General features: G+C 50.2%; 1 protein-coding gene, 1 long non-coding RNA gene and 4 other non-coding genes across 13 annotated transcripts; 2 read left to right on the top strand and 4 right to left on the bottom strand.

The window, feature by feature from the left end:
* The first annotated feature begins 12252 nt into the window (after window positions 1-12252).
* On the top strand, window positions 12253-12346 carry TRNAI-UAU (transfer RNA isoleucine (anticodon UAU)). The gene is made up of 2 exons: window positions 12253-12290; window positions 12311-12346. It is a non-coding gene; the product is annotated as a tRNA-Ile (tRNA).
* Window positions 12347-30145: 17799 nt separating this feature from the next.
* On the bottom strand, window positions 30146-30218 carry TRNAF-GAA (transfer RNA phenylalanine (anticodon GAA)). The gene has a single exon. It is a non-coding gene; the product is annotated as a tRNA-Phe (tRNA).
* Window positions 30219-57381: 27163 nt separating this feature from the next.
* On the bottom strand, window positions 57382-92717 carry LOC128823057 (zinc finger protein 436-like). 8 transcript variants are annotated; one of them, XR_008441639.1, is made up of 4 exons: window positions 92633-92717; window positions 66598-66721; window positions 64889-66231; window positions 57382-60403 (listed from the first exon to the last, which is right to left on the bottom strand). XR_008441639.1 is itself a non-coding variant. In XM_054005114.1 (3 exons), exons 2-3 carry the CDS (start codon window positions 66647-66649, stop codon window positions 65054-65056), a joined length of 1230 nt encoding a protein of 409 aa, XP_053861089.1. In that variant the 5' UTR covers window positions 66650-66721; window positions 92633-92717; the 3' UTR covers window positions 57382-65053. The 8 variants fall into 8 exon arrangements, 6 of the variants coding, with proteins under 6 accessions (XP_053861089.1, XP_053861093.1, XP_053861092.1 ...); XR_008441640.1 differs by having other exon boundaries at window positions 57382-59381; XM_054005114.1 differs by having other exon boundaries at window positions 57382-66231.
* Window positions 92718-92878: 161 nt separating this feature from the next.
* On the top strand, window positions 92879-119223 carry LOC128823131 (uncharacterized). Its single transcript, XR_008441683.1, has 2 exons — window positions 92879-92965; window positions 117824-119223. It is a non-coding gene; the product is annotated as an uncharacterized LOC128823131 (long non-coding RNA).
* On the bottom strand, window positions 103359-103432 carry TRNAT-AGU (transfer RNA threonine (anticodon AGU)). The gene has a single exon. It is a non-coding gene; the product is annotated as a tRNA-Thr (tRNA).
* Window positions 107450-107531, bottom strand: TRNAS-AGA (transfer RNA serine (anticodon AGA)). Its single transcript has one exon. It is a non-coding gene; the product is annotated as a tRNA-Ser (tRNA).
* Window positions 119224-143254: the final 24031 nt, after the last annotated feature.

Genomic DNA, 143254 nt, shown 5'->3' with positions numbered 1-143254 from the left:
TGGTTCTGCTGTCAACATCCACTGAATTCAAACCATCCCATGAATCATTTTGCTCGCTGCCACTGTAGGGGTTGTGAGGTTTTCCAAACAGAGAAATCATTCCCTGGTTGGGATGGGGAACGGTAAAGTGCTGGCTATGACTAGGTCTGCAGATGTGAACACCCTCAGCTGTCTTGTGTCTTCCAACATTTCCCCTTGATGCCCAGTGGGCACTAGCACTCTGCATGCCCCTTGCCAGAGGGGCCAGAGGGGGGCACTCAAATTCCCAGCTGGGGCCCTGGCTATTGTCTGTGTTCTACTGGAGATGTCTATTAGATACCCTGGGTCTGGCTTCTCTATGGAGACTGACAGCTCTTTGGGGCAGGGAGAGTGTGCTACAGTGTTTGTACAGCCCCGGGCACAATGGCACTGCAGGCTTGGTTGATGTCTAGGCACCACTGTAATAACTGTGATTAAAAAGAGCATCAAAGTCTAGTCCAGATCCTCTTGCAGAGATCCAGATCACAGGTCCTTCTCTCCCCCTACAATTGAGTCAATCATTTGCGTAAAGCTTCTATACTCGGTACTTTTACATCTACTAATTGTAAGGGAATCACTTATTATAGAATCAGTTTTATGAGTCATTAATAAAGACTTCTTGGAAAATATTTAAAAGCCCAGATTTGGAGCTAGTCTCCTTTCAGACATAGTGAGGCAACAAAAATGATACAAGTTTTAAAAAAACCTGATCTATGAGCAACGGTTAAAAAAACTAGGCACATAGAGGCCTTGTCTACACTACAAAATGGTTAGGTTGACGTACAGCAGCGCAGTAATTACTGCGGTTTTTCACGTCCGCACTAGCTCCTTCTGTCTGCGTGGTGTGTCCTTCTACTGATGTAACTGACAGTGTGGGGCACTGACAACCCTGCCGCTGGGACTGAAAGCCCAGAGCCCTGCTGCTGTGTCCCAGGGAGGCGCTGGGGCGTGGGGAAGAACCTTGTGAGTTAGTTACCCTGTGAGTTGAACAGAAATGTTGATTTTGATTCAAATTGAAATTTTTCTTTTTATTTGGGTTTCAAAAGCTGAAACATTTTGTTTTCTTTAATTTTTCCATGTGTACGTATTCCCACCTTCTCTCTCTATTTTTTCTTTTTCCCTGTTTTTATTTTCAATGGAAAAAGGTAAAAAATGGAGAGAAAGTTGGAAAACTCCATTTTCTCTCTTTTACAAACTTCTTTCCCAACCTTTCTTCCTGTCCCCTCTGCTTCTCTGCATCCCAGTCAGGCTGCTTCTTCCTCCTCTTCACTGCCCGGTGGTGCACGGCGCGTACCAGCCACAGAGCATCTTCTGACAGCTCAGAGGAGCAATTGCAGGGAACGTCCTGCTCAACCCCAGGTTGGAAAATGCACAGTGAGTTCTGTGGCGGTGGCGCTTACACAGTGTCCTTGGCATAGAGCTCTGTGGGAATGGAACAAAAGACCAGCCTCTGACCCCTCCTGCAAAATGGCCTCTCTCTGCTCCAGAGCATGGGACGCTGTAGCTTTAATGGTAGTAAAACAATCGTACCCTGGGAAAACAAGCTTAACGCCCTCTCTGGAAAAGGCTGAAACTTTTTTGCTGAAATTAAAAAAACAATTCAGCCTGACTGGCTGTTAATGACCCTTGCAGAAAGTCATATTTCTTGCCCACCATGCACGTGAAAGAACCATTTCCGTTTCCAGTGCCAGGAGAAAGGAGACCCAGAAGAAGCCTTTGTGCCTCCTGCACTTCAACCGATGCATGGGAGAGGTCAAATAATCAGATCAAATATTACAGTCCATGCTGGGGTGTGCATACCCCGCACTAGGCGAGAAAGGGTTAATTCCACACTAAGGGTATGTCTACACTACGAAATTAGGTCGAATTTATAGAAGCCGGTTTTATAGAAATCGGTTGTATACGGCCGATTGTGTGTGTCCCCACATAAAATGCTCTAAGTGCATGAAGTCGGTGGACCGCGTCCACAGTACCGAGGCTAGCATCAACTTCCGGAGTGTTGCACTATGGGTAGCTATCCCACAGTTCCCGCAGTCTCTGCCACCCAGTGGAATTCTAGGTTGAGATCCCAATGCCTCAATGATGCAAAACAGTGTCGCAGGGGGTTCTTGGTACGTGTCGTCAGGCACCTCCCGCTCAGTCAGAGCAACGGCAGACAATCAATTCATGCCTTTTTACCTGGGTTACCTGTGCAGACAACATACCACGCCAAGCATGGAGCCCGCTCAGCTCACCGTCACCATATGTCCTCTGGGTGCCGGCAGACGTGGAACTGCATTGCTACACAGCAGCAGCTAATTGCCCTTTGGCAGTAGACGGTGCAATATGACTGGTAGCCTTCATCGGCGATCTGGGTGCTGGCATACCTGGGGATGGCAGATGTGGGCTGCATTGCACACAACAGCAGCCCCTTGCCTTTTGGTAGAAGATGGTATATTACGACTGGTATCCGTCGTCATCGTACTGCAGTGGCTGTCAATCATGGGCACCTGGGAAGACATGCTCAGTCCTAGCGAACTGTCTTGATGATGATGGCTATCAGTCGTAGTATGCTATTTTCTGCCAAGCGCCCAGTATTTTCTGTCAAGCACCCAGAAGATGCCGAGGGCTATCAGTCATGCTGCACCGTCGTCTGCCAGCTTAAGATGTAAAAAATAGATTTGTTCTGTATTCATTTACTTGCCCCTCCCTCCGTGAAATCAACGGCCTGCTAAACCCAGGGTTTTGAGTTCAATCTTTGGGGGGGCCATTCTGTGTGACAGTTGTTTGTGTTTCTCCCTGATGCACAGCCACCTTTCTTGATTTTAATTCCCTGTACCTGTACGCCATGTCGTCACTCACCCCTCTCGCCCTCCCTCCCTCCCTCCATCCATCAGATACTAGTTTGCGCCTTTTTTCAGACCAGACGCCATAGCACTGGGATCATGGAGCCCGCTCAGATCACCGCGGTAATTATGAGCACTATGAACACCACGCGCATTGTCCTGGAGTATATGCAGAGCCAGGACATGCCAAAGCAAAACCTTGACCAGCTGAGGAGGCGATTGCAGCACGGCGACGAGAGTGATGACGAAATTGACATGGACATAGACCTCTCACAAAGTACAGGCCCCAGCAATGTGCAAATCATGGTGTTACTGGGGCAGGTTCATGCCATGGAACGCCGATTCTGGGCCCGGGAAACAAGCAAAGACTGGTGGGACTTCATCGTGCTGCAGGTGTGGGACGATTCCCAGTGGCTACGAAACTTTCGCATAGATAAGGGCACTTTCATGGAACTTTGTGACTTGCTTTCCCCTGCCCTGAAGCGCCAGAATACCAGGATGAGAGCAGCCCTCACAGTTGAGAAGCGAGTGGCAATAGCCCTGTGGAAGCTTGCAACGCCAGACAGCTACCGGTCAGTCGGGAATCAATTTGGAGTGGGCAAATCTACTGTGGGGGCTGCTGTGATCCAAGTTGCCAGGGCAATGAAAGACCTGGTGATATCAAGGGTAGTGACTCTGGGAAACGTGCAGGCCATAGTGGATGGCTTTGCTGCAATGGGATTCCCAAACTGTGGTGGGGCGATAGACTGAACCCATAGCCCTGTCTTGGCACCGGAGCACCAAGCCACCGAGTACATAAACCGCAAGGGGTACTTTTCAATGCTGCTGCAAGCCCTGGTGGATCACAAGGGACGTTTCACCAACATCAACGTGGGATGGCCGGGAAAGGTACATGATGCTTGCGTCATCAGGCACTCTAGTCTGTTTCAAAAGCTGGAGGAAGGGACTTTCTTCCCGGACCAGAAAATAACCATTGGGGATGTTGAAATGCCTATAGTTATCTTTGGGGACCCAGCCTACCCCTTAATGCCATGGCTCAGGAAGCTGTACACAGGCAGCCTGGACAGTAGTCAGGACCTGTTCAACTACAGGCTGAGCAAGTGCCGAATGGTGGTGGAATGTGCATTTGGATGTTTAAAAGCGCGCTGGCGCAGCTTACTGACTTGCTCAGACCTCAGCGAAAAGAATATCCCCATTGTTATTGCTGCTTGCTGTGCACTCCACAATATCTGTGAGAGTAAGGGGGAGACATTTATGGTGGGGTGGGACGTTGAGGCAAATCGCCTGGCCACTGATTACGTGCAGCCAGACACCAGGGCGGTTAGAAGAGCACAGCAGGGCGTGGTGCGCATCAGAGAAGCTTTGAAAATGAGTTTTGTGACTGGCCAGGCTGCGGTGTGAGACTTCTGTTTGTTTCTCCTTGAGAACCCTCTGCCCCCACCCCCGACCCGGTTCACTCTACTTCCCTATAAACCAAAAACCCCACCCTCCCCTCCCCCTTCGAGCACCACTTGCAGAGGCAATAAAGTCATTGTTACTTCACATTCATGCATTCTTTATTAATTCATCACACAACTAGGGGGATAATTGCCAAGGTAGCCCGGGAGGGGTGGGGGAGGAGGGAAGGAAAAGGACACACTGCAGTTTAAAACTTTAACTCTTATTGAAGGCCAGCCTTCTGATGCTCGGGCAATCATCTGGGGTGGAGTGACTGGGTGGCCGGAGGCCCCCCCTACCGTGTTCTTGGGCATCTGGGTGAGGAGGCTATGGAACTTGGGGAGGAGGGCTGTTGGTTACACAGGGGCTGTAGTGGCGGTCTCTGCTCCTGCTGCCTTTCCTGCAGCTCAACCATACGCTGGAGCATATCAGTTTGATGCTCCAGCAGACGGTGCATCGACTCTTGCCTTCTGTCTGCAAGCTGACGCCACCTATCATCTTCAGCCCACCACTTGCTCTGTTCATCCCGCACTTCAGCCCGCCACCTCTCCTCTCATTCATACTGTGCTTTTCTATAGTCTGACATAGTCTGCCTCCACGCATTCTGCTGTTCTCTTTCAGCGTGGGAGGACATCTGGAGCTCCGTGAACATGTCATCCCGAGTCCGCCATTTTCTCCTTCTAATCTTCACTAGCCTCTGTGAAGGAGAAACATTTGCAGCTGGTGGAGGAGAAGGGAGAGGTGGTTAAAAAAGACACATTTTAAACAATGGGTACACTCTTTCAGGTTAAATTTTGCTGTTCACATTACACAGCACATGTGCTTTCGTTACAAGGTCGCATTTTTCCTCTTATATTGAGGGCCTGCTGGTTTGGTGTGAGAGATCACTCACGCAGTGCCAGGCAACACATTTCGGCTTGCAGGCAGCCATGGTAAGCCACAGTCTTTTGGCTTTTTTCACCTTCTTAACACTTGGGAATGGTTTCAAACTGTAGCGCCCTCATTTCCCATACCAAGCACCCATTGGGTTGGCCATTTAAAATGGGTTTGCAATGTAAAAGGAGGGGCTGCGGTTCCCGCGTTAACATGCAGCACAAACCCAACTAACCCCCCTCTCCTCCCAACACCCAATTCTCTGGGATGATCACTTCACCCGTCGTCCCCCCCACCATGTGGCTAACAGCAGGGAACATTTCTGTTAGCCGAGCAGGAACGGGCACCTCTGAATGTGTCCTTAATAAAATCACCTCATTTCAACCAGGTGACCATGAATGATATCACTCTCCTGAGGATAACAAAGAGCGATAAGGAATGGATGTTGTCTGCATGCCAGCAAACACCGGGACCATACACTGCCATGCTTTGTTATGCAGTGATTCCAGACTACGTGCTACTGGCCTGGCATGGTAAAGTGTCCTACCATGGCGGACGGGATAAGGCAGCCCTCCCCAGAAACCTTTTGCAAAGGCTTTGGGAGTACATGAAGGAGAGCTTTCTGGAGATGTCCCTGGAGGATTTCTGCTCCATCCCCATACACGTTAACAGACTTTTCCAGTAGCTGTACTGGCCGCGATTGCCAGGGCAAATTAATCATTAATCATTAAACACGCTTGCTTTTAAACCATGTGTAATATTTACAAAGGTACACTCACCAGAGGTCCCCGGTGTGCCCTCAGGGTCTGGGAGCACGCCTTGGGTGAGTTCGGGGGTTACTGGCTCAAGGTCCTGGGTGCTAAACATATCCTGGCTGTTGGGGAAACCGGTTTCTCTGCTTCCTTGCTGCTGTGAGCTATCCATATTATCTTCAGCCTCCTCTTCCTTGTACCCCAAACCCTCTTCCCTGTGTGTTTCTCCAGTGAAGGAGTCATAGCACACGGTTGGGGTAGTGTTGGCTGCACCCCCTAGCATGGCATGCAGCTCTGCCCCAGACTTTTCGTTTGCCTCTCTGGCTTTGTGGTAGGCTTGCCTTAGCTCCTTAATTTTCACGCGGCACTGCTGTGCATCCCTGTTACGGCCTCTGTCCTTCATGGCCTTGGAGACCTTTTCTAATATTTTGCCATTTCTTTTACTGCTACGGAGTTCAGCTAGCACTGATTCATCTCCCCATATGGCGAGCAGGTCCCGTACCTCACGTTCGGTCCATGCTGGAGCTCTTTTGCGATCCTGGAACTCCATCACGGTTACCTGTGCTGATGAGCTCTGCGTGGTCACCTGTGCTCTCCACGCTGGGCAAACAGGAAATGAAATTCAAACATTCGTGGGACTTTTCCTGTCTACCTGGTCAGTGCATCTGTGTTGAGAGTGCTGTCCAGAGCGGTCACAATGAAGCACTGTGGGATAGCTCCCGGAGGCCAATAATGTCGAATTCCGTCCACACTACCCGAATTCCGACCTGTTAAGGCCGATTTTATTGCTAATCCCCTCGTCGGAGGTGAAGTAAAGAAACCGGTTTAAAGGGCCCCTTAAGTCAAAAGAAAGGGCTTCGTCATGTGAACGTGTCCAGGCTTAATTCGATTTAATGCTGCTAAAGTTGACCTAAATTCGTAGTGTAGACCAGGCCTAAGGCTGGAGGAAGTCCCGCCCCTCAGACCATGCAGGGCATGCTCCAACTGCTGTGTTAGTATAAAGGAGAACAGCTCAGCTCAGTCTGGGCTGGCCACTGAGGAAGAAGCACGCTTGGTTGAGGTTCCAGGCCAGGAGCTGCTACAGCCCCTACTGCGGGACCAGAGATCTCAGGGACCAGACCAGAGACTTGCTACCTACAGTCAATTGGTGGGAGTCAAAGTTCCATGGAGCTGCCAGTGCCAGGGACCTGGAGACCCTAACGATAGATGGACGACAGCTTCAGGAAATAAGGCAGTAAGTGGCCCAGGGAGGTGGAGTGAGTGGTATCTCCTACCCATGGAAGGTCAGCATGTTGCGGTAGGATCCCGGCTGGATGGATGGCGAATGCACTAACCTGAGAGGGCCTTGAGCTGGGACCCAGTGGAGTCAGGTGGGCCCAGTTCCCCTTACTCCAGCCGCTACCCCCCTTTAAAAACGGACCCCATCAGGCCTTGCAGCCCTGAACTAAAGGGTGGCCATATTGACTCAGGCCATTAGGCCACGCAATTAGGCCATGTTGACTCTGGACTTAATGCACCTAAATCTTGAGTTCAAGGACAGTCCAACCTTTCCAGTGATAACTCACATGACCCATCTTGCATAAAACACATCTTAGCTATGCCATATGCATATCATAACAATATCTCTATGAAGAATATGAGTGTAGGGTCACAGCACCTCTGGCAGGGCAGCGGCTAGCAGGGACCAGGGGAAGCTAGAGAGAGCTCCTGGCTGGTTGCTGGGACTTGCAGGCTTGAGACGCTGAGAAGAGGGCGAAGAATGTGCTGGGGCTGTGGGGAAGCAGCCCTGAGAATTGAAGCAGCACTGGTGGAGGAAGTTAAGGAGAGGAAGCAGAAGCTGTTATCTACAGGATCCCTGGGCTGGGGCCCAGAGTAGTGTGGGCCTTGTTCCCTGCCACTCACCACTGGGGAAATGGCTGGATTGGGAGACACTTCGCTGCACACCCCCCCATGTCACCCTGGAAGGGAGGAGCACAGTCATAAAGAGGATGCTGCAGTACTTGGACTGAGGCGGGTCTGCAAGTGGTGATGACGATGGACAAGGCACCACCAGGAGAGGGAACACCGGCTGAGCGAGCTAATCCCTGAGACAAACAGCAGGAGGTGCCACCTGGTGAATGAACCCCATTACAGGGCCTGAGTGCATGCCCTCCCCTTCCTGGGGGTCTGGCCAATCTCTGCCAAGCGAGGCTGAGCTGCTCTGGGAGCCCAGCCAGGGATCTGATACTATCCAGACATATGAGTGTCCTCAGGGCAACACAGTTGCAAAAGTGAGTAGGGGCAGGCTGCAGTGCACACCACGCTTGCTGACTCAGCCTTGTGCATCCTGAGGTGGCCAACTCACCATTGATGAGACCTCATCCCACCGTTTTCCTGGAGCTCCAGTCTACCCTGCTGCCATCCCTGTCTGTGTCACTGTTGTCTGCTTTAGCAGTTGACTGGAAGGTGCACATTGGCACCATGCCATGTAGCCATCTTGTCTCGAAGGGCGAAAGCAGGAAGAATGGTGCCTTCATAGCCCACCCTATATTCCATAACATCATTAAGGAAAATATTTCTCAATGAACTCTCAGTAAATGACAGAAACAGCCAGTGTCTGCATCATGCTAAGGGCATTAGTATTTTCTTTAAATTTGCCAGACCAACCTAACTAACATCTAACACATTTGAAGCTCTTCTTTTCACACCGTTGCTCATTCTCAGGTCTGCTTTGTCTCCAGACAGATCCATTCTCTTTCAGAACAGCCTTGCTTTTTCTTGTTCATTGACATGTCGGAGTAAACACTCCCCTTCACTCTATTCTCAGACAAACGCTAGTATTAACTGTTTGCTACTGACGGGTTCAGAAAGCATTTGTCAAGTGGAAGGTTTTGGGGGATTGTTCCCAAGATCCAGTACTTTATGTTGAAAGATCTCCCACCTTTGTTGGTGAAACTAAGACCAAGGTTTCCTTGCAATATACAGAAAGAAAGTAGCTTTTTCACCCCAGATGGGGCTTGAACTCACAATCTTTGATGTAGAAAGCCATTGCCTTATCCATTAGGCCACTGGAGCCCTAAACTCCAAGTGCAGAAGGGCTGGAAATTCCATCCCATAATTGCACATTCCACACATTTAACTTGGAAACCAAATACCCCTTTTATGTGCCTTACACAAATGTCTGCATCCCCTGGCAGCGAGGCTGACAGGTTGCTGACACAGCTGAGCACCACCTTTCTGCCAGCCGTCTTTAGAGAAGAACCCCACCCTAGAGTCCCCCTTCCCTCCATCAGCACCTCCACGTCTGTGGCTCTGAGTGGCAGTAGGATGATTGGGGGAAATCCGGGGCTGGAAGGGGGTAAGGTCAGCCTGTAAGGAGTAACCAGGTGGGGCAGACCCAGGGGGAGGCTGTGGGCTGCTGGTCGGTTGTTGGGATCAGAGCTCTAGATCAAAGCTGCACAGCGACCTGACACCCAGGGTTATAGGGCAGACATAGTGACCCCCCTACTGGCCTCGGTGAGCCCCAAACCCTTGTTACTAAGGGCATTGAGGAGTCTCTGTCCCTTAATATCTTCTGGGAGCTCCCCAGCAGGCTGCAGGCGTCAGCCGCCTCCTGCCCCACAGGTTAGACTCTTGGCGCTGTGCCAGCCGCCCCCTCACTTGAAGGCCCAGTGTAAGAAGAAGGAGGCCCGGTGCTGGCAGAAGAGGGTTTTGATGAATTGACCTGTGTGTTATGGGCCCAGCACGCTGCCGCTGTGTCACTCTGCTGGTTCTTCACCCACAGCATCCAGCCTCCAGCCTCCACACTAGCGCCTTGGCAGGCAGATGTGCAGACTGCTAGGCAGCATCCTTGGTAACAACAGACACGTGTCTCTGTGGTGCAATGAGTCAGTGCATTTGGCTGTTAACTGAAAGGTTGGTGGTGTGAGCCCACCCAGGGATGGTGGTAACCCTGTGTTACTTCTTTGCTCCTCAAGACTTCCTGGGAGTCTGAAAAGCCCCCTTTTCCACCTCAAAAACATCCTTCTTGGCCTCAGGGGGTTCAGCTGGTGGCCTGAAGAGGGCGCTGGGTGCGACTCAGAAACCCATCTCCCAGCAGCCATTCCAGGGGCTCGGGCCTAATCCTCAAGCCGAGAGTGAAACCTTCAGCCAGCCACGTTTTGCTCCTTTCCTGCATCTGCGCAAGCGGCAAGCGAGGAACGGACAAGACACGCCAGCTTGAAGACACCTCCCTCCCACTTCCCTGTAGGCTGCGCAAAGCTCTTGGCCAGCCTCATGCCTCGTCAGGGAAGTGTGGCCATGCTGCCCAAGCCTGAGTCACGTACGCAGCCTGACTCGCCCCGGCTGATGGAGCGCAGAGCCACGCGAGTCAACGGCAGGTCAAGTCAGGGCCGCGTAACCCGCCCTCCTGGGGCTCCGGGCTGGGGAAGCAGGGTTTGTGGAAGGGGCGGGGCCTCGGCAGAAGGGGCAGAGCAGGGGATTAGTCTCCCCCAGCTGGTGGTTCACGCCCCGCCCATGGTGGTGCAATGATAGAGGCTGCCCAGTCTGCACTTGCAGTGAGGTTCTCCCACTACGTGGCCACGCAGAGGCTGCAGGAGACAGGCAGGTGGCAGCAGGGGAAGTGGTGACACAGGAGCTCTCAGCAGCAGGGTGAAGGACAATGCCGTGGAGCAGCAGCGATGCAGAGTGAACAGGGCAAACCGAGAGCCAGTTGAGGGAGTGGCGGCAGCAGAAGCTGAGGTATCACTCGATGACTTCCCCTCCTTCCCCCACCTCTGGGGCTTTGCTGCCCAAGGGGAGTGGGGGTTGGGGGAAGGAGAGCGGAGGGGTTTGTTAAAGGAACATTGAATTAGCCTGTCACACTGCAAGGTGAGAAACTGAGTCGAAGGACACTGCCCAGCGCACTCTGGGGTGGGGGTTTTGCTTATGATCATAGATTTGAATGAGGTTGTGGTAGAAGCAGTAAATACATTTAGGTGGCCTGGCTAGCTCAGCTGGCAGCACCTCTGGCTCTTAACCTAAAGGCTGAAGTTACAATTCCCTGTCTGGCTGCTTGGGACTCCTCTTCAACAATACAACACACAATCTGCTTAATCCCCACCCAGTAATCTGGGGAAACTAACCCTGCCCACTGGGTGCCTCTAAGAGGTGATACTTTCCCCACTCACACACACTGAGTGTAGAAAAGGAACTTAATAAAAAGGAGGAAAATAACTATGTATTAACTTGAGAAAACACAATCAGGCTTCATAAACTGATAAAGGGGGTATAACTCAGTGGTTTGAGAATTAGCCTGCTAAACCCATGCTAGTGAGTTCAATCCTTGAGGGGGCTGTTTAGGGATCTGGGGCAAAATCAGTATTTGGTCTTGCTAGTGAAGGCAGGGGACTGGACTTGATGACCTTCCAGTTCTATGAGATAGGTATATCTCCATCTATTACTTTACTATGAGTAGAACATCCACCCCACAGTGCGCTGGGCAGTGGCCTTTTGCCTTGGGCTCTTAAATCCAGACACCAAAAGCTCTTTGGATGTGCCCCTCCCTTCACTGAACCTCACCCACAGCTACTGTCCTGGGTCAATGAAAACCCAGAGTTCACCTCTCACCTCCTGGGGGGAAAGCCCCTTTCTCCCTCCGCTGTCTGGCCACATTGCCGGTCACTTGCCGTTCCACCCTGTCACCGCTCTGCTGGCCACTCTCTCTCTCCTCCGGGATGTCTTGCAGTCCCACCAGGAGCGGCGTAGGCTCCCTAAAAGTAGCGGTCACCAGAGCCCGAACAGTAGCCCCATCCCTTCTGCTCGCGGCCACGGCCCTGCACCACCCCTTCTCCCCAAGGCCCCGCTCCTACACTGCCTCTTCCTCCCAAGAACCTGCCTCCCGCTCACTGCTCTCCTCCCCCTTCTCCCCCTCACTCACCCTTACGGTCATTACAAAGTGGTAAGGCAGAGCCCTCCCACTTAAAAAGTTGTGGGGTGTTGTTCCCCCTGTTCAAGCACCCCTGGGTCCCTGCACTTCACACAGCTCTCACTGATTTCAGCTGTTAGTGAGGGAGCCTCACTGCTAGAGCAGACTGGGCAGTTTCTTGCATGAGAGACACTGTCCCAAAGCAGGACTAATGCTTAGAGCTGGTTATCAGTGATTTCTGATCTGTTGGTCTGCAGCAAGACTCTACATTGAGTCTTAATCAGCTCTGTTATTCCACAGAGACGAACAAAAGGGTGAAATGGTGCCTGGAAGCCTTAAGAAGAATCCACCCCACCAAGTACCAACACGTGTTGCTACCCGCTCTCAACTCCACTGAGAATGTTTTGGGGTCACTCCTTGCCTTTATCAACCTAGGGACCTGGGAGAAAAGTTATTAACAGGTGCTCCAGTGGCGCAATTGGTTAGCGCACAGTACTTATAGGGCAGTGCTGAGAGGAGCTATGCTGAGGTTGTGAGTTCAAGCCTCACCTGGAGCACTGCTTTTCATTAACCAAATGACATCAGCCCCTCATTTGGCCCTGTGGAATGTAGAATTCTAGACTAGGGGACACTGAAGAGGGAAGCAGCTAAAAATGCCCCCTTCAATTATTACCTCCTCTGCAGAGAGCAGGTCAGAATCTACAGTACTTTCTCCCCCACCAGCCCCTGTGCCAGGATCCCTCAAGCAGAGCCTGGAGTCCTGCCCATCCTTTGATCCCTGAGCCTGGGGCGGAAAAGAAGCAATGTAGCCATTGTTAGAGGCTTTCCCTTGCCCCACTCACTTCCCTGGTTCTTGTCACGCAAGCAGCAGAAGACCAGAAGTCCAAAGCATGGACAATGTGATGTTTACTGGGGTTAGTTTCCAAGCAAGCAGAGTCCGAAGCCCTTCACACCAGTCGGGCTTATCTCTATACGCCGATAGAGTCTGTTCCCCAGGGTTCCCTTCCCAGCTCTGATGCTGAAGAGCCTTGCTTGTTTCCCTGTTCCCCATTCTCTGTTCCCGTCCCCCCCTTAGCAAGCATGATTCCAATTTCCCCTTCCACTTCCTGTTTGACCCCAGTCTATACAGTAATATTCTCAGCTATACCTTAACCAATCATTTTACTGAAATTTAACTAGCCAATTCTAACATATTGTAAGATAATTCTCTAACCAATTATATCCCACTCCCCTAATTAACTTACACCTAGCAAAATTATTCTACAGACAGAAACAATTAGAGAACCAGACAGACTGACAATAGAAAAGTGGGGGTCATAAAGATAAAATCTACAGAAATGAGGGTTTCACAACCACAGACATTGAGAAGGGATTTCTTGCCAGACCGGACGCTCTCTTAAGATCTGTTTCTTTATCTGGTGGTGATGGGCACTACCAGGACAGGATCGTCTTTATTCTCTTTATTCCCCTTAAAACCTATAGTCCAAACTACATTCAAAACTTCTTGCTTTAAACAACCCCTTCATTAACGAGGAGAAAATTCAGGCAGAAGCCCAGCTGCAGAGTGGGGGCTATCCAGTTTATTGCACTGAGTGTAGCATGTATGATTACCTGCCCTGTGGGCAGGTGGCGTATGTGTGCATTCGGTGCCAGGAGCTCCAGGCCCTCAGAGACCACGTAAGGACTCTGGAGGCCAGGGTGGCGGAACTGGAGGAGCTAAGGGAGGCAGAGAGGTATGTTGATGAGGCTTTCCGGGACACTGTAGAATTGTCCCACCTCCGGTCAGACAGCCTCTGCGCTGTTGAGGAGGATGAAAGGCCCAGGGAAGCAGAGCAGTCAACGGGAGCAGAGGGAAACCTTCCCATAGTTGGGACCCTCCTTCCAGATGGTGCTGGGGTTGCCTCTCGCACTGAGGTTACCTCTCCAGGGGCAGGAACTCCAGTTGCTAGGAAAAAGCAGGTATTAGTATTGGGAGATTCGATCATTAGAAACATAGATAGCTGGGTTTATGATGACCGGGAGAACCGTATCGTGACTTGCCTGCCTGCTGCGAAGGTTGCGGATCTCTCAAGGCATCTAGACAGACTTATGTGTAGTGCTGGGGAGGAGCTGGTGGTCGTGGTACATGTAGGTACCAATGACATAGGGAAGGGTAGGAGAGACGTCCTGGAGGCCAAATTTAGGCTGCTAGGGAAGAGACTGAAATCCAGAACCTCTATGGTGGCATTCTCAGAAATGTTCCCAGTTCCACGCGCAGGGCCAGGTAGGCAGGCAGAGCTTCAGAGTCTCAATGCGTGGATGAGACGATGGTGTAGAGAGGGGGGTTTACATTCATTAGGAACTGGGGAAACTTCTGGAATGGGGGGAGCCTATACAGGAAGGATGGGCTCCACCTAAACTAAAGTAGAACCAGACTGCTGGCACTAAACATTAAAAAGGATGTAGAGCCGACTGCTGCAGAGGAGCATGTGGCTCGGACAGAAACTTCTCTTAGGGGAGAGTCTAATGATAGAGAATCTCCAGGTTATAGTCAGGAGCAGAGGATGGAAGATCTCTGTTCCAGATGGCCACATGCTTCTGAACTTGAGAGTCCAGCTAGAGATGCCTTCCATCCTTTGGGTTGACTCATAGCTGCATTCCTGGCTGCCACAGCTGATGATCACAGGCTCTTCGGCACCCCAGGCCCTAATTGGAGCTCCCCATAGTGGCTTGGGCTCCCTAGGTGGCTTTTACCATGGCCTGGCTTTAGCTTCTGTCCTGGTTGGGAGCAGGGCCTCCAGGGGAAGAGGAGAGGTGGGGCCTTGGAGAGGGGCAGGGACTCATGGCTCCCCCACTTCCACTGAGGTTCCGGTGCTTTTGCTCCAGAGCAGAGGCTGCATCATTGTTTAAACCAACACCAGATGAGGAGGGAGACATTCCCCAGGGATCTCAGTCCTAACCTGCCTCCTGTCCTGCTGCCAATGCAGCTCAGGCCAAGCCTGCAGCCCCCAGCTGTTGCTGCTGCAGGGTGTGAAGCCCTTTCACTCGTATTGCCGAGTGTCCCTAGCTCTGCGGCCTTTCTCTCTCCTCGTGCTGAGGGACCTTCCACTCCATTCCCAACCCACGTTCTAATGATCCAGGGGGTCTCCTCCCAGAAGAGGATCATTCGGGACTGGATCCCTCTTTGCCTTTTCTCTGTGTCTAGCACAGTTCGAGGTGCCCATGGTGGGGTGTATGACCCCATGTAGAGCTGCCATTCAGCTTCCCTATGTTAAGTCATCAAAGAGAAAAGGGTGGAAATCTGGAGAATTCTGGATTAATTTCAACAAAGTTAAGCGGAAAGTGAAAAAATGTGAAGAATTTTGTATTGATAGTCAATAGCAGGTAAAGAGGTAAAATGAGAGTGAATTTCGTAGTGTTATTTGACAAATTGAGAGAAAACAGGAAACATCTGCAAAACTTTTCTAAATATATTTAAAAATTTGAGAAAAGTTCAAAGTGGGGATATTTTATGTTAATATATTATTATTGGTGAGACATGGAAAAAATCTCAGGGAATATTAAATTAGAAATAGATAACTAGAGAGAAAAGGGCAAATTTTTAGGTTATTCTCCTGAAGAAGAGATCTGTGTGTAGCTCAGAAACGTCTCTCTCTCACCAACTGAAGTAGGTCTAATAAAAAATATGACCTCACTGAACTTATCTTTCTAAATGCAAAGGACTGCAAACTGGAGAGAAAAACTAGGGCTACTTATAAACTCTACTGGGTGGTAAATTAACTATCACCTGTAGCCCATATAGCTAGCTTTAGCATTTCTTTTATGCAGCAGTAACGCAAGGAACCCACAGGCCTGTCTCCTGTAGGACACTGGCATCAGCAGTTAGTATAAGGCTCGAGGTCTATGAACTCTGGCACAGATAACTGGCCTAAGGGTCACCCCTAAGGTTTGGGGAACTGGAAATAGAGTGTCTAAGGGGGAATTTCATCCGTAAAGATACCAGCCGACCAGAGGAACATGAGATAACACCGGCCTTTGGCTAGAACATCCACAGATGTCTGACCACAGGAGTGCCATGGCAACAAACTGACACATGACCCCTTGATGAGATCATTATACTACACTAACCTATAGGAGACGGACACCCCAACAGTAGTAGGGAGAGGAAATACAAATAAGGACGAGGGGAGAAACCCCCACTGAACATGCATTGCACCTAGCGGCGTCAGCAGAACAGATTATTGGCTACACAACCCAAGAAAGGGATCTGCATGTTGCTGTAGACAGATCAATCGGCTCCCAACCTGCCCCGGGGCGCTTCCGTCCTCTCGATCCCAGGTAAGGGTGGGTCCCTGGGTCAACCTGAGACCTCCTCTGCAACTTGAAATCCCTAGAGAACCCCCCGGCCCCGCCCCTCCCCCCGCTCCGCCTCCTGACGCGAACTCTCGTGTCCTGGGGTCTCCGCCTGTCCCCCCCCCGCTGCAGCGCGGTGCCCCCCAGCGCTCCTTCCTCTGCCCGCTTCTCCCTCAGCCTCGTCTCTCCCCGCCCCGGGCCACTGGCCGGCCCCAGTGCCCCACTCCGGGGGGCTGTTGGATGGAGCCATATGGAAAGGCGGGGTTGGGAGCCCGGACTCCTGGGTTCTCCCGCCAGCTCTGGGAGGGGAGGGGGTAGAGTGGGGGAGGGGCAGGGTTGGGAGCCCGGACTCCTGGGTTCTCCCCCAAGCTGTGGGGGGGTAGAGTGGGGAGGGGTTGGGGGGGTCTCCTGCCCAAGGGGAGAGTCCAGAGGCTGGTGTCGGGCAGCGGCAGGGCCGCCCGGGCGGGGGAAGTGGGGCAATTTGCCCCAGGCCCCACAGGGGCCCCCATGACTATGTCGCAGGCTCCCTCGGTCTCCGACTTCCCTTGGCGCCTCAGCTGGTAAGGGGGCGGGGCTGCGAGCTGCAGCTGAACAGCGGGAACTCAGGCCCAGCTGGAGACACCACGCCGCTGCAGCGCTGTCTGGGGCTGATCCTGGATGCAGCAAGCTGAGGCTCTGGGAGAGGGGGGTAAGTGGCATGGTAAGGGGCTGGGGCCAGGCAGCCCCCTGACCCCATCCCCCACAGCCCTGACCCCCAGCTTCGAGCCCAGCCCCTCTGAGATGGACACCCCCTGATCCCATCTCCCCACAGCCCTGAGCCCAGCCCCTGTGAGCTGGGCACCCCCCAACCCAGAGCCCAGCTCCCCACCAGCCCTGGGCAACAGCAACATCACCCCCAGGCAGCGACAGCCCATTGGCAGCAACCATCACCATCACCCAGCAACAGCCCATTATGTAATTACAAATGTATACATACCATTACAGCATTTAATGTTTGTAAATAATGTATTTCCTGTATTTAGGAATTATTACAAATTAATTTTTGAATGTATTTCACTGGTTATTTTTTTTACATTTCCAAATACATGTTACTATAGTATTGCAACTTTTTTTTATAAAAGGGGCCCCCGAAATTGCTTTGCCCCAGGCCCCCTGAATCCTCTGGGCGGCCCTGGGCAGTGGACCTTGGCACTTGCAGACCCTGAGTGTCTGATCTGGAAACAGACGCGTGTCCCCGCACCCTGCGACTGCGCCTGGCAGGGGACCGTTTCCTTGTACCAGAGAATTATCCAATACACCCTGGGGTGTGAGCCCCACACTCCCCTGTCAGTGCCTGGGGCACGGAGCCCTGTGTACGAGTCACTCTGTGTGGGGATGTCAGTTTGTACGGACATCGCTGGTGCTTTTTCTGTAGCCTTTGGTAAAAGGGGGCAATTATCTAGATGCGTTGATGGACCCACTGGAAGATCTCTGCGTACCCCCAGGTGTACGTGTACCCCTGATTGAGAACCACTGATGTAGGGGAACCGAGGCCCTCCCTCCCTACCAGCTTCCGACCCCGTACCCTGGGAGGCTGGTTCAGCTTCGCTTACCTTGCATCAGACACAAGTCAGCTTCACTGGGTCACCATGTCCTACCATGGCCCCGTGGGCAGGAGTCAGAGAGAGAAAGTCTCCTCTCAGGTGTAAAAGCAGCAATGGCTCCATGGAGGGTTGGTGCTGATGGAGCAATTATTGACACTTTCCCTAGTCTCCTTTTCAGATTTTCCCCCATTTTCTCTTTAATTCTCCAATGTTAATTTAACAGTCTCAGATTTGGGATATTTACCCACCCGTTTGACCTGCAGCAAATTTTCTTCCTTTCTTTGGGAAATTGTCCTGAATCATTCCCCAAATGAGAAGGGGCTTAATGGGTGCAGCTTGCAGAGCCCTGAGACACAGCTGCCTCTGGGGTGGGCTGGGATGGCCATTCTCTGCCAGCAACAAGGCGAGGAAGAGGACAGGAGGAAAAGGTCCCCAGTGGAGACTGTCCAGCCCAAGGTTACACAGCCCTTGCTACTGCTACCCCCAACTGCCAGTCACCTGCCTGCCCCGGCTTCTGCCTCCTCCCCACTGCCAGGGAGTTTTCCTGCTCCACACTCCCCTCACGTACCCTCTTAAAGCACCTCCCCAAAGGGCTCCCTGCTGCCATGTGAATGGGGGGGGGGTTATTACTGTCTGTTTATTGAACTTCCATATACAATCCTGTCAAACTGTCCAACTCCTCTCACTTAATATAAAATCTCTTCAGATCTGGGTGGTTTTCTCTCATTATCAAATGTTTCTTTTTAGACCTATTTCTTCCCTTGATAGTTAATTTACCACCCAATAAAGTTTAAAAGTAGCTCTAGTTTTTCTCTCCAATGTGCACTGCTTTGCATTTAGAAAGATAAGGTGGGTGAGGTAATATATTTTATTGGACCCACTTCAGTTGGTGAGAGAGAGACATTTCTGAGCTACACACAGATCTCTCCTTCAGGAGAATGTCGCAAAAATTTGCCCTCCTTTCTCTCTTGTTATTTATTTCTAATTTAATATTCCCTTAGATTTTTTCCATGTCTCACTCATAATAAGACTGTAAGAACATAAGAACGGCCAGACTGGATCAGACCAAAGGTCCATCTAGCCCAGTATCCTGTCTTCCAACAGTGGCCAATGCCAGGTGCCCCAGAGGGAGTGAACCTAACAGGTAATGATCAAGTGATCTCTCTCTTGCCATCCATCTCCACCCTCTGACAAACAGAGGCTAGGGACACCATTCCTTACCCATTCTGGCTATTAGCCATTAATGGACTTAACCTCCATGAGTTTATCTAGTTCTCTTTTAAACCCTTTTATAGTCCTAGCCTTCAAAACCTCCTCAGGCAAGGAGTTATACAGGTTGACTGTGCGCTGTGTGAAGAAGTACTTCCTTTTATTTGTTTTAAACCTGCTGCCCATAAATTTCATTTGGTGGCCCCTAGTTCTTATATTATGGGAACAAGTAAATAACTTTTCCTTATTCACTTTCTCCACACCACTCATGCTTTTATATACCTCTATCATATCCCCTCTTAGTCTCCTCTTTTCCAAGCTGAAAAGTCCTAGCCTCTTTAATCTCTCCTCATATGGGACCTGTTCTAAACCCCTAATCAGTTGCCCTTCTCTGAACCTTTTCTAGTGCCAGTATATCTTTTTTGAGATGAGACCACATCTGTATGCAGTATTCAAGATGTGGGCATCCCATGGGTTTATATAAGGGCAATAAGATATTCTCCATCTTATTCTCTATCCCTTTTTTAATAATTCTTACCATCCTGTTTGCTTTTTTGACTCCCGCTGCACACTCTGTGGACGTCTTCATTGAACTATCCACGATGACTCCAAGATCTCTTTCCTGATTAGTTGTAGCTAAATTAGCCCCCATCATATTGTATGTATAGTTGGGGTTACGTTTTTCCAATGTGCATTACTTTACATTTCTCCACATTAAATTTCATTTGCCATTTTGTTGCCCAATCACTTAGTTTTGTGAGATCTTTTTGAAGTTCTTCACAGTCTGCTTTGGTCCTAACTATCTTGAGCAGTTTAGTATCATCTGCGAACTTCGTCACCTCACGGTTTACCCCTTTCTCCAGATCATTTATGAATAAGTTGAATAGGATTGGTCCTTGGACTGACCTAGGAAAATCACAGCAGCAAGATGGAGTCTGGAGTCACATGGGCAAGTCACATGTCCATGCATGACTCAGTTTGCAGGCCGGCATCATTGTTTACATGTATGTTTGAACGTTCCCAGGAAAGCTTAGATTGGCGTCTCCCAAAGTCCATTGTCAGTTAAGTGTTTCTTGATTGGGCACTTACTGAGAATAGTCCTTTCTCAAGAAGCTGACCAAATGCATCACTGAGGCTACTTGGAATCAAATACATTTGAGATACAAGTACATAGCCAATATTCATAACTTCAAATACAAAAATGGTACACACATACAGCTACTATAATTATAACCAGCAAATCATAACCTTGTCATAGACACCTCACACAATAACCTTTGTACAATCTTTGCTGCAACTGTATAACTATATATTGTGGTGACAACAATGATCTATACGGTCCCAGTTCATATTAATAACATCATAGCAGCCTACAGGGAAGCGTCTTCCAGCCAGCGTGTCTCATCTGTTTCTCCCTTGGGCGGAGGCAGGAAGGGAGCGAAACATGCCTGGCTGAAGGTTTTGCATTTGGCCTTGAGGATTAAGCCTGAGCCTCCAGCACCGCTGCTGGGAGATGCGTTTCTGAGTCACATCCAGCACACACTTTGTGCCACCAGCTGTACCTCCTGAGGCCAAGAGGGACAGTTTTGAGGCTCCCAGAAAGTCTTGAAGAGCAAGAAAGCAACACAAGCTTATCACCGTCCTGGGGGAGGGGGGGTGGTTTGAACCACCATCCTTTTGGTTAATAGCTAAACACACTGACCCATTGCACCACAGAGACACATATAGAGAGAAACCTGCTGTTACCAAGTCTGCTGCCTAGCAGCCTGCGCTTCTGCCTGTCAGCACGAGAGCTCACAAGGCACAAGTGTGGATGCTGGAGACTGGGTGCTGGGTGCAGGGCATGAAGAACCAGCAGAGTAGCGCAGTGGCAGTGTGCTTGGTCCATAACCCAGAAATCAATGGATTAAAGCAATCCTCTTCCAGGTACGTGCTTGTTTCTTTTTGCTCTGGGCCTTCAAGCGAGGAGACGACCAGCAGAGCACCAAGAGCCTAGGCCATGAGGCAAGAGGTGGCTGAGGCGGCGACCTGCCAGGGAGCTCCCCAGCACCTCTGGCTGCCTGGGCTGAAGGCAAGAGGCAGGCCTGGGCGTGGTGAGGGCCTCCTGTCCCGGCCTGAGGCAGCAGTGCTTCCTCGTCCCCTTGTCCCACCCACACCGGCAGGCGGCTGCTGCGGGAGAACACCAGGGAGGCTCTCGGGATGCCAGGCAGCTCTGTGTGGCTATCAGGGGAAAGAGCCGAGGCTCTCGACTCGACCTGCCATTGACTCGCGTGGCTCTGCGCTCCGTCAGCCGGGGTGGGCCAGCCTGCAGACGTGACTCAGGCTTGGGCAGCATGGCCGCCCTTCCCTGACGAGGTATAACCCTGGGTGTCAGGTTGCTGTGCAGCTTTGAGCTAGAGCTCTGATCCCAACAACCGACCAGCAGCCCACAGCCTCCCCCTGGGTCTGCCCCACCTGGTTACTCCTTACAGGCTGACCGTACCCCCTTCCAGCCCTGGATTCGCCCCCTAATCGTCCTACTGCCACTCAGAGCCACAGACGTGGAGGTGCTGACAGAGGGAGGGGGGACTCTAGGGTGGGGTTCTTCTCTAAAGACGGCTGGCAGAAAGGTGGTGCTCAGCTCTGTCAGCGACCTGCCCAGTTGCCTCGCTGCCAGGGGATGCAGACATTGCTGTAAGGCAATTAAAGGGGAGTATTTGGCTTCCAAGCAAATGTGAGGAATGTGCAATTATGAGAGGGAATTTGCATTCTGTCAAATATCAGGGCCCCAGTAGCCTAATGGATAAGGCATTGGCTTCCTAAGTCAGAGATTGTGGATTCAAGTCCCATCTGAGGTGAAAACCTCCTCTTTTCTTGTATAAAGTACTGGATCTTGGAAACAATCCCCCAGGAACAGCATCTTCCACTTGTGACAAATGTATTCTAAACCCATCAGGAGCAAACAGTTCATACTAGCCTTTGACTGGGAGCGCCCAGGAATTATTAAGGGACAGAGACTCCTCAATGCCCTTACTAACAAGTGTTGGGGGTTCACCGAGGCCAGTAAGGGGGTCACTGTGTCTGCCCTGTCTGCAGTTGCCTTTCTGCCAGGGGATGCAGACATTTCTGTAAGGTGCATAAAGAGGGTATTTGGCTTCCAAGCTAGTGAAGAATATGCAATTATGAGAGGGAATTTCTGTTTCAATTTTAATTGCACTTCAGTGGCTTAATGGATAATGCATTGGCTTTCTAAACTAGGAGTTGGGGGTTCAAGCCCCACCTGGGATGAAAAACTACTTTCATCCTGTATATTGCAAGGAAACCTTGGTCTTATTTTCACCAAGGAAGCTGGGAGATGTTTGAACACAAAGTCCTGGATCTTGGGAACAATCCCCCAAAACTGTCGCCTTTCACTCTGTGATCCATGAAGGATGGGGGCGGGGGATTAGCTCCCTTTCATGGACACCCAGCCAGCCAGTTAGCTGTAAAATTCCTCTTGGTCTGTTCTATATTTACTTTACCTATAAAGGGTTAACAAGCCCACAGGTAAAGGGAAAGGAAGTGGGCACCTGACCAAAAGAGCCAATGGGAAGGCAGAACTTTTTAAAATTGGGAAAGAAACTTTCCCTTTGTCTGTTGTTCTCTGTGCTGCAGGGACGGAGCAGCAATGCTGTGTAAGGCTTGAACCAGGTATGAAAATTCTTCTTCCATGCATAGAAAAAATTATTTGGATAGGGAATGTTTAGTTCGACACAATCAGGTTTATTTTTTATTTTGGCTTGTGGATCTCCTCTGGGCTAACCCCAGATACTTTTGTTTGCTTGTAACCTTTAAGTTGAACCCCCAAGAAAGCTATTTTGGGTACTTGATTTTTGGAATTGCCTGTGTAAAATATAGCAAAAGCCTAAGTTCCAGATGTAAGTTTTTTCTTTTTCTTTTTAATAAAATTTACCTTTTTTAAGAACAGGATTGGATTTTTGTGTCCTAAGAGGTTTGTGCACATGTTGTTTAATTAGCTGGTGGCAACAGCTAATTTCCTTTTTTTTTTTTTTTTTTTCCCTTTCTCAGCTCCTCCCTGGAGGGGTGTGTGTGAAAGGGCTTGAGGGTACCCCCCAGGAAGGAATTCCCAAGTGCACCTTCCTTGGCTCTCAAAGGGATTCTGCACTTGGGTGGTGGCAGCATCAACCCATCCGAGGTCAGAGAGAAGTTGTAACCTTGGGAGTTTAATACCAGCCTGGAGTGGCCAGTATTAATCTTTAGAATCCTTGCAGGCCCCCAACTTCTGCACTCGAAGTGACAGAGGTGGGAATCAGCCTTGACTCCAAGTTGTTCAGTAAGACCCTGTCACGGGGCAGGACTCACCCCTGTGGCACCTCCTGCTGGTGTCCTGGGAATTAGCTCTTCACCAGCTCCAGAGCGCCCTCTGCAGGCCGATGTCCCACTTGCCGCTGGCCCCCGTGTCCCTCGCGGACCCCGGTGCCCTTTACCCAGGGGTTCTGCCCACTGCAGCAGCCCCCAAATCTGGGTTTCCCCACTCAGGGGAACCCCCAAACCCCTATCCCCACCTCACCTCAGTGGCTACTATCAGTCACCATCTAGCCCCCGTTCACTGTGGCAGACGGCAGTCTGTAAAGGCCACTCATCACAAGCAAGGGGGGTTTGGACCTGCTGCCTTGGCCTACCCCTGTGCTGCCCTCCGCAACCCCAGTACCCTTCTGGGCCTTTAACAAGGCCGGCAATGTGGGGGGTTTCCAGGCTGGAAGCTCGCCAGCTCCTCTGGCCTTCCCCCAGTCCTGCTCCACTCAAGGGAGCCTATGAGCTCCTAACCAGCCAGGCAGAGAGAGACTGAATAGCCCCTGGCTCACTGCCCTCTTATCAGGGCCAGCTGGACTCTGATTGGGGCGTGGCCCCAGCTGTGGCTGTCTTCCCAATCAGCCCAGCCTTTTTCCCCGGCCCCAGCCCTGACCTAGGGCTGCTTTTACCCTTTCTTAACCGGAGCGGGGTCACTGCCCCACTACAGACCCTAATTCAGCAAGGGAGTGAAACATAGAGTCATCCCCCTGCATTCAGCAAAGCACTTACAGGTGCCTGAGTCCTGTTGCAGCCAACAGGGTTTAAGAACTTGCTTAAAGTTAAGCCTGTATTGAAGTACCTTGCTGAACGGCGGGTTAAGTACTTACCTTGCTCTGAATTCAAGTTGCTGTGGATGGGCTATTCGTGCCACCTCTGTGCCACCCACCGGCCCTGTGCTAGGAGAGGAGGGCACCCGAAAGTGGGACTTAGACACACAATGACAGCGGCTCATTAACACACCTCCCAAATATATCAGGCTCTAGAGATGTAAAACACATGGGGACTTTGTAACAATGTGTACCTGGAACTGGCCCCAAGTCCTGTGGCTGTGATGTGATCTCTGATGTGTCCTCTCTTCCCTTCTGTTCTTGTGACCAACACTTGGGGCTGGAGGAAGCTTCTCTGTCTCCTTGGTCCTGGAGTGGAATCTTATTGAGTTAGTCTGACATCACCATGGAGATTCTGGTGATGTCACAAATGGAATGGACCATCTGGCCGGCAGGAGCAGAGAGAACGTGATGCTCTGGGCGGAATGAGGGGTGTGGTTTGAATATCGTTGATCATTAGAAAAGGTGGAGAGGAATCCTACCCTGGTAGGGAAAGGGAAGTGGAATTACATCAACCCCTCTGCAAGGCATTACCAGGCTGAAGGTGCCTCCCTAGCCAGTGACTGTGCTGCAGAGTGGACACATTGCTGCTGAGGGACAGGCACTGGCCTTCTCAGAGAACCCCTCTCCTGAGGCTGGCAATAGTCACACTGCACACTGAGCAGAGGGAAACACATTCAGTGGCACTGAGAGATGCTGCCGCTCCCTCCTTGGGCATGGTTCGCAGCAACAAGGCTTTAGAACGCACACAGTTGGTGACAAAGTGTTTGAAGAAGAAAAAAGACCAAGATGCGTGGGACAGGTTTCAGCTTAGAGTTGGGAACCAAAAATTATGTTACTGACAGAAACATATTTATCTCCTACTTGGTGGACATGAAACACATTTAACACCATAAAGTAAATTATTTCTCATTCAGGTCTCAGCCTCAGGACTTCACCCACATTCCTTAGGCCAGCGGTTTTCAAACTTTTTTTCTGGAGACCCAGCTGAAGAAAATTGTTGATGCCCATGACCCAACGGAGCTGGGGATGAGGGGTTTGCGGTGTGGGAGGGGCTCAGGGCTGAGGCAGAGGGTTGGAGTGCGGGGGTGAGGGCTGCAGGGTGGGGCCAGGAATGAGGAGTTCAGGATGTAGGCAGGTGCTCTGGGCTGGGGCAGGGGATTGGGGTGCAGGAAGGTGTCAGGCGTCTGGCCTGGGGGTGCAGGCTCTGCGCTGGGGCTAGAGATGAGTGGTTTGGGGTGCAGGAAGGGGCTCCAGGTGTGGGAGGGCTCAGGGCTGGGGCAGCGGATTGGGGCGTGGGATTGGGGCATGGGGCTCCATAGAATAAAGTCTCACATCTCACTGGGAACTCTACTTCTTGTGCCCAGAGAGTCTCGGCTCCTCAGTAGATGACCCGAGAAACACAGTGTCCGCCTTTTCCAAAGAAGTGCTGGGATAAGGCGTCTGACTTCGGATCAGGAGATTAAGGGTTCTAGTCCCTTCATGGTTGTACTTGTGCAGTTTTACATTTGTGCTGAAACTCCTGATCCCCTCAGGGCTGTAACTTCTTCTTGGCTGCTCAGGCCAATGCTCTGGCTTCAGCTAGAGCCCCGGGAAGGAGTTGGGGGTTGGGCATCACAAAGGCTGGGGTATGAGCTCCAGGTACTTCCAGTCTAGCCTTTGCCATTCCTAACTTGCCAAAGAAAATGGGCGGCTGCCCAGACTAGTGCGTGGAGCAGTTTCCCTCTTCCAAGTGTGCGCCTGTCCCTGTGCTTGAGGGGGCTTGCTAAATAGTGCCTTGGGAGCCTGCTTGTTTCTCCACTTCTCGCCAGCTGGGGAAAAGCCTCTTGGGGTAAAATCTCCTGCCCCACTGCAAAAGTGAGCATCATGAGTGAGAAGGGTAAGAGGCCCCACTAGGGGGGCTGGCCCTGCTTTCCTACTGTCTTCTGACTATTAAGCCTGGCCCTGGCACTCCTTCCTTTAAATGCCACATGGGCAAGAGGAAAAGCGTGGTGGGTGCAGGTACAGGGACCAAAGTTGTGGACATCAGGTGAAGCAGTGAGAAACACAATCATCAGGTCAACCCGCAAGAATCTCTAGCCAGACTGTTAAGTTCTAGGACCCCAACCTATAGCGGCCATCCTGTTGAACCAGTTGGACCAAAGACCTATCTCCAGTGGGCATCAGTCACCCAGCAGGAGGGGAAAAAATCATCCTGGTTCACCCAGAGACAGGATAGCCAAGCACATTGAGCTCCAAGGTTTTGCAGCAAACCAACATATTTCTAGGAGGTCCCACTAAGATTTGAACTCAGATTGCAAGATTTAGCATCTTGGGTGTCATGAGACTTGCTGCTCTTTCTTTTTCTGGACCACTGTGACTCTCAGCTGGTTGACTTGCACTCTGCACTTACTGCTTCCCACCAGTGGCTTCCTCTCGCAGGACACTCTCTTCCTTCAGCGACTGTAGTCCTGCTCTACCGGATCTGTGGGTCCTGCCCTGAGTCCCTGCATCCCCCTGCTTTGTCTTCATTCCCTGCAGGCATCAAAAATGTCAGGGGAGGCCGCCCCTCTCTTCACTTGGTGGTCCTGTTCATATCGTCCAGCTGCAGTCTCATCTCCCAGAACTCGGCCAGCTGTCACTTGACCGGTCGTACAGTCACATGCTGACTGGCTCCCCTGCCTGGATGCTCTTGTCGAAATCCCACAGGCAACGCTGCAGGACTTGGCACTGTTGGTTTCTTTAATGTTGTGGTGTTTGCCCGACCACTGGAAAAAAGCCGCTAACTCCTCCCTCACCGACTCCCACCAATCTGCCTGGTTGCCATAGAACCCTCTGATGCTTTCCCGTTCTGCCAACAGCACCAGGCCTCGCCACCCTCCCCTTTATCTTGCAAGCTCTGGAGGTTCATCTTCCAATATCCTCTGCCGTGGGTCAGGGAATTGCCCACCCTGAGTACACGGTGAGAGCTGCGTGATCCGATCAGTCCATTGGCACCACCCTGCACTGGGCTGTCGACGTGCTCTCCTTTACGTAAATCCGGCCAATGTGACTCCTGGCCTGTCCCCACAGAAAGATGTACCCCATCTGAGGCTGGTGTGAGCTTGGGTCAGAGGAATAGGAGGCTACCGCCCAACCTCCACTGGTTCCACTACGGAGAAACATGTCCTGTAAGCCGACCTCGCTACAGACCTGCGCCAGGTAGTGCTCATTGTAAAAATGTTTCCTCTGACGGTCGGGAAAACGGGACCAGTGTTCCTCTGGCCAGCTGACACAATTAAAATCCCCCCCAACAGCAAACATCATGAGGTCCAAAGGAAGGGAGACAGGTCCTTCCATTGAACTTTCCTTTCACACCTTATATAGCAGTAACCAGTGCCACGTGCTACCAGATTTGCCTGTTACTTTGGTATATGCTCATTTATTCGGGTTACTCTTTGGCGGGGGGGGGGTTCTGTAATTCTATCAATGTACTGCTTGTGTCACTTGTGTTTTTATATGGAGCTCTACTTCTCCCGTCTGCAAGTCCCCTCCCAATGGAGCTCTCCTGCAGGACCTAGGTTCTCTAGGGCTGGGTTTCTCTAACCCCAGAACTGGATGAACACACCCACACCCACACATACATTAACAGAGCAAGTCTAAGTGGATCAGGTCGATCAGCACTGTCAAGCTGACTCCTTATATGTCTTTGGACTCACTGGGCTGTATGAAGCGGCACTTTCAAGCTGCCCCCCCTTATATGCCCCTGGGCTCCATGGACTGGGTCAAGCAGCACTTTCAAGCTGTTACCCAGATTCAGCACGTCCCTATCCCCACTCTCACATCACAATTGTACTGGCAGTAACCTACTGGATGAGCAAACCCCACAGTATTTTGGGCTCTGCAGGGATCTTTAGCTTAGGTACAAGAAGCGTTGCTGCAGAGTGACCGGGGGAAGCTAAAAACACAAAAGAGTAAAGTTCAGCGAGAGAGAGAAGCAACCAGATTTTAACCATAAAAGTTATTTATTGAATAATAGTGATAACCAACATAACATACATTATTAATGGTTAATACCTAAGGTAGAAAGGAAAACAGAGGGGGCGGGGATCTCACCGCTCCCTGAAGCTTGAACTGGTCGGGGTTCCCAGGTGATGGTGGTAGCTCAGGATCCTGAGGGCGGGAGACAGACAGAGCCCCCAGCACGATCAGTCGGGAGAAGATGGAGTCCCAGTGGAACTGATGCAGAGTTTGGATCTAAGCATCAGAAAACTGACTGGAGGGTGAGTAGGGATTTTTGTAGAGAAAATACAATGGTCCAAGGGAGAACACTAGATTTGTTTATGGGTAAACTGATGACTCAGTGGGGTTTCTTTAGGCTAGATAATAGGAGCTGATCACTCCTAGCTATGGGTGGTGTTTTCTTCCAGGGAGCTCACAATCCAACTTGGCTGCTTCAGTAGTTTGGATATCAATCAAGGATTCCTTACTAGAATTGGTCTGATAACTGCTGAGCTGGGTGTGGGCAGGCGTAGGTTCATTAGCATCTGGAGCAGAGATTCCCATGATGCACTGCTTCCCTGCTTTTCTGGTCCCAGAGTTCAGTGCAGTTTTCTGTTCTCCAATCTGTATGCAAATTGAGATGCCTCCCTGTCCCATCTCTCATGCAGATGAGGCTAGGGAAGTTGTCTCTGCTCTCCATTTTGTATGCTAATGGAGATGTCTTAATCTTGTCATTCTTGTCAGGATGGGTCGAGGTGTGTCTCCCAGTGCCCTTCATTGCTCTCTGCAAGTCTTTTCTCATAGGTTTTGGTTTAAGCAGAGTCTGGGGGGGGGATGGTATCTTTCATGAGTCAGACAGGCTGGATACTGCGCCCTGGTTCCCCAAGAACACAGAGCTGACTGGTATCACATGGAGCACAAAGTCCACTAGTAATTAGCTCCCTAGTCAGAGCTCCACCACCTCTGTACTCGCACTGCGAATGTGAAGAACAAGACTCCAACCCCATCGTTCTTCCCTGGCCTGGAGGACCAGAAAGACGGGTCCTTCCTCCAATCTCCCTCTGCCCATCGAGCTACCCTAAAGCCATTAATGGGCATTTCCCGACCACCCACCATGTCCAAGTCCAGCTGCTCCAAGGCACTGAACATCAAGTGCCTCTTCCTGGGCCCCCGAATCCCTGCCACACTGCACATGGACGCTTTTACAGATGCCCCTTCCCCAGTACTGCCCTCACTCAGCTGTGCAGAGGAGCTTTCATCCCCAGTTCCTCCCCCTCTGACACCATCTCCGAGGGCTGCCCTGCCTCACTCTCTTCCTGCCATATTGGCTTGACCAATGTTAGGTCCAAGGAAAATGGAGTATAGAACAGGTTGTTTGGCCAGCTTAGCCAAAGTTAGGCTAACTGTAGTTGCTGGGCCATTCCTGTCTCTCTGTGAAACATGAGGACATGCTTGCTTGGGCTTCAAAGAATGGGATAAAGGGGGGACCGCATTCTTGTACCAAATGTACTAGGAACGGTTTGTTTGGACATATGGAGACTTGCAGTCTCCACTCCCTGTTTCTGTTCTTCATCTGTACTCAACTCCCTCCTTTCTCCTAGTTTCTGGTGCATGACAACAAAGCTCATAAGAAGTTGCTGAGGCATCACGAATTGTTTGTAGTGTCAAAGAAGATAGATATGCATGAATATTAGAAGCTTTCTAACTAATAAAGGGGGGTTGGGTTGCTTTAACTATGACGCGACGGAACTGTCTATATAATCTCACTAGTTATTGTAATCGTGGCTGGTTCTCTCTGGAGACGGGCCGCTCTCTATTGTTGTGTGCACTCTTCAATAAAGAGCTTGTATTGGACCTTGCTGGTGTTGCCTGTCTCTCACTCTGCGGTCAGACAACGAACCTTGCCGTCTGGGTTAAAAAGTCCCCGACACCAATAAGTCCTGTGGAAGAGACAGCTCCTGTCATTGTTAAAGGTCAGGTGGGCCAACTAGGGGCAGAAGCCCACGCTCTGTTGTCCTACTGGGGAGCTCAAGTTCAGGGATTTGTGTTAGGTAAAGGTGCTGCTGCGCTCCCAGAAAACAAGCCACCCCCGCACAAAGAGGGATGAAAAGGCTGCTGAAGTCCGGGATTGAACCAGAGACCTTTAGATCTTCAGTCTAACGCTCTCCCAACTGAGCTACTTCAGCAGCTGCATTGCATCCTTTGGCCTGCTGCTGCTTCTCTGTCCAGGATATTTTTGTCAGCTGTTAGGTATAAAGAAGTAAGAAATGTTGGTATTGTTTAATATATTCAATTAGTTGTTTTAATAATGTATTTCTAAAGTAATGATAAGTGAATCACTAGCTTTAATAGAATTTAATATGGAGTATATGAACTGTGACCTTTGGACTCCATCCTTGTAAGCAAACTTATTTACAACTTAGACATTGGAGTCCTCTGGCTCAAACTGGACAGAACCAGTTTTTCCTGCCAAAAAGACCTTATAAGAGCCTGCTCAGTGCCTGCGTGGGACTGTCCATTCCAGCGGCAGCACGTGCACGGTCGGGTCTTTCTAACACTCCAGAGCTAGAGAGAAGAACATCATCTATCCTGCAGTGAGGTTGAGGAAGGAGAGGCCTGTCATCACTATCCCCATCACAGCGAACTGAATCCATTTTACCTGTGGAGGGTCCCTCTTCCCAGAGGGTCTCCCTGCCTGCGACAAAGTCCAGCAGTCGTCGGGACTCCCATTGGTCCTCCTCAAAGGCTCTAAATCAGCCGGAGAGTAGAAGGTCCCGGGCTTCGCACCTGCATGCTGTGTCCACTGCACCTCAATCATAGGAAAGGTTTCTGTACTGGGGTTTCTTTTATTATTTTCTAAATGCCAAGGGAGGTTTTGTGGGTCTGAGCTTCAAGCTCCTAAAATCTAGCCTTTGCTAGGGGTTTGTAGAGAGGTATTGCCCGGGTTAGAGACTGGCTAAAACACAGGCCTCACTGTGAGCAGGATTCAAATTTGTGCAGGAAAACTCTATTGAGCTTCAAGTCCAACACCTTAACCACTCAGCCAGTAAACTAGCACACCCCCTATGTTAAATAAACTGGTAAATAATCACAATGCCCAGGTGTGAAGTCATCTGAAATCCAGAATTCACACAGCAAACCTGGCTCCCAAAGCACAGGGGGATTTGGGTTTGTTCTCTTTGCTTAGCCATGTGCAGTCGCACAGAGAGCGCTTTGAAAAGTCTCCCCTCCCACAGAGCGGGAATGGGAAAGAATGCTTAAGTTGACGCTTGATTTGAATCAGGGGTGTCTGGACCACAGAGCCAGGGACTGACCTTTGCTGGAGAAACCAGTGACACACAGAACCAGGCAAAGAAAAATGTTTCCTCAACTCAATAATTGCTCCCCTGGAATAGCAGCAGCATCAAGGAGTTGGAAAAGTCTCACAACAGGGGCTAGCACATGGTGGTTCACTAGCAGACATCTTAGGTACCACATGGGAGGTCTAGGTTTGTTTTCGGCACAATGGAGGGCTGAGTTTTATTGCCTCCAAATTTCAGTAGAAAAATTCAGACCCAAACTGTGTGTGGTGGGGAGGTTGGTGGGGGTTTCTTTGGTTTTGATTTGTTTGGTTTTGATTTGCTTTGGGGTTTTTTTTTTTTTTTTTTTTTCAATTTAAATGTCCTTGATCATTTTTCTGGGAAAAATGTGTGTAGGAAAAGTTAAACATCTCCCTGGGAGAGAGGGGATCTCTGAGTACCAGGGGCAGGCGGGGTGGGGGGATTTTCACAGAGAGGAGTTTAGGAGATAAATGAGAGGCTTTTGCTGCAACACAGGGAGAGGTTTTGCAGTTTCATTTTTATCACGTGATGACCCCCCCACACACACACACATACGTTGCTTCTTTGCTGCTGTTGCCCCAGCTCAGAGCCCACTGTCACCTCCTGTATGTGACCTACAGCCTTCCACTGAACAAGCCCCTGTAAACCAGACCTAACCTACCTAGTCTGCCCCTTCTCCCAGCTCGGCCCCACAGAGCCCAGGACAACCCCTGACTCCCTGGATCTCTTGGCAGCCACAGTTGGCTGAGGATGCACACTGCTGACACAAGGAGCTAAGTCTGCACGCACACAAGTGATGTAATAACTGTGTGAGCTTGGGCAACATAATCCTGTAGTGTAGACATTGCCTGAGTATTTCACTCTGTGTCCGGAGATGTGAGTGTAAAACAGCCACCTGCAAATACAGGGATTGAATTCCCCACATTTAACCTCTTTGCTTTCCAGAAACAGGTAAAATTCAGTTCATTCTGGTTAGCTGAGGGAAAATTCGGGTGACTCTAAGGTTTATGAGTGAATAAATTTTGTTTAGCGTTTAATTAATGTCATAAAAAAACAAATACCGATTCCAACATAACAGCACAAGGTGAAATAGGAACAGAGACAAACCTTGTCAGTAAAGTCTCTTTTCCCAAAAGTTCCCCAAAATGCTGTTAATTCCCACCCCACCTCCATAGGACGTCTGTGCAGGTTAAGTGCCCTGCGTCCATCTTCCCATTAGAATTGCCCTGGTTGGACATTCCCAGACCTGGACATTGGTGAAATACAGAATCTGAACAGCAAACCCGGCTCCCTGCACCAAGAATGATGTGGGGGTTTCTACCTGTCACTTACTCCTTTGTCATACCACAGAGAAAGGTTTTTTCAAATCCAAACCATCCCCCCACCATCCCCAGTCAGCCAATGAACTAGGGAGAAGGTTACAAACAGCAGAGACCTTAGAAACAGTTAAGTAACAACAAGCCCACCACACAAAAAAGTGGCCGAGTAGTTAAAACAATAGCCTGCTAATCTTTGTCATCCTTGTGGGCAGGAGCTGCGGATCCCCTCTAAAACTGTGGGGGCCACAGGCACCCAAACTATGGCCTCAGCCCCCATGCTTTCCCCTGAGCCCCCCACCTCACCTCACCTCACCAAGCTCTTGGCTGGTGTACGCTGGGCACTTAACTGGCAGAGCGACGTCTCTCAGGGTGTGGAAAAATCCATCCCCCCAAATCAGTATAGTTAAGCTGACCTAAGCCCTAGTTACATAGTGCTCAATAAAAGGAAGAATTGTTCTGTCAATGCAGCTATTACAGGGATGGGAAAACCCCTCCAGTCACTGTCTACTCCAAAGTGCTATAGCAGTGCCACAGCAGCATTTTAAGTGTAAACAGCCTAAGGCCTGGTCTACACTACGGGTTTAGGTCGACTTTAGCAGCATTAAATCGAATTAAGCCTGGACACATCCACACAACGAAGCCCTTTCTTTCGACTTAAAGGATCCTTTAAACCAGTTTCTTTACACCACCTCCGACGAGGAGATTAGCGATAAAATCGGCCTTTGCGGGTCGGAATTGGGGTAGTGTGGATGGAATTCGACGTTATTGGCCTCCGGGAGCTATCCCACAGTGCTTCATTGTGACCGCTCTGGACAGCACTCTCAACTCAGATGCACTGACCAGGTAGACAGGAAAAGACCCGCGAACGTTTGAATTTCATTTCCTGTTTGCTCAGCGTGGAGAGCACAGGTGACCACGCAGAGCTCATCAGCACAGGTAACCGTGATGGAGTCCCAGGATCGCAAAAGAGCTCCAGCATGGACAGAACGGGAGGTACGGGATCTGCTCGCCATATGGGGAGATGAATCAGTGCTAGCTGAACTCCGTAGCAGTAAAAGAAATGGCAAAGTATTAGAAAAGGTCTCCAAGGCCATGAAGGACCGAGGCCATAACAGGGACACACAGCAGTGCCGCGTGAAAATTAAGGAGCTACGGTAAGCTTACCACAAAGCCAGAGAAGCAAACGGAAGGTCCGGGGCAGAGCCGAAAACTTGCCGCTTCTACGCGGAGCTGCATGCCATTCTAGGGGGTGCAGCCACCACTACCCCAACCGTGTGCTATGACTCCGTCAATGGAGAAACACACAGGGAAGACGGTTCGGGGAACGAGGAAGATGACGATGGAGGTACTGTAGGTAGCTCACAGCAGCAAGAAAGCAGAGAAACCGGTTTCCCCAACAGCCAGGATATGTTTGTGACCCTGGACCTGGAACCAGTAACCCCCGAACTCACCCAAGACCCTCAGGGCACACAGGAGACCTCTGGTGAGTGTACCTTTGTAAATATTTGTAAACATTACACATGGTTTAAAAGCAAGCGTGTTTAATGATTAATTTGCCCTGGCAATCGCGGCCAGTACATCTACTGGAAAAGTCTGTTAACGTGTATGGGGATGGAGCGGAAATCCTCCAGGGACATCTCCAGAAAGCTCTCCTTTATGTACTCCCAAAGCTTTTGCAAAAGGTTTCTGGGGAGGGCTGCCTTATCCCGTCCGCCATGGTAGGACACTTTACCACGCCAGGCCAGTAGCACGTAGTCTGGAATCATTGCATAACAAAGCATGGCAGCGTATGGTCCCGGTGTTTGCTGGCATGCAGACAATATCCATTCCTTATCTCTCTTTGTTATCCTCAGGAGAGTGATATCATTCACGGTCACCTGGTTGAAATGGGTGATTTTATTAAGGGGACATTCAGAGGCGCCCGTTCCTGCTCTTCTGAACAGAAATGTTCCCCGCTGTTAACCACGTGGTGGGGGGAGGGGTGAAGTGATCATCCCAGAGAATCATGTGTGTGTGTGTGGGGGGGGGTGGTTTACTTGGGTTTGTGCCGCATGTTAACCGGGAAACCGCAGCCCCTCCTTTTGCATTGAAAACCCATTTTAAATGGCCAACCCAATTCATCCTTGATATGGGAAATGCGCTGCTGTTTGAAACCTTTCCCGCATGTTAAGAAGGTTAAAAAAGCCAAAACACTGTGGCCTACCATGGCTGCCTGCAAGCCGAAATATGTTGCCTGGGGCACTGTGTGAGTGATCTCTAATACCAAACTGGCAGGCAGAGGAAAAATGCGACCTTGTAATGAAAGAGTGTAACCATTGTTCTCTAAAATGTGTCTTTTTTAACCACCTCTCCCTTCTCCTCCACCAGCTGCAAATGTTTCTCCTTCGCAGAGGCTAGTGAATATTATAAAGAGAAAATGGAGGATGCGGGATGATATGTTCACGGAGCTGCAGATGTCCTCCCACACTGATAGAGCACAGCAGAATGCATGGAGGCAGTCAATGTCGGACATGAGAAAAGCACAATATGAACGAGAGGAGAGGTGGTGGGCTGAATGGCGGGATGAAAAGAGCAAGTCGCAGGCTGAAGACGATAGGTGGCGTCAGCTTGCAGACAGATGACAAGAGTCAATGCTCCGTCTGCTGGAGCATCAAACTGATATGCTCGAGCGTATGGTTGAGCTGCAGGAAAGGCAGCAGGAGCAGAGACTGCCGCTACAGCTCCTGTTTAACCAACAGCCCTCCTCCCCAAGTTCCATAGCCTCCTCAACCAGATGCCCAAGAACACGGTGGCGGGGCCTCTGGCCACCCAGTCACTCCACCCCAGATGATCGCCCAAGCATCAGAAGGCTGGCCTTCAATAAGACTTAAAGTTTTAAAATGCAGTGTGTCCTTTTCCATCCCTCCTCCCCCACCCATCCCAGGCTACCTTGGCAGTTATCCCCCTACTTCTGTGAGGAACTAATAAAGAATGCATGAATGTGAAAAAACAATGACTTTATTGCCTCTGCAAGCGGTGCTCGAATTGGGGAGGGGAGGGTGCGGTGGGGTGGTTGGTTTACAGGGAAGTAGAGTGAACCGGGTCGGGGGGGGGGGGGTTTGGAGGGTTCATCAAGGAGAAACAAACAGAAGTTTCACACAGTAGCCTGGCCAGTCACAAAACTCATTTTCAAAGCTTCTCTGATGCGCACCGTGCCCTGCTGTGCTCCTCTAACCGCCCTGGTGTCTGGCTGCGCGTAATCAGTGGCCAGGCGAGTTGCCTCAACCTCCCACCCCGCCATAAATGTCTCCCCCTTACTCTCACAGATATTGTGGAGCGCACAGCAAGCAGCAATAACAATGGGGATATTCTTTTCGCTGAGGTCTGAGCGAGTCAGTAAGCTGCGCCAGCGCGCTTTTAAACGTCCAAATGCACATTCCACCACCATTCGGCACTTGCTCAGCCTGTAGTTGAACAGGTCCTGACTACTGTCCAGGCTGCCTGTGTACGGCTTCATGAGCCATGGCATTAAGGGGTAGGCTGGGTCCCCAAGGATAACTATAGGCATTTCAACATCCCCAACGGTTACTTTCTGGTCCGGGAAGAAAGTCCCTTCCTCCAGCTTTTGAAACAGACCAGAGTTCCTGAAGACGCGAGCATCATGTACCTTTCCCGGCCATCCCACGTTGATGTTGGTGAAACGTCCCTTGTGATCCACCAGGGCTTGCAGCAGCATTGAAAAGTACCCCTTGCGGTTTATGTAGTCGGTGGCTTGGTGCTCCGGTGACAAGATAGGGATATGGGTTCTATGGCCCCGCCACAGTTTGGGAATCCCATTTCAGCAAAACCATCCACTATTGCCTGCACGTTGCCCAGAGTCACTACCCTTGATATCACCAGGTCTTTCATTGCCCTGGCAAATTGGATCACAGCAGCCCCCACCGTAGATTTGCCCACTCCAAATTGATTCCCGACTGACCAGTAGCTGTCTGGCATTGCAAGCTTCCACAGGGCTATCGCCACTCGCTTCTCAACTGTGAGGGCTGCTCTCATCTTGGTATCCTGGCGTTTCAGGGCAGGGGAAAGCAAGTCACAAAGTTCCATGAAAGTGGCCTTACGCATGCGAAAGTTTTGCAGCCACTAGGAATCGTGCACCTGCAGCACGATGCGGTCCCACCAGTCTGTGCCTGTTTCCCGGGCCCAGAATCGGCGTTCCACGCCATGAACCTGCCCCAGTGACACCATGATTTCCACATTGCTGGGGCCTGTGCCTTGTGAAAGGTCTATGTCCATGTCAATTTCCTCATCACTCTCTTTGCCGCGCTGCAATCGCCTCCTCGGCTAGTCCGGGTTTCGCCTTGGCATGTCCTGGCTCTGCATATACTCCAGGACAATGCGCGTGGTGTTCATAGTGCTCATAATTGCCGCGGTGATCTGAGCGGGCTCCATGATCCCAGTGCTAGCTATGGCGCCTGGTCAGAAAAAAGGCGCGAAACTAGGATCTGACGGACTAGGGGAAGGAGGGAGGGCGGGCCGAGTGACGACATGGCGTACAGGTACAGGGAATTAAAATCAAGAACGGTGGCTGTACATCAGGGAGAAACACAAACAACTGTCAAACAGAATGGTCCCCCCAAAGATTAAACTGAAAACCCTGGGCTTAGCAGGCCGTTGATTTCACGGAGGAAGGGGAAGCAAATGAATATAGAACAAATCTATTTTTTACATCTTAAGCTGGCAGCTGACGGTGCAGCATGAGTGATAGCCTCTGCAGGACGATGACAATGGATACCAGTCGTAATATACCATCGTCTACCAAAAGGCAAGGGGCTGCTGCTGTGTAGCAATGCAGCCCCACGTCTGCCAGCCCCTCGTCCGCCAGCACCCAGATCGCCCTCGGCCTCTTCTGGGTGCTTAGCAGACAATACTGGGCAATTGGCAGAAAATAGTATACTACGACTGATAGCCATCATCATCGAGACAGTAGCATGTCTGCCCAGGTGCCCATGATTGACAGCCACTGCAGTATGATGACGACGGATACCAGTCATAATATACCATCACCTACCAAAGGGCAAGGGGCTGGTGCAATGCAGCCCTACGGCTGCCAGCCCCATGGCTATTACTCATGCTACACCGTCTACCGCCAAAAGGCAGTTAGCAGCTGCTGCTGTGTAGCAATGCAGTCCCACGTCTGCAGGCACCCAGAGGACATATGGTGACGGTGAGCTCAGCTAAGCTGAGCGGGCTCAATGCTTGCCATGGTATGTTGTCTGCACAGGTAACCCAGGTAAAAAGGCGCGAATCTATTGTCTGCCGTTGCTGTGACGGGGGGGAGGGGCCTGACGACAGGTACCCAGAACCTCCCGCGACACTGTTTTGCATCATCCAGGCATTGGGATCTCAACCCAGATTCCAAGGGGCGGCGGAGACTGCGGGAACTGTGGGATAGCTGTGGGATAGCTACCCATAGTGCAATGCTCCGGAAGTCAACGCTAGCCTCGTACTGTGGACGCGGTCCGCCGACTAGAGCACTTAGAGCATTTTATGTGGGGACACACACAATCGGCTGTATACAACCGATTTCTATAAAACCGGCTTCTATAAATTCGAACTAATTTCGTAGTGTAGACATACCCTAAGAGTGAAACTAGATCTGGCTCTAGTTCACACTGTGGATGCTCAGGCACTAAGGCTACAGTAATAATAACAGTCAAGTGCCTCCGTAGTTAATAGGATTTGAGCCTCCGCAGAACAAGCCCAATGGATTACTAGTCTATCGCCTTAACCACTCAGCCACAAATACTTAATGTAGGTTGGTTCCTTTTCTACACTATGATTCAGTTCTCACAGATGTGTCACTTCAAATTGTTTGCTCAGACCAGCTTCCCCAGCACACTCACGGTGGTGCATCAGTGTAAGTGTCCTTGCCTGAAAAGCAAAAATTCCTGCCCATTTCCCTTCCGGCTGGAGCAGGATGAGAGTGTGTTTGTGTTAACGACATTGCTGTAGATTGTTCTTCATTCCCCACTCTGACAATTCAGACAGTTCCTTTCCTAGTCAAATCTCCAGCCCATCATCCCAATAGCAGGGGGCAGGATTTCTCTGGGGCACTGAAATATTTCAGGGTGCTGGTGCGAGAATTCAGCCTTGCATTCCACCCTTGATGTTTCATGGACTAAGAACAGCAGCAGAAAGAAAGAGCCGAGCCAATATCCCCTGTCAGGGATGCAGGTGCCACGTCCCCTCTGTCTGACTATCGCCATTGCAGGAGAGAAGGTTCACTGGAATCGAACGCCCTGGCTCAGACCAGAGACACAGGGAGGTTTTGCTGTTCATGGATCTGTGCAAAAGAAGTTGTGTCTCTGTGTGAAATTGAGGCGGGAAATGAAACATCCACATGGTGGCCCAATGCCCTAAGGAATGTGGGTGAAGGACTTGGGCTGAGAAATGATTTAACAAGGATTTGTATCAATTTACTGCCATGATTAAAAACTATGGCTAAAAGGCAGCCATGTTGTTAGTACTTGTACCTGTGTAGGGACACCCCAGTGGGTGTCAAGTCCATTGCCTTCACCAGGGGTAGTCGATAATTTTCTCAAGATCAAAATTTCTTGGCCAAGGTCTAGTCAAGGTCTAGACTACAGAGAAAATAATACACTGATGATAAGAAGAAGTATATAAAAAGATTTTGCAATCACTATGGGCATAACTATGATGTGTTGTGTTTCACTCTTTATATCTGGCGCCACCACTCTTCCCTTTGGCCTTGTAGTTGACCAAGGGTAAAACTAAACATCTCCTCAGAAAGCAGGGAGTGTTTGTGTTCATTCCTGTGAGGTACACAAGGGTTTGATGTTGCTGCTTTCAATCATCTGGCTCTGCCAGGGTAAGGAACAATTTAGGTTGTCACTGAACTGAAGGAGGGAGATCATTTTTTGACAAGGAGAGGGACACCTCCTCTTAAAGGTGCTTGTCTGGTTGGCAGCCCTGGTTCCCAGGTCTCTCCTGAGGAAAGAAAGTTTCTATGCAAAATACCAAAACTTTTAAGGGAGAGGAGGGAAAGGCGATGGGCACAGGATGGGGCCAGCATGAACCACAACATGGTTCTTTTATGTGGGATGACTCTGAACATTGACTGATCTCCACTCCCTTGTATTTGAAGAGATGTTTATTTTTGCACTTGGGAAACTACAAGGCTGAAGCAATTATATCAGAGGTCTCAATCTCCCAACCCACGGGACATCTGTGGCCCGCGAGCTTCCCCAATGTGGCCCGTGTGGCTGCATTAGTTTTGGGGTCAGGTCTCTCCCTTGGCCCCATCTGCCTCCCCCAGGCACTCCTTCCAGGGGCCCCAGCAGCGCAGCGGAGCTGAGCTGCGTCTGCCTGCTCACTTCAGTGACTGCTGGCCCCTTCCTGCAGCCCTGGGGCAGGGCAGGGTGGGGTGGGGCTATGCCTCTGCGTGCTGCCCCTGCCCCGAGCACCCCTGTGGCCAGTGAGATCCTGCAGGGGCGGTGTCTGGGCACAGCAGTGTGCAGAGGCTCCCTGGCTCACCCCGCCTTGGAGCCCCAGGTAAGCGCCACAACCCCAAGCACCTCCCAGAGCCTGCACCCCTCCCCCTCCCCACATACCCCCTCCTGCCCCCAAACTCCCTCCCAGAGCCTGCACCCCCTCCTCACATACCCCCTCCTGCCCCCAAACTCCCTCCCAGAGCCTGCACCCTTCCCCCTCCTCCTCCTACCCCGTGGCTCAGCCCAGAGCCTGCACCAAGCACCCAAACTCCATCCCAGAGCCTGCACCCCAGACCCCCTCCCCCAATCAAACTCCCTCCCAGAGCCTTAGGCAGGTGGGGGGCGGAGTTTTGGGCAGTATTTCCTATGCAAATGTATAAAAACCGAGCAGAGCTGTCCAGCAGCTGAAATCAGTTCCAGTCCTCAGCATCTCTAAGAGGAACATTCTGTATTTGAGGCATGTGGGACACCTCTGGGTTGATGACAGGTGAAAAAATGCTGGGTTTAAATGAAAGATGAGACCATAGGAGAGGAAGGTGACCGGCAGCACCACACAAGGTCATAACACTCAGACACGGGGCTTCACTGTCACTACCTCTGTGTTTTCCATCATTTATATCCTAAGAAACATACCCTCCCCCTCCCCCCCACACTATCACACACAACCTATTCCCCTTGAGCCCAATCCAACCCTCCCCCTCCCCCTCCCCCTCTCCCACACACACTGCACTGGATACAGCCTCTCGGTGACTCACCCAGATGGGGGCTTGTCTCTGATTCTCCCCAGCATGGGAGCAGAGAGCTGAAAGGGCCACAGGAGACCAATGGAGCTCGGCAGGAATAGAAAAGACTTCCCTTCCCTTCTCTTCTCTTCTCAAGAGTCTTGTTAATCTCACCCATGAGACCTTCCAGCACTGGGTGGGCTCAAAGCACCAACTTTCCCCTCAGAAGCGGAAGGAGAGACCCAGCTCTATCACATGGAGGGAGGCTCCATACCTCTGGTGCTGCCATCCTGTAGCCTTTAATATGGATTTGTTTTAGCTAATGCAACCCCCCACCTCCCTAATCCATCCATGAAACAAGGAGACAAGTCTCTAAGTGTGGACTCCGGTGGTGCAATGGGTTAGCGCCCAGTACTTATAGACCAGTACTGTGTAGAGTGGGCACCTAGAGCAGAGGCAGCTGGTGCTGACAGCTCCAAGGGAAGGCTTAAAAGCCACAGAGCAATCAAGGGAGGGGCAAAGGAGGGGAGGACCATGCCTATGTGTGGCCAGCAGACAGGCAACAAGACACCCGTCCAGGCCCCACTTAGCCCCCCACCGGCCCCGCTCAGTCCGCTGCCATACATTATCAAAGAAACTGAGGAACCACCTGATCAGCATCCTATACAGCAAACAGAAAAACATCAAGAAAGAGCTCTCCAACCTGGAGACTTTCATAAATAACCAACCCTCCACACAAATGGACTTTATTAAAATAAGACAGGAGATCTACATTACACACTTCACCTCTCTACAAAGGAAAAAGGACCGTAAGCTGTCTAAAATCCTACCTGCCACATGGGGCCACAACCGGGGTACCCCTAACTCACCCAGCAATATCGTCAATTTATCCAGCTACACACTCAACCCAGCAGAAGAGTCTGTCCTATCTCGGGGACTCTCCTTTTGCCCCACACCCCCACGAACATGATACAGTTCTGTGGTGATCTGGAAGCCTACTTTCGCTGCCTCCGACTCAAAGAATACTTTCAAGATAACACTGAACAGCGCACTGATACACAGATACCCTCCCACCAACAACACAGGAAGAAGAACTCCACATGGACTCCTCCTCAGGGTCGAAATGACAGTCTGGACCTATACATAGAATGCTTCCACTGACGTGCACAGGCAGAAATTGTGGAAAAACAACATTGCTTGCCTCATAACCTAAGTCGTGCAGAACGCAATGCCATCCACAGCCTCAGAAACCACCCTGACATTATCATCAAAGAGGCTGATAAAGGAGGTGCTGTTGTCATCATGAACAGGTCTGACTACCAGAAGGAGGCTGCCAGACAACTCTCCAATACTAAATTCTACAGGCCACTTTCCTCAGATCCCACTGAGGAATACACTAAGAAACTGCACCATCTTCTCAGGACACTCCCTACACTAACACAGGAACAAATCAACATACCCTTAGAGCCCCGACCGGGGTTATTCTATCTACTACCTAAGATCCACAAATCTGGAAATCCTGGATGCCCCATCATCTCGGGCATTGGCACTCTCACTGAAGGACTGTCTGGATATGAGGACTCCCTACTCAGACCCTACGCCACCAGCACTCCCAGCTATCTCCGTGACACCACAGATTTCCTGAGAAAACTACAATGCATTGGTGACCTCCCAGAGGTCATCCTAGCCACCATCCTAGCCACCATGGATGTAGAGACTCTCTACACAAACATCCCACATACAGATGGAATACAAGCTGTCAGGAACAGTATCCCTGATGATGACACAGCACAACTTATTGCTGAGCTCTGTGACTTTATCCTCACGCACAATTATTTCAAATTTGGTGACAATATATACCTCCAGACCAGTGGCACCGCCATGGGCACCCGCATGGCCCCACAATATGCCAACATTTTTATGGCTGACCTGGAACAACGCTTCCTCAGCTGTCGTCCACTCATGCCCCTTCTCTACCTATGCTATATTGATGACATCTTCATCATCTGGACCCATGGGAAGGAGACCCTGGAAGAATTCCACCATGATTTCAACAGCTTCCACCCCACCATCAACCTCAGCCTGGACCAATCTACTCGGGAGGTTCACTTCCTAGACACCACCATACAAATAAGCGATGACCACATTAACACCACCCTATACCGAAAACCTACCGACCGCTACGCCTACCTTCATGCCTCCAGCTTCCACCCCGGTCACACCACATGATCCATCGTCTACAGCCAAGCACTGAGGTACAATCACATCTGCTCCAACCCCTCAGACAGAGACCAACACCTACAAGATCTTCACCAAGCATTCTCAAAACTACGATACCCACACAAGGAAATAAAGAAACAAATCAACAGAGCCAGACGTGTACCCAGAAGCCTCCTGCTACAAGACAGACCCAGAAGAGAAACCAACAGAACTCCACTGGCCATCACCTACAATCCTCAGCTTAAACCTCTCCAATGCATCATCAGTGATCTACAACCCATCCTGGACAATGATCCCTCCCCTTGGGAGGCAGGCCAGTCCTCGCCCACAGACAACCCGCCAACCTTAAGCATATTCTCACCAGCAACCACGCACCGCACCATAACAACTCTAACTCAGGAACCAACCCATGCAACAAACCTTGATGCCAACTCTGCCCACATATCTACACCAGCAACACCATCACAGGACCTAACCAGATCAGCTACAACATCACCGGCTCATTCACCTGCACGTCCACCAATGTTATATATGCCATCATATGCCAGCAATGCCCCTCTGCTATGTACATTGGCCAAACTGGACAGTCACTACGCAAGAGGATAAATGGACACAAGTCAGATATCAGGAATGGCAATATACAAAAACCTGTAGGAGAACACTTCAACCTCCCTGGCCACACAATAGCAGATGTAAAGGTAGCCATCTTACAGCAAAAAAACTTCAGGACCAGACTCCAAAGAGAAACTGCTGAGCTCCAGTTCATTTGCAAATTTGACACCATCAGATCAGGATTAAACAAAGACTGTGAATGGCTATCCAACTACAGAAGCAGTTTCTCCTCCCTTGGTGTTCACACCTCAACTGCTAGTAGAGCACCTCACCCTCCCTGATTGAACCTCGTTATCTCCACACTGATTTATACCTGCCTCTGGAGATTTCCATTACTTGCATCTGAAGAAGTGAGGTTCTTACCCACGAAAGCTTATGCTCCCAATACTTCTGTTAGTCTCAAAGGTGCCACAGGACCCTCTGTTGCTTTTTAGTAGGAAAGCAGGGTCAGCCCCCCAGTGGGGCCTTTGACCGTTCTCACTCAAAGGGCTCACTTTGGCAGTGGGGCAGGAGATTTTACCTCAAGAGGCTTTTCCCCAGCTGGCGAGAAGCAGAGAAACACCCAGGCTCCCAAGGCACAATTTAGCAAGTACCCTCAAGCACAGGGACAGGCGCACACTTGGAAGAGGAAAACTATTCCACACGCTACCCCGGGCAGCCACCCATTTTCTCTGGCAAGTCAGGAATGGCAAAAGCTAGACTGGAAGCATCTGGGGCTCATGCCCCAGCCTTTTGATGCCCAACCCCCAACTCCTTCCTGGGGCTCTAGCTAAAGTCAGAGCATTGGCCTGAGCGGCCAAGAAGAGGTTCCAGCCCTGAAGGGAGCAGGACTGTCAGCATAACAGGAAAACTGCACAAGCACAACGGGACTCGAACCCACAATTCCCTGAGCCAAAGTCAGACACCTAATCCATTAGGCCACGGGAGAAAAGCACTTCCAAGCCATTCTTTAGAAAAAATCAGATTTTTGAGGAAAAAACCTATCTAAAGATCATTTTAATTAAGATACATTATATCTCTTCATGGAATAGGGATTATAAATTCTAATTCTATAGTATGAGACAATATATTCATGTAATGTTTAAGAAAAGTTTTGTAAATGAGTTCTAATAGTTCATGGAGTAGGGACCCAATCTTATGGGGATCCAGGGGCTTCTTTATAGCTTATTTAGGTTAATCTTTCTATCTATCCAATGGGACTCAGTGCTCAGACTAGAAAATACCATCAGAGATGCTTAGTTTTGCAGTTCTCAAACTGTGGATTTGTGTCTCCAGAGATAACATGCTTGTTAACAGCAAAAATGTTTTTAAATAAATAAATAATATATAGAGGTCAGAAATAACAGACCTCAACTCTATTGTCCCTCTGCTAATTTGTGTACGCAGAGTCAATCCCTTACGTTTCTTTTAAAGTGAAAAGTTTTAAAAAGTTCAATGAATAGAAGATTGTTGGGGGTGGAATAGATCTGGAGATAAATGTGAGAAGCGAGGGACATGTGCTTTTTTGTTAAAATATTATGTTTGCTGTTGAAAAAAACAATCCAGAATACTTAACATTGTTGTTTTAGTTAAATAAAACAATTGAAATGTCTGTCTGGTGATGTTCTCCTCCTAATACAGCCTGGCAAGAAAATCTTCCAAATATTAATGATTGACCGATTGAATTGGAGATAGTTCACCTCCGAATGACTTCATAAATATCTGCTTCAATTATCTTTGGTAAATGAAATAACCAAACAATCCTTCATTTTCTGATATAGCTGTAAAACTCATCTGAAAAGTTTTCAAAATAAATGACTGTTTAAAAATATATCGTGTGTATCTTCTAAAAATGAACCCTACGCCACCTCTGAGTTGTGAGGAACGTGTATTACGGTTATAACAAGAATTCACTTTTCTGTAGAAACCCGGATTGAATCGAGACTTCCTGGCTAGTGATTGAAATCAGGGTTTAACTCTGATGCCCCCGGCCCGCTGGGCTCTTGCCCCAGCGCCTTCATTCCCGGGGGCCCCACAGAAAGTGAACCCGGCCCCGAGCCCGGCCCCGCTGCGCAGCCTGGTGTTGGGGTCCACTAGGTATAGCTACCAGGTAACTCGGGAGAGCGGAAGGCCAAAAGTGCCGATGAAGCTCTTTTGCTCTGGGCCTACCTGAACCACAGTGACTCCATCTTGGGAACTCTCACCTACTTCTGTGCTAACTGCTTACATGCTCTGAAGCAGGCTGAAGCAGAAATGTAATGTCAGCTTTTTAACAGATGGCTGCAGTTTCACTCACACTAGCAGAAATAATAGAGATAAGAAGCGAGGGAAAGGAGGGGTAGTTAGTTTGCAGGCGTCTAATCCAAGGTCACAAAGACTGAGAAAGTTTTCTCACAAGCTTATGTAGAGTTTATTGTAACAGTTGTCTGGAAGGGAGGGGGAAGGGGGAACAGCCAGACAAAGAGATGTATGTAAACAGTTTGAAGTATAAAAGGTAAAAGTTGTTTGTATTTGTTGCACTTGATTTGAGACATGCTGGTCTCCTAGTGCCATTTCAGAGCTCTGAAATAAACTTGGCTTGCTTTCTCCCCTCGGTGTCTTTATTGGTGCCAAGCACACCGGACGACGAACCCCTGTTTGCCATCTCGGGCCCAGTTCTGGGCAGGCAACTCTGGGGCATGTCACGGCGCTGCTCTGGGCTGCAGTTTCCCCGGGGTCGGACGGGCCGATTTCCCCCCTCCCGGGGGCGACGGCGCTTCATTGGCAGGGCAGGAAATGCCGCGGAGCCCGACCCCGGGCTGAGAACGGACCGGCCAGAGCCGCCCGGGCCCCGCTGCTGCCGGGGGAGGCGCCCAGCGCCGGGGGGCGGTAGCTGGGGCTGGAATCTCGCTCGGGGGCAGGGCGGAGACAGACCCGGCCCCGCCCCCTGTGCAGTGTCTGACACATGCGCTGCCCAGCGCCCAGAGGCTCCAGGGGATGGGGCCGGGCCCAGGGGACAGGGGCGGGGGAGCCCCCAGCCCCGCTCGGCTCCGGTCCCCCTGCCTTGTGCCAGGCAGCCACGTGACTGCCCGGATCCCCCCTCCTGGCCCTGCCCCTCCCCGCACGCCCCGCTCCCTCTGCCCCGCCCCCTGTAAGCCGCCTCCCCAGTGTTCCAGCCCAGGTCCCCCCGCCTTGTGCCAGGCTGCCACGTTACTGCCCGGCTCCCTCCTTCCCGCCCTGGTCCCTCTGCCCCACCCCCTGTAACCTCCCTCTTGCCTCCCAGTGCCCCAGCCATGAAACGCTTATACCCAGGGCTAGGCCGGAAGCGGAAGGTGTGGGAGGCGGAAGTGGGTGCAGCTCTCAGGACGCCATTAGGAGAAGGTCAGAGGCACCACACGGAGGGGTGGGGCATTGCGCGTGGCTCCTCCCAGCCCCGGTGCATTGTGGGATTCCTCCGTCCTCCCAGCGAGGCTCTGTCGTTTCCTGGCACGTGTCGCCTAGAGCCCCCCTATCACCCGCTCGCTCCATTATTGCATCACGCAAAGTCCTTGCTCAGGGGCCCTGCCCAGCGCTGGGTTTCCAATGCTGCCACTGGCGCCAGAATGTGTCACTTGGATTCGTGTTTATTTAATTACTTCTCCCGGTTACATTGTTTGTGAGTGTTTTTAAATGTCACTGCGCTGCGTTTGTCTCCTGCCCCTGTCCCCTGGCAGCGCCGGGGTGTGAGACTCTCACCCATTGCGGTTCTGCCCGGGGAAAAGAAGTGATCACTCGTCAGCACCTTTGTAAATAAAAGCAACCTGGAAAGAAACCAGCCGTCTCCGCAGTGTGCAGTTTGTGTCTCTTTCGTTGCAGTCCATGTGCGTGCAGCATGAGCGGGGTGTGTGTGTGTGTGTGTGTGTGTGTAGGACAGTGGCACTGTGTGTGTCTGTGTGCAGGGCCGTCCTTAGCCATAGGCAGAACAGGCAACCGCCTAGGGCACCACGCTACCTGGGGGCACCGCTCTGCCCGGAGCCTGGACAGACGGGAAGCAGTGGAGCATGTAACAGCAGGGCTGCTGGGTCCTAGAGAGAGCCGAATGCAGCACAGTCTGAGGGAGGGGATTGGCTGCTGGGGTCTCTGGGAAGGGAAGGGAGGGGTGGGGGAAGGAACTCACCTGTGAGTGTGACTCTTTCCCCCGGCGTGAGGTGAGGCAGGCTCGGCAGCTCTGGCACCAGTATCCTTTGTTGTCCCCAGGGCCGGCTCCAGGGTTTCTGCCACCCCAAGCGGCAAAAAAAAAAAAAAAAAAAAAAAAAAAAAAGTTGCAGCAGCACGATTGCGCCATTCCACTCTTCGGTGGCAATTGGGTGGCAGGTCCTTCGCTCCGAGAGGGACTGAGGGACCCGCCACCGAATTACTGCGCTGCAGACCCAGACGTGCCGCCCCGATAGCGGCTGGAGTGCCGCCCTTTGGTATTGGCAGCCTCAAGAACCTGCTTCTTTAGCTGGTGCCTGGAGCTGGCCCTGTTTCCCACTTATTCTGTAGCTACATCGGTCATGCTTCCCCACTCCTTCACAATTCTGCAGTGCAATTTCCTTTGTTCCCCTTGCTTTTATCCATAATGGCTGTTCAGTAAAACCACTTTTCCCTGGCTGATGGAATTGATCTGCAAAGGGATTTATTAAATGCAGCATTGGTCAGAGCTGTTTTTTAAAAGATATTTAAACCCACTTGCTTTACTCAAAGGGAATATTTGTGCTTAGGCTTGTGCATCCAGTGTGCCTTCTTGGTGGCTAGTGTAAGAGGTAATAAGATCACAATTATTCCTTTGAGGTCATGGATTAGTCCAGGAAAGGAGAGACGAATTAGGTGGCCCATGCTAGGAGATTCCCTATGCATCTACCAGAGGGGGGGAAGAGAAGAGATGGAGGGCAGGGAATAAGTCAGTTCAGCCTGCTTATGGAGCTACAGCAATAACTGCAGTTGTGTATCCAGTTGTGTATCCCCACTCTATCACTGAATTGTTTTCTTCCTAACCAGGAGTCAGATTCTATTCTATTCATGTTCTTAGAACAATGCCCATCCCTGATTTATGTGAGCCCTGGGGCCTTGACAATTTGTCCCTTATATGGACTAACCTCAATTCGTTGGATTTAAGCAAGTTATGTTAAATGATCACTTTAATTTACATTTTGATAAAACAGCCAAAGTTTTATGGGTGGGGTAAAACATGGGAGTACTGTTAACTTTCTATAGCACTTTATTCTCTAAAAGAAGTTGGTGCCTAACTTCCCTTAGGCTACCACTTTTTCACAGAGGCTTACAAACATGCTTTATTTGGTTATGTTGACTGAACTGTAAAACCAGCTCAGCCCTTTGGCCCCCACACCAGTCAGCTGACTCCTGGGACAAGGGACCAGGCTGGATCAGAGGTGCTGGAACAATTTTTATAGTGGGGTGCTGAGAGTCAGTGAACCAATCTGCAAACATAGGATGGAAACCACTTCAAGCCAGGGGGTGCGCACTTCAGTACCATGGGCTGGAATGGTGGTGGTGGAGGGTCTGGCTGGAGTCAGGGGACAAAGAGACTTGGCTGGGGCGGCGCATGATTACCATGATGGGGTGAGAGGCTGAAGATCCTCACTGGAGTGAGAGAAGATAGGAGCCCAAATGATTGGACAACAGTATACGATTCACATAAAATAGAATAAAAACTAGAAAAAATAATACATTTATAAAAAGTGCAAAATAAATTTAAAATAGTAATAATGAATAAAATATAAAAATATTAACAGACTTAAAAAAGTAAAATAATAAAAACTGAAAAATAAAATAATTGTAAAATACATAAAAACCATAAAAGGGGAAATAAAATTAAAAGAAACTTTATATATATAAACAACAATAAAATAAAAAAGGAAATACAAGTAAAATATATTAAAAAGGTAAAAATATAACTATTAAGAAAAAACACACACACAAAAAGAAAGAAAATAGAAGTACAGTTGTAAAACCAAGGGTGAGAGTCCATGGGGCTTGTGCTCCTATATCACAGGTGAGGAGCTCTGATGTGTGCCCCCGTGTCCCCCTCTCTGTCCCCCGTGTGGACAGGGCTAGACAGCAGTCTCACTCCGGCCATGCGGCCACCCCAGCCTGGGAGTGAGGGGCGGCACCCTCCCGGGCTTCCGGACCCACAGACAAAGCCCGGGGGGAACCACTCCCATTTATACTTGCTGGACACAAGGCTCTTGCTCGTGTTGTACAGGAAGCTAAGTGACCCCCCTGTTATACACTGAGCAATGAGGGCTCCCTCCGTGTGGGACAGAGGCGAGACCCTGTGCTCCAGGGACGAGGTAGCTGGTGGACAGACCCCGCCGGAGCGGGGAATGTCGGCAGGCGCCACTCTGCCTTGGACGGAGTCATCTCCACTTGAGCAAGCAAGACTCCCCGCAACCGCCAGGCACCTCTTCCGTCAGTGGACGGTGACCCTGACTCCGGGAGAGACCCCCGGGAGAGCGAGAGAGAGACGGGGTGTCCCTCGGCTGGGCCCCTTGGGGCGAGATTCAGCCCAGCCACAGCGGGGTACACAAGGTACTAGGTGGAGAGGGGAAGGAGAGAGAGAGCTAGGCTGGAGGCCTCCGGGCTCTGCTCCCCTCTCTGCACCAGCCTGAGTGGGGGGGCTCAGGGCTTTTCCCAGCGTGTACCCAGCTCACCCAACCTTGTGTCATGGGTCCGGGCCAAGCCTTCGGAATGAGGGGAGAGAAAAGGGCAACGCTGCCTCTGCCCAGGCTGTGCAGGGAATCACCCTACACTTCTGGAACTACCTCTGGGGACCCAGCTGGGATTGTAGCTCATTGAGACTTCCAGAGCCTGGCCCCATTGCGGTCACTCCATGAGGTAGAACAGAAACACCTGCCTTTAAAATTCAACTGTATCTAGGGTGACCCCACCTGTATTTCAAGTTCCGTAATAGAGGACACTGCTGCGGGGGGAGGGGGAGAGCTCAAGGGGGTATTTTGGAGTGCTGGAGGGGTGTGTGTGTGTACTGGGAGATGGTATTTGGGAGATGCTGGACAGAGTATTTGGGGTGTGTAAGAGCAGGGGTGCCTCTCGGGACCGGGGGACCTCCCGCAGGCATGCTGCCGAAGGCAGCCTGACTGCTGCCCTCAGGGCAACCGGCAGACAGCACCCCAGGCAGGCGCTTGCTGCGCTGGTGCCTGGAGCCGCCCCTGGTTGTCCCCCGTAATGTCCATTCTTCTCCCCCCACACCCCATGGAGCACTCCCCTTTTCTCCCCCCCAAGGAGCACCCTTCTTTCTCTCTCTCCTCCCCTCCCCTCCGGCAGGGCTGGGTTGGGTGAGGGGTTGGGGGGGGGAGGGGGAGGCTAGCTGGCTGCCTGCTGAGGAATGAAAGTGAAAGTAACTCACTTCCTCGGCAGCCAGCCAGGATTGGAATGGTCGCTGGGCTGGGGATAGCCAGATAGCATATGTGAAAAATCAGGACGGGGGTTGGGATAGGGTGAGCAGATGTCCCACTTTTATAGGGACAGTCCCGATTTTGGGGTCTTTTTCTTATATAGGCTCCTATTACCCCCCCCCCACCCCCTGTCCTGATTTTTCACACTCGCTGTCTGGTCACCCTAGGTGGGGGTAATTGGTGCCTATATAAGACAAAGCCCCAAATATCGGGACTGGCCCTATAAAATCAGGACATCTGGATCTGGTCACCCTAGCTGGGGAGCGCGTCTCTCCCCCGGGCTGGCAGCGATCCATCTCATCCGGGGGGAGCTGCGCAGGGCACGATGAGCTGCTGTGGTTCCATGGGTGCCCCGTCCCTGAGATCAGATGCTGGGCTAACTTCACCATGGTCCGTGGGGCTGGCGGTGGTGCCCAGTGGCGTGTGATCGGACCTGAGGGTTTGCTGCTGCTGTTGCCACTCTGCACCCCAAGAGGTGGATTTTGGGGTCCTGCAGTTTTCCACCTATCTCCTCCTCTACTGCAGCTGTTGGACCAGCAGGCTGGGGGGTGAACCAAGCATGAAAGCAGGACTGTGTTGCCATTTAGATTGTCATTTAACAACTTTGTTTGCAAAAAAGCTTGCTAACAATCCCTGAATTCAATTTCAATATATTTTTTAAATCAATATCTTAGCCAAAAACAGAAAATTAAGTTGTTGACAATTATTTGTGACAGGTTTGGTTTGGGGCAGGGAGTGGGCCAGTTTTCATCAGAGAAACAAAAAATGTTGACTGACTTTCCTATAGCCCTGTTACTGCTAAATAGAGCCTCCACCAACTGTAATATCTCATCCCCTTACTAGTGTACAGAGCAGGGGTCGGCAACCTACGGCACACGTGCCAAAGGTGGCACACAAGCTGATTTTTGATGGCAGCTCAGCCCACTGCCACTCTGGGGTTCCGGCTGCTGCCCCATTGCCAGACGGGGTCCCAGCCGCTGGCCCCACTCAGCGCCTGCTGCTGGCCTGGGGACCCCCAAGGAACCCCAGGCTGGCAACAGGCTGAGCAGGCCGGCGGCTGAGACCCCCTCTGAGCCACTCAACCCGCTGCTGGCCTGGGGTTCCATTCACTCAGCTGGCAGCGGACTGAGCGGGGCCGGTGGGGGGCTGAGCGGGGCCGGCGGCAGGCTGAGTGGGGCCGGCGGCAGGCTGAGCGGGGCCGGCGGCTGGGACCCCGACTGGCAAGGGGCCGGCAGCCGGAACCCCAGAGCAGCAGCAGGCTGAGTGCTGCCGGCACCCCAGACTGGCAACGGACTGAGCCACTCAGCCCCCCTGCTGGCCCCGCTCAGCCCGCCAAGCAGCCCACTCAGCCTGCTGCCGGCTGAGTGAATGGAATCCCAGACCGGCAGTGGGTTGAGTAGGGCCAGTAGCTGGACCCCAGACAGGCAGTGGGCTGAGCGGGTCTGGTGGCTGGAACCCCAGACAAGGATCCCAGGCAAGGATCACACTAAATTGATAAGATCTGCATTTTAATTTGATTTTAAATGAAGCTTCTTAAATATTTTAAAAACCTTATTTACTTTAAATACAACAATAGTTTATTTATATAATATAGACATAGAGAGAGACCTTCTACAAATGTTAAAATGTATTACTGGCATGGGAAACCTTAAATGACAGTGAACTTGGCACACCACTTCTGAAAGGTTGCCGACCCCTGGTATAGAGTGACCATTGTTGTACTAAGATTCTCTTGCTTTTTTTCCCAGTGAGTCAGTATAGCTTTTGCCAGCCCAGAGGTTGGGCAGCCAATGTCTTACATTTTCACAATGTTTTGTCCAACTTTCATAAAGTAAATACATGGTTAATACGAGTTAAAAAGGCCAGGGACACTTCCTTGTGAAGAATCTGTGTAGCAGATCATGCTAGAGCTGTGAAAATGTCAGTTTTTGATGGAACTTTAGAGGCAGTGATTTATCATGTATTTCTGGCAGTGCCCAAAATGTGCTGCTATTGCTAATGTCTTTCCAAACAAAAATGAGGCACAATAGGACTTCTGTAACATTTCTGTGCTACCTTAATCTAGATGAGATGATTCTGTACTGACTTCATTTTGGTCACTTTGTGCTTTACCTAGGAGTAAAACTAGGGTTATATTTTCCCACTGCTTGGAAACCCAGCTTATTAAACTGGATAATGCCATTGATCTATTTACAGTAGAAGGTTGATGAGTTGTAACTAACATTAAGACTGATGCCCACTATACATTTAAAACTAAAAAGTGGCTTTGTAAAAGTGACCTGGGTTTCCAACTCTATTGTGTCTCAGTCAGGGTGGAGCGCCTTGTGAGGTGTCTTCACACTAGCTCAAGGTCACAGTGCAAGAACCTAGAGAGCCTCCTGAAGCACGGTGATAGTTTTGATTTAAATGGACTTGAACTGGACGAAGAATTGAGGACACTGTCACCAATGTTGCCACATGCAAAATCGGTGATGGACATTGTACAGTTTATTCATACCAGCAAACTTGTTGACATATATCCTAATGTGTATGTTGCCACTCGTATTCTACTGACAATTCCTGTAACAGCAGCATCAGGAGAATGGAGTTTCTCAAAACTAAAGCTCATTAAAAACTATCTCCGTTCTACAATGAGTCAGGAACACTTGACTGGTCTTGCTATTCCTGCAGTCGAACAAGACATCACTTTGTCTTTGTCATACAATGACATTATTACTGCTTTTGCAGCCAAAAAAAGCCAGAAAGATTGCTTTGAATTAAAAACAAATCCTTGTTTCAATACCTCTTCAGATAAATTTCCAATAAAATGTTGACAAATTAAAAAAATTATATTATTTGTATCATTCTGTCAAATCAGATTTTTTTCTATAGCGCTACTTCTTTAGTGCTAGTCCATCAGCATTACATTGTGCTTAATTAAGTTAAACTGGGTTTAATAACATGCATGTGGCAAGTTTTCCAATACTGTAAGCTTATGTTTGTGTTGTTAAGAGCAAATCAGGCACAGGGGCACCAGTTTAATAATCCCGCCTAGGGCACCATAAATCCTAAGGACGGCCCTGTCTGTGTGTGCAGTGTGTAGGACAGTGGCACTGTGTGTGTGTGTGTGTGTGCAGTGTGTGTGGAGGACAGTGGCAGTGTGTGTGTGTGGAGGACAGGGGCACTGTGTGCTCACATGGGAATTCATGGGGAACTCACCCCCGTTGGTGCAGCATTTGACTTGTGCTCGGCGTGAATGTAGCACTGTGGAGTGTCAGGCACAGGCTGCGTGACCCCCTCCATTTATCCTTGGCGCAGATACAGCCCAGGCAGCGCTAGTGCAAACTTCCCTCCTGCTGCCCTCCACCAGCATCCGCAGAGCTCATCTGTCGGGGCGGGGGGAAATGTCGCTCCATGGATCCTGGTTCTCAGGCGGGACTGCCCTGGGATGGGGTGGTGTGGCCACATCCATTAGGTCACCAGACTGAGCCAACTAATACCCTTGGCATGCATCCACTGCAACGATGGGGCCTTTTAACACAAACCGTCCTGGCCCAGGGTGGGATCCGGCTGTCACGTCTGGTGTCTAGGCCCCAAGCACTGGGCGTCACTCAGAAGTCATTGGTTTTTCTGATGAACATGTGGGAGAGGGGGAAGGTGGGAGCCCAGCTGGCTGGAGAAGAGGGATTCATTCTGCTCCCTAACGAGAGAAGGAAACACAGACTTTGTGACAGCCACCCCCCAACTCCTTCCTGGGGCTCCGGGTGAAGCCGGAACATTGTCCTGAGCGGCCAAGAAGAGGTTCCAGTGCTGAAGGGAGCAGGACTTTCAGCACAATGGAACAAGAACAACCACGGAGGGACTTGAACCCTCAATCTCCTGATCCGAAGTCAGATGCCTTATCTGTTAGGCCATGGGGTCGCACAAGAAAAATCTCTCCAAGTACTTCTTTAGAGAAGACAGACACTGTGTTTCTCAGACTCAGGTCACCCAATGAGGGGGGCCAAGACTCTCTGTGCACAAGAGACATGTGAGACTTAATTCTCTGGAGCCAAGTGCAGGACTTTGGCAGGAGGCTTAGGCATGGGGGATTGGGGTGCAGCGGACGGACCGGCTGTCTAGGTGCAGAGATTTAGTTGCACTGAGGCACAGGAGGAAGGAGGAGGAGGAATCCTGCAGATAGGCAGTGGCTGTGGAGAAAAAGAGATGGCGATTCCCCCATCCTAAATGGGCTGGCTGCCCTGACCCTTCTCCCCTCTGCAGAGTGTGGCGGGGGGTGCAGCTCACCCCTGTGGGGCACGAGGGTGCAGGTACAGGGTGCTGGGCTCCGATGCACCTGAAGGGCAGCTCCAGTGGGGCTGGGCAGGGCCTGTGGTTTCCGTTCTACATTGCCTAGTGCTGGGCCATTGCACAATCCCAAGCCACGCCGCACAGTGCGCCCCGAGAACGGGTGGGGGGCCAAGCAGATGATCCAGCATGAGTGGGGAGAGGATATGTGGTTGGAGGGAGGGAAGGCCTTGGACTGCAGTGGGGGAGTGGGGGAGTGCAGAGCAGAGGTGACACCCCAAAAACCTGCAGCAAAGGGATGGACAGGTGGGGTGGTGATAGAAGAGGCAATTATTGTATTTGATTCCTTTAACCAATTTTAATTCTCACCTTTCTTTCTTTTTCTAAATAAACCTTTAGAATTTAGATACTAAAGGATTGGCATCAATGTGATTTTTGGTAAATATCCAAGTTATATATTGACCTGGGTGGGTGCCTGGTCCTGTGGGATCAGAAGAACCTCTTATTTGAAGAGATTGGTTTTAAAGAACCACTCATTTCTAAGTCTAGTGTTTTTGGTGGTAATACAAGGACTAGAATGCCCAAGGAAACTGCTTTTATGACTTCTTGTTAGCCGGTGTGGTGAAGCAGAAGTTTCCTTTTGTTGCTGGTTTGGTATAACCTATGGGGGATTAGACACCAGCCTCGGGGTGTATCTGCTCCATTTCTCAGCAGTTTGTCCTGAATTTGGCGCTCTCAGCTGTGGCCCACTGAGGCATGGTTACAGGCACTCAGCTCTCTTCACTGTGCAGTGATCAGAGAAGATTGCCAGTGGAAGGACAGATGGTGATGGACACAGACACATGGCTAGGGCACCTGGTGAGGGAGAACTTTCTTATCTCTGTGTGAGGCAGGTTGAAGGGAAAGGGACGGACATTACTCATCTAATCGTAACCACATTGAGAAACCGAAGGGAGCAGAGCGAGGGTTTGTTACTAGCAGGAATCCAGCCAAATGGGTAGGAGTTAAATATGAAGAAAAGAGTCATGTGGAGAACAGGGTTTGCTCTCAGGGCCATGGAGAGAAAATAAATCTGCCACTTTCTCCCTATGGACTCAATTTGCTTTTCTTGTTCCTTTCCCTTATAGTGAAGATACAGAGAATGGAAGTGGTTAAACTTCTCACGAGGGAATGAATCACTTGGCTTGGTTTCCTCTCACCATTGCCAGTGCAGACAGGAGGGACATACGTTGTTTTAAATGAGTCATGGACAGTGGATATTTTCATTGTTTTCTTTCTACGCATTTAGCTCGGGGGTCAGCCTCACAGCCCAGTTAGTACTCAGGGAGCAGTATTAATTAACGGGCAAAACATTTCCTTAATGCAGAGTTAAGATTGTCTGGTGCAATATCAGCCCCTTGCAGAACCTCTACAGCTGCCAACCTCAGACTTCCGAAAAGCAGGAGATGCAGTTCCAGTTGCCAGCACCACCTTCATGCTGTCCTCTTTCAGCAACATCCCGTTAACACGCACACATTTACTCTGCCAACACCCTGCTGGCTGAAATCTACAAGCTGTTCACGGCCTTTTACAGCCCTTCCAACCAGAGCGCCAACCCCCGTCTTGGCCTGGTGAGGCCCAACCCCTTGGGAAACCAGACTGGGGTAAGGATTGGGCATGGCCATGATAGTGACTGCAGAGCAAGACCCCTGACCCCTACTCAGAGTAGCCCCACCTCACTGATCTCTCCTCACTCGGACACACTGATCCCCCTCCTGAATTCCTGAAAGCCTGGGTAGGGAGCTTATTTTCCCTTGTGATGGTCTGAGCTCTCCCTCCCCACCCAGACACAGCTGGAGCTAAGATAGATCCCCCTCCATTGCTCCCCTTTGGGGGAAACAGTGTTAATTTAGAGGACTCTGAGAAGGCTCAGATGGGGAGTGGCTGATCTCCGCTCACATTCTCCACAGCTCCAGTCCCTGCTGCTTGTTGAAAGAAATGACTCAATATCCCAGTTACATGTTTTATTAACATGAACAAATAAAACCAAGAACACACATCACTAAGGCTAAATGACTATATATACTACTCAGCTAACGAAGGGTTAAACAATACAGTGAGAAAGTTCAGGTCAAATCAGTAAATCGATGAGTTAACAAGGATATTGCATTGGAATCAAGTCATCAATTTAGTCAGACCATCAGATGAATACAGCAGAAAATCAACCCTTATAAATCCTAAACCAGCAACCCAAGGAGGCAGGTGTATATTTAGTGATGCCAAAACCCCAATCAGAGATTTTCACCCGGGCAGTGCGTTCCAGATTTAGCCAGCTGAATATTTCAATACCGAAACCAAATTATAGCTTACATTTAGCCCACAGCCTCAAAGCTAATTAGTTTTCTCCTTAGATTTCACTATTGCATAGCTAATATTTCTCCTCACTTTCTCGCCCCAAAACGCAGACAGACCTTAAAGAGACAGCAGGAAAAGAAGTTCAAACAGCTCTCGCTGAACAATGTACATCTGACAGCTCAATTCCTTGCAATGCTTCCATAGGGAAAGTTTCAGAGTAACAGCCGTGTTAGTCTGTATCCGCAAAAAGAAGAACAGGAGTACTTGTGGCACCTTAGAGACTAACAAATTTATTAGAGCATAAGCTTTCGTGGACTACAGCCCACTTCTTCGGATGCATATAGAATGGAACATATAATGAGGAGATATATATACACACATACAGAGAGCATAAACAGGTGGGAGTTGTCTTACTAACTCTGAGAGGCCAATTAATTAAGAGGAAAAAAAAAAAAAAAAAAAAAAAAAAAACTTTTGAAGTGATAATCAAGCTAGCCGAGTACAGACAGTGTGATAAGAAGTGTGAGAGTACTTACAAGGGGAGATAGTCAACGTTTGTAATGGCTCAGCCATTCCCAGTCCTTATTCAAACCGGAGTTGATTGTGTCTAGTTTGCATATCAATTCTAGCTCTGCAGTCTCTCTTTGGAGTCTGTTTTTGAAGTTTTTCTGTTGTAATATAGCCACCCGCAGGTCTGTCACTGAATGATCAGACAGGTTAAAGTGTTCTCCCACTGGTTTTTGAGTATTTTGATTCCTGATGTCAGATTTGTGTCCATTAATTCTTTTGCGTAGAGACTGTCCGGTTTGGCCAATGTACATGGCAGAGGGGCATTGCTGGCACATGATGGCATAGATCACATTGGTAGATGTGCAGGTGAACGAGCCCCTGATGGTATGGCTGATGGGATTAGGTCCTATGGAGCTGCCTGCAGTCATTTCATAGGGCAGAGTGTTAAGACTATTAAGATTTGGGGAACTATTCTTAGCATCTTCCCTGTGTAGATTTCAGAGGTGTTCACACACACACACCTACTGAGCCATTGTTACACCCCAATCGAATAGACAGGCTGGAAGGCTCCAGGTCCATAAAAAAACAATAGAGAAAAATAGAAAAAGGAAAATAAATGTCAAAGATTACAAGGGGTTGTATCTCTGCACCTATTCGGCTTTGGATTCACATGGGGTAGGAACTGTAGCTGCAGTTGAGGAACCAGGTAAAGATGGTCCAGCACTTCGGGCTAGCAGGCTTTTCAGGTACAGGAGACTAGTGAAGGCTGCATAGCCTGTCGCCGTTGTGCTTCATTCCCCAGTCCTGGGATCCTGGCAGTCAGTCTCTCTTAGACGACTTACATAAGAACACAAGGCTGGTCATACTAGGTCAAACCAATGATCCATCTAGCCCAGTATGCTGCTGAGAGTGACCAGTGCCAGATGCTCCAGAGGGAATGAACAGAACAGGCTTGTTGATCCGAAAGCTGAAGGACTTCCACTCTTACCTTTGACTTTATTGTTGTAGATTCCAGCTTACCCCACCTTACCACACCTCCTGCGAGGTCTCTGGGCAAATCAGGTGTGAACTAATCCTTCGATACAGATGTGGAGGAAAAATGGACTAAGGTCTAAACTTTGGTCAAGTGAAGTGTATGTGTGACCTGGAGGGAAGGGGGGAGGTAAAAAGGAGAAGGGTAGACAGAAACCATAAAAGCAGAACTAACTGTAGAAATTATAAAAGTAGAATTAACCTTTGTAACAGAGTAATAGATGTCTGGTGACAAAGCAAGAAACCGCACAGGGCAAACTAAGAATAACAGGAGAGCTTGCTATGCTATATTCCCTTTTAAGGATATTGTATTCCAAATATGGCAATAATGTTGATAAGAAAGTATGTATTACTAATTGTGGTTTTATCCTATATAAGCTCTCGTATTTTATCTGTCGGGTGGGTGTTCGGCTGCCTTAGCTGACTCCCCCATGCATGCATGTTTGATTGATCAATAAAGGAGCCTCAGGCTGTCTGATTCAAAATCAACCGTGTGGTCAATTTTCCACAACACAGACATGTCCCACTCTAGATGAAGTAAGGCAGAATTTGGGCCAACGTCAGTTAGGAATAGCCCTGCTTAATCCAGCAGTTTTCTCAAAGTATCTGCTGCCGTAAACCACATGTAGAGTGCGAACCCCAAAGGTATCAAACATGAAGAAACACAAGACCAGTTATGGGGAGGTTTCCACGGCCAGGTCTGAGGGTTAAACAGCTGGGCTCTAACACCTGGCCTCCTCAAAAGGAAAAGGGGCCTCAGCACCCATAAAAATAACTGGTTCCAAAAATCAATCATCCTGCATCCATCACCATTTTAAATTCTAACCTCTCCTGCTTGATGTGTCTTTTTTAGCAAACAAGCGGATTGGGGAACTCTGTGGCTGTTACCCTCTAACTGAGTAAAAGGTTACCCATCTTGTTTCAAGCAATTTTCCTCTTAACAGAAAATTTATTTGAAAGTTTATCAAAATAAATTCCATTTGAAATAGAAATAATTACCTTCTACACTGGGTCTCTATTTTCATACATGCTATTCCTCTCACATGTTCCCCCACTCTAATTCCTTTGGAGTGAGGTTTTACTTTTCAGGATTAGCCACCATTTCCGATATAGTAGGAGGGGGCGGGGAGAGAACTAGAAGAAAACCTGAATTATATTGTAACACTGAAAGTTATCACATAATCAGCCTCATACTTTACACTAATTAACTTCATGTTTAATTTCATTGTCGGTGGCAACCACTTATTCAAAGATTACAAAATATAAACCTAAAGGGCAGTTTTCTCTTAATTCCCATTTCCATCCAGTCAGCTTTGTGTGAAGTCACATTCTACAGTAACCTAGGAGCCTTCGATTTCTGTTAATTCATTTCTCCCTGGGTCTTCTCCCAGAAGTGTGGGTGGAAGGGGTCTCACACTATTTGGGACGATTGCATCATGAGAAAAAGCAACTTTCACACTTTCTAATCTTTCAAAGTAGCAGCAGGTGGAGAAGTGATACAAATGCATAAGACTTAATAGCAAAGCTAAGAGACCAAACCACAGACTCTGGACTCAACATTCATGTATCCTGCAGTCTGAACTTGGAATCTGATACATTCCCTCATTGGCTACCATCATTTGCCCAGCATGGAAGTGCTTCTTGTCCAGCAAGTCAACCAGATTGGGACCCATATTCATGGAATGGCTCTGAAGGAATCAGCTGTTTTTCTCTCTGCTTCATGAAACTTTGGATCCAAATGGTAAAAGACAGCTGTGCCCAATTTAATCACGGCATCCTTTAGGAGTGTGACCAATGCCACTTAACTAGGGAGCAAGGTTCTAAAAATAGTTTACCTGGGCACAGGTCACCATAGCTTCCATCTCTGGGGTGAAAATCAACCACTAGTACCTGCAATTTCTACCTGAGTTCTTGTCCAATCTTTGACCTTTCTTGGAGTAATTTTACACTTCTCTGGCGTAGAATTCTTCACCAACCACACAATATATCAGTAGTGAGAATGAGGTATAACTCCTCCAAATATGCCCTTTTATTTCCTTAATCTGTTGGCACAGATTCAAATTAGGGACTAAATTCAGGAGTGGCTTAGGCCTGGTCTACACTACGGGTTTAGGTCGACTTTAGCAGCGTTAAATCGAATTAAGCCTGGAGACGTCCACACGACGAAGCCCTTTCTTTCGACTTAAAGGGTCCTTTAAACCGGTTTCTTTACACCGCCTCCGACGAGGGGATTAGCGATAAAACCGGCCTTTGCGGGTCGGAATTGGGGTAGTGTGGACGGAATTCGACGTTATTGGCCTCCGGGAGCTATCCCACAGTGCTTCATTGTGACCGCTCTGGACAGCACTCTCAACTCAGATGCACTGACCAGGTAGACAGGAAAAGACCCGCGAATGTTTGAATTTCATTTCCTGTTTGCTCAGCGTGGAGAGCACAGGTGACCACGCAGAGCTCATCAGCACAGGTAACCGTGATGGATCATCAAACTGATATGCTCGAGCGTATGGTTGAGCTGCAGGAAAGGCAGCAGGAGCAGAGACCGCCGCTACAGCCCCTGTTTAACCAACAGCCCTCCTCCCCAAGTTCCATAGCCTCCTCACCAAGACGCCCAAGAAAACGGGGGGGGGGGGGGCCTCCGTCCACCCAGTCACTCCACCCCAGATGATCGCCCAAGCATCAGAAGGCTGGCCTTCAATAAGACTTAAAGTTTTAAAATGCAATGTGTCCTTTTTCATCCCTCCTCCCCAACCCATCCCAGGCTACCTTGGCAATTATCCCCCTACTTCTGTGAGGAACTAATAAAGAATGCATGAATGTGAAAAAACAATGACTTTATTGCTTCTGCAAGTGGTGCTCGAATTGGGGAGGAGAGGGTGGGGTGGGGTGGTTGGTTTACAGGGAAGTAGAGTGAAACGGGGGGGGGGTTTGGAGGGTTCATCAAGGAGAAACAAACAGAAGTTTCACACAGTAGCCTGGCCAGTCACAAAACTCGTTTTCAAAGCTTCTCTGATGCGCACCGTGCCCTGCTGTGCTCCTCTAAGCGCCCTGGTGTCTGGCTGCGCATAATCAGCGGCCAGGCGAGTTGCCTCAACCTCCCACCCCGCCATAAATGTCTCCCCCTTACTCTCTCAGATATTGTGGAGCGCACAACAAGCAGCAATAACAATGGGGATATTCTTTTTGCTGAGGTCTGAGCGAGTCAGTAAGCTGCGCCAGCGCGCTTTTAAACGTGTAAATGCACATTCCACCACCATTCGGCACTTGCTCAGCCTGTAGTTGAACAGGTCCTGACTCCTGTCCAGGCTGCCTGTGTACAGCTTCATGAGCCATGGCATTAAGGGGTAGGCTGGGTCCCCAAGGATCACGATAGGCATTTCAACATCCCCAACGGTTACTTTCTGGTCTGGGAAGAAAGTCCCTTCCTCCAGCTTTCGAAACAGACCAGAGTTCCTGAAGACGCGAGCATCATGTACCTTTTCCGGCCATCCCACGTTGATGTTGGTGAAACGTCCCTTGTGATCCACCAGGGCTTGCAGCAGCATTGAAAAGTACCACTTGCGGTTTACGTAGTCGGTGGCTTGGTGCTCCGGTGACAAGATAGGGATATGGGTTCCGTCTATGGCCCCGCCACAGTTTGGGAATCCCATTTCAGCAAAACCATCCACTATTGCCTGCACGTTGCCCAGAGTCACTACCCTTGCTATCACCAGGTCTTTCATTGCCCTGGCAAATTGGATCACAGCAGCCCCCACCGTAGATTTGCCCACTCCAAATTGATTCCCGACTGACCAGTAGCTGTCTGGCGTTGCAAGCTTCCACAGGGCTATCGCCACTTGCTTCTCAACTGTGAGGGCTGCTCTCATCTTGGTATTCTGGCGTTTCAGGGCAGGGGAAAGCAAGTCAAAAAGTTCCATGAAAGTGGCCTTACGCATGCGAAAGTTTCGCAGCCACTGGGAATCGTCCCATACCTGCAGCACGATGCGGTCCCACCAGTCTTTGCTTGTTTCCCGGGCCCAGAATCGGCGTTCCACGCCATGAACCTGCCCCAGTGACACCATGATTTCCACATTGCTGGGGCCTGTGCCTTGTGAGAGGTCTATGTCCATGTCAATTTCCTCATCACTCTCTTCGCCGCGCTGCAATCGCCTCCTCGGCTGGTCCGGGTTTCGCCTTGGCATGTCCTGGCTCTGCATATACTCCAGGACAATGCGCGTGGTGTTCATAGTGCTCATAATTGCCGCGGTGATCTGAGCTGAGCGGGCTCCATGCTTGCCGTGGTATGTTGTCTGCACAGGTAACCCAGGTAAAAAGGCGCGAATCTATTGTCTGCTGTTGCTGTGATGGGGGGGGGAGGGGCCTGACGACATGTACCTAGAACCTCCCGCGACACTGTTTTGCATCATCCGGGCATTGGGATCTCAACCCAGAATTCCAAGGGGCGGCGGAGACTGCGGGAACTGTGGGATAGCTACCCATAGTGCAATGCTCCGGAAGTCGACGCTAGCCTCGTACTGTGGACACGGTCCGCCGACTAGAGCACTTAGAGCATTTTATGTGGGGACACACACAATCGGCTGTATACAACCGATTTCTATAAAACCGGCTTCTATAAATTCGAACTAATTTCGTAGTGTAGACATACCCTTAGAATCCCTGTAAGACACCACATGTCAGGTATCTATTGAAAATAGGTATCTTTCTGCAGCTATATCACATTCAACATGGATTTCATTTTCTACACATTTGCAGCATCTGACAGCGGTGAGTTGAATAGAAATGTCACTTCCATTTTCCCCATCCCTACCTAGATAGGGATTGCATTTCCCAAATAGTAAGCACATGATTCCTAACGGATTAGGAAGGAGATCTCTTCAGGAGTGACCTCCTGCAGGGCCTGGGCCACAACTGCTTTGGGAGCCCAATGCATGGGTACTTTGCCTAGTTCCAAGTCATTACTAGGAAATTCTCTTCCCAGCTCTTTAGAAAAAATATTGACCTAACCAGTTTAACAACAGGGGGGTTGGGATGGTGATGGCGAATAAGGGAATCCCTCTGACTTACCCTATCTTCTTCTGTTGTTACAGAGGGTGAAATGACATTTTCCCTATCCGTGCCCTGTTCCTGCTTTCTGTTATAGTTCAATATATTTTAAGTGAGCAAAATGGTAGTAAAAATATCTGCTCTCCAGCACAACCTGAAGCAACATCAGAGCAACTGGGAATGAAACAATTTGTTCCTGAAGGGAGAACTTGATGACTAACAATTGCTTTGAAATGGGGGGGACAGTATAACCGTGATGCTCAGGGTTTGTTTGGACTAGGAAAAGTGATGGAGTTTAGGTCAGGTCAAGGGGAAAGCTAATGCCAACCACTGTACCTGGCCTGCATCTGCACTATAACTAGAACTGTCTTTTTACACCAAGATCACTAACTTGAGCAGCCAACGCCACATACAGTCCTAGTGGATGTCAGGCCCAGGTAGTTTTTGCCTCAGTGTAGCTTGTTGGGATCAAATCTCTCTCCCCCACTTGGAGCTGATGAACATTCCTGGCTGGAGGGACACACTCCTACGACTCAAAAGGAAAAGAGTTGATAGAAAAAAAAAAATCACAGGACTGACCCCAAAGAAGGTGAGCTGCAAAAGGCAGACGCAGGCAACTCATCTGGGGGAGCTGAGAGACCACGGTGCAGATGGTGCAAAGGTCGTTTTGTGGGAATTTGCAAATGTGATTTTTTTTAAAACCACCTTTGGCCAGCCGGAGTCGAGGCATTTATTACAGTTCTCTCATGCATGGATTTTCTGATGTCTAATAAGGCTTGAGCTCTGCTTGAAGCTTTTCCCGCACTCCGAGCACGTGTAGGACGTCTCTCCACTGTGGATTCTCTGATGTGAGATGAGGGCTGAGCTATAACTGAAGCATTCCCCACACTCAGAGCAGGTGTAGGGCACATCCCCTGTGTGGATTCTCTGATGTGTGATCAGGGCAGACCTCTGCTTAAAACTTTTCCCACACTCAGCGCACATGTAGGGCTTCTCTCCTATGTGGATTGTCTGATGTCTGATAAGGTTTGACCTCTGATTGAAGCTTTTCCCACACTCAGAGCACATGTAGGGTCTCTCTCCTGTGTGGATTCTCTGATGTGTGATGAGGGCTGAATTATCCATGAAGCGTTTCCCACACTCAGAGCATCCATAGGGTTTGTCACCTGTGTGAATTCTCTGATGTGTGCTAAGGGCTGATCTATAACTGAAGCATTTCCCGCACTCAGAGCATGTGTAGGGTGTCCATCCAGTATGGATTGTCCGATGTCTAATAAAGCTTGAGCTCTGATTGAAGCTTTTCCCGCACTCAGAGCATATGTAGGGTGTCTCTCCTGTGTGGATTCTCTGATGTGAGATGAGGACTGAGTTATAACTGAAGCATTTCCCACACTCAGAGCACGTGTAGGGTTTTTTTCCTGTGTGAATTCTCTGATGTCTAATAAAGCTTGAGCGCCGATTGAAGCTTTTCCCGCACTCAGAGCACGTGTAGGGCGTTTCTCCTGTGTGGATGCTCCTATGTCTGATAAGGTGTGAGCTCCGACTGAAGCTTTTCCCGCACTCACAGCACAGGTAGGGTTTCTCTCCCCTGTGGATTCTCTGATGTGTGAGAAGGTCAGAGCTCCCATTGAAGCTTTTCCCACACTCGTGGCATATGTAGCATGTCTCTTCCACGTTGATTCTCTCGCATGTAATAAGATCTGAGTGGCTACTGAAGTTTTCCTCTGGCCTGTGCTGAGCCTCACAGGCTTTTTCTTTTTCTGGGAGTGCACAACTCCCAGAAACATTCCCTTTGGATATTCCTGATAACATCCCATGTGGTTCTACTTGCTCAGCATCTTCCTGCTGGGGTGTCTCCTCGTTCTCACTCACCATCCCGTCACCTGATGGGAGACAGAGAGAATCCAGACATAGGTCACTCCCTGCACCAGAGAGAAAAGAAATCTCAGTGAGAGGAATGGAAAAAGGTGTGAACAAACCAAAATGTGTGTGGGAGAGATCAAACCTATCAGGAGCTGATTTTCCCCAAACCCTTCCCCCGAGGAGAGAGAGGAAGGGATCAGTTCTGGGTGTGCATCTCACCAGAACTCTCAGGGGAAAGTGAGATTGGGGAGGGACCTGCTGTCAACTGTCAGTCAGGATAGGTGGGAAGCCATGAATGACATCTGCCTAATGATTCCACATCTGCAGGGAACAATCCTGAACTTGGAGAGCTTACAACTTGGAGATTCTTTGTAGGGCATCTCAAATGTTTCCTGTATTCACGGACAGTTTTTGAGATGGTTTACCCAATTCCTCACCTGTGCAGGCAACTCTCTGGATCACTTTTTTCAGAGCCATAGAGGTCTGAGACCCACGGCTGTTCCCCTCATTCCAGCTGGGAGATCACATCAGGTTTGGAAATTGGAAACCCTGAGAAGGCAAAGAAAACAAGGAAGGTCCATGGAATTTGTGGGATACTTGTCACAAGGAATATTCCATGGTTTTAACCCCAGCTCATTTTTAAGACATAACATCCCAAAGTCGGCTTCCTTGGCTCAAAGTGGCAGGAGAGTTATTATTATAAATCATATTCATTACCTTAGAGCCTAAGAGCCAACTAACTGTGGGCCCCTGTTGTGCTAGGCACAGTACAAACCCAGACTAGTAGATGGCTCATGCCCTGAAAAATTTACAATCTAAATAGACAAGCCAGACACAGAATGGGGGAAGAGGTAGAACCCACCAGCAGAGTGAACTATGTGAAGGCAGAGTGACAGATCTGATGAACACAGGTCTATATCTTGAGACTATTGTATTTAATGTTATGACTAGGGCCAGTGTTTTCTGGAAATTGCTGCTATTACTGCATTTTTTTCCTGAAATTACTCTTCGTTTCTGGAATCACCCTTCATATCCAGAATGGCTGAACAGAAGGTGGGTGGGGATGCAGGGTCACAAACCCCAGATTTCTGCTGGAGACACCTGACTCCTCCCCAGGGCACAGGCCGGGGGCTGGCTGCTTTTGAGACTTGCTGCCAATTTCTTCCCTCCTCATACAAGTCTGGGCTCAGAAAAAACACTGTGGAGCTTCCCCTTGGGAGGCGGGGCCCTTGGCAGTGGGACGCTGGGCTCCCTCATCAAGCTGCAGAGCAGACGGCGCTCGCACCTGCTCTCGACTGCGTCAACAGCACCTCTCCCCCGCTCATCTCCCCTGCACACAGCTGGTTCATGCCCCGTCTCCTCAGCACACAGCCGGTTCTAGGCTCTCAATGCCCAGTGCCTGGGCCCCACCTCCCCCACACAGCTGGCTCCTGTCCTCTCCCGCAATGCACTTTCGGGCTGTAAAGGATTATATATTGCTCATGTTTGTCAATTACTCTCTGTTTTCGTTGCCAGCAAACACTGGCCCTACCTATGACTATTATCTGTATCTCTGAGCCAGCCCTTGAAAGCACGAACACTTTACAGACTATGATGCTGAGATGGGCCAATTACTAGATGGAAAATGGCAGAATTACCAAAAATAATGCAGAAGAGGTAAAAGCGTTCAATAAATATTCCTCTCCTAGATTTGGAGAAAAACAGATGATGTACTCGTATCATAAGATGCTGATGACGACACTCTTTCCATTCCAACAATAACTCACGAGGACGTTAAACAGCAGCTATTGAAGTTAGACATGCTTAAATCAGCCGGTCCAGATAACTTATAGCCAAGAGTTTTAAAAGACCTGGTAGAGGAGCGTGGTGGACTGTTAATGCTGATTTTACTTAGGACTTGGAACACTGGGGAAATTCTAGAAGACTGGAATAAAGCTAATGCTGTGCCAATATTTAAAAAGTATAAAAGAGATAAACCTGGCTAATTAGAAGAGTGTCAGTCAGGGACATCAATACTGGGCAAGATAATGGAGCAGCCGATACTGGATTTCATTAATAAAGAATTAAAGGAGGGTAACATAATTAGTACCCATTAACAAAGGTTTAGAGAAAATAGATCCTATCAAACTAACTGGATATTGTTATTGGATGAGATCAAAAGTTCGGTTGCAGCTAATAGTATTGATGTAATATACCTAGACTTCTGTAAGGCATATGACTTGGTTCAGCACAATATTTTGACTAAAAACCTAGAATGATACAAAATACACACGGCATACATTAAATAGATTAAAAACTGTGATTGTAAATGGAGAACCATGGTCGAGTGGATTTATTTCTAGTGGGTTCCTGCAAGGATTGGTTCTTGGCCCTGTGCTATTTAACATTCTTATCAACGACCTAAAAGAGAATATAAAATCATCACTGATAAAGTTTGAAGTTGCCAAAAAGATTTGGGGTGGTGGTAACTAATGAAGTGTGAGTAGATTTAGGCTCCAGCACTGGGAGTCTGGGAAGTTTTCCCAGCCCTGGCTGGAGGGTTATTTCCTGTTCCACAAAGAGGGGAAGTTCCAGTCCCAACTCCTGTGCCTTGAAATTAGGCCCTATCTGATGCTACACCCCACATTTAGCATAGTGGTATGATTATAATATGATTAGGACATAATTATGATGCATTTTGTGCAAGATGCGTCATGTGCGGTGTCATTGGAAATATGATTTGTTGAATAGGATTATCTTATTTGTGTGCATGGATCATGCTGGTATCTGAAGTTATGGATATAGACTCTGTATTTCAAATGTGCTTACTCTGGGTAAGCCCCACAACTAATCTTTCAGGTACAACAATGAACAAGCCAGACAGCGCTGATGGCTCATCAACAAAGACAATGGACCGTGGAAGAGCTTAGCCCTCCTGTGAATGTGTCAGCCAGCCTATGAATCATGGCTACTATGACTCAGCAAGGCATGTAGGTCATGTGACCAGACCACATGACACTGAACTCCATTTTGGTACCTGTATTTTCCCACAAACTGGACTGGGAACTGACTTTGGAACAAAGGGTTCCTGCCATGTGGAAAAGCTACATAAGGTGGGGTGTGACATCTCTTGGCCTCATTCCCCAGACAAGAGAACTCATGGAAACACCTGAGGAACAAAGACTGAACTGGGGGAAGTGCTGGTCCCAGGGTAAAGGGATTTCTAGCTTGTGTATGGAAACTTGGTGGACTGCTTGTATCATTGTGACGGAGCAGGGAGCAGGGCAGATTTGACCTGGGAATGTTGCAGGGGGATTGCAGTGAGGAGGGGGGACTTCCCTTGAAGGAAGCTACCTGAGCTGTAACCTGAGCCAGGAACAGGGGTGGGGAGAATTAACACCTTCTGCCCGGGAGACTGAACAAAGGAGAGGAGCAGCGGGAGGAGTGGGGAGTTTAGTTTCGGTTTGGGCTGGGTGGTGCAACGCAGGGAACCCCAAGCTGGGGTCTAAGCTCCCTGAACCTCCCAGAGGGACCTAATTGAGGGGGTCTGGTCGTACCTACACACTCTGCTTGAGACTGTGTTCCTGTCCTTAAATAAACCTTCTGCTTTACTGGCTGGTTGAGAGTCGCAGTGAATCTCGGGAAGAGTGGTGCAGGGCCCTGACTCCCCCACACTCCGCAACTACTGGTGGCAGCGGCGGGATCTACTGCACCCCGTGGACGGTGCTTCCTGCAGTAAGTGACTGGGGAGCAGTAAAACGAAGGGGGATTGACGGGGACCAGGCGTGCTGAAGAGTGAGAGAGAGACGGTTATTACCCCTGGGAGTGTGTGACCAGCGAGAAGGACTTTTGCAGTAACAGGGTCCCCCGGGGGGATCGCAGCGAGTGGTCCCAGGGGCAGAGGAGTCTGCAGCTCGACCCTGGCAGAGAGGTGGTGACCTCGAGAAGGGCTGGCACACTAGGGGGCCCCCTGGGAACTGTGGGGAGCTGTGAGCACACAGGCCGGTGAGTGGCCAGCAGGAAGATGTATGCCAAGCGGCTTAAGAGCGACCTGGTGGAGCTGTGCAAGCAGAGGGGGCTGTGCATTGGGAGGCTCACCAAAGAACAGCTCATTGCCCGGCTGGAGGCGGAAGATCGCGCGAATGAACTGATCCCTGTGTCTCAGGGAAACAGCCTGGCAAATGCAGCGCAGGCACCAGTGTCTGTCCCAGCTGGGAGTGGTCAGCCGTCTGCTGAGGGCTTCCCGAGACCCCTCCTTCCTATGCCTAGGGGAAGGGTGGGGAGGAGCCCAGCAAATACCAAAGGCGCCGTGACCCCCCCGGCCAGCAGGGGATCCTCCCGGCGAAGCTCGCCGGCCAGCAGAGGATCCTCCCGGCGACGTTCGGCATCCGTGGAGCGGAATTGGCTGGAATGGGAGAAAGAGCTAAAACTGAGAGAGCTGGAGGATCGTGAACAACAGAGACAGCATGAAGAGAGACAGCGTCAGCATGAACGGGAGGAGAATGAGAGACAGAGACAGCATGAAGAGAGACAGAGACAGCATGAACTGGAACTGGCGAGATTGAAGGGCAGCGAACCCCCGGCTGCGGTGAGCGATGGGGGACCCAGGACTGCACGGAGCTTTGATAAGTGCATCCTGGCCCCACGCAAGGAGGGGGAGGACATGGATGACTTCCTGGAGGCCTTTGAGACGGCCTGCGAGCTGCACCGGGTTGATCCCGCGGACAGACTCCGGGTCCTTACCCCCTTACTGGACCCCAAAGCCGTGGCATTGTACCGCCAACTGGGAGAGGCAGAGAAAGGGGACTACGAATTATTCAAAAAGGCCCTGCTACGTGAGTTTGGGCTGACTCCTGAAATGTACCGGGAAAGGTTCCGGAGTCAAGATAAAACCCCTGAGATCTCATATCTGCAACTAGCCGTCCGCATGGAAAGATACGCCAGCAAGTGGGCTGGTGGGGCCCAGACAAAGGAGGACCTGATTAAACTGCTGGTACTGGAGAGCAACTGTATGAGCGGTGCCCATCCGACCTGAGGCTGTGGTTGGTGGACAGAAAGCCAGAGAACCCGCGACACGCAGGGCAGCTGGCTGATGAGTTTGTAAAGAGCCGGTCAGGGGGTGGCAGGGAGGAGCCCCAAAGGAACAGGCCCGCCGCGATGCAGAGAGAGAGTCACCCTGGGACCTCCCAAAGGGGGAATATGGGGAATCCCCTCCCACGGGGAATGCCCAGCATCAGGGACAACCGACCGGCTCGAGGGGACCCACGGGACATGAGCTGCTATTACTGCGGCCGAAGAGGCCACGTTCGGGCCCAGTGCCCCAAGCTCAAGGACAGACTGAGCAGACCGAACCCGCACCGGGTTAACTTGGTAGAGGCCCAGACGGACGAAGGGCAGGCTTCTCACGCAAGAGGGGCTGGCAGCTTATCAACTGCTCAAGAGAGAGAAGGGCCCCAGGCCAGCTTCTCTGGGGGGCCAGATGCTCCGGATTCAAAGTTCTCCGTTTACAGGGTTGGCGCGGGGCTGTCCCTGCGGAGCGAGTGCCTTGTTCCCCTGGAGGTGGATGGGAAGAAAGTTTATGGATACTGGGACACGGGCGCAGAGGTGACACTGGCCCGGCCCGAGGTGGTGGCCCCAGATCGGGTGGTGCCCAACACCTTCCTGACCCTGACCGGGGTGGGCGGGACCCCATTCAAGGTTCCCGTAGCGAGGGTACACCTGAAATGGGGGGCCAAGGAGGGCCCCAAGGACGTGGGAGTGCACTACCATTTGCCCACTGAGGTGTTGATGGGGGGGGACCTAGAGGACTGGCCAAGCAGCCCCCAGACCGCCTTAGTCGTGACCCGTAGCCAGAGCCGGCGAGGGGCACTACGCCCTGACCTTGGGAAGGATGTCCCACCGGAGGCACCGAACCCTTCCCGGGTGGGGAGGGAACACCCAAGGACAGGCCTCGGGGTGGCTGGGGCTTCCGACCCAGCCGACGAGAGGGAGCAGGTCCCCATCCCTTCCCCAGCCGCCGAGTTCCAGGCCGAGTTGCAGAAGGACCCCTCCCTGCGGAAGCTAAGGGGCCTGGCTGACCTCAGTGTGGTACAGACCATGAGGAGAGGATGCAAGGAGAGGTTCCTGTGGGAGAAGGGGTTCCTGTACCGAGAGTGGGCTCCCCCAGGGGAAGTGGAGTCGTGGGGGATCAGGAGGCAGCTGGTGGTTCCCCAGAAGTTTCGCCACAAGCTACTGTACCTGGCCCATGACATCCCTCTCGCAGGGCACCAGGGGATCCGGCGCACCAGGCAGAGGCTGCTACAGAACTTTTACTGGCCCGGGGTCTTCACCAACGTCCGGCAGTACTGCCGATCCTGTGACCCCTGCCAGAGGGTGGGGAAGGCCCGGGACAAGGGGAAGGAAGCATTGAGACCTTTGCCCATCATAGAGGAGCCTTTCCAGAAGGTGGCCATGGACATAGTGGGACCTCTCAGCAAGACGACCCGGTCTGGGAAGAAATACATCCTGGTGGTGGTAGATTTCGCCACCCGCTACCCCGAGGCAGTGCATTTATCGTCCATTGAAGCAGACACTGTGGCGGATGCGCTGCTGACCATTTTCAGCCGAGTGGGGTTCCCCAAGGAAGTCTTGACGGACCAAGGGTCCAACTTCATGTCGGCCCTACTCCGGTGCTTGTGGGAGAGATGTGGGGTCCGGCACAACTGGGCCTCAGCATATCACCCCCAATCCAACGGGCTGGTGGAGAGGTTCAATGGGACGCTAAAAATGATGCTGAAAACATTTATGAATCAGCACCCGCAGGACTGGGACAAGTATTTACCTCACCTGCTGTTTGCGTACAGGGAGGTACCCCAGGAGTCTACCGGGTTTTCGCCTTTCAAACTGCTATATGGAAGGCGGGTAAGGGGGCCCCTGGACCTGATGAGAGACGAATGGGAGGGGAAGGCCACTCCTGACGGAGAGTCGGTGGTGGAGTATGTCCTGACCTTCCGGGAACGACTTGCCGAGCTCATGGGCCTGGCCAGGGAGAATCTGGCCAGAGCCCAGAGGAAGCAGAAGGTCTGGTATGACCGCACAGCACGGGCCCGTGCCTTCGCCACTGGGGATCAGGTGATGGTCCTCATCCCCGTGAGGAAAAACAAACTCCAGGCCGCTTGGGAAGGGCCCTTCAAGGTTGTCAAGCAACTAAACGAGGTAAACTATGTGGTGGAGCTGTCGAACCGGGCACACCACCACCGGGTGTACCATGTGAATATGATGAAGCCATATTATGACAGGGGGAATATGGTGTTGGCCGTGTGTGGACATTGGGAAGGGCAGGGAGATGACCCTTTAGTAGATCTATTCCCTGGGACAAGAGTTGGCTTCCCCCTGGAAGCAATTCCCCTCTCTGATCGGCTAACCCCTGCCCAGCGAGCTGAGATCGGAGGGGTGCTGCATCTGTACCAACAGCTGTTTTCCAACCAGCCTGGACGCACTAATCTGACTGTCCACCGGGTGCAGACAGGATCGCACCCGCCTATAAAATGCTCCCCCTTCCGAGCCACAGGGAAAACTGCTCAGGACCTGGAAAGAGAGGTCAATGACATGCTGGCTTTGGGGGTGATCCAGCCGTCTTCCAGCCCTTGGGCCTCGCCGGTGGTGCTGGTCCCCAAAAAGGACGGGTCGATCCGGTTCTGTGTGGACTATCGGAAGCTCAATGCCATCACTGTAGCCGATGCCTACCCCATGCCCAGGCCGGACGAGCTCCTAGACAAGCTGGGAGGTGCTCGGTACCTTACCACCATGGATCTTACAAAGGGCTATTGGCAAGTGCCGCTGGATGCAGATGCCAGGCTGAAATCGGCCTTTGTCACCCCTCTGGGGCTCTATGAGTTCCTGACCCTGCCCTTCGGCCTCAAGGGAGCGCCGGCCACCTTCCAGCGCCTGGTGGATCAGCTACTGAGGGGGATGGAGAGTTTTGCCGTGGCGTATATCGATGACATCTGTGTCTTTAGCCAGACCTGGGAGGACCACATATCCCAGGTTAGACAAGTGCTGGACCGACTCCAGAAGGCTGGGCTGACCGTAAAACCGGAGAAGTGCAAGGTGGGGATGGCTGAGGTATCCTACCTAGGCCACCGGGTGGGAAGCGGCTGCCTAAAGCCGGAACCAGCAAAAGTGGAGGTGATCAGAGACTGGCCCGCTCCTCAAACCAAAAAGCAGGTCCAAGCCTTTATTGGGATGGCAGGGTACTATCGGAGGTTCGTGCCCCACTTTAGCGCCATAGCCGCCCCCATCACTGAGCTGTGCAAGAAGGGGAAGCCAGACAAAGTGGTCTGGACCGAGAAGTGCCAGGAGGCTCTCCGGGCGCTGAAGGAGGCTCTGGTCAGTGGCCCAGTTCTGGCAAACCCAGACTTTGACAAGCCCTTTATGGTGTTCACCGACGCCTCAGACACAGGACTGGGGGCGGTGTTAATGCAGGAGGATGAAAAGGGGGAGAGACACCCCATCGTGTACCTGAGCAAGAAGTTGCTACCCCGGGAGCAGAACTACGCGGCCATCGAGAAGGAATGCCTGGCCATGGTGTGGGCCCTCAAGAAACTAGAGCCATATCTCTTTGGGCGTCACTTCACCGTGCACACCGACCACTCTCCCCTGACCTGGCTGCACCAGATGAAAGGAGCCAACGCCAAGCTCCTGAGATGGAGCCTGCTCCTGCAGGATTATGACATGGACGTGGTCCATGTGAAGGGACGTGACAACCTGATAGCGGACGCATTGTCCCGGAGAGGGAGCCCTGAACTTCCCCAGGTCACTGGTCAGAGTGACCCCGCTCAGTTCAGTCTCGAAGGGGGGAGAGATGTGATGGAGCAGGGAGCAGGGCAGATTTGACCTGGGAATGTTGCAGGGGGATTGCAGTGAGGAGGGGGGACTTCCCTTGAAGGAAGCTACCTGAGCTGTAACCTGAGCCAGGAACAGGGGTGGGGAGAATTAACACCTTCTGCCCGGGAGACTGAACAAAGGAGAGGAGCAGCGGGAGCAGTGGGGAGTTTAGTTTCGGTTTGGGCTGGGTGGTGCAACGCAGGGAACCCCAAGCTGGGGTCTAAGCTCCCTGAACCTCCCAGAGGGACCTAATTGAGGGGGTCTGGTCGTACCTACACGCTCTGCTTGAGACTGTGTTCCTGTCCTTAAATAAACCTTCTGCTTTACTGGCTGGTTGAGAGTCGCAGTGAATCTCGGGAAGAGGGGTGCAGGGCCCTGACTCCCCCACACTCCGCAACAATCATCAGTCAGGGTGAGAAATTGCTAATTCAAATTCTATCCATCTAGTATGTTAGGCTCAGTTTGAGTTTTTGGTTATTTGCTAAGTAATCTGCTTTGATCTGTTTGCTATCACTTATAATCACTTAAAATCTATCTTTCTGTAGTTAATAAACTTATGCTTTATCTTAACCTGTGTATTTTGAGTGAAGTGTCTGGGGAAAATCTCAGCTTGGTTTGCACAAGCTTGTTGTGCATATCTTTCCCATATCGAGGGGAAGGCGAACTATATTAATGAGCTTACATTATACAGATCCCTATGCAGTATACGATGGTATAATTCTGGATTTCTACTACAGCAGGTGTGCAAGGTTGGGGAGCTGGGAAATTGGCTGTTGTCTTCTATCTGTCCTTGAGTGGCTTAGGTAAAGCATTCAGGTAGATTAGCTGGGTGTATGGCGCCACCTGCTGTCGTGTTAGGTGATAACAGGGCCTGGGGAGTATCCAGCAAAGGAGTGTGAGAAGGGCCAGCCCAGCTTGAGGGTTAGAGGGCACAGCAGTTCCCAGAAGCCCCCCAGACTGAACCCCGGGGGTGACAAAACCATCACACCCTAGATTACACAAATCTCAGCAGGTTTCCTCACATGCTGTCCCCTCCCTTTCTCCACCCTAGAGATTTCCTGCCTCCCACCACCTCCAGCAGCTCCCACCCTCCTATGCCTTTCTGCTTGGAGGGAGAGGAGCAGTAATCTACCACCAGCTCCCTAATAATCTCTTAGCTGAGCCAGCTCCATTGCAGCCATTTCCTTCCCCCTGGGAGGATGGGATGATCTGGAGCGAAATGTGGACGTTATTCTGTAGCCTGCCAGGGCGAGAAGGGCAATGTGAGAGAATTCAGACGGGGCTTTTGTCCATTCCACATGCCAATTCCCCCCAGGATTTTCCCTGCTAATGGACATTCTAGGTTCTGCCTCAGTGTGAAGCACAGAGTGACCTTATTCCAGTACAGGACTAGCCTCCTCCCACCAGGGTGTAACCCTCTGAGACATTGTGAAACCCTCCCAGTAGCAGAGTCTCTCTGTCACACTAAGCAAGTTTGCGTACAATACCAAGCTGGGAAGGGTTGCAAGTGCTTTTGAGGATAGGATTACAATTCAAAATGATCTGAAGTAAATATGATGAAATTCAATAAGGACAAATGCAAAGTATTCCACTTTGGAAGGAACAATCAGTTGCACACATACAAAATGGGAAATGACTGCCTAGGAAGGAGTACTGCGGAAAGGGCTCTGGGGGTCATAGTGGATCACAAGCTAAATATGAGTCAACAGTGTAACGCTGTTGCAAAAAAAAAAAAAAAAAAAAAAAAAAAAAAGCAAACATCATTCTGGGATGTATTAGCAGGAGTATTGTAAGCAAGACACAAGAAGTAATTTTTCTGCTCCACATTTCAGGAAAGATGTGGACAAATTGGCAAAAGTCCAGAGAAGAGCAACAAAAATTATTAAAGGTCTAGAAAACATGACCTATGAGGGAAGATTAAACAAACGCAATTTTTTTCAGTCTGGAGAAGAGAAAACAGAGGGGACATGATCACAGTTTTCAAGTACATAACAGGTTGTTAAAAGGAGGAGGGAGAAAAATTGTTCTTAACCTCTGAGAATAAGACAAGAAGCAATGGGCTTAAATTGCTGCAAGGGTGGTTTAGGTTGGACCTTAGGAAAAACTTCCTAACTGTCAGAGTGGTTAAGCACTGGAATAAACTGCCTAGGGAGGTTGTGGAATCTCCATCAGGGGGGATTTTTAAGAGAAGGCTGGACAAACACTTGTCAGGCATGGCACGCACCCCCTGCCACGCCAGCTCCACCATTTTTGCCAAAGCAAAAAAAAATAAATAAATAAGCGCTCCTCCTGCTGCGCACCCCAAAGGATCCTCTTGTGCACCCCTCTTTGGAGACCACTGGTTTAGATAATACTTAGTCCTGCCTTGAGTGCAGGGGACTGGACTGGACAACCTCTCGAGGTCCCTTCCAGTCCTACGATTCTATGAACCAAAGGCCAGAGAACAGAATCAAAGGAGTCACTTTGGGGGATTCTCCCTGTCGTTGTCCCCAGGGCAGCTGTCTCAGGTTTATAAAGTTGTTTGATGCTCCAGCCTTTATACAGTCTCTCCTGGGAGTGCCCCTTTCATGGGCTAGGCCTAGTTTTAGCTTTTGGCAAGCGTGACCCTGGGGGCTCTGACACTGGGCCTTCTTGCCTCAGCATCTTGTTTCTTTCTGTGGCTTCCCAGTGAGTCCAAATGAGTAGATACTCCTGATAGAGACTATGAACATAGGAATAGCCACTGCTCAGACCAATGGTCCATCTATCTCAGTGGCCAATGCCTGCCCCCCACTCCCCACCCCAAGCAGCTCAGAGGGAATGAACAGAACAGGGAATCATCAAGTGATCCATCCCCTGTCAACCATCCCAACTTCTGGTAAACAGAGGCTAGAGACACCATCCCTACCCATCCTGCCTGTGACACTGGCAAATGAGTGTTAGCTCTTGCAAAAGCCCCCATGTCTTAACTGAACATGGACAAACACACAGCTGGAATCAGTCTGGCTCACCTGTGCTAGTATTGTTAAGACAGGTATTAGAATGATAAGAATGTGTTTAGACTTTATTGAATGCTTGTGGGTTGCTGCCTGGGTTAACATCTGACTAGTTGCATTGTGAGCCTCTATGGCTATGTAAATCACCAGACAGGAGAGAGACTTTACCTATGAAGTGCTGATTGGCAACAGAATGCATTACACCCTGCCTGGCAGGAAAGGTCCATCAACACCAGATAGAGTATTATGGGATGTTAAAGACGACAAACGACTGTTGTTGTGCTCTTGACTTCCCATTAGCTGAGTTTGCGGCTCAGAGCACATGTCAGGAAGGGGATAAAAACCCCATACAGAAGGAACTGATTATCTGTATGCTGCTTGGACTCTCAGGGGCAAAGTTTCTAGGCATAAGCAAGAGATCCCCAGCTCCTTAGCCTGGGTTAGTCCTAAAGAACACGTAGAGCTTGATTATTATAGAAGCTTCTATATCCTTTTGAACTTTAATACTAACTTGTCTGCATCTTAATGATTACCTGATTTAACTTTGTAAGCAACTCTCATTTCCTTTTAAATAAATCTTAATACAGGTTATTACAGGCCTGGCTACAAGTGTTGTCTTTGTTGTGAGATCTAGATTCAATTGACCTAAGTGGCTGGTTCTTTGGGACTGGCAGTAACCTGAACATTGCTGTGATTCGTGGTGTAAGGCAGTGGTTCTCAACCAGGGGTCTGGGGCCCCCGGTGGGCCACGAGCAGTTATCAGGGGGGCTGCCAAGCAAAGCCGGCATTAGACTGACCGAGGCCCAAGACAGAAGGCTGAAGTCGCAGTACATGGGGCTGAAGTCCGGGGCCCTGAGCCCCACCACCCAGGGCTGAAGCCAAAGCCTAAGCAATATAGCTTTGCGGGGGCCCCTGTAGCATGGGGCTCCAGGCAGTTGACCTGCTTGCTACCCCCTAACGCTAGCCCTGGTTTTATATGCAGAAAACCAGTTACTGTGGCCCACGTGAGCTGTGGAGTTTTTATAGCATGTTGGCGGGGCCTCAGAAAGAAACAGGTTGAGAACCCCTGGTGTACGGGACCATCTGTCACAAAGGTAGGCTCCCCTGCGTGGTGAGATATATGGGATGACCCAAGGGAACTGTCTGTGATTCCATGTTAATGCTGTTACAGTGTCTGCAGCGTTTACACTAGATTCTTGGTTGGTAAAATCTACATATAGACCTCACAGCCAATTTGGGGTTTGTTTCCTGCTTCTTACCAGTCTGCCTGAGGCTGGTGCTCATGTTCTCGAGTCACTGAAGACAGCGTTACAGAGACTTACGGGCACAACGCCACCAGCAGCAATCTGCAGCAATGCAGAGCAGGCTTTACAGTGACACAGTGTGGGCCAAATGGTCTATGGACTCAGTCAAGCCCCAGTTCTCCTCCAGTGCATGTCAGCATCCCGGCAACCTTCTAGGAGGGTCAAGGCTGCCACTCCTTCAATCATGATGGATCTCCAGCATAGCATCCCCCATGCCGCATGACCCGCCTTGACTCCTGAGACAGAGGTGAGTGACAGAGGGTGCACAACGGATCCGGGGGTGGGGGGAAGGGTAGGGAAAGGGATAACAAAACACACCTTCTGGGGTCACCCCTCAGGAAGTAAAAATCACAGACATTGGGTTGGCAGTAAAGGGGAGGGGAGCAGGAGGGGAGGGAGTGGGAGCAGGAGGGAGCAGTACCCTCAAAGGCAATGCTGCCAGTGGGTCTCCCCACCACATCAGGCATGGTGCTGACAGGGGGCCATTCCCTCGGTCTGGGTGCCTGTGAAGGGCTATATAATCCCCATGCTGGCACAGAAGGGGTTCAACTGCTGCTTTAGTCTGGACTGGCCCAGCCCCTCCATACCTGCAAACCATGCCAGGACTGGAGCAGGAATTAACAGGAGAGACCTACTCTACTCAGACGGGAGCAACCCTAGGAAGGGAACTGTCTGTGGAGCATCTCCAGCCCCAAAGAGAGGGCTGGCAGCATTTGGGGCTCTGGCCTTCACTGAGGGAGGGTGGGGATCCCCGGAGTTCAAAGGGGGAACAAGCTGAAACCTGCGCTGGAGACCCATAAACTCTGCAGGGGACTGAGATACTCCCAGGGCCCCCAGAAGTAATAGGGGCCCATATCCTGATGGGATCTGTCCACAGTTTTTTCCCCCATTGCTTTTCTTTCATTCCTTTATTTACCCTTGTTTGCCGACAGTTGGCTCTTTTGCAGTTTCACCTGGTACCCCAAGAGAGGAAGAAGGTGCCCCGAGGCCTCAGCCAGAGGGTGGAGCCCTGACACACTAGAAGGACATGCCCCTGTAGCACCCCTGAGGCAGGGGGCAATGGGACTCACAGAGGTGCACCCCAGAAGGCCTGAAGCCCAGCCGTTGGGCACCAGTTTGATGGTCTGGATGGCCTCTCACTGCGGGCTGCCAGCAGCCTGGCACGTGGAGTAGATACGGGGTGGCCTGCAGAGCAGGAAGTGGGGCAGCGTCCCAGACAGCACACCGAGAAGGGAAATGGAGAGGGGACGAGGGGCACTGCAGTGAACTCAGCACCTGCCCTGAAGGCCATTGGCAGAAAATTGTCCTCTCCCTGGCCTAGCGGGTCAGTGACACAGAGATCCCAAGGGTCACTTGGTCTTTGCCAGCAGCTCTCACCTGAGACCTGACAAACCCATCACACCAAACATCTCTTGGAGAATGGACATGTGAGGTGTCTACAGAAAGCTCGTAACTGGCCAAGACTCAATCACAGAGATCAACGTATGGATCACGTGTAAGGAACAAAGCATCTATACAGAAAAATCTACTCTATGGACTTGGAATGGAAAATCAATCACTGAGAGGTAATAGGCCCTGGGACTGGCCCATCCACCCAAGAGGGAGTCGACACTTCTCACTAGTCAGCTGCAAGGTAATGCAAGGCTCAAGTGACCAGCCTTGCTCCCTCCCAAACTATCCATGGAAAACCATCGGGGCACCACCAAACACCTGGAACTGGGGTGGGAGGGAGCTGAAGGTAACACATATTTGATTGTCCCAAATCCAAAATATGAATAGTTTAAAGGCACATGTTACACGTGTATGGGGTGGAGGGGCAGGCCAAAGTGTATGGGGGCAGGGGGGCTGTTTGGAGGCGGGGCAGACTATGCAGAGCTAGGACATGGCTGGACCAAAGGCAGGGGGCCCGGCTGGAAGTAGCAGTGAGGGGCCCAGCTCAGGCTACACCACCAAGGTGGCATGCGCAAGACCATACGCTGCTGCTGCCTGTAATACGTGTGCAACAGCCTAGGACAGGAGACAGCTACTGGCTCCTACAGCGCCCAGAGAGGACTGGAGGGGATGGACAAGAAGGGGAGGCCGAGCTGCAAACGGTGGCAGGAGGAGGAGGAGGTGAAGGAGAGAGACATTTGTAGCATGACCATTATTCCCACTGCACCATAACAGAAAGTACAGGAGAGGGGAGCAGCACTTCAGAATCACCCAGCAACTACGCGGTGAGGGCACTGGATGGGGACTATTCCTGGCTCTGCCACAGGCCTGCTGGGTGACCTTGGGTAAGTCATTGCACTTCTCTGTGCCTCTGATTGCAAACTTGTGTGAGACCCACAACTGCCTATAGGGCTGCTAACTCCTCCCGCCAACATTGCTCTGTGCAAAAGTTAGGAAATTCACTTACAAAAAACTTTATGAACGCAGGAGTTAAGGTTGCCCGGAGCTGTCTGGTGCCCCTCCAGAACAGACATCAGCAAAACTCAAACTTGTCATAATCAGGAAATGCAGAGATAAGGTACACACCAATGTAATCCTAATTCTGACCCACGTGAGCAATGACCCTTTCTTTACTCCTACAACACACCTGTGTGTGATAGGCCATTTGAGATAGTGCCCATCACTAAAGTACTAGGGAAAATGAATACCATGGCACAGAATCAAGCACTTTATCTTTGCTAAGACAGAATTGGGTTTTAGGTGAGCTGCATTGTACAGGAACTAGTGACACCTGTTCTAGACTCAGACACTGAGTCTGCTCCCCAGAAATAGCCGCACACTTAGTCAATTGAACACCTCTTCACCCCTTTTTACAACTCTTTCATCCTTACTCACAGAAGTTCCAGCTAACGTTCTACATTCACTCACCCATCGTTAAGCACAGACTGCTCTCAGATCCCATCTCACTGCTGACCATTCCCATGGCAAACAGTCCCATTTCCTCCTGACAATATGCAAAGCTCAGTGCAGAAATGACACAGACTGGAAACTCAAGGTACACATGCACCTCTCTCCTTTCATCGCACACATGGGGGATTCAGACCCAGATTGTCTCATATCACAATCACGCTTCCACCAAGCTATTCTAACTAACGCCTCTACCTTTCAGTGCAGCTACACCTAACACAGGGAGTGCAGGCAGATACCGCCCAGTGGCTGTTGCCAGCTCCAGGGGGCAGAGTTAAGGTTGCATTGGCATGTACATTAGCTCTGTATTTTTGAGTTTTTGGAGGTTTGACTTTTGCAAGGCCCAACATACTGCTGGGCAACCTTAACTCTGCATTAATGAAGGTGTCAGTGACTAGATGAATGTTCAGCAAATATACAGAAAGTGATGGCTCCCCATCCCTACCTGCCATTCACACAGGCAGCAAAGCCCTGGGCAAGGCAACTTGTAGAGGCAAAGAGAAGGGGCTAGAGTCAGGAAGGGGTAGCAGTGAGGGAAGACCGGCAGCTGACAGTTGGAGAGTGAAGAGGTTCGGGATATGGTAGGGGGGCAGAAGCGGCTGGGACTGGGTAACCTGGGGCTGGCCAGTCTCCATGGGGGACCACATGCTCCTCCTGTGCCCCCTTCCACACCCTCTTGTGAGTAGAGAATGACCACCCTGTCCTCACCCCCGGAGGCAGCCGTGTCTCAGGACTCTCCCATGTTGCACCCACTAACTCTCTTCCCATTTAGGGTATAGCTCAGGGCAACAATTTCCCACCAAGATGAACCCAGCTGGCTGCGGGCTGTTCTGGTGCACAGGGGCCTCTGGTGGGTGAAAGGCAGAACTGCAGCACTTCTCAGACAATGTATCTTCTTCAGGCAAAAAAAAAATTCTGTGCTGGACGTGAATTCTGTACATACACTGTGAGTAACTCACACCCTGCACATAACAACCTGCTCATTCCCATCTCTTCTCCCTATGTCTCTGAGTCCCAGACCTGCTGCTGTCATTAATGCACACAGGCTTTCACTCCCGTCACTGCTGGCATGACCCAAACCAGTTACAGGACTGAACCCTTATTTTCCCATCACATGGGACAGACTCAGCTGAGGGGGAAGTGAAAGTGGGAGGGGGTACAAAGGGAAAAGGGTTGTTGTAGCCATTTTGGTCCCAGGATATCAGAGAGACGGATTTTTAATTGGTTCTAAAAGAAATGACCGCACCCACCTTGTCTCGCCAAGAGATCTGAAAGTGGCAGAAGGAGACAAACAGGAAGACAGAGCTCAGGACTCTAAACCAAACATTTATAAGCCCCTGGAAGAAACTACATTTCCCTTCTGTGCCTGGGTATGTTTGTGTCCTATATAAGGGACCACCCCATTCCTCTCACAGCAGCAAGGGGAGACTGCAGCCAGTCCCAGATGGTCCTTCCCCATCCTGGGATGTGTGTTGTGAGGAAGTTTGTGTGTGATGGGTGCATGAGCGGGGTCCCCAAACAGCTGGACCCATCTGCAGATTGGAAAGCCAGGGCAACCCCAGCACAGGATGGTGGCTCTGGGCAAGGGTAGCCGTTCTGGAGCTGGGCCTCTGCCCACTCTAGGTCCCATGGCAGATGGCTCTGGAAGCATCAAGTGGGTCCATCACTGCAGGGGAAGGTTGGGGTAGTGTCTGAGATCAGGGTGAGGATTGGGGGAGGGGGGAAGAAGGGGGTCCACGCCCAGGAATGGGGGATAGAATTCACCTCCCCAACCTTCTGCAGAGCCCAGAAACCAGGGATTTATCCAGTGAAGTGAATTTCACGTTGGGTGACTGAGCCAGCCATGGAAAGATCCTTGTGCATTAGGTTCCACACTGGCTCCAGGAGTTTACTAGTACTCCCTCCCCAGACTCCTGGGGACAGCCAGGGATAATTACTGGGTTATGGGAATTAGAAGATGAAAATTCATTAAGAACGATGATATTTGTATGTTTATTATTAAATCCCCAGACACCCACCAATTCCCGTCCTTCTTCCGATGAGCTATAAATATCTAAGGGACTCAGCTACTGATCCTGCAGTGAGTTCCTGCCCCTCCCCACTTTCTCTAGCAGCACTTTTAACAACAGGCTAGGGAAACATGTAAATACTTTGAACCAAATTCCGGAAGCTGCTGGGCATGCACAAGTTAAAATGAAACCAAGGTTCCATCTCTACAAGGACCTGACCCTTAGTGCAAAATAATAGACACTCACCAGAAATCTGAAATGGCCACTTCATAACTGATAGAACGTTATTTATCTATTGACTTCTGGGAATTACCAATAAAAGAAACAACCCAGTGAAGGTGATACTCTGAGGGAGAGATCTCATGTGTCTTTACAAATCGGTATAATCTAATCTGGGACTTTATACACTAACATGCCTTATTCGTAGCCTTATGGCGATTGCCTGGTATCACTATAGGGCAGAAATAAGGTTGGTGCCTTAGCTGTGAAATTCCATCCCCTAGCATATTGCAATTGCTGTTCAGTGGGTTTAGCAACATTCATTTTGTCAATTTCTTTTTTTAATTTCAATAGATGATGTATTTATTTTAAGCCCTTTTTTCAATGCTTACGATTTCAACGTTCAGAGCTGTGGGAAGTTATGGGGGTCATCAGACAACAATTATTTAATTACAGTAAATGAGATTCCCAAAGCCAAATCTTTATAACTGTTCAAACACAAATTGTCAATGTCACATGCAAAATATACAGTGTAAATATCCTTAAATCAAACTCTACTTTCTCCAGAAGCATTTCTGTATTTTACCTATATAAATTTTTTTCATCTGTGTGCGTGTATAGTGAAGTCAACATTTACTGCAATTTATTAATAAAAATCCAATCCTTTCAAGCGTACTTTTAAGTAACTAAATACTTGAATTCTTTCACTTCCTGGACTGTAGTGCTTCCTTTGAGGATAATTGCACCTTCCCTGTGATGTATTTTACTCTCAGTACCGTAACCCCACCGTGATGTAGCTCCTGTCTGGGAGCTCTGCTGAGGCCAGTGGCATTATGATCAGAAGGTGACACACTGACACATGAGCAGAGACACATGGGGGAGGGTGGAGGATGAGATAACATGGAGGTTATCAGGGTCGAACATGGCCCTACAGAGTGTGGGGAGCAAATTCCCTCTCAGCCTCTCCTCTCTCCCACCTTCCAGAGTCAGTAACTCTGATAAATCGCTCCCTGAAATCTAAATAGCCCCAGTATGTGAGAGAGTGATTAACGCAGGTGCCTTATGGGCTGCAGTGACAACCCCTGCCTGGATGAGGAAGTGCAATAGAAATGGGTTAGGCTGGGAGAGGGCACAGCTGATGTGGGACTGGGAGCTGAGTTCACCAAGAGGCCAGAACTCATGGGTGGGTTGGGACAAGAAACGAACAGGACTGGGGAGAGGCACTTCTGTGTAATTTCCCTGTTTACCATCCTGCCATGTATTTAATTTAGAAACCTTTCATTTACATTTAAGCACATTGGAGCTAAGCTGTGTTGATGCATTTCCACTTACAGTGGTACAGTTTGAATTAGGTGTTTAATCAGATGCTTATGCAACACAAAGCAGTCAATAATTTGGTGTGCTTTCATGAATTAACATGACTGTGTGCTGTGCATAGCTTTTAAAAAAAAGATGGTGTGAGCGAGTCTCAAAATTTCAGGCATTAAGAAATTGAAATTAGGTGTCAGTTCATTTCGCATGCGTTTCTCTCGTAATTTTAATTTTGAATCAGTATTAATACTATGTTGTTTAAATAGCGTTAGAGTCTATTTGCATAATCGTTTGCAAGATTTCATTGGATATTGTGAAACAGCAGTCTTAACCTTTTATTTTGAGATTACTAAATACAATCCAGCGCACCACTCCTGAAAGACTGCAAGCTCTGGCCGGTGACATGCTCCCTAGAGAGCAAACACCTGACGAGCCCTTTCACCCTAAAATTGCTTTGGCTCTTTGACATTGCTTTATGCACCACACCAGAAAATGCTATAGGTAACCAGTTAATTACAGCAGACCTTCACTAGGTATCGTTTTCAGCTTTGCAATTATTAGAGCTCATTCAAAAACTGGAACTGAAATAACCAAAGCAAGTTAAGAAGAGAGTGATATTGGGCACAGGTGGGGGTAAAACAATAAAGGGAAAGAACTGACTATGGGAAAAGGAACATCCCAAACTATCAGACCCCCGGACCACCAGTGTGATGCAGCCGTGAAACAGGTGAATGCAGTCCTAGGATGCATCAGGCGAGGTATTTCCCGTAGACCCAGGGAAGGGTTAGTACTGTTATACAAGGCACTGATGAGACCTCATCTGAAATACTGTGGGCCATTCTGGTCTCCCATGTTTAAGAAGGATAAATTCAAACTGGAACAGGTGCAGAGAAGGGCTACTAGGATGATCCGAGGAATGGAAAATCTGCCATATGAGAGGAGACTCAAAGAGCTTGGCTTGTTTAGCCTAACCAAAAGAAGGCTGAGGGGAAATATGATCGCTCTCTAGAAATACATCAGAAGGATAAATACCAGGGAAGGAGAGGAGTTATTTAGGTTAAGCACCAATCTTGGCACCTGAATAAATGGATATTGGCCATCAACAAGTTTTGGATTGACATTAGGCGAAGGTTTCTAACTATCAGAGTGAAGTTCTGGAACAGCTTTCCAAAGGGAGCACTGGGGACAAAAAACCTAACTGGCTTCAAGACTGAGCTCGATACCTTCATGGAGGAGATGGTATGATGGGACTGCCTACAATGGCATGTAGTCAGTCTGCAGCTGCTAGCAGCAAATATCTCCAAAGGCCGGTGATGGGACACTAGATGGGGAGGGCTCTGAATTACTAGAGAATTCTTTCCCAGGTGTCTGGCTGCTGGGTCTTGCCCACGTGCTCAGGGTCTAACTGATTGCCATATTTGGGGATGGGAAGAAATTTTGCCCAGACTCAGATTGGCAGAGACCCTGGGGTTGGTTTTTTTTGCCTTCCTCTGCAGCATGGGGTATGGCATGGGTCATTTGCAAGTTTAAATCAGTGTAAATGGTGGATTTTTTTTGTAATTTGAAGTTTTTAAATAATGATCTGAGGTTGTTAACTCAGCCAGAGGTTAGGGGGCTATTACAGGAGTGGGTGGGTGAGTTTCTCTTGCCTGTGATGTGCAGGAGCTCAGACTAGATGATCATGAATTTCCCTTCTGGCCTTAAAGTCTGGGAGTCTATGAACTGCGCCTTGCGTTGCACAGACACTGGTGGAGATCAGGTCCCCATCGTGCTGTGCATGGCAGAGAACCTGACTGAGATCAGCACCCCCATTGTGCTGGGCACTGCACAGACAGAGAGGGACAGTCCTTGCCCCAAAGAGATCACAATCCATATAGACAGTGGGTAGGAGGAAAACAGAGTGGGGCTGCGACTTCCTCAAGGTCACCAAGCAGGTCAGTGACAGATCCTGGAACAGACCCCAGTAACTCCAGAGCCCCATCACCCGCAGTTTGGAAAGGTCCCCAGACCCCAGCGTATTAGGCTGCAGGAAGAGGTGGTTTGTCCATGGAGGCACAGGCTGTCTTGGCAGGGCTGCTCAGCTGCCGTCCCTGCACACAGCTGGGGGGTGGTGTCCCCTTGGTCAGGAGAAGTCAGTGTCCAGTCCTGTGGGGCTGTGCTCCTGGCTCATACCCCAGCTCTCACTGCTGTCCCTCCATTACCAGCTGCACTGTTCAGTCAGCCCCAGGCCTCAGTGAGGTCACTGTCCCCCCGCACCCCAAAGCTTCGAACTGGGACATAGTGCACCAGTGCCAGAGTGCACTAGTGTAAATTCTGTCTATACTAAGGGTTTGCACCAGTGCAGGGGCGGGCAAACTTTTTGGTCTGAGGGCCACATTGGGTTTCCGAAATTGTATGGAGGGCCGGCTGTGACTCCCCAAACAGCCAAGCGTGGCCCAGCCCCCTGCCCTATCCGACCCCCCCACCCCCGGGACCCTGCTCCATCCAACCCCCGCGCTCCCTGTCCCCTGACTGCCCCCGGACCTCCCACCCCGACTGCCCCCCGCCGCCCCATCCAATCCTTCCTCTCATTCCTGATTGCCCCCCACGGGACCCCTTCCCCATCCAACCACCCATTCTCCCTGTCTGCCCCTGGAACCCCTGCTACTGACTGCACCCCACCGCCCCATCCAACCCCCCCCTCTTTCCTGACTGCCCCCACCGGGACTCCTACTCCCATTCAACCTCTTGTTTCCTGCCCTCTGACCGCTCCGACCCCATCCACATCTCTGTCCCCTGACCACCACCCCGAACTCCCCTGCCCTCTATCCAACCCCCCTTCTCCCTGACCCCTTACCACCTCCGGAAACCCCTGCTCCTGATTGCCCCATGCCACCCCATCCAACCCCCCCTCCTTCCTGACTGCCCCCCCGTTCCCTGCCCTCTGATCGCCCCAACCCCTATCCACACCCTCGCCAACTGACCACCACCCCGAACTCCCCTGCCCTCTATCCAACTCCCCCTGCTCCCTGCCCCCTTACCGGGCTGCCTGGAGCACCGGCGGCTGGCGGTGCTACAGCCACGCCGCCCAGAGCACCAGGACAGGCAGCGGCGCCGCCTGGCTGGAGCCTTCCACGCCACCGCGCAGCACAGAGCACCGGGTCAGGCCGCGGCTCTGCAGCTGCGCTGCCCGCCAAGAGCTCACAGCCCCGCTGCCTAGAGCATTGGGCCAACGGCGCGATGAGCTGAGGCTGTGGGGGAGGGAGAGCGGGAGCAGCAGGGGAGGGGCTGGGGGCTAGCCTCCCGGGCCAGGAGCTCAGGGGCCAGGCAGGAGGGTCCCGCCCATAGTTCGCCCACCTCTGCATCAGTGCCTAAAACACCAGTGTGGCAGAGACCTTCAGTGCCTAAAACACCAGTGTGGCAGAGACCTTCAGTGCCCAAAACAGCAGTACGGTGGCACTAGAACTGGGATCTATTTCTAGCTCTGTCATGGACAGCCTGCGTGACCTTGGACATGTCAATGTTTCTCCTCCCAACATTAGTCTCTTTACCCAGCTGCCCACTCACTGGGGTCTCCTTTCTCCAAAGCAGCTCACCACTCAAATCTGTGTGGTGTCCCCAGAGCTAAGGTTGTTACACTCTGGAATAGTCTTACAAGGGTGGCTGGGGAGTCTCGTTCCTTGGAAGTTTTTAAGAACAGGTAGGACAAACCTCTGTCAGAGATAATCTATATATACTTGGTCCTGCCTTGGCAGGAAGAGCTGGACTTGATGGCATCTTGAGATCCTGTCCAGCCCTACATTTTTATGATGCTATGCAATATATATGTATAAAAACACAGCATACAGAAAAAAACCCACCACAACATAATGTCAGGCAATTCAGAAAAACAACAGAAACCAAAAAACTACACTCCACAGCATAAAATGACAATACAAAGGAGAAGAAAGCAACACAATGCAAAGTAACACACCCTAGGACAAAAGTACACAACGCAAAAGAGCTCAACTCAAACCAACAGAACACAGACACCAAACAAGCTGAGGCAAAACAATGCACCATACAACTATGCAGCACAGCATGGGGCGATCACAGTTCCAAATGGCACCATGCAAAACAGCTCAGCGTAGAACACGACAGCACAAAAGAGAATTATTTCAATGTAGGCCTGGAAGGGATCCTGAGAGGTCGTCTCCTCAAGCCTCCTGTGCTGAGGTAGGACCAAGTATCCCTAGACATTCCCAGACTAGTGTACCTCTAACCTGGTCTTAGAAACCTCCAATGAGGGAAATTCCACAGGCTCCCTTGGAAGTCAATACAAGGCAAACACAGCCCAAAACAACGCTGTACACACACACGCTGGGCTTGGGATTAAGGGGAGAGGCCAGAATTCAAACAATCAGTTCCCAGCTCTGCCCCAAATTCTCCATGCAAACTTGAGCAAATTACTGTACTTCCACTCTCTGAGCTTCAGTTTCCCCCTCTGTAAAATGGAGAGTCACCTCCCACCATTGGTCTCTTTAGCCTTTGAGCTTTTTGTGGCAAGGACTGTCACTGTGGGCATGTCTACACTGCAATTAGACACAGGCGGCTGGCCCGTGCCCGCTGACTTGGGCTCACACGGCTCAGGCTGCGGAGCTGTTTAATTGTGGTGTCGATGTTCCAGCTTGGGCTGCAGCCTAAGGTCTGGCACCCTCCCACCTCACAGGGTCCTACAGCCTGGCTCCAGCCTGAGCCCAGACATCTACACTGCAATTAAACAGCCCCTTCGCCTGAGCCCTGTGAGCCAGTGTCAGCTGCCATGGGCCAGCTGGGGGGTTTTAATGGCAGTGTAGACATACCCTGGGTGTCTGTTCAGCACCTGTCGCTATGGGGACTCTGATCTTGGTCAGTGTCTGTACAGAGCCCTGCACAACATGGAGCCTGATCTCAGTCGGGAGCTCTGCAACTCCTGGCATTACAGGATCCCTGATTTTGTTTGGGGTCCCTGCAGCACCTGGTAAAATGTTGGGCCAGGATCTTTGTCAGGGTCTGTGCAGTGCCCAGTACAGTGGTGGGGCGTGATCTTGGTCAGGGTCAGTGCAGTGCCAGGCCCAACAGGGACACAAATCTCAGTTGGGGGTTCTGCAGCGCCCGGCAGAACAGGGCCCAGATCTCACTCGGGGTCTGAACAGCACCTGACACAACAGGGGAGTCTGACCTCACTCAGGGTCTCCGCGGCACCCGGTAGAACAGGGCCCAGATCTCACTCGAGGTCTCCGCGGTGCCCAGATCTCACTCAGGGTCTCTGCAGCACCTGGCACAAATGGGAGCCTGATTTCACTTTGTGTTGATGCAGGGCCCGGCACAACAGGGGGCCAGAGCTCAGTCAGGGTCACTGTAGCACCCGGCACAAGAAGGTCCCGGCTCTCTGTAGGGGTCTGTGCAGTTCCTGGCACAACGAGTGTCCCAAACTCTGTCAGGGTTTGTGCAGTGCCCGGCACATTAGGGCACCTGATCTCAGGTAAGGGCTGGGCCACGCTCAGAACGATAAAAGGCCTGATCTCAGTCAGACACCAGGGGAGAAAAGCGGGAAGATGTTTAAGAATTTGATATCAGAATTTCAGAACTGAGGAGAAAATGGGGCACAAACCAAATATTTGCCAATATAAGAGAGAAGCACCAACATCTGGGGAGATTTTATGTCACCATTCAACAGTTCAAGAGAAAAGAGGGGAAATTTGAGGGGATTATACAGCGATATTCAATCAACAACAGAATGGGACAGATTCTTCTTGCCGCACATTCACATGGCTGGCAGGGAGCCCTGGGTGATGTGGCTTTCACAGGGGAAAGGAGTGGGGTGGAGTCAGAAGGTCACTGGCTGTGGGGAGGGCTGGCAGTGGGGTCAGGGAATGTGACTAGCAGGCCGTGCGGGGGCTGCTGGGTGAGGGAAGTAACTGGGACTGGGAAACCTGGGGCTGTTCAGTCTCCATGGGGCTGCTTGCTCCTCCCTTCCCCTCTCGGGCCTTTCCATGCCCTGTTGCCAGCAGAGGGAGGCCCCCCAGCCCCGCTCAGCATATCCCTGTCTCAGGGCTCTCCCAGCGCCTGCCCATTTCAGAAATCACTCAGGGGACCGATTTCCCTCCTAAACAAAAAGGAACAGGAGTACTTGTGGTACCTTAGAGACTAACAAATTTATTAGAGCATAAGCCCGCGGGGATGCATACCGAAGAAGTGGGCTGTAGCCCACGAAAGCTTATGCTCTAATAAATTTGTTAGTCTCTAAGGTGCCACAAGTATTCCTGCTCTTTGTGCGGATACAGACTAACACAGCTGCTACTCTGAAACCTCCTAAACAAGGACAAATCACTGCAGGCAAAAATGGGGGGGTGGGGGAGGGAAGTCACCCAAAACCTGGGATTTGAACTGGCCATTGGCGAAGTAGAGGGAAAATGGGGCACAATCAGGGAGGAAAACAGAGACCTTATCGGGGATTTGAGAGAACGGGGGGGGGTCACCGTGGATGTTGCTCGTTGCTCTCTCGGGAGAAGGGGGGAAGGGCTGGAGAGGATGGGGGGTACCCACGGGAGGGGGCAGCGGTAAATACGAGGGGGTCACCGGCTCTTCTCCTCCCCGCCCCCCCATGTCCGGACTGCACAGACATTTTCCATCCGCCCCTTTCCCAGATCCCCCCTCCCGGCAGCCCCCGCCCAGCCACACGCCGGGCCCCAGTGGGGGCCGGTCCCCTCCCCCCGTGGGGCCCCAGGGCAGAGCCTGGCCGGGCCGGGGGCGTTGGACTCCTGCGGGGACAGCAGCTCCGAGCCCCCCGCGGGCGCTGCCCCAGGGAGCAGATCCCGGCGCTGCGAGATGCCGGGTCCCCCCCACGGACACTGGGGCAGAGTCACCGCCCGGCCCCGCCCCCGGGGCTCGCTCCGGTACCTGGAGGCTGCAGCGCCGCAGCGGGGGCGGCTCCGGCGGGCCGGGCACTGGAGGCGTTAATGGGTCTCCCCAGCACAGACGCCGCCACTCTCCCCGGCTCCGCAACGATCTGCGCATGCCCAGCAGCTGCTAACACCCCGCCCCCCATTTTCCCGCCCCCGGCCCTGGGCGGGGCTGCCGGAGCCCAACGCCTGGGGGGGGGCACGTGCCAGGTGCTCTGCGAGCGCTGGCTCTGCGCATGCGGGACCCCCGCCCCTCGCGATCCGCTCCCGGGAGAGTCAGGAACTACATCTCCCAGCCTGCCCCGCGGCGCTTCCGCCCTCTGCAGCCCAGGTAAGGGCGGGCCCCGGGGTCAGCCTGACCCCGCCCCCCGCTCATCCCCTCCCCCCGCAGAGACACCCCCCCAAGCCCCGCCGCCTCTCAGACCCGCCGGCGCCTCTGAGATCCGCCCCCCCCCAGCAGCGGCCCCTCCCCCCCGGCGCCTTCCCGCTTCTCAGGCGAACTCTCGTGTCCCGGGGGCGGAGCCTGGTCCCTGGCGGCCCCGCCCCTCGGCCAAGAGCTGCGCTGCGGGGGGCCTCGGCCTCGGGGTCTCTGGGTCGGGCAGCGCCGCTAACAACGGCCCCCCCCTCGACCTGCCCCGCCCCGTCCGACCGGCCCCCCGCCCCCCGTGACCTGCCCCGCCCCCCGCGTCTGACCGGCCCCCGCCCTGGCCCGTGACCCCCCCAGCACCCTCCAGTGCCCCGCTCCACACTCCCCTCACTCCCCTCTGACAGCAGCTCCCCAAAGCGCCCGGCTGCCATGTGAGGGGTTATCACTGTCTGTTTATGGAACTTCCATCTACTATCCCGGCAAACTGTCCCACTCCCCTCACTGCCTCGAGGTCAGCTCTCAGCGCCGGGCACGTTTCTCTCATTAGCAAATGGAAGAACAGGAGTACTTGTGGCACCTTAAGTATCAGAGGGGTAGCCGTGTTAGTCTGAATCTGTAAAAAGCAACAGAGGGTCCTGTGGCACCCTTGAGACTAACAGAAGTATTGGGAGCATAAGCTTTCGTGGGTAAGAACTTGCATCTGAAGAAGTGAGGTTCTTACCCACGAAAGCTTACGCTCCAATACTTCTGTTAGTCTCAAAGGTGCCACAGGACCCTCTGTTGCTTGTGGCACCTTAGAGACTAACAAATTTATTAGAGCATAAGCTTTCGTGGACTACAGCCCACTTCTTCGGAAGTCCACGAAAGCTTATGCTCTAATAAATTTGTTAGTCTCTAAGGTGCCACAAGTACTCCTGTTCTTCTTTTTGCGGATACAGACTAACACGGCTGCTACTCTGAAACCTGTCATTAGCAAATGGTTCTTTTTAGACCTGTTTCTTCCCCAGTTCTCAAAGACAGATCTAAACTATCCCGTGTGCAGGGCTGTAGTAGCCGGGGTGGTCCCGGGGTATTGGAGGTGCCCCCTCGCTTTATATACAAATGTTCGGTGTTATTCTCCATCCCAGTCCTTATGAATCCGAACATGTTATTAGCTTTTCTGCTGGCAGCTGTGCATTGAGTGGAGCTTTTCACTGATCTGTCTACAGCAACATGTAGATCCCTTTCTTGGGTTGTGTAGCCGATAATCTGTTCTGCTGATGCTGCTAGGTGCAATGCATGTTCACTGGGGGTTTCTCCCCTCGTCCTTATTTGTATTTCCTCTCCCTACTAATGTTGGGGTGTCCTTCTCCTATAGTATCAGAGGGTAGCCGTGTTAGTCTGGATCTGTAAAAAGCAATAGAGAATCCTGTGGCACCTTTAAGACTAACAGATGTATTGGAGCATCCAACAAAGTGAGCATTCACCCATGGAAGCTTATGCTCCAATACATCTGTTAGTCTTAAAGGTGCCACAGGACTCTCTGTTGCTTCTCCTATAGGTTACTGTAGCAATGATATCATCTTGGGGTCATATGTGTCAATTCGTTGCCATGGCATTCCTGTGGTCAGACATCTGTGGATGTTCTATCCGAAGGCCGGTGTTAGCTCATGTTCCTCTGGTCGGCTGGTGTCTTTACGGATGAAATTCCCCCTTAGACACTCTATTTCCAGTTCCCCAAACCTTAGGGGTGACCCTTAGGCCAGTTATCTGTGCCAGAGTTCATAGACCTCGAGCCTTATGCTAACTGCTGATGCCAGTGTCCTACAGGAGACAGGCCTGTGGGTTCCTTGCGTTACTGCTGCATAAAAGAAATGCTAAAGCTAGCTATATGGGCTACAGGTGATAGTTAATTTACCACCCAGTAATGTTTTAAAGTAGCTCTAGTTTTTCTCTCCAATGTGCATTGCTTTGCATTTAGAAAGATAAGGTGGGTGAGGTCATATCTTTTATTAGACCCACTTCAGTTGGTGAGAGAGATCCATTTCTGAGCTACACACAGATCTCTTCTTCAGGAGAATATCCTAAAAAATTGCCTTCCTTTCTCTCTAGTTATCTATTTCTAATTTAATATTCCCTGAGATTTTTTCCATGTCTCACTAATAATAAATATTAACATAAAATATCTTCAGATTTTGACCTTTTCTCAATTTTGAATATATTTAGAAAAGTTTTGCAGATGTTTCCCATTTTCTTTCAATTTGTCAAATAACACTCTCATTTTACCTCTTTACCTACTATTGACTATCGATATAAAATACTTCACATTTTTTCACTTTCCGCTCTACTTAGTGAAAATTGATCCAAAATTCTCCAGATTTTCACCCTTTTCTCTTCAATGACTTAACACAGATTCATAGATTCTAGGACTAGAAGGGACCTCGAGAGGTCATCGAGTCCAGTTCCCCGCCCTCATGGCAGGACCAAATACTGTCTAGACCATCCCTGATAAACATTTAACCTACTCTTAAATATCTCCAGAGATGGAAATTCCACAACCTCCCTAGGCAGTTTATTCCAGTGTTTAGCCACCCTGACAGTTAGGAACTTTTTCCTAATGTCCAACTTAAACCTCCCATGCTGCAGTTTAAACCCATTGCTTCTTGTTCTATCCTTAGAGGCTAAGGTGTACTGGTTTTCTCCCTCTTCCTTATGGCACCCTTTTAGATACCTGAAAACTGCTATCAGGTCCCCTCTCACTCTTCTCTTTTCCAAACGAAACAAACCCAATTCTTTCAGCCTTCCTTCATAGGTCATGTTCTCAAGACCTTTAATCATTCTTGTTGCTCTTCTCTGGACTCTCTCCAATTTCTCCACATCTTTCTTGAAATGCGGTGCCCAGAACTGGACACAATATTCCAGTTGAGGCCTAACCAGCGCAGAGTAGAGCAGAAGAATGACTTCTCGTGTCTTGTTCACAACACACCTGTTAATGCATTCCAGAATCATTTTGCTTTTTTTGCAACAGCATCACACTGTGGACTCATATTTAGCTTGTGGTCCACTAAACAGTACTCCTTCCTAAACAGTCTCTTCCCATTCTGTATATGTGAAACTGATTGTTCCTTCCTAAGTGGAGAACTTTGCATTTGTCTTTGTTAAACTTCATCCTGTTTACCTCAGACCATTTCTCCAATTTGTCCAGATCATTTTGAATTACGACCCTATCCTCCAAAGCAGTTGCAATCCCTCCCAGTTTAGTATCATCTGCAAACTTAATAAGCGTACTTTCTATGCCAATATCTAAGTCGTTGATGAAGATATTGAACAGAGCTGGTCCCAAAACAGACCCCTGCGGAACCCCACTTGTTATACCTTTTCAGCAGGATTGAGAACCATTAATAACTTCTCTCTGAGTACGGTTATCCAGCCAGTTATGCACCCACCTTATAGTAGCCCCATCTAAGTTGTATTTGCCTTGTTTATCGATAAGAATATCATGCGAGACCGTATCAAATGCCTTACTAAAGTCCAAGTATACCGCATCCACCGCTTCTCCCTTAGCCACAAGACTCGTTATCCTATCAAAGAAAGCTACCAGATTGGTTTGACATGATTTGTTCTATTCCCTATCACCTTACTATCTTTCAAGTGTTTGCAGATGATTTCCTTAATTACTTGCTCCATTATCTTCCCTAGCACAGAAGTTAAACTAACTGGTCTGTAGTTTCCTGGGTTGTTTTATTTCCCTTTTTATAGATGGGCACTATATTTGCCCTTTTCCAGTCTTCTGGAATCTCTCCCGTCTCCCATGATTTTCCAAAGATAATAGCTAGAGGCTCAGATACCTCCTCTATTAGCTTCTTGAGTATTCTAGGATGCATTTCATCAGGCCCTGGTGACTTACAGGCATCTAACTTTTCTCAGTGATAGACATAGACATCAGCTGTCAGATTTTGTCTTTTTCCATGTCATTATTAAATGTCTGTTCAAAAGCATCTCGTGTTTGGAGACGTTCCCATGTTTAGTTGCATCAAGTCCTCCTATTTTGGAGGGAATTTGTTGCCTTAGTCATTCTCCATCCTGGAGGTTGCAGGGAATTAAATGGTCAACTTTCTCCTCTCATTTGAGACTCATTTCTTTCCCCCTTTATCTTCATTAAAATGTTTGTTGAGGAAAGTGACTTGCTCCATATTTAATACACACCAAAGCCAGAGGCCTCCCCCTGTTTGGGGGAATGGTGTTGATATAAAATTATTCTGCTTAACTGCCAGGGGGCAAATTTGTCACGTACACATGGAAGATATACAGCACAGCTATGCTATATCTTAACTCAGGAAGTTCCTTCGAGAGGAAATGTAGCCAAACTCCAAACCTGGAGACAATGGAACTTTCTGTGCCTGCATCCTGTAGATAACTAACTGCTTGGTTTGCAAAATAACGCAAGGGGTGGGGCAAGTAGATGAACAATAAGGGGTCATAAGAAGGGCAGATACATGTAGCTTGCTAATTAGGTATGGTAATGATAGCAAATTTTGGCCAATCATAGAGCGATAGATTATCGTAGTCAACTGCATATAATGCTTTGGTGTAAGTGTTTTCTTTGTTTTTGCTGACTTATGAGCTCGAACCCAATTGCAATTGAAATTAACGGATCGCCCATCCCGGGGCTCCTTGCTTGATTAGCTGTGTCCGTCTCTCCTTATTCCTCAGCTGGAACGGACAGGAATTTCTATGACAGTGTCTCCCAGCTGCTCACAGGACAGTTGGCTGGACCCTTTTCTTTTCCTCAGGGGGCACAGGACGAGGGCTCAGTCTGTGTCTGGCTCCTTGCTGCCCAGGCTGTGCCCAGAGTGGCTGAGAATCTCCATGCTACTGTATTAGCCCCTCACTTTCCCCTCACCATGTTCACCAGCAGTATCCCAAACCCCCATGATGAATGGTCTCCATGAGGGTTTGTTTCACCCAGTGCTGAGATGTAGTCGTCTCTAGGCTGGGTCCCTATTGGCCATTATCTGCCAGTCACCGGGCATGGACATTTCTTACAAAATTTGGCTCCTCTATGCCATCCATTCTCCTGTTAAAGAAGCCTCGCCCAGGGATCCCCCCGCCCCACTTCTGAAAGGCTGGCAGGGGCTGCTGAGAACTTTCTATCCATTACTGATATGAAATCACGACAGACTTTGCTTCTCTCCCCATTTTCAAAACTGGAGGAACTTCAGGTTTTGGAGGGAAAACTGTTGCTGTGAATCCTTCTCCAAAGAAGGGGAGGGAATGAGGAAGGAGGAAAGGACTCTGGCCTAATCCCTCCTGAGCCATGTTTCTGGTCTCACTAAGACTAGTTTCCTGATTAGTTGCAGCTAAATTAACCCCCATGATATTTTATGTATAGTTGGGGTTATTTTTTCCAATATACATTACTTTACATTCATACACATTAAATTTCATTTGCCATTTTGTTGCCTGATCATTTAGTTTTGTGAGATCTTTTTGAAGTTCTTGACAGTCTGCTTTGGTCTTAGCTATCTTGAGCAGTTTAGTATCGTCTGCGAACTTTGCCACCTCACTGTTTACCCCTTTCTCCAGATCATTTATGAATAAGTTGAATATGATTGGTCCTCAGACTGACCTTGGAAAATCACAGCAGCAAGATGGAGTCTGGAGTCACATGGGCAAATCACATGTCCACGCATGACTCAGTTTGCAGGCCGGCGCCATTGTTTACATGTTAGTTTGAAAGTTCCCAGGAAAGCTCAGATGTGGATTGGCGTCTCCCAAAGTCCATTGTCAGATAAGTGTTTCTTGATTGGGCACCTACTGAGAATAGTCCTTTCTCAAGCCTTGAAGATTAACCCTGAGCCTCTGGCATGGGAGATGGGTTTCTGAGTCACATCCAGTGCACTCTTTGGGCCTCAGCTGAAACCACCGAGGCCAAGAGGGATGGTTTTGAGGTGGCAAACAGGGGCCTTGGAGGCTCTCAGCAGGTCTTGAGGGGTAAGGGGTTATTGGAATTCCTGGGGGAGCTCAAACCACCATCCTTGTGGTTAACAGCTAAATGCACTGACCCATTGGGCCACAGAGACACACGTCTGCTGTTACCAAGGTTGCTGCCTAGCAGTCTGCGCTTCTGCTTGCCAGTGCTAGAGCTCACAAGGCGCTAGTGTGGATGCTGGAGGCTGGGTGCTAGAGGCTGTAAGTGACAAGCCAGCAGAGTGGTGCAGTGGAAGTGTGCTGGGCCCATACCCCGCAGGTCGATGGATCGAAACCATCCCTTGCTAGACACGTGCTTGTTTCTTTTGGCTCTGGCCCTTCAAGCGAGGCGGCAACCAGCAGAGCACCAAGAGCCTAAGCCATGAGGCAAGAGGTGGCTGAGGCGGCAGCCTGCCAGGGAGCTCCCCGGCACCTCTGGCTGCCTGGGCTGAAGGCAAGAGGCAGGCCTGGGTGTGGTGAGGGCCTCCTGTCCCGGCCTGAGGCAGCAGTGCTTCCTCGTCCCCTTTTCCCACCCACACCGGCCGGCGGCTGCTGCGGGAGAACACCAGGGAGGCTCTCGGGATGCCAGGCAGCTCTGTGTGGCTGTCAGGGGAAAGAGCTGAGGCTCCCGACTCGACCTGCCATTGACTCGCGTGGCTCTGGGCTCCGTCAGCCGGGGCGGGCCAGGCTGCAGACGTGACTCAGGGTTGGGCAGCATGGCCGCACTTCCCTGATGAGGCATGAGGCAGGCCAAGAACTACGTGCAGCAAACAGGGAAGTGGGAGGGAGGCGTCTTTGAGCCGGCGTGCCTCGTCCGTTTCTCGCTTGGGCGGAGGCCAGTAGCGTAGCTAGGGGGGTTCAGGGGAAGCAGCCGCTTCCCCTCAGTAAATTTTTCATAACCGGCGCCTGCCGGGCCGGCACTGGGGTCCTGCAGGCAAGTTGGGGGGCAGCATGGCCTGACTCCGGAGGAGCCATTGGTGGGGGGCGGCAGGCGCAGCCAGAGGAGCGAAGGGACCAGTTTCTCGGCCGTCGCACCCCACGCGGCCCCAACATCGCTGCCGCAGCTGCCTCCTGCGGCGGCTCAGGGCTCGGCAGCCGAGCGCTCCGCAGTTGTCGGGCAGCTTCCCTCTCTCCGTCTGTTTCCTGCTTCCGGGCCGAGGGAAGCAGGAAGCTGCCGGGGAGAGGGGATCTGCCCGCCAGCTGCCCCTCGCCTGCCGCGGGCTCCTCCTCTGCAGCGCTGCCCACCGCGGGGCTGGGGCTTTCCCGGGGCTCTGCCCTGCATGCACCCAGCACTCCCGGGGCTGCTCCTGCCTCCCCAGGCTGGCCCCAGATCCCCTCTCCCAGAGGGCTGGGGTCCTGCTGTGGCTTGCACCCCTCTGCCTCCTCCGCAGGGTAGGCAGCCCCAGGGGGTTGAGGCCGTGCCCCCCCTGCCCCAGCTTCCCCCTCCAGGCTCCAGCAGCCCCCGCACTGCCCTGCCAGGCCTGTTCAGCCCTCGGTCCCCGCAAGGGGCTAACCTGGGATGGGGTTCGCGCCTGGCGTGCTCTGTGCTTGGGGCGAGGCAGAGATGGAGGAGCAGGCGTCCAGCAGCCCCACTGGCCGGACTACCAGCTCCACGGAGTCGCCGCCTCCTCGAGGCCAAGCGAGGCCGCGGAGACCCAGCGGGGCCTCGTGCCCTCCACAGTCGGGGAAGAGACTGAGAGTCCCTCCCCTTCGGCCCAGATGGGAAGGTGAGTGACCAAGCGCGCGCTGGGAGCTTGTCCCGGGGCCCAGTGCCCCATCCCTCTGCCCGATGCCCCCCGCAACACCCCATCTCGCCCAGTGCCCCCCAGGGCCTGCCAGGCAGATGGCACCAGGTCCTGTCCTCATGCAACCTTCCCCTACTGTGCAGGTGAAGGGGACGGCCCGGCCCAGGGGGAGCCACAGCAAAGTCCCGCCCGGAGCTGGTGCCGGAGACCAGCAGGGCTCTCAGCCCAGGCTCCGGCATCAGCCTGCAGTGGGGAGTGGAGCCACCTCCCTGCCGGCTCGGCTCAGCCCAGCCCCGCTCTTAAAGGGACGTGGACCCCACAGCGGCTCGGCCCGGCCCGGGGCATGGTGGGGGGTGTCAGGGTGCGTGCAGGGGACTCCCGGGTACCTGCAGGGCCCTAGCAATAGATGGGTCTGGAGGAGTCAGCCAAAGGGGGGGACGCGGAGCGGCCAGAGGAGGAGCCAAGGGGGGGCGTGGCCAGAGGAGGAGCCAAGGGGGGGCGTCTTTTTTATGTTTGCTCTCCCTGCTCTTAAAACCTGGCTACACCACTGGGCGGAGGCAGGAAGGGAGCAAAACGTGCATAACTGAAGATTTTGCACTTGGATTAAGCCCGAGTCCCCGGCGTGGCTGCTCGGAAACAGGCTTTTGTGGCGCGGCCCCCACACTCTTCCAGCCAGCAGGTGACCCCACTGTGTCCAAGAGGGAGCCTTCGAGGCGGCAAAAGGGGAACATCACGGCTCCCAGCAGACCTTGAGGAGCCCACGAGGAGCCTTCAGTGGCATCCCTGGGGGAGCATAACCCCCCTCCTTTCCATTAACAGCTGAACTCACTGACCCAGGATACCACAGAGACACCAACCAGCAGCTGGTTTGCCAGGGTCACTGCCAGCACCCTGCACCGCTTCCTGCCAGTGCCAGAGCTCGCAGGGCACTAGCCTGGAGCCAGGTGCTGCTTACGAAAAGCCAGCAGAGTGACAGAGGAAGCGTGCTGGGCCCATAACACAGGTTCATCAAAACCCTCTTCTGCCAGCACCAGGCCTCCTTCTTCTCACACTGGGACTGCAAGCGAGGGGGCGGCTGGCACAGCGCCAAGAGTCTAACCTGTGAGGCAGGAGGCGGCTGACGCCTGCAGCCTGCTGGGGAGCTCCCAGAAGATATTAAGGGACCCCATTGGATCCCCCCCAAATCCCCGCACTGGCCCCGCCCCCTCTCTGCCCCATTGGATCCCTCCCCAAATCCCCACCCTGGCCCCGCCTCTTCCCCAACCACGCTGCATTCCTCCTCCTCACGCCTGCCTCCCAGGCTTGCGCTGATCAGCCGTATGGCGGCGCAAACGCTGAAGAGACTGGGGAGAAGCAGGACGCGGCTTTTTTTTTTTTTTTTTCCCGCTCCGCCAGCAGCCCCGGACGTTGTGGGGCCCTCTTAGACACGGGGTCCCATTCTGGGGAATCGGCCGAATCGGCTTAAAGCTGGCCTTGTGAGCAAGGGTGTGAAAAGAAGAGGTTCAAATGTGTGGTAGGTGTTAGTTAGGTTGATCTGGCAAATTTAAAGAAAATACCAATGCTCGTAGACTGAGAAGACATTGGCTGTTTCTGATCTTTTACTGAGAGTTCATTGAGAAATATTTTCCTTAATGATGTTATGGAACATTGGGTGGGCTATGAAGGCACCATTCTTCCTGCTTTCGCCCTTCGAGACAACATAGCTCCATGGCATGGGCCAATGCGCACCTTCCAGTCAACTGCTAGAGAAGACAACACAGACAGGGATGGCAGCAGGGCAGACTGGAGCTCCACGAAGATGGTGGGACCAGGTCTCATCAACGGGGAGGTGGCCACCCCAGCATGCTCAAGGCTGAGCCAGCGAGTGTGGTGTGTGCTTCAGCGTGCCCCTACTCACTGCAAATGATGGTGGGGGGCAGTTACTTAGTTAGGTTGGTCTGGCAAATTTAGGGCTTGGCTACACTTGCAGATGTAGAGCGCTGGGAGTTAAACCAGCCTTCGGCGAGCGCAGCAGGGAAAACGCTGCCGTGTGTTCACACTGTCAGCTGCAAGCGCACTGGAGTGGCCACATTAGCCGCTCTTGCAACGCCACAGAGAGCAGTGCCTTGTGGTAGCTATCCCAGTGTGCAAGTGGCTGCAACGTGCTTTTCAAACAGGGGGCAGGGGTGGAGTGTGACAGGGAGAGTGTTGTGTGTACGTGGGGGGAGAGACAGTGTGTTTGGGGGGCTGAGAGTGTGTCAGCATGCTGTCTTGTGTGTTCAGACAGCAGCAGACCCCCCTGTCTCACACACACGCACAACAGCAGCATTACACGTCAGTAGTTAGGGTGCCTGGGGCTGCTTTAATGTACTCTAACTTGCAAGTGTAGCCAAGCCCCTAGACTTGCGACCTGACACCCAGGGTTAAAAGGCAGACATAGTGACCCCCTTACTGGCCTCAGGGAACCCCAAACCCTTGTTACTAAGGGCATTGAGGAGTCTCTGTCCCTTAATAACTTCTGGGAGCTCCACAACTCCAGGCTTACGATTTGATTCTTTCCAATGCTCCTCTCCAAAGAAGCCTTTTCCTTAGCAAGCAATTACTTGGATTTCCAAGAGAAGTCTCTTCTGTGTCCTAGAAAGACAGAGGAAAATGTGAGCCGAGGAGACAAAAGCCACACAACAAGGCACCACTGGGAATTGAACCCAGGATCTCCTGTTTACTAGGCAGGTGCTTTAGCCAGCTAAGCCATAGTGCCTGCCTCAAGGGTTTGGTTGCAATTGTTCCACTTGATGGTCTAAGACAACACCTTCAAATTCCAAAGTACAGCTGTTCCCCATTTCCCTCACGACTTGCAGACCTTCGGTGTCTGGCTCTCTGTGCACAGAAAACCACAGCTGAGTTGACAGGGCTTCTAACATGAGCTTCTCCCACCAGCCGCTCGGATCATATAAAAACAACAAGGAGTCTGGTGGCACCTTAAAGACTAACAGATTTATTTGGGCATAAGCTTTCGTGGGTAAAAACCTCACTTCTTCAGATATGGCTACTGCCTGATACGCTGATCATATAGTGGTTAGTAAGTGCTCTGAGTTTCAGTTGCAGCAATCTCAGCTCAGTTCTGAGTTGTGGTAACCTTTTCATCAGCTCCAGACTTCTCATTTGCCACTTTCCAAGACTTAGTCGCAAGGAAGGCTCTCTCGGTCTTGAACAAGCACAAGGATTGCGCTGCGAGGTCTTTTCTTTTTATGAGAAGAGATACAAAAAAAGGAGCCAAGCAGACAAGCTAGGTTCAGCAAGGAAGAACTGGCAGGCCAAGCCACGATCTCCTGGTTAGTAGGAAGGCTCTTCAGCCAGCTCTTGCCAAAGATGACTATCTAGACGCCTTTTAACAGCCACTGCAGATGTTCACCACAAAAGAGACAAAGAGATGCCAAAATAGAGTTCTCCACTGCCCAGAGACATCACATTATCAGGAGCTCCGTACACAGAGAGACCCTGATGGTGGAAAAAGGCTTTGGCAGAGACTCTTCTGATAGCCATTGCCATAGAGTGTTTAGCACTTTGTGTTCTGGCTTCAACAGCCACAGATGCAAATTGAGTGATGGGGACATTTTTCTTGTCTCCACATTTGTCGGGTGCCTCCTTTCAACACTTGTCACCGAAAGACCTGTTTCTTTGGCATGCAATGTACGGCTAGGCAAAGGCAGTCTTCTCCATTTCCTCAGCAGATCGACCAAGCTGTGGGGAGAGGAGACACATTCAGCCAGGCTGGATCCTCAATCTCCTCTTTACCCACCAAGTGTCTGTTAGGTGGCTTTCCCTTCACCCCCTCCCCTGGTTCTTGTCATGCAGGCAGAAATCAGGAGACCAGAAGTCCGAAATGCAGGCAGTGCAATTTTCATTGGGGTTAGTTTCCAGCAGGCATCTCCATAGCTCTACACGCCAGGAGAGTCTGTTTCCCAGTGTTCTGTTCCCAGATCTGACACCATACAACATTTATCCACGTCCCCCTTCCCCACTCCTCCTTCTTAGCAGGCCCAAATATACCTGCAGTGCACTCCTTGGACCCACCTGCTGTAGAATTTTAAGGGCAGCCTTAGCCTGAGAGTGAGACCAGGCCAGGCTCCAGATTGCACCAAGGATGCTCAGGTACTAAAACTGCAGCAGCCACTACGCTGGCTTTTCTGTAATTAGCAGACTTCAAACCCGTGCACAGAGACCCCAAGGGATTGCTAGTACATCACCTTAACCACTCAGTCACAACTATTTCATTCACAGCTATCTCTCACCATACCATAGCTCTGTTCTCACTGAACTATCACTTCCAATTGTTTGCTCAGACCAGCTTCCACAACACACTCACTTCTGTAAGTGTGTCCATGGCTGAACAGCAAGAGTTCCTGCCCAAGGAGTAATGGATCTAGGGGTTATAGTGGACCACAAGCTAAATAGGAGTCAACAGTGTGATGTTGTTGCAAAAAAGCAAATGTGATTCTGGGATGCATTAACAGGTGTGTTGTGAGCAAGACACGAGAAGTCATTCTTCCGTGCTGGTTACGCCTCAACTGGAGTATTGTGTCCAGTTCTGGGCACTGCATTTCAAGAAAGATGTGGAGAAATTGGAGAGGGTCCAGAGAAGAACAACAAGAATGATTAAAGGTCTTGAGAACATGACCTATGAAGGAAGGCTGAAAGAATTGGGTTTGTTTAGTTTGGAAAAGAGAAGACTGAGAGGGGACATGATAGCAGTTTTCAGGTATCTAAAAGCGTGTCATAAGGAGGAGGGAGAAAACTTGTTCATCTTAGCCTCTAAGGATAGAACAAGAAGCAGTGGGCTTAAACTGCAGCAAGGGAGGTTTAGGTTGGACATTAGGAAAAAGTTCCTAACTGTCAGGGTGGTTAAACACTGGAATAAATTGCCTAGGGAGGCTGTGGAATCTCCATCTCTGGAGATATTTAAGGTTAGATAAAGGTCTGTCAGGGATGGTCTAGACAATATTTGGTCCTGCCATGAGGGCAGGGGACTGGAATCGATGACCTCTCAAAGTCCCTTCCAGTCCTAGAATCTATGAATCTATGTATAAATTGCAGTGGGGGAGGTTTAGGTTGAATATTAGGAAAAACTTTTTCACTAGGAGAGTGGTGAAGCACTGGAATGGGTTCCCTAGGGAGGTGGTGGAATCTCCTTCCTTAGAGGTTTTTAAGGTCAGGCTTGACAAAGCCCTGGCTGGGATGATTTAGTTGGGAATTGGTCCTGCTTTGAGCAGGGGGTTGGACTAGATACCTCCTGAGGTCCCTTCCAACCCTGATATTCTATGATTCTATGATTTCCCTTCGATCTGGAGCATGATTTGAGTGTGTCTGTGGTTAGTGATATTGCTGTAGATTGTTCATTCCCTGCCATGATGATTCAGACAGTCCCTTTCCCAGTCATATCTCCAGCACATCAGTGATTCCAATAGGGCCGTCTCTGCACTACAGAGTTTTGTCGACAGTCAGAAAGCGCTATAAGAAAATCGGTTTTGCATGTTCACATGACGCTCCTGCGGTCGGCAGCTTTTGGCTGGTGTACACACTGCAATGCCACGTCTGGCAACAAAACTGTCCTGGTTTGGTGACAAAATAAAACCACCTCGACGAGAGGCCGAGAGCTTTTTGTGGCAAACTTAAAGCAAGAAAGTATCAGTGTAGACGCTGCTGGTTATTATATCACCATAACTGGCCTCCACCAGTATCCCACATGCCCGCCGTGAACTGGCTGCCCTGCATTCCTGCTACAGAGGCTGGGCCCCTCCCCGTCCATCACGCCAGGAAGCTCTGACAGCTGAGCCTGCTGCCCTGCTCCGGCATCCAGGAGCAAATCACTGCTGTGGAATGCGGCTCCCCCGCACTGCCAACACAGAGCCGGGGCAGGAGCTTCCTTACAGTGGGGGGGCCCCCGGCGTCTGAACTGCGGCCCCACCCCCTCACAACGCCCCTTTCCCCAAGGCCCCTCACTCACTCCACCCCTTCTCCCTGAGACCCCACCCCTCCCCTCCCCCGAGGCCACACCCACAGAACGCCTCTTCCCCCCAAGACTCCGCTTTGTCCCCCCTTCCGTCATTCATCCTTACAGCTGCTAAAAAGTGGTGGGGACATGGCCCTCTAACCCCCCATTTCCGGCACCCGAGAGCTAGGCAGGCAGCAGCGTGTGTGAGAGAGAGAGAGAGAGAGAGACTGCTGTGCTGTGCTGAGCTGTGCTGTGCCGTGCCATTGAGGGAAGCGGGGGCTGATGTCGGGGCTCTCCCCCTCCCCTGCCTCAGGACTGGTTGTTTCCAGCAGCTGTCTGAACACAGAGACAGCATGCTGACACACTCCCTCTTCCCCAGCACCCACATGGTCTCTGCCCCGTCATGCACACTGCAGTTGAAAAGCAGCTGCAATCTAGTAGGAGGCCCATGGAACAATGGGAGAGAGAAACCTGCATCATGTGATGCTATACTGGCCCATGAGGCATTGCAAACCTTTCTCAAAGCACCCTGCGGCCAGTTGCACAGCAGGATAGCTACCCACAGTGCACTGCTCTCTGTGGCAATGCAAGAGCTGCTAGCATGGATATGCTCTGGTGACACAAGAAGTAGAGTGTGGACTTGCAACAGCGGTTTAATTAAGACACTATAACTAGAGTGGCATAGCTCTGTGGTGTAGACATAGCCTGACACTGAGACAAGACCTAGCTTCCATTAACAGCAAAGATGCTCAGGCATTGAAACTAACGAACCACCAGCTCCTCTGTAGCTGGAAGGATTTGAACCTGCGCGGGGCAACCCCAATGGATTTCTAGTCCATCGCCTTAACCACTCGGCCACAACTACCTGCTTTAGGCATATGTTTTACTACACTCTAGTTCTGTTCTCACTGATCATTTCCAATTGTTTCCTCAGACCAGGTTCCACAACACACCGTGCCATTGTGTACGGGTGTTCATGGCTGAACAGCGAGAATTCCTGCCCATTTCCCTTCCGGCTGGAGCAGGATGAGAGTGTGTTTGTGTTAATGACATTGCTGTAGATTGTTGTTCATTTCCTGCCTTGATAATTCAGACAGTCCCTTTCCCATCATATCGCCAGCACATCAGTGATTGCAATAGCAGGGGGCAGGTTTTCTCTGAGGCACTGAGCTTTGCCAAGGGGTTGGTGGCTCCTTTCTTTCCTCACCATGGAGTAAACTCAGCTTTTTATTCCACCCTTGATGTTTCATGGACTAACAACAGCAGCAGAAAGAAAGAGCCGAGCCAATATCTCCCTGGCAGAGGTGAAGGTGCCATGTCCCTTCTGTCTGACCATCGCCATTGCAGGAGAGAAGGTTCACTGGAATCGAACGCCCTGGCTCAGACCAGAGACACAGGGAGGTTTTTTTGCTGTTCATGGATCTGTGCAAAGGAAATTGTGTTTCTGTGTGAAACTAGGGACGGAAATGAAACGCCCACAGGGTGGCGCTATGTCCTACTGCAGTGGTTTTCAAACTGCGTGTTGTGACCCAGTCCTGGGTTGCGGAATGGAAACCACTGGGTCACAGCGGTTCTGGTCAGCACCGTCAACCAGGCCATTAAAAGTCCGGTCGGCGGCGCTGCCCGGCTAAGGCAGGCTAGTCCCTACCTGTTCTGACACCGTGCTGCGAATGGGAGCTGGGGGGCGGTGCCTGTGGGCAAGAGCCGCGCGGAGCCGCTTGTGCACCTCCACCTAGAAGCTGGACCTGCTCCTGGCCGCTTCCTGGGCACAGTGCGCGGTGCCAGGACAGCCAGGAAGCCTGCGTTAGCACCCCCGCTGTGCCGCTGACCGGGAGCCCCCACTCCCCAATCCCCTGCCCCAGCCCTGAGCCCCCTTCAAACCCGGAGCCCCTTCCTTCACCCCAAGCCCCTCATCCCTGGACCCACCCCAGAGCCTGCACCCAGAGCCCTGACCCCCTCCCGCACCCCAACCCCTGCCCCAGCCCTGAGTCCCCCCAAACCCAGAGCCCCTTCCTTCACCCGAAATCACTCAGCCCTGTCCCCAGCCCGGAGCCTGCACCCTCAGCCCAGAGCCCTGACCCCCTACTGCTCCCCAATCCCCTGCCCCACCCTGAGCCCCCCTCAAACCTGGAGCCTCTTCCTTCACCCCAAACCCCTCATCCCTGGCCCCCGCCCAGAGCCTGCACCCAGAGCCCTGACTTCCTCCCGCACCCCAACCCATGCCCCAGCACAGAGCCCTCTCTCACACCCTGAGCCCCTCATTCCCATCCCACCTCCCAGCCCTCACCGCTGCACCCCAACCCAGAACCCCCCACACACCCCAAACCCCTCATGAAGAAGTGGGTTTTTTACCCACGAAAGCTTATGCCCAAGTAAATCTGTTAGTCCTTAAGGTGCCACTGGACTCCTGGACTCCTTGTTGTATTTATTAATGAAGTGTCAATAAAAGGTGAGAATCTGATCGTGTCAGTGTCACACTAGAGGGCGCTGTTTTGGTTTTAAGTTTGTTATCTAAACCCAGCCACCACCTAGCAGGTGTTTTAACCTCTTCTTCTCTTACCATTGCTCATTATCAGAGAAGGGGGGAGAGAGAGTGAGGAATAGAAACAGAGACCCAGTGACTGAAGCAAACATTTCTTTGCTCCTTGCTTGGCTCTGTCAGTTATTTGGGTACAAACTCACCCACCACCCACTGTCTCTCCGGGGCTCAATGGGGAGGAAGAGCTCAGCTGTCAGTGGTAGCTGGGGAGCTCGGGACATTACTGTTAGCTGGGACCCCAGACTCACTCCCCATCCAGCTCCATCCTGTCCTGTGCACCCCAAACCCTTCCCCTGTGTGATTCCTGCTGCAGCTCACATTCCCCAAGACTTTCCCCCACCCCAGACCCCTCTCCTACATTCCCCATCTGGACCCTCAATGCCCCCCAGACACTTTCTAAGAACAGAAGAACGGCCAGACTGGGTCATACCAGTGGACCATCTAGCCCAGTGTCCAGTCTTCTGACAGTGGCCAATGCCAGGTTCCCCAGAGGGAATGAACAGAACAGGTGATCATGAAGTGATCCATCTCCTGTTGCCCATTCCCAGAATCTGGCAGACAGGGGCTAGGGACACCTCAGAGCTTGGTTTTGCATCCCTGCCCATTCTGGAAGCTAATAGCCATTGATGGACCTATCTGCCATGAACTTATCTAGTTTTTTTTAAAACCCTGTTATAGTCTTGGTCTTCACAACATCCTCTGGCAAGGAGTTCCATAGGTTGACTGTGTGTTGTGTGAAGAAATACTTCCTTTTGTTTCTTTTAAACCTGCTGCCTATTAATTTCATTTGGTGACCCCTAGTTCTTGTGTTATAAGGAGTATATAACACTTCTTTATTTACTTCCTCTATACTAATCATAATTTTATAGACCTCTAGCATAACCACCATTAGTCATCTGTTTTCCAAGCAGAAAAGTCCCTGTCTTATTAATCTCTCCTTATATGGAAGCTGTTCCATGCCCCTAATTATTTCTGTTGTCCTTATCTCTACCTTTTCCAATTTCAATATATCTTCTTTGAGACAGGGTGACCAGATCTGAATGAAGTATTCAAGATGTGGGTATGTGTAGGGATGGGGCGTGGCCTCCCTCCCAGATGGATGGAGGGTCAGCTGCAACCCCCACAGTGGGCAGAGCTAGGACCCCCACGCCTGCCCCGCTGGAAGCAGAGGGGCGGAACAGGAACCGGAAGCATAAAAGGCAGAACCTCCAGCTCAGTTGGAGATGAGCCACTGGAGGGGAAGGACGTGTCCCACCTGCTGCTGGAGCTCAGACCTGACAGTGACTGAGACCTGGAGGGATTGCCAGAGCTGCCGGTTGCACTCAGAGACACTGAGGAGTCACTGGGTCTGCCCTTAGCTCTTTACCCCAGCGAGATGAATGACGACCCCGGGACCCAGGTAACACCCCCCTCCCCTCCAAACGGGAGTGTAGGAAGTAGCCCAGGGGAGCCGAATATAGTTTGTTGCTGACTGCTGGTGGCCAGCATGTTGCGGCCAGATTTTCCTGCTCACCCAGTGGTGGAATACTCCCTCCCCCACTCTTAGGGCCCTGGGCTGGGACGTGGTCAGTTGGGTGGGCCTGCATCCCCCTACCCCTGCCATCCCACCCCTGGGGTGGCAGCATCCCCAGCATAGGGCAAGAGACCTCTGTCGGCAGTCTGCCAGATCCAGGTCCCCGTCTGTTTGCTGCTGTGCCCTGTTTGAGGGTCTGGGCATATAGATGCAGTATTGCTCTGTCCTGAAGGAGGGCTTTAAACTAGGTTCGACGGGGACAGGTGAGCAAAGCCCACAGGTAAGTGGGGAACATGGAGACCGGGGAAATGAGTCGGAAACAAGAGGGAGTGTGGGCTATATTGGCAGAGAGAAAGGAGAGTCAGGACAAAACTGGGAGGAAAGATCAAACCAGTATCTTAGATGCCTATATACAAATGCGAGAAGTATGGGGAATAAGCAGGAAGAACTGGAAGTGCTAATAAATAAATACAACTATGACATTGTTGGCATCACTGAAACTTGGTGGGATAATACACATGATTGGAATGTTGGTGTGGATGGGTACAGCTTGCTCAGGAAGGATAGACAGGGGAAAAAGGGAGGAGGTGTTGCCTTATATATTAAAAATGTACACACTTGGACTGAGGTAGAGATGGACATAGGAGACGGAAGTGTTGAGAGTCTCTGGGTTAGGCTAAAAGGGGCAAAAAACAAGGGAGATGTCATGCTAGGAGTCTACTACAGGCCACCTAAACAGGTGGAAGAGGTGGATGAGGCTTTTTTCAAGCAACTAACAAAATCATCCAAAGCCCAAGATTTGGTGGTGATGGGGGACTTCAACTATCCGGATATATGTTGGGAAAATAACACAGCGGGGAACAGACTATCCAACAAATTCTTGGACTGCATTGCAGACAACTTTTTATTTCAGAAGGTTGAAAAAGCTACTAGGGGGGAAGCTGTTCTAGACTTGATTTTAACAAATAGGGAGGAACTCGTTGAGAATGTGAAAGTAGAAGGCAGCCTGGGTGAAAGTGATCATGAAATCATAGAGTTTGCAATTCTAAGGAAGGGTAGAAGGGAGAACAGCAAAATAGAGACAATGGATTTCAGGAAGGCAGATTTTGGGAAGCTCAGAGAGCTGATAGGTAAGGTCCCATGGGAATCAAGACTGAGGGGAAAAACAACTGAGGAGAGTTGGCAGTTTTTCAAAGGGACACTATTAAGGGCCCAAAAGCAAGCTATTCCGCTGGTTAGGAAAGATAGAAAATGTGGCAAAAGACCACCTTGGCTTAACCACGAGATCTTGCACGATCTAAAAAATAAAAAGGAGTCATATAAAAAATGGAAACTAGGACAGATTACAAAGGATGAATATAGGCAAACAACACAGGAATGCAGGGGCAAGATTAGAAAGGCAAAGGCACAAAATGAGCTCAAACTAGCTACAGGAATAAAAGGAAACAAGAAGACTTTTTATCAATACATTAGAAGCAAGAGGAAGACCAAAGACAGGGTAGGCCCACTGCTTAGTGAAGAGGGAGAAACAGTAACAGGAAACTTGGAAATGGCAGAGATGCTTAATGACTTCTTTGTTTCGGTCTTCACCGAGAAGTCTGAAGGAATGCCTAACATAGTGAATACTAATGGGAAGGGGGTAGGTTTAGTGGATAAAATAAAAAAAGAACAAGTTAAAAATCACTTAGAAAAGTTAGATGCCTGCAAGTCACCCGGGCCTGATGAAATGCATCCTAGAATACTCAAGGAGCTAATAGAGGAGGTATCTGAGCCTCTAGCTATTATCTTTGGAAAGTCATGGGAGACGGGAGAGATTCCAGAAGACTGGAAAAGGGCAAATATAGTGCCCATCTATAAAAAGGGAAATAAAAACAACCCAGGAAACTACAGACCAGTTAGTTTAACTTCTGTGCCAGGGAAGATAATGGAGCAAGTAATTAAGGAAATCATCTGCAAACACTTGGAAGGTGGTAAGGTGATAGGGAATAGCCAGCATGGATTTGTGAAGAACAAATCATGTCAAACCAATCTGATAGCTTTCTTTGATAGGATAACGAGCCTTGTGGATAAGGGTGAAGCGGTGGATGTGGTATACCTAGACTTTAGTAAGGCATTTGATACGGTCTCGCATGATATTCTTATCGATAAACTAGGCAAATACAAATTAGATGGGGCTACTATAAGGTGGGTGCATAACTGGCTGGATAACCGTACTCAGAGAGTTGTTATTAATGGTTCCCAATCCTGCTGGAAAGGCGTAACGAGTGGGGTACCGCAGGGGTCTGTTTTGGGACCGGCTCTGTTCAATATCTTCATCAACGACTTAGATATTGGCATAGAAAGTACGCTTATTAAGTTTGCGGATGATACCAAACTGGGAGGGATTGCAACTACTTTGGACGACAGGGTCATAATTCAAAATGATCTGGACAAATTGGAGAAATGGTCTGAGTTAAACAGGATGAAGTTTAACAAAGACAAATGCAAAGTGCTCCACTTAGGAAGGAAAAATCAATTTCACACATACAGAATGGGAAAAGACTGTCTAGGAAGGAGTACGGCAGAAAGGGATCTAGGGGTTATAGTGGACCACAAGCTAAATATGAGTCAACAGTGTGATGCTGTTGCAAAAAAAGCAAACATGATTCTGGGATGCATTAACAGGTGTGTTGTGAGCAAGACACGAGAAGTCATTCTTCCGCTCTACTCTGCTCTGGTTAGGCCTCAGCTGGAGTATTGTGTCCAGTTCTGGGCGCCGCATTTTAAAAAAGATGTGGAGAAATTGGAAAGGGTCCAAAGAAGAGCAACAAGAATGATTAAAGGTCTTGAGAACATGACCTATGAAGGAAGGCTGAAAGAACTGGGTTTGTTTAGTTTGGAAAAGAGAAGACTAAGAGGGGACATGATAGCAGTTTTCAGGTATCTAAAAGGGTGTCATAAGGAGGAGGGAGAGAACTTGTTCACCTTAGCCTCTAAGGATAGAACCAGAAACAATGGGTTTAAACTGCAGCAAGGGAGGTCTAGGTTGGACATTAGGAAAAAGTTCCTAACTGTCAGGGTGGTTAAACACTGGAACAAATTGCCTAGGGAGGTTGTGGAATCTCCGTCTCTGGAGATATTTAAGAGTAGGTTAGATAAATGTCTATTAGGGATGGTCTAGGCAGTACTTGGTCCTGCCATGCGGGCAGGGGACTGGACTCGATGACCTCTCGAGGTCCCTTCCAGTCCTATAATCTATGAATCTATGAATCTATGAAGACAGGCCAGAGCCTGCTGACTTTGCTGCCTGGGCATCTAGACTCGTTACTGCTCTGTCCTGAATACAGGCCAGAATCTCCTAACTGTTTAATGCTCCGCCCTGCCTGAGGGCCGGGGCTTATCAACATTGCTGCCTGTCATAACTAAAAGGGAAGGGTAACAGCCCTCCTGTGTACAATACTACTGGCCAGAGACACCAAAATCCTTTTACCTGTAAAGGGTTAAGAAGCTCAGGTAACCTGACTGACACCTGACCCAAAGGACCAATAAGGGGACAAGATACTTTCAAATCTTGATGGGAGGAAGGCTTTTGTTCGTGCTCTTTGTTTTGGGGGTTGTTCGCTCTTGGGACTAAGAGGGACCAGACATCAATCCATGCTCTCCAAATCTTTCTGAACAAGTCTCTCATATTTCAAACTTGTAAGTAAACACAGGCAAGGTGTGTTAGTTTTATCTTTGTTTTCTCAACTTTTAAATGTTCCTTTGGCTAGAGAGCTTATCTCTGTTTGCTGTAACTTTGAACCTAAGGCTTGAGGGGGTTCCTCTGGGCTCTTTAAATTGGATTACCCTGTAAAGTTATTTTCCATCCTGATTTTACAGAGATGATTTTTACCTTTCTTTCTTTAATTAAAAACCTTCTTTTTAAGAACCTGATTGATTTTTTCCTTGTTTTAAGATCCAAGGGGATTGATCTGGACTCACCAGGAATTGGAGGGGGGGAAAGGGAAGGGGGGAGAAATGATTAATTCCTCCTTGTTTTAAGGTCCAAGGGGTTTTGGATCAGTGTTCACTAGGGAATTGGTGGAGGAGTCTCTCAAGGCTACCCAGGGAAGGGAATTAGCACATTGGGAGTGGTGGCAGCAAAAGCAGATCTAAGCTGGTAGAGAAGCTTAGAGGTTTTCGTGCAGGTCCCCACATCTGTACCCTAAAGTTCAGAGTGGGGAAGGAACCTTGACACTGCCCTACCCTGATTGTAGGCCAGAGCCCTCCAACTGTTTGGTGGCCCACCCTTGTGGGGTCCCATGCGGAGCAGATAAAGCACACGACCAATGTGGTTGCAAGCTGAATCCGAATCCTGTTTATTACAAGCTTTCTTTTGTAGTTTTTCTCAACATTACATAATCCAATTAGACTATAATCACACATTTACGGATTGGACAAGAAGGAGAATCATGTGTTTATCCCATGTATAGCCCCACACTGATTGGTTCAACCGTTCCTTACATAAGGCCATGATTTATTACCTTGTTTACCTCATCTTATATAATCCCTAGACCACCAGGGGGCCTTACATAAGGCCATGAGCCGTTGCCTTGCAAGTGTCCCATCGTGACCCTTACCTCCTCATGGAACTTTCCATTAGGTTGGTGTAGGGATGATACATCCCCACACCTCCCCCCTTTTTCTTAAATAAGGCCTGTAGGAGGGTCCAACTAACATTAGGACAATTACTAGCCACCTGACTACTCTTTTTGAACCTATAAAACTGATGACAGGTGACATTCAACAACTGGGAAATATATAGAGAACTATTAAAAAACAGAATATTACATAAATACCCATGAAAACCATTGGGGTGTAAATAAGGATAGCCAATAAGACATGTTTTAAAGGGATCCGATGGGGTGGCCATGGACAAGCAAAAAGGGGCTTCTTGGCCAGTCTGGTTCGCCCAGGTGACCTAAACATTTTGTCGTGGGTTAACAAAAGGTACAGAGTTTGGACATACAAAGACCCCTGCTCCTATAATAAGGAGTCCGAACAAATAGAAGTACAGCATTATCAGGTGTCTAGGCTGTGACAAACAACAAGTGCAGGTCCGGTGTTACTACTGGATAAGCCTCGGGCGCAAATTCCCCCTCTATATGGGCTTCCCTAATAAGTCCATGCCAACTCCTTACGGGGTCCGTGGGGCCCGAGCTGCCCGGGATATGGTCCGAAGCATGTCGCAGGGTGGAAACATCAGATGAGTATGCCGGAGGCTTTGGAGCAAATGGGTTGGCGACATCCAGTGGCCGGTGCGTGGACATGTTATCCCGTCCAGTGCACCCAATCACGCAGCCCCACAAACCACAACGAGGACAGCGGGTAGCTACATCATCCGCTGGAGGGATCTTATCCGGTGGTTTTTTCCTATATGTCCTTTCAAAGTTAGATAAGCCTGGCTCCGCCATTCTTTCCAACCTATTCCAACTTTGGGGTACAAACATCATTGGTGACAGGAAAACCGGGCTGGTTCAGGGCTCGCAATGTGTGGGACTGCGGGGGATGGTTTTCACCGGCCAAATGGGACAACTGATTCAGCATGTCCTGTAGCTGAAGGCCCTGTTTGTACATTTCCGCCCGAAATTCTTGTAACTTATCCCCTTCTGGGCTCGAGACCTTCATTTTATCCGCGGGGTCGTCCGGTAATGGGACGATACTAGGATCAACTTCGGGTGCACTGGGGATGATAGTGTCCTCACCCCCAAAGAACTTATGGGCTCCCACCGGCAACACATAAGGCGGCTCCTCTTTTGGCCGAAAGAAGTCATTAATGGCCGACTGGACCTTGGCTTCTGCCGCAAGCGTCTTTATCAGTTTCTTAGATTTGCACCATATTTGGCTCAATGACACGGCCTCCTTGTTGCTGTGAGAGACCGACTTCCAGAGGTCAGAGCCTAGACTTTCCCAGACTGCCTTATCAAAGACAGTATCAGGAGTAACAAAAAACCCGCGTCTCTGCCCCCATTTCAACGAACGGGACAACGCATCAGAGGGAAGCTTCTCTCCCCGCTTTTCAGCTATGTGTAATAAAAAATCATGCACCGTCTCCTCCTCTGCAGACAAAGCAGAGCCCATTTTATCAAATGCAGCCGCTCACCTGTGAGCTCACAAACGTCTCTCTCGGACGACCAGGATCCGGTATCCTCCGGTACCTCCTGCCGCGGCTGCCACCTCCGCCTTTTCTCACCGAACGCTTCAGTCGGCTGTGAGCTCACGAACGTCTCTCTCGGACGACCAGGAGCCGGTATCCTCCGGTACCTCCTGCCACCTCCGCCTTTTCTCACCAAACGCTTCAGTCAGCTGCCTCGAAGTCCAAGCCAAATCACGTCGGGGTCACCATTTGTGGGGTCCCATGCGGAGCAGATAAAGCACACGACCAATGTGGTTGCAAGCTGAATCCGAATCCTGTTTATTACAAGCTTTCTTTTATAGTTTTTCTCAACATTACATAACCCAATTAGGCTATAATCACACATTTACGGATTGGACAAGAAGGAGAATCATGTGTTTATCCCATGTATAGCCCCACACCGATTGGTTCAACCGTTCCTTACATAAGGCCATGATTTATTACCTTGTTTACCTCATCTTATATAATCCCTAGACCACCAGGGGGCCTTACATAAGGCCATGATTTATTACCTTGTTTACCTCATCTTATCAAGGAAATCATTCCTCGCTTCGGCCTTCCCCAGTGGATGGAATCTGATAATGGAACACACTTCACATCTCAAGTGGTTCAAAAGGTATCAAGTGCTCTGCATATCCCCTGGAAGCTCCACACACCCTGGCGACCACAAGCCAGTGGAGTAGTGGAACGCACAAATCAGACACTCAAGCGACACCTCTCAAAGGTCTGTCAGGAGGCCTCTCTTAAGTGGCCTGATGCCTTGCCCCTTGTGTTACTTCGCATTCGTGCTCTCCCTAAGGGTACGATAGGGCTTAGTCCCTTCGAGATTATGTTTGGAAGAGCATGGCCTATGAATGGTACCCCAGTTCTGGCAGGGGAATGGGAAGTGGGGTGTGGTTTCTTGTCTCAGTACATGTGCTCTCTGTCTGCTGTTCTTTCTTCTCTTCACAGGTACACCAAAGATTCACAGCCTCTTCTGCTGGATACTCGGTCCACTCTCTGCAGCCTGGTGACTCCGTTCTCGTGCGGACCTGGAAGGACGAGCCTCTCCAAGAGAAGTGGAAGGGACCCCACACCGTCCTGCTTGTCACCCATACAGTGACAAAGGTCGAAGGACACAAGAACTGGATTCATCACTCTCGACTGAAAGCAGTACCCATTCCTAAACAGTGGACTGTCCAGCCTGTGGAGAAGACTGCTAACAATGATTTGGGACTTAAGCTGTTATTCAAAAGACAGTAAGGGTCACTGGAAATGCCTGGTGATCTTTCTGAACAGCCACAGCATACTCCCCGCGAGAACCTTGAGCATTGCTTTTTGCCAATGATACCCTGGCCATAGAGAAACGCATAAGTTCTGAGCGGTACCAGCTTCGACTGCTGGCTTTGCAGAACCGCCAGGCCCTAGATTATGTGTTAGCTTCACGGGGCGGTGTATGTGCCCTTATTGGAGAAGAATGTTGTACCTATGTCCCAGAGTTTTCACAGGACATTAACAAGCACATCTTGTCGGCTAAACAGGCCTTGAACCAGTGGAAGGCCCAGGAAGGGGAACCCACTATTTTGGATTCCCTTTGGGGTTGGCTAACTGGTTTAGGGGAACTAGGGGATATAGGGGGAAGCATTGTTCGCATCTTGCTCACAGGTGTGGTGATATGTTTTGTTCTTGTTCTTTTGCTCATTTGCTGTAAAGTGCTCATACGTAAGATTTGTACCTCCCATACCCCAGAAGTTCCCTTATACCCTCTCATTGATAATCCTGATTGCATGGAGCGTAATCGCATTTTGTCTTTAGAGTATGAGAAAACTCTGACAAAGGTTTGTTGAGTGTTCTCAAAGGAGGGATTGTTGGGGTCCACTAGGTATAGCTACCAGGTTACTCGGGAGAGCGGAAGGCCAAAAGTGCCGATGAAGCTCTTTTGCTCTGGGCCTACCTGAACCACAGTGACTCCATCTTGGGAACTCTCACCTACTTCTATGCTAACTGTTTACATGCTCTGAAGTAGGCTGAAGCAGAAATGTAATGTCAGCTTTTTAGCAGATGGCTGCAGTTTCACTCACACAAGCAGAAATAATAGAGATAAGGAGCGAGGGAAAGGAGGGGTAGTTAGTTTGCAGGCGTCTAATCCAAGGTCGCAAAGACTGGGAAAGTTTTCTCACAAGCTTATGTAGAGTTTATTATAACAGTTGTCTGGAAGGGATGAGTAAGGGGAACAGCCAGACAAAGAGATGTATGTAAACAGTTTGAAGTATAAAAGGTAAAAGTTGTTTGTATTTGTTGCACTTGATTTGAGACATGCTGGTCTCCTAGTGCCATTTCAGAGCTCTGAAATAAACTTGGCTTGCTTTCTCCCCTCGGTGTCTTTATTGGTGCTAAGCACACCGGGCGATGAACCCTGTTTGCCATCTCGGGACCAGTTCTGGGCAGGCAACACTATTATTCAATAAATAACTTTTATGGTTAAAAGCTGGTTGCTTCTCTCTCTCTCACTGAACTCTACTCTTTTGTGTTTTTAGCTTCCCCCAGTCACTCTGCAGCAACGCTTCTTGTACCTAAGCTAAAGATCCCTGCAGCGCCCAAAATACTGTGGGGTTTGCTCATCCAGTAGGTTACTGCCAATACAATTGTGATGTGAGAGTGGGGATAGGGACGTGCTGAATCTGGGTAACAGCTTGAAAGTGCTGCTTGACCCAGTCCATGGAGCCCAGGGGCATATAAGGGGGGGCAGCTTGAAAGTGCCGCTTCATACAGCCCAGTGAGTCCAAAGACATATAAGGAGTCAGCTTGACAGTGCTGATTGACCTGGTCCACTCAGACTTGCTCTGTTAATGTATGTGTGAGTGTGGGTGTGTTCATCCAGTTCTGGGGTTAGAGAAACCCAGCCCTAGAGAACCTAGGTCCTGCAGGAGAGCTCCATTGGGAGGGGACTTGCAGACGGGAGAAGTAGAGCTCCATATAAAAACACAAGTGACACAAGCAGTACATTGATAGAATTACAGACCCCCCCCCCCCTGAAGAGTGACCCAAATAAATGAGCATATACCAAAGTAACAGGCAAGGTTTCTTTCCTTAGAAATCAGGAGGGAGGCTACATCCACAGGAGCAGGTGTAGAAAGCGCAGTGTCAGGCTGGCAGGAAGTGCTGTGGGGCCAGGTGCTGAGAAAGCCCAGAGGGAGAGCAGCAGAGATGGCGGGGAGAGAGAGAGAGAAGCAATGAGGACAGAGTGCAAATGTAAAGGTGGGGTCTGGTCCTGCTATTGTGGGGAACTTCCCTGGCTTATATATGACCTTGGTGGAATTGGCTAGTGAAAGGATCTGAGTCCTCACTCCCTTATCCAGAGGCCTGCCTGACCTCGAGGACTCTCTTTCTACTCTCGTGTGTGGCAGAGACCTCGTAACCCCGACAAGGCTGGGCCCAGGCATCCTGGGGGGCTTGACCCCCAATCTTGCCATGGTCACTTAGAACAGGGGCTGGGGTGTCCTCACTCTGGGGTTCTCTCTCCACTCTGGACACTTCCCTGACCCACTCATCATTGCTTGTGCTACCCGGCAATCAATGTAAAACATAAGGAAAGATGAGAAGGTTAAAGGAAAACCCGTCACCCCGTTCTGTGGTGCAGGGAGATCACAACCAGCGTCTCTGGAATGTCAGGGCAGGTCACAGTCTCTCCTTCACATATCCTAGGCTCCTTCCCAGGCCCCGGCTGCGCTGCAGGGACACCACAGGCCGGACACTTGCTCTGGCAGTGGCCACGTGCTCTCAGGCTCTAGGTGGCAGGACCCTTCTTCCCAGCGTCAGCCCCCATGTAGGGGATACGATCCCTCCCCCCGAAAATCTGGCCTGAAAGGCCTCTTGACTGGCAGCATCTCCTTGTGCTGGGCCTTCTGCCCAGGGTCCCCCTCGCTCTGCCAAGCCGCTCACTGCTCCCACCTCCAGCCCCAGTGCTGCTGCGGCTTTGCCTCCATCTCCCTGGGCTCCTCTGGCCTCCCTGGCTCTGCTTGCTGCAGCTCTTATCCCAGCACAGAGCTGCTCCCTGGGCAGCTTCTACGGCTCATGCTGCTGCTGCTCGGCTCCCAGCACGGATCTGCTCTGGGTCTCTGGCTGGCAGAGCTCTGCTCCCCGGCTCTTCTCGGGCTCCCGCTCTCTCCTTAGCTCGGCCCCACTCTGGCCCAGGCAGTTCCAGCTCACATGGAGGATGGGACCCCCTGGCCTGGTGACTTCCTCATTAGACTGCCTGGCCTATCAGTCTGGCTAGCTTGGAGCTTTGGCCTCTCCCCATTTCCCCTGGGGATTGTCAGTCTCAGGGTCCTGATTTCCCGTTGACCCTTCCCCCCCATTGGGAGTAGGAACTAGAGAACCAAAAAAACCCACTAAGTTTTGGTAGGGGGCCAACAGTCCCTTACACAAGCCAGCCCCGTGAGGGTCACCGATGTCTAGAAAAAGCAGCACAAGCTGGTCCCATGGTGTAACAGTCAGCGCTCAGGACTCTGAATCCTGCAATCTGAGTTCAAATTTCAGTGGGCCCTTGTGTTGCTTTGCACTAAAGCCCTGGAGCTCACAGTGCTCATGTTCCCTGTCTCCATTTGTGCAAGAACAACCATTTGCCCTGCTGCTGGATGACTCATGCCTACTGGAGCCAGGTCGTTGATTGGGATGGCTGCAAGGGGTTGGGGCTCTAGAACTTGCAACGCTGGCTACTGATGCCAGCAGTCCTGCAGTTTGACCTGAAGGTTTGGATTCTTGCTGCTTCACCTGATGCCCACAAGTTTGGCCCTGTTGCCACACGTTCACTCTTCCCCACATGGAGCTTGAAGAAAGAAGTGCCAGGGCCAGGGTTATTAGGTCAGGGATAGGCAGGAGGGAGGAAGAGTCCCAGGCTGGAGCCCAGAACACCTTTCCTCCTCTGGGCACCTAGAGCAGAGGTGGCTGGTGCTGACCACTCCAAAGGAAGGCTTAAAAGCCGCAGGGCAAGAGGAGGGGAGGACCATGCCTATGTGTGGCCAGCAGGCAGCCACAAAGACACCCGGCCAGGCTGCTCCCTGCCATGCCAAACACCCACTGAAGGCCACCTGCAGACCAGCATGCAGGGCGGCTGCTGATGCTCTATGGCTAAAATCAAATGATGGTAGGAAAGCAGGGCCAGCCCCCTTGGTGGGGCCTTTGACCATTCCCACTGAAGGTGCTCACTTTGGCAGTGGGACAGGAGATTTTACCCCAAGAGGCTTTTCCCCAGTTGGTGAGAAGCAGAGAAACACCAAGGCTCCAAAGGTGCTAGTTAGGAGGCCCCCGCAAGCACAGGGACAGGCGCACATTCTACATGCTAGCCCGGGCAGCCGCCCATTTTCTTTGGCAAGTCAGGAATGGCAAAGGCTAGACTGGAAGCACCTGGGGCTCATTCCCCAGCCTTTGTGACACCCAATCCCCAACTCCCTCCCAGGGTTCTAGCTGAAGCCAGAGCATTGGCCTGAGTGGCCAAGAAGAGGTTCCAGCCCTGAAGAAACCAGGACTTTCAGCACAAAGGCAAAAGTGGACAAGCACAACTGCAAAGGAACTCAACCATTCAATCGCCTCATCTGAAGTCAGACGCCTTATCCATTAGGCCATGGAGTCATAGGAGAAAAGCCCCTCCAAGCACTTCTTTGGAAAAGGTGGACACTGTGTTTCTCGGGTCATCTACTGAGGGGGCTGAGACTCTCTGGGCACAAGAAGTCGCGTTCCCAGAGAGATGTGACACTTAATTCTCTGGAGCCAGGTGCAGGACTTTGGCAGGGAGGCTTAGGCATTGCTGGTAGTGCCTCACTCCACTCAACTGTTGGTGTTTTATATGACAGGCATCTGTAAAACCTACATAGAGGTTGAGTAGAATCTAGAAGTCGCTGTTGTAGATTTTAAAGAATCAAGTCTGTGTACTGTTTCAGTTGTCTTAAACACTTCTTGTCTTCTTCACTTAAGGATTCAATATAAATGCCTTCTGTCATAACTATAAAGGGAAGGGTAACAGCTGTCCTGTGTACAGTCCTATAAAATCCCTCCTGGCCAGAGACTCCAAAATCCTTTTCCCTGTAAAGGGTTAAGAAGCTCAGGTAACCTGGCTGGCATCTGACCTAAAAGACCAATAAGGGGACAAGATACTTTCAAATCTTGGGGGGGGGGGGGAGGCTTTTGTTTGTGTTCTTTGTTTGTGAGGTGTTCGTTCTCGGGACTGAGAGGGACCAGACATCAATCCAGGTTCTCCACATCTTTCTAAACAAGTCTCTCCTATTTCAAACTTGTACGTAAATAGCCAGGCAAGGCGTGTTAGTTTTCCTTTGTTTTCTCAACTTGTAAATGTACCTTTTACTAGAGTGTTTATCTTTGTTTGCTGTACTTTGAACCTAAGACTAGAGGGGAGTCCTCTGAGCTCTTTAAGTTTGATTACCCTGTAAGGTTATTTCCATACTGATTTTACAGAGATGATTTTTACCTTTTTCTTTAATTAAATGCCTTCTTTTTAAGAACCCGATTGATTTTTCCTTGTTTTAAGATCCAAGGGGTTTGGATCTTGATTCACCAGGAGTTGGTGAGAGGAAGGAGGGGGAATGGTTAATTTTTCCTTGTTTTAAGATCCAAGGGGTTTGGATCTTGATTCACCAGGAGTTGGTGAGAGGAAGGAGGGGGAATGGTTAATTTTTCCTTGTTTTAAGATCCAAGGGGTTTGGATCTTGATTCACCAGGAGTTGGTGAGAGGAAGGAGGGGGAATGGTTAATTTCTCCTTGTTTTAAGATCCAAGGGGGTTGGATCTGTATTCACCAGGGAATTGGTGAAGGTTTTTCAAGGCTTCCCAGGGTGGGAATCCATTGGAAATGGTGGCAGCGGACCAGGGCTAAGCTGGTAGTTAAGCTTAGAAGTTTTCATGCAGGCCCCTACATTTGTACCCTAAAGTTCAAAGTGGGGATCCAGCCTTGACACCTTCATTAGTCAACTTCTGGACTGAAGTCTTTGCTTCTTCTAGTACTTTTTCAATGTATAGATCTCCGATTGATCCAAATGTAGCTTCTATTGCTGGACAAAGATCTACTACTGTTGTAGCAGATGCCTGGATGGCATTGTTTAATGACCCAAGTGGTTTCAACAGTAGACTTACGAAAGAGAGAATGGCAATAGTCTTCTCTGAACGTAGTAGCAAAAGTAATCCACCAGCCTCACTACTTAGATCCATCCTATCTTGGTAGATACTTTCCAAAGCCAGTAATAATGGCTGGAGTAATTTTAAGACAACAGCCAAGGATTGCTCATGAGAAAGCCAGCGGGTTTTCCCAGGTTGGACTAATTTGAACTTCAGTCCCACTGTATCTTCTATATTTTCCAAGATATTCAGTCTTTTTGGACTCTTGCTGAAAAAAGAATATAATGAAGACATTAAATTTATAGCTTTTTAAATGTCTTTTGAAGATTCTGCAGCTCATACTAGTGCTAGTTGGAGTAGATGGCCTCTGCAGTGTGTATAGGAGAGATTAGGGTTACACTTTTCTCTGAGCAAAGCTTGTACTCCACCATGTCTTCCAGAGAAGTTTGCAGCTCCATCAAATGCACAAGCAGCCATCTGTTTGGGGTCTAATTGACAAGCATTTAACTCTTCTAAGATGTGGGTTGTCACAGATGCAGCCGAAGTGTCTTCTATAACTTGAACATCTAGAAATGCATCTACTGGCCAACCCCTGACATCAAGATAACGTACAGAATGACTTAATACTTGATGCCAATTTGCATCAGTGCATTCAACAGCCATGTATGCAAATTTTTTGAATGTGGTGAGAGAGTTCTTCACTTTTTCAACTGTTGAGTCTTTCACTGTTGCACCGCATGCTTCTAGCAAGGCAGTTGAGTTTCTTGCAGAAAGATAGTGAGCATTTGCTGGTCTTGTTCGGAATCAGTGTTCAACTTCAGGATGAACAAGTGACAATGCACTTAACATTGGCCTCCAGTTTGTAGTGTGTGGTATCTCTTGCTTAAATAGAAAGTAGGATGCCACACCCATGTTTGTTTGCATGAACGGTGTTGTGTCTCCAGCATTCTTAACAGCCTCATTAAGTACTTGTAAAATTGGCTTTGAAAGTGGGCTTATAAGGCTTTCTGCATGTTGATACACTCCAGAGGCCTGGTGTTTTGCAGCCTTTTCACGTAGTTTGTCAGCAATGGCTTTGCTGATCAGTTTGACAAACCAAGCTCCTCCACTTTTACCAGTTATAGCATTGGGAAGCTTTCCTTCTTCGTAAGCTTTTTTGCAAGAGGTGCACCAGTAGCCATCTTTTGTAACTTCAGTAAATGGGAGCACTTTGACCGTCAAACATCGGGAACTGCCTTTAGGTTTTGGAGACACTGTTTCTTCAGTAGGTAGCTGTATTTGTGCTTTGGGGTGGTCGGATGTAGATATACCACTTGAACCTTGAGATGACATGTTGATATATTCTTGGTTCTTGATGTGTTCTTCACCTTGGTTAGTTTTTGAGGCCTTTGAGTGGAAAAATTATTGTATTGTTTTTTGTCTTTTCATTTTCACTTTGACCTGCAACATATATAAGAGATATGAATAAAGTAAATGTTTTGTTAGGATAATGCAAATTTAACATAAGGATAATGCAAGTTATACCAAAACACATAACAGGTCTAGATTTCTAAAAAAAAATACAAATTAAAAAAAAATTAATTTAAATTGACTTTTGAAAAGTAAGCCCTCATGGGATAAGAGGGAAGTCCTCTCATGGATCAGTAACTGGTTAAAAGATGGGAAACAAAGGGTAGGAATAAATTATCAGTTTTCAGAATGGAGAGAGATAAATAGTGGTATCCCTGAGGGGTCAGTACTGGGACCATTACTGTTCAACATATTCATAAATGATCTGGAAAAAGGGGTAAACAATGAGGTGGCAAAATCTGCAGATGATACAAAACTATTCAAGATAGTTAAGTCCCAGGCAGACTGCGAAGAGTTACAAAGGGATCTCACAAAATTGGGTGACGGGGCAACAAAATGGCAGATGAAATTCAGTGTTGATAAAAAAGTAATGCACATTGGAAAACAATCTCAACTATACATACAAAATGATGGAGTCTGAATTAGCTGTTAACACTCAAAAGAGATCTTGGAGTATTCAGATAATTCTCTGAAAACATCCACTCAATGTGCAGCATCAGTCAAAAAGCAAACAGAATGTTGGATATCATTAAGAAAGGGATAGATAATAAGACAGAAAATATCATATTGCCTCTATATAAATCCATGGTACGTGCACACCTTGAATACTGTGTGCAGATCTGGTCACCTCATCCCAAAAAAGATATATTGGAATTGGAAAAGGTTCAGAGATGGGCAACTTAAAAGATTAGGGATATGAAACAGGAGGAGAGATTAAAATGACTGGGAATTTTCAGCTTAGAAAAGAGACAACTAAGGGCGGATATGATAGAGGTCTATAAAATCTTGACTGGTGTGAAGAAAGTGAATAAGGAAATATTATTTAATCCTTCCCATAACACAAGAACTAGCAGTCACCCAATGAAATGAATAGGCAGTAGGTTTTAAAAAAACAAAAGGAAGTACTTCTTCACACAACATAAGTCAACTCGTGGAACTCTTTGCCAAGGGATGCTGTGAAGACCAAAACTATAACAGGATTAAAAAAAGAACTAGATAAATTCCTGGAGAATAGGTCCATCAGTGACTATTAGCCAGAATGGGGAGGGATGCAACACCATGCTCTGAGTGTCCCTAGCCTGTTTGCCAGAAGCTGGGAATGGGCAACAGGGGATGGATCACTTGATGATTCCCTGATCTGTTCATTCCCTCTGAAGCACCTGGCCTTGACCACTGTCAGAAGACAGGATACTGGGCTATCTGGACCATTGGTCTGACCCAGTATGACCCTTCTTATGTAAAAATTAATTATAATAATAAAAATGTTTAGTACAGAAACTCCCCAACATAATGACCTCTCAAGATAGCAATGATGTGAGATAACAACTTTGGCAAATAATGCATTTTAAAAACCTTGGTCTACTAGGAAACATATTTATATAAGTTTCCATTCCCAGTCACAAATCTAGCATTCTGGAGCAAAGTCACTAAAATATAGTCCAACAAACAAATGTTTATTTAACATACCCCCCACACTTTTCCCTCCACCGCACCCCACTCACTGGCGTGGTCCCTGGTCAGTGGAGACTCAGAGTTCAGAGGTGCTTTCATGAGAGTACACCTCCCAGGTTGGGGGCAAGAAGGCACCTTGCTCGTTCCTCCAGCTGCTCACTGTTCACTCTGGCCACTGCTGTTTGTTGTGCCACCATTCACTCCACCACTCTGTTGCCAATGGCCCTGCGCAGTCACCTTCTGCTGCCACTGTGACCTCTGCGAGTTGGTCTCTTGAGGTTCCACCAGCTCTCAGTGATTTCAGCTGAGCTCTCAGTGGGGGAACCTCACTGCTAGTGCAGGCTGGGCCCTCTCTTCCACAGAAACACTGTCCCACAGCAGGTCTAAGCACTTAGACCTGATTATCAGTGATTTCAGCTGCAGTGGTCACTTAACAGAACAAAAGACTATCTATGGAGCCTAATCAGTTCTGTCTTTAAACACTGGAGAGGGACAGGTCCCCACCCTCTTTCTTGATGCCCTCAATCAGCACAGGCTAAGTACAGTTCTACTGGCCTTTACTCATACACTAAGAACAACAACATTTCATTCCCCCTGCCCAGCATTCAAGTGATTTGTAACCCAACCCCAACCAAAATCTATCACTTGGGCAACACAGTTCTGTTTGCTGGATACCTAGGTAGATTAGGTGTGAATGTAAATACAATCTGGTCCTGAAGCCTTTCCCCCCAGCCCCAGCTCATCACTAACTATCAGGGGGAGTTCATTTAGACTTCGCTAACAAATCATCATTTGAAATTATTAGGTTGGCCAACATCACTGAAATGAATGCACTGACATTGTCATAAAAAACAACAGCCGTATAAGGAAGCTAGTTTATGTTCATACTTTTCAAATCTATTATACTTTTAGATACATGTATTTTATCATACACTGTATATGCTTTTAAAGTGTGTATTAATGTTTCAATTTCAATTCCAATTTCCAAACATGTAACTAGTTCACAAAACTGGGGGGGGGGTGTTGGGAAAATTCAGGGGGGGGTGTAGGGAAATCACTGGAGGGAACTAGAGAAAGACATGACCTGGGATCTTTCTGCCCCTCTCTTTTATAGTCCAGTCACCCTTTGAAGTGGATTCATCTTATGATTACCTCTCAAAGCAACGTTTATTCAAACAGTAAAGAAGGCGACATGGAGCCTTGTGGTGAAGGAGGTTCCATGCGGTGCTTCCTAAACTGTAGATCGATCTGCACCTGCTCCCCTTCCTTGCCAGAGAATGACCACTTGACAAGTCATTGCCAGTCCACTTTGATAACACCTGGCTAGAGGCATCAGCTTGTGCTTTGTGTTTGAGAAAGCAGTTTGACCCCTCCCCAGACTTGTCTGGTAAACACATACTCCTTTGTTCAGGATACAGCTGTTTCACCACTTTTACAGCTCTGCTCCCAGCACAGGTCTGCTCTGGGGGCTGCTTCTGTGACTCTGCTCCCAGCACTGACCTGCTTCCTGGCTGCTTGTCTGGCTCCTCTGGCTGGCACAGCTCTCCTCCCAGCTCCACTCGGGCCCCTGCTTTTTCCTTAGCTCGGCCCTGCTCTGTCTGAATCTGACCCAGGCAATTCCAGCCAGGGCTGGCTCCAGGGTTTTTGCTGCCCCAAGCGGCACAAAAAAAAAAAAAAAAAAAAGCCGCGATCGTGATCTGCGGCGGCAATTTGGTGGGAGGTCCTTCGCTCCGAGCAGGAGTGAGGGACCATCCGCTGAATTGCCGCCGAATACCTGGATGTGCTGCCCCTCTCCAGAGTGGCTGCCCCAAGCACCTGCTTGCCAGGCTGGTGCCTGGAGCCGGCCCTGATTCCAGCTCACACGGAGGACGGGACCTTTCTGGCCTCCTGACTCCCTGATTAGTCAGCCTGCCCTGTCAATCAGGCTGACCTGGAGCATTGGCCTCTCCCCATTGTTCCTGGGGACTGTCATTCTCAGGGTCCTGATTTCCCATCGACCCTTCCCCCTTCTATTGGTAGGGGGAGCTGGTCAACCAAAACACCCTCACCACCAGAACACTCATCAATACTGTTAAGAATCTGATATATGGATTCTGAAGTCTTATCTGATTGCTTTACCTTTTAACAGTGCTCTTCTTCTTTTCTTTTACATTATTCCTTTCATTTTAGATGCTAAAGGATTGGCTGGCAGTGAAGGGCTGCGAGGTGCAGATGGACACCCTGATCGTCGGAGCCCTGGGTGCCTGGGACCCCTGCAACGAGTGTGTGCTGCAGACCTGTGGGATCGGTTGATGCTACACACGGCTCATGCGGCGCCTCATGGTCTCAGACGCCATCCGATGGTCCAAGGACATCTACACCAAACACGTCACCAGCCATCAACAGTACTAGGAGGCGTGAGCCAGAGTGACATCGTTCTTTGACTACAAGAAAGGGACCAAGAGACTTTCTCCATTGGATCATATGAATTGGAACCATAAACTCCCTGAACATTAAATCGCACCAAATGAGGGTCCATCCATCCTCATCATCATATCCACTCTTTATACTCCACACCCGAACATAGCCATTGAATGAACTTCATACCCCCATATCTCAATGCCTGTACTTTGACCAGTTAACCTTTTACCCCCAATCAGGGCTATTGCAGATTATGTATTCCTTATGCCACCGGATCTTAAACCAAACTTTGCACCCTCGATAATCTGTACGTTATTCCCTGATCACCAGAAGCTTCTATGCTTAAACTCTGTACCGTACACTTTAAAAAAAAAAAATCTTAATACATTTTTTGATCTATTAATGTGACTTGCTCCTTGGGGTCAGAAGAACATTTTGTATAGTGAGCAGAGTTTCAGATAACTTCTCACTGTATTGGACCTAGGTGTTGATTGGGAGCCAGAGAACTGGAATGCCATAAAGGGGGCTGTGGGATTTTTTTTTCCAGCTTCTTGATAACCAGTGTGGGGGATCAGGAGCTCAATTTGTGACTTGTTGGTGAATCTAATTTCAGTGTTAACCTCCAGTTTTGGGAGAATCTTCTCTTTGCAGCCTGCCCTGCCCTTAGCATTTTCAGTGATGGCTACCTTAGGCACCACAGGTCCCAGGAGATTTCCATTGAAACCTCCAGATATTTTCTACTTCTTCTTCCAATGTTCTGTGAACAATAACAACCTTCACTCCAATCACTTACAGGCTTAAAACCTGAGCACAGAATTAAGAAGTTAGAACTGATCAGGTTTGTTTTAATATCTTCATAAATATGTAAACAAATTAAAAACCCAGAATTCAGACTGTTTTGACTCCTTGGGGACCGTGTTACGTCTTTTGTATGATTATTTAGAAATCAGCACAGAGATTGTGACTACATTCATAAGTATCATGGCTGTGCAGAAATCTGGAAAAGTTGAACCAAGATTAACTAACAGAATAGTATCTGTCTGAGTCTGCAGAGAGTCTAATCTCCTTGAGAGAGGAAGTGTCCCTGAATCTGACCAATGCAGCAACATTTACCTGAGTCTGCAGAGAGCCTGAAACAATTGCTCTAAGATGGAGAAATTGTGTTCTTCACAAAATCCTATTTTTCTTAAAATCCTTTTGTCAGAAATTTTTCAACCAGTTCTAATTTAGGCACCTATGAAAACCCATCCCCTTTTGTTCCAATTTACTGTGAACAATAGGAAGTCGTGAGACATACCCAGGAGATTTCTGATGCATTGTAGATTTTATTGATTGATTGTTCAATGGACAGCACAAAAAAAAGGTTGTGCCGTATTATTACAAACATCCCAGGACCAGCGATACAGAAATTAACTAGCAAAAGAAGGGGACCTCGTTAAAAATAATAGGCTAGGTTGTGATCTCAGTGGGAAGACAAATCACCAGCTCCCCAGCTGGATTAAATCATTAGCTTATTTGGAGATAATTGGATAGATCCCCATCTGGTGTAAATCTGTGTCACTCCATTGAAGGCCAATGGATGAGCTGAATAGAAAAAAGAAAACGCATATAGCTCAAGTCTAAAACTGCAAAGAGCTCAACCACCCATGTGTCATGTTCTAATTGTCTCCACATTTATTGCGAAAAAATCTGGTCTTTACGCTTAAGAAGATGAATTTCCATTCTTGCCACTTGCTATTCTGAAGTAAATTAATGGAACTGCATTGAAATCAGTTGGACCAGATCCCCTGTTGGTATAACTAGTGTTAGCTTCATTGGAGTCCATGGGCCAGATCCGCAGCTGCTGTGAATCAGCTGTAGTTCCATTGGGGTCAATCGGGCCAGATCCTCAGCTGGTGTAATTGCCATAGCTCCATTGGAGTTAGTGAGCCAGATCCCCAAATGGTGTAAAGCAGTTCAGGTAGGCCTACTTATTGCAATGCTGATTTACACCAGTTGAGAATCTAGCCATAGTGCTGAGCAGGGGGATAGATATCAAGTGGGACAGATTGGCTGCATGACATTGACAGAGCCTTATGTGTATGGAGTGGGGTTGGGGCAGAAGAGAGGAAGCGAGGTTTGTGCTGGCTGGAGGATCCCCTACAATCTATCTGGTCTTTTCCAGGATCCTCCCTTTGTTGTTAACTAAGGCTAGGTCTACACTACCCGCCTGAATCGGTGGGTAGAAATCGATCTCTCGGGGATCGAATTATCGCTTGTCGGGACGCGACAATCGATCCCCGAATCGACGCTCTTACTCCACCAGTGGAGGTGGGAGTAAGCGCCATCGATGGGGAGCCACAGAGGTCGATTTTGCTGCCATCCTCACAGCGGGGTTAGGGGCTCCGATAGGTCGAATTCAGCTACGCTATTCGCATAGTTGAATTTACGTATATTAAATCGACCCCCCCCTGTAGTGAAGACCTGCCCTTAGGCCTGGTCTATACTACGAGTTTGGTCGAATTTAGCAGCGTTAAATCGAATTAAGCCTGGACACGTTCACACGGCTAAGTCCCTTTTTTTGACTTAAAGGTCCCTTTAAATCGGTTTCTTTACTCCACCTCCGACGAGGGGATTAGCAATAAAATCGGCCTTAGCGGGTCAGAATTGGGGTAGTGTGAATGGAATTCGACGTTATTGGCCTCCGGGAGCTATCCCACAGTGCTTCATTGTGACCGCTCAGGACAGCACTCTCAACTCAGATGCACTGACCAGGTAGACAGGAAAAGCCCCGCGAACGTTTGAATTTCATTTCCTGTTTGTCCAGCGTGGAGAGCACAGGTGACCACGCAGAGCTCATCAGCACAGGTAACCGTGATGGAGTCCCAGGCTCACAAAAGAACTCCAGCATGGACCGAACGGGAGGTACGGGCTCTGCTCGCCATATGGGGAGATGAATCAGTGCTAGCTGAACTCCGTAGCAGTAAACTACGAAATGGCAAAATATTAGAAAAGGTCTCCAAGGCCATGAAGGACAGAGGCCATAACAGGGACGCACAGCAGTGCTGCGTGAAAATTAAGGAGCCAAGGCAAGCCTACCACAAACCCAGAGAGACAAACGGAAGGTCCGGGGCACAGCCGCAAATGTGCCGCTTCTACGTGGAGCTGCATGCCATGCTAGGGGGTGCAGCCACCACTACCCCAACCGTGTGCTTTGACTCCTTCAATGGAGAAACACACAGGGAAGACGGTTCGGGGTAAGAGGAAGATGAGGATGAAGATAATGTAGATAGCACACAGCAGCAAGGAAGCGGAGAAACCGGTTTCCCCAACAGCCAGGATATGTTTACCTCCCTGGACCTGTAACCAGTAACCCCCGAACTCACCCAAGGCGTGCTCCCAGACCCTGAGGGCACACCGGGGACCTCTGGTGAGTGTACCTTTGTAAATATTACACATGGTTTAAAAGCAAGCGTGTTTAATGATTAATGATTAATTTGTCCTGGCAATCGCGGCCAGTACAGCTACTGGAAAAGTCTGTTAATGTGTATGGGGATGGAGCGGAAATCCTCCAGGGACATCTCCAGAAAGCTCTCCTTCATGTACTCCCAAAGCCTTTGCAAAAGGTTTCTGGGGAGGGCTGCCTTATCCCGTCCGCCATGGTAGGACACTTTACCACGCCAGGCCTGTATCATGTAGTCTGGAATCATTACATAACAAAGCATTGTAGTGTATGGTCCCGGTGTTTGCTGGCATGCAGACAACATCCATTCCTTATCGCTCTTTGTTATCCTCAGGAGAGTGATATCATTCACGGTCAACTGGTTGAAATGGGGCGATTTTATTAAGGGGACATTCAGAGGTGCCCGTTCCTGCTCTGCTGAACAGAAATGTTCCCTGTTGTTAGCCACGCAGTGGGGGGAGGGGTGAAGTGATCATCCCCGAGAATTGGGTGTGGGGGGGAGGGGGGGGTTAGTTGGGTTTGTGCTGCATGTTAACCCGGAAACCGCAGCCCCTCCTTTTACATTGCAAACCCATTTTAAATGGCCAACCCAATGGGTGCTTGGTATGGGAAATGAGGGCGCTACTGTTTGAAACCATTCCCACATGTTAAGAAGGTTAAAAAGCCAAAAGACTGTGGCTTAACATGGCTGCCTGCAAGCCGAAATCTGTTGCCTGGAACTGCGTGAGTGATCTCTCACACTAAACCGGCAGGCCCTCAATATAAGAGGAAAAATGCGACCTTGTAACGAAAGCACATGTGTTATACCAATAAAAACTAGCAGGATCTTATTAAAGGGGACAAGATAAAGATGCCACATTTATTATGATAATTTGATTTATGACCAATAACTAATATCTTAATCCTTATACACACACACACACTATACCTAATACCTATAGAGACACACACACACACATCCATCAGATGTTCTGCAGCTGCTGCATAGTTACCAGTCCTGCTTGAGTCTGTGGCTTGAGTTTGCAGCTTGGGTTCGTAGCTTGTGGCGGCTAACTGGCCAGAAAAGCCGGGCACAAGGATGAGCTGGGTCTCTGTTGGGCATGCACCGACGCCCTTCCATGTTGGCAGCAGAATGTTACCCTCCTCCAAAGTTTTCCATCTTACCTATCCTTTTTGTAGGCTTTAGTTTGAATCCAGAGTCTATAGGTCTTGCTGTGTCACGCTGCCTTCAGGTTTGGTGACTGATCACCCGTCAATTGCAGACATGACTTTCAGCCTTGGACCGGGCTTTGATCTTCCTTCTATTGTACCTTTTCTTTTTTTAGGGTGGATTCTTTTTACTTTGTTAGGGCTCTTGTCTGCATCTTCAGCCGTTGGTGTTTGAACTTTATTTAATCAGGACAGGCTGGGGCTAGAGGTTGATTCCATCATTCATACATACCTCATTCACACATCTAAAACTAAACTAATAAGATTACAGCAGGGTTTGCAAAAATGAAGGTTGCAGCAAGCCCTTACAAAATGGAGTAAGCATTTTAAAATGGGGTTTGAATTACAATATGGCAAACAGTGAACAGAAGTTACAATATAGACAAGTGTAATAAATGGTGAACTGAAGTTACAATACTGAAACAGTGCAAGTCTCAGTGATTTAAGCAGGAATTGGATTGATAGTGAAACTTACAAAGGCAACTGACTGAACAGCTATAGCTCTTAACAAGCATCTTAATTGTTAATTAGCCAGTTACTGGGGTAACCGGTTTTATGAATGAATATTGTTTCATTCATAAAACTTTACTTATGAAGTTACATTAATAAAGTGAACAATTAAAAACAATTTCATTCATCAGTACCACACATGTGCTGTGTAATATGAATAGCAAAATTTAATGTGAAAGAGCGTACCCATTGTTCACTAAAATGTGTCTTTTTTAACCACCTCTCCCTTCTCCACCAACTGCAAATGTTTCTCCTTCACAGAGGCTAGTGAAGATTAGAAGGAGAAAACGGCGGACTTGGGATGATATGTTCTCGGAGCTCCAGATGTCCTCCCACGCTGACAGAGCACAGCAGAATGTGTGGAGGCAATCAATGTCAGACTACAGAAAAGCACAATATGAACAAGAGGAGAGGTGGAGGGCTCAATCACGGGATGAACAGAGCAAGTGGTGGGCTGAAGATGATAGGTGGCGTCAGCTTGCAGACAGAAGGCAAGAGTCCATGCTCCGGCTGCTGGAGCATCAAACTGATATGCTCCAGCGTATGGTTGAGCTGCAGGAAAGGCAGCAGGAGCAGAGACTGCCGCTACAGCCCCTGTGTAACCAACAGCCCTCCTCCCCAAGTTCCATAGCCTCCTCACCCAGATGCCCAAGAACATGGTGGGGGGGCCTCCGGCCACCCAGTCACTCCACCCCAGATGATTGCCCGAGCATCAGAAGGCTGGCCTTCAATAAGAGTTAAAGTTTTAAACTGCAGTGTGTCCTTTTCCTTCCCTCCTCCCCCACCCATCCCGGGCTACCTTGGCAATTATCCCCCTGGTTGTGTGATAAATTAGTAAAGAATGCATGAATGTGAAGTAACAATGACTTTATTGCCTCTGCAAGTGGTGCTCGAGCGTGGGAGGGGAGGGTGGGGTGGTTGGTTTACAGGGAAGTAGAATGAACTGGGTTGCGGGGGGGGGTGAGGCGGAGGGTTCATCAAGGAGAAACAAACAGAAGTTTCACACAGTAGCCTGACCAGTCACAAAACTCGTTTTCAAAGTTTCTCTGATGCGCACTGCGCCCTGCTGTGATCTTTTAACCGCCCTGGTGTCTGGCTGCACGTAATCAACAGCCAGGCGATGTGCCTCAACCTCCCACCCCGCCATAAATGTCTCCCCCTTACTCTCTCAGATATTGTGGAGCGCACAGCAAACAGCAATAACAATGGGGATATTCTTTTCGCTGAGGTCTGAGCGAGTCAGTAAGCTGCGCCAGCGCGCTTTTAAACGTCCAAATACACATTCCACCACCATTCAGCACTTGCTTAGCCTGTAGTTGAACAGGTCCTGACTACTGTCCAAGCTGCCTGTGTACGGCTTCATGAGCCATGGCATTAAGGGGTAGGCTGGGTCCCCAAGGATCACGATAGGCATTTCAACATCCCCAATGGTTATTTCTGGTCCGGGAAGAAAGTCCCTTCCTCCAGTTTTTGAAACAGACCAGAGTGCCTGAAGACGCGAGTATCATGTACCTTTCCCGGCCATCCCACGTTGATGTTGGTGAAACATCCCTTGTGATCCACCAGGGCTTGCAGCAACATTGAAAAGTACCCCTTGCAGTTTATGTACTCGGTGGCTTGGTGCTCCGGTGCCAAGATAAGGATATGGGTTCCGTCTATGGCCCCACCACAGTTTGGGAATCCCATTACAGCAAAGCCATCCACTATGGCCTGCACGTTTCCCAGAGTCACTACCCTTGATATCACCAGGTCTTTGATTGCCCTGGCAACTTGGATCACAGAAGCCCCCACAGTAGATTTGCCCATTCCAAATGGATTCCCGACTGACCGGTAGCTGTCTGGCATTGCAACCTTCCACAGGGCTATCGCCACTCGCTTCTCAACTGTGAGAGCTGCTCTCATCCTGGTATTCTGGTGCTTCAGGGCAAGGGAAAGCAAGACACAAAGTTCCATGAAAGTGCCCTTATGCATGCAAAAGTTTCGCAGCCACTGGGAATCGTCCCACACCTGCAACACGATGCGGTCCCACCAGCGTGTGTTTGTTTCCCGGGCCCAGAATTGGCATTCCACGGAATGAATCTGCCCCAGTTACACCATGATTTGCACATTTCTGGGGCCTGCAATCGCCTCCTTGGCTAGTCCTGGTTTTGCTTTGGCATGTCCTGGCTCTGCATATGCTCCAGGAGAATGCGTGTGGTGTTCATAGTGCTCATAATTGCCACAGTGATCTGAGCGGGCTCCATGATCCCAGTGCTATGGCGTCTGGTCTGAAAAAAGGCACGAAACTAGTATCTGACGGACGGAGAGAGGGGCGAGTGACGACATGGCGTGCAGGGAATTAAAATCAACAAAGGTGGCTGTGCATCAGGGAGAAACTCAAACAACTGTCATACAGAATGGCCCCCCCAAAGATTGGGCTCAAAACCCTGGGTTTAGCAGACCGTTGATTTCATGGAGGGAAGGGAAGCAAATGAATTCAGAACAAATCTATTTTTTACATCTTAAGCTGGCAGATGACGGTGCAGCATGACTGATAGCCCTCGGCATCTTCTGGGTGCTTGGCAGAAAATACTGGGCGTTTGGCAGAAAATAGCATACTACGACTGATAGCCATCATCGTCGAGACTGTTCGATAGGATTGAGCATGTCTGCCCAGGTGCCCATGATTGACAGCCACTGCAGTATGATGACGAAGGATATCAATCGTAATATACCATCTTCTACCAAAAGGCAAGGGGCTGCTACTGTGTAGCAATGCAGCCCCACGTCTGCCAGCCTCACGTCTGCCAGCGCCCAGACTGCTGATGAAGGCTACCAATAATACTGCACCGTCTACTTCCAAAAGGCAATTAGCTGCTGCTGTGTAGCAATGCAGTACCATGTCTGCCGGCACTCAGATGACATATGGTGACGGTGAGCTGAGCTGAGCAGGCTCCATGCTTGGCATGTTATGTTGTCTGCACAGGTAACCCAGGTAAAAAGGCGTGAATCGATTGTCTGCCGTTGCTCTGACGGAGGGAGAGGGGCCTGACGACATGTACCCAGAACCCCCCGCCATACTGGTTTGCATCATTCAGGTATTGGGATCTCAACCCTGAATTCCAATGGGCAGCGGAGACTGTGGGATAGCTACCCATAGTGCAAAGCTCCAGAAGTCGACGCTAGCCTCAGTACTGTGGACACGGTCCGCCGACTTAATGCACTTAGAGCATTTTATGTGGGGAACACACAATCGGCTGTATACAACCGATTTCTATAAAGCCAGCTTCTATAAATTTGACCTAATTTTGTACTGTAGACATACCCTTAATTTGTTCTAGCTGAGTTGAGCTGCTCGCTGCCATGTCCTTTGTGTAGATTAATAGATTCCAAGGCCAGAAGGGACCACTGTGATCATCTAGTCTGACCTCCTGTATAGCACAGGCCAGAGAAAGTCTCCCAAAATAATTCCTTGAGCAGATGCTTTAGACAAACAAGGTAAAAGGTGGGAAAATGTGGGCACAGGTCTAGAGAGAGGCATTTCTCCTCCTTTTCCTCTATTATATTATAATTATTATTAATAATTAATAAGTGCCTAAGTGACAGGAGTACAGTGAGGTTAATTTGTTATTGATTGAATAGTTTATTTGCCAAAAGAATGCAATTTCAGAGTGTAAGGGATCAGACTCATCCCTGCGGCGCCTCCTGCTGGTCATCTGGGGAATCAGCTCAATCCAGCCCGGAGTGCCCTCTGCAGGCCAGTGACCTGCCTTGTCATTCACACTGGCCCTGTGTCTCTCCCAGGACCCTGGTGCCCCTTGCTCTGGGTGCTGCCCCTCCCCTCCCAGGGGAACCCCCACCCACGAACCCCACCTCACCTCAGTGTAAGGCTACTGCCAGTCATTGTCTAGCCCCCTGCCTGGGGCAGAATGCAGTATCTGCCTACTCATCACTGGCAAGGAGGGTTTGGACCTGCTGCCTTGGCCTACCTCTGGGCTGCCCTCTGCAACCCCCCAGTACCTTTGGCCCAGTGCAAGGCCACAGCCTGGGGCTTTCCAGGCTGGAGCTCCCCAGCTCCTCAGCCATTCCCCAGCCCTGCTCCACCCAGGTACTCTGTCTTAGCTCCCAGCAGCCAGGCCCTTCTCCCTCTGAAGGCAGAGAGAGACTACTGAGCTCCTGGCTCCCAGCCTCTTTATACAGGCCAGCTGGGTTCTGATTGGGGCGTGGCCAAGCTGCAGCTACTTCCCCAATCAGCCCAGTCTTCCCTGCCCCAGCCTTCTCCCAGGGCTGTTCCAAACCCCTGAGAGCAGGAGCGGGTGTCCATCCCGCTACACCCTCCCCCTTAAGATCACCACCCCTGGGGCTTGGGGTGTCTCCTGGCCTGGACCAGTCACCCATGCACCTCCAAAGTCACCTGCTTCTTTTCTGAGTCCTCTAGCCACTTCCGCAAGTGGGTCTCCTCCTCGACGACAACCTCATACTCTTTAGCGAGATCCACCGCAATCACTTCGGCCTCACGGAAGGCCCGCTCCGCAGCCTCCAACTGCGCACGCAGGCCAGATTCCCCCAGGTCCTCTTCCTTCAGGGTCTGGGTCCCCACAGTTCCCTTCTCTATTACTGTTTGGGTCCCAGCCTCCTGCCAGTCCCACTCAGTCTGGGTTTCCTTCTCTGCGATGGGCTCCATGACACTCTGGGTCTCACCCTCCCTCAGGGCTCCCTCTGTCCCGGTTGCCATCTCCTCTAGTTTTGGACCCTCCAGGCCCCCAGGCACCTCATCTGGCCGCTCCCCAGTTCCCTTGAGGGGGCAGTGGCTCCTAATATGTCCTGGGAGATGGCAGCCCCAACAGGCTCCCCGCCTCTTTCCTGCCTTCACTCCCCTTCGGTCCCTCTTGGGTCCCATTGTCCCAGCAGGGTGGACCTGGACCCTCCGACTTGAGCCTGGGCATGCCTACTGCAGGTGCCCTCATCTCTCACAGGCCAAACATGTCCTCAGCTGCCTGGGTTCCCTCACCCAGCAGATTAACTGTGGGACTTGTCCCTGTCCCTGTTTGGGGGGCGGTGTCCAGCCCCCGTCCCGGTAGGGACAATCCCTCTTTAAATGTCCCATTGCCCCGCAGGTGTAGCAAGCCCTGTGCATTGGCACAGGCCTCCTGGCCCTGGCGCTCCGCTGCTCATCCTGCAGTTGGCGGCTCCTCCTACCCTCCTGGCAGAGGAGTTTCACCAGGGCCCGCTGCTCCCTCACCAGCTGGGGCAACTGTTCCTGGAGGGCCTCCTGCACCTCCCACATGTCCTGTTGGGCCTCCTGGATCCCCTGCAGGTAGTCAGCCCCCTTCCTCCAGGGCACTGACACCGGGGCCCAACCAGGAACTGACTTTGGGGCCTCTGCATAGAAGAGCCCCCTGCACCCAGAATCCATCATCCCCTGGGTCACTTCAGTCCAGGCAATAGTCCTGCTGTCCTCACCCTGCCCCTTGTATCAGGGGCAGACTGCTTATGCCCGCATTCTCCACCACTCTGTAAGGGGTTGGACTCACCCCTGCGGCGCCTCCTGCTGGTTGTCTGGGGAATCAGCTCAATCCAGCACAGAGCGCCCTCTGCAGGCCAGTGATCCGCCTTGTCATTCGCACTGGCCCCGTGTCCCTCCCAGGACCCTGGGGCCTCTTGCTCTGGGTGCTGCCCCCTGGCAGTACCCACACACGCTGGGTCTCCCCCTCCCAGGGGAACCCCCACCCACAAACCCCACCTCACCTCAGTGTAAGGCTACTGCCAGTCATCATCTAGCCCCATGCCTGGGGCAGACTGCAGTATTTGCCTACTCATCACTGGCAAGGAGGGTTTGTACCTGCTCCCTTGGCCTACCTCTGGGCTGCCCTCTGCAACCCCCAGTACCTTTGGCCCAGTGCGAGGCCACAGCCTGGGGCTTTCCAGGCTGGAGCTCCCCAGCCTTTCCCCAGCCCTGCTCCACCCAGGTACTCTGTCTTAGCTCCCTGCAGCCAGGCCCTTCTCCCTCTGAAGGCAGAGAGAGACTGCTAAGCTCCTGGCTCCCAGCCTCTTTATACAGGTCAGCTGGGCTCTGATTGGGGCATGGCCAAGCTGCAGCTACTTCCCCAATCAGCCCAGTCTTCCCTGCCCCAGTTTTCTCCCAGGTCTGTTCCAAACCCCTCAGGGCAGGAGCGAGTGTCCACCCCGCTACATAGAGCAACCAAAATTATTCACAAATTTGGGTCAAAGTTGGTGAATAGTTTCAGCCATATAAAAAAATAGAATAAAACAAGGTCAAAATGTTTCACCTTTTCTTTTCAAGTGACATTTTATTTCAAAATTGGCTAAGCTGTTTTTTTAAAGCGTAAACAACCATGCAAAAATGCAACTCAGCTAAACAACATGACACAACTAAATTTTAAAAAAAGGAAAATAATTCCAGATCAATCTAAAACAAGTTATTGTTTTGGATTTTTCAGCCCTGCCCCTGCATAAAGCCAATCAGTTATTTGCTCAGCTCTATTTAGGAGCTTAAGTCACATTTTGAAAACTAAACATTTAGGCGTCCAAATCCCTTTGACTAAATTCCAATACAAGCCACAGTGGAATAGCTTCAGTAGGAGGGATGGAGGCAGCTCCGTGTCTGAATACCCATAGCTCATTTGTTTGGGCACTCCCCCAAGACAGATCCCTGTTCAAATCCCTTCTCCCCACCAGGCAGAGGGGGCACTTGAAGAAGGAGTCTCCTACATCCCAGGGGAGGGCTCTAAGCTTTAGACTAAAGGTCAGGAGAGTATTTCTCTTCCCCCAAGAAACATGTTAGACTCCAAACTCAAAGAGAACTTTCACAGCTGAGCACCCCAAGCAAAGGTAGGCACTGACCTCCGTGAGGGGGCAGGGCTTTGCACACAGCTCTCTTCTTGTCAACTCCCATGGCCTAGCTTGGTCCTCTTCCCACCCAGTGTGTGCTGGCTTTTATGTATCCCATTCTTAGGCATCTAACCCTCCCCATTCATTGCAGAGAGGCCTGGACACCTAATTCAGGCTTTGTGGATTCCAGTGATTTTCTAGGCACATAAAAGTTAGATGTGGTGACACTCAGTGCCTAAGGGCTGGTCTACACTTAAAACTTACATCAGCAGTACTACAACTCTCAGGAGTGTGAGTCCACATCCCTGAGAGATGTAGCTATGTCAACCAAACCCCTGGCAAAGACAGCGCCATTCCATTGACCAAGCTACCGCCTGTAGGGGAGATAGATGACCTACAGAATCCCTTCCATCGCTGTAATGAGTGTTGACATTGAAGAGCTAGAGCTGTGCTTTTGAAGCATTTTAAGTGTATACATAGCCTATGTCCCTTTGGGAATTTAGTCCTTTGTGCTCTCAGTTACTCTCAGTTCCTTGGTGGTGGAATAAAGTCAAGCTATTTCTAGCACTGAGACACACAATGTGAAAATGTATGAGACATTATAGTTTATTTATTTAATACTCATCACACAAAAGAAAAGAGGGCTGTAAAGTGTTGTTATCACACACAGCACAAGAAAAATTATTTGGAAATTAACAAGCAATAAAAATTCACCATTATATATATCAGGCCAGATTCTAACCTCAGTGTAAATGTGGAGTAGCATCAGCAGCTTCAGTAAAGTTATTCACATTTACCACGTGGTAAATAAGATTCTACGATTGCTCACAACTGGGCCCAACTTCCCTTTCTTACTTCCTATCCCTTTGTAAATGAGGAAATCCAGAGGAATCTTGCAGACACATTTGTTTGCCAGGCTTCTGCACAGTGTAAATTTCTGTGTTAGAGTGGTGCCATGTGATCACTGACAAACCAATATGTATGTATGTGTCTTACAAATTCTATCCATCATCATCACCACCACCTATTTTATATGAATCTATCTATCAAACCTATTGTATAAGAATCAATCATCATAACTGATTTATATGAATCAATCTATCCAGCTAAGAACATTTTACCAAATTCATCATCCTGTCACCAGAGATACATTCACAAAGGACTTGGCTCCCACCTGCCATATTATGCACCTGATGCCCAGAATCAGACCCCACGGGGATTCACCAAACTCCCACTCAGCTGTCACTGAACCCTGTAGATGCCTTATCACAGTCAACACCTAAGTTTTGGCAGTAAGATTTCCCTCGGTGCCTCTGGGTGTGCGCATGGCTGCCTTGCTCTAGGCATACAGATGCCTAAGCCCCACAGCAATGCACAAACTGGGGGAAGACAAGTGTTCCTCCGCATAGCTTGCCTGTGGGGCCCACTGCTGTAGGCTGTAAGCCAGGGGACTGGAGCCTGGTGTCTCTGAATTCAGTGGGGAGTGCTGCAGCCATCAGAATCTCACCCTTGCTCTCTCTCTCTTTCTGGCCAAATTTCCCTTTAATGCTTTAATCCGCAGTGGAGCAGTTTCAATGGGGGGGGGAGGATTGAAGCCCCCCATCCTCCCGCCAGGAGACTATCCCACTGCCTGGTGATGAGGGCACTCACCTCAGAGGTAGCAGATCCCTCTTCAAATCCCTTCTCCCACTGAGGCAACCAGGGGACTTAACCTGGGGTCTTCTCCATCACCGGTGAGCACGTTAACTACTGGGCTAACAGTTCTGAGGGAGACCATCTTCCTACTTCTTGCACCATGGCTGAGGCCCCACAGGTGAGGTAGGGAAGAATGCCTGCCTGCCTTTCCTAGGTCGGGAATTACTC

This window comes from Malaclemys terrapin, chromosome 15 (genome assembly GCF_027887155.1).
Source record: "Malaclemys terrapin pileata isolate rMalTer1 chromosome 15, rMalTer1.hap1, whole genome shotgun sequence".
In the NCBI taxonomy this organism is placed as follows: domain Eukaryota; kingdom Metazoa; phylum Chordata; order Testudines; family Emydidae; genus Malaclemys; species Malaclemys terrapin.
Note: the sequence above shows the minus strand (reverse complement) of the source record. Positions and strands in the feature narration are given on the sequence as shown.

What these genes read in the sequence shown, in the direction of transcription:
- LOC128823057 (XM_054005114.1), bottom strand. Translation starts at nt 66,649, where the DNA reads ATGGCTCTGAAAAAAGTGATCCAGAGAGTTGCCTGCACAGGTGAGGAA. An exon ending in CTGCACAGGTGAGGAATTGG is followed by an intron (nt 66,232 to 66,597) that starts GTAAACCATCTC and finishes TCTCTGGTGCAG; the next exon opens with GGAGTGACCTATGTCTGGAT.